Here is a 107,181-nt window from a genome sequence, read left to right as displayed (position 1 = left end):
ACATTACAGCCTTACTCTAAAATTGATTCAATAGATTTCTTTCCCTCATCAATCTACACACAATACCCAATAATGGCAAAGCAAAAACAGTTATTGAAATTTTTGCTAAATTATAAAAAACAGAAATAGTACATTTACATAAGTATTTAGACCCTTTACTCAGTACTTTGTTGAAGCACCTTTGGCAGCGATTACAGACTTGAGTCTTGTTTATGACGCTACAAGCTTGGCACACCTGTATTTGGGGAGTTTCTCCTATTCTTCTCGCAGATCCTCAAGCTCTGTCAGGTTGGATGGGGAGCGTCGCTGCACAGCTATTTTCAGGTCTCTCCAGAGTTGTTCGATCGGGTTCAAGTCCAGGCTCTGGCAGGGCCACTCAAGGACATTCAGAGAGTTGACCCGAATCCACTCCTACGTTGTCTTGGCTGTGTGCTTAGGGTCATTGTCCTGTTGGAAGGTGAACCTTCGCCCCAGTCTGAGGTCCTGAGCACTCTGGAGCAGGTTTTCATCAAGGATCTCTCTGTACTTTGCTACGTTCATCTTTCCCTCGATCCAGACCAGTCTCCCAGTCCCTGCCGCTGAGAAACATCCCCACAGCATGATGCTGCCACCACCATGCTTCACCGTAGGGATGGTACCAGGTTTCCTCCAGATGTGACGCTTGGCATTCAGGCCAAAATAGCTCAATCTTGGTTTAATCAGTTTCTCATGGTCTGAGAGTCTTTAGGTGCCTTTTGGCAAAATCCAAGCGGGCTGTCATGTGCCTTTTACAGAGGAGTGGCTTCCATCTGGCCACTCTACCATAAATGTCTAATTGGTGGAGTGCTGCAGAGATGGTTGTCCTTCTGGAATGTTCTCCCATCTCCATAGAGGAACTCTGAAGCTCTGTCAGAGTGACCACCGGGTTCTTGGTCACCTCCCTGACCAAGGCCCTTCTCCCCCGATTGCTCAGTTTGGCCGGGCGGCCAGCTCTAGGAATTGTCTCGGTGGTTCCAAACTTATTCCATTTAAGAATGAGAACCCAATGTGTTCTTGGGGACTTTCAATGCCTCAGACATTTGATAATACGCTTCCCCAGATCAGTGCCTCGACACAATCCTGTCTCGGAGCTCTACGGACAATTCCTTTGACCTCATGGCTTGGTTTATGCTCTGACATGCACTGTCAACTGTGGGACCTTATATAGACAGGTTTGTGTGCCTTTCCAAATCATGTCCAATCAATTGAATTTACCACAGGTGGACTCCAATCAAGTTGTAGAAACATCTCAAGGATAATCAATGGAAACAGGATGCACCTGAGCTCAATTTCGAGTCTCATAGCAAAGGGTCTGAATATTTCTGTAAATAAGCTATTTCTGTTTTTAGACATTTGCAAAAATTCCCAAAACCTGTTTTCGCTTTGTCTTTATAGGGTATTGTGTGTAGATTAATGAGGGGAACAAATATTTTCATCCATTTCAGAATAAGGCTGTAACATAACAAAATGTGGAAAAAGGGAAGGGGTCTGAATACTTTCAAAATGCACTGTAGATAGTGTTCTCCATGCTGCTGTTTAACTGATGCACAGTGGGCCTACATGAGACTGAAAACCTTTAGAAGAGGGTCACATCATTTGATATGTGGTAATTTGAGTCAATGGATTGTCAAATGCTTTGTTGGTATGCCACTCACAAAAGCTTTCATGTCTGTCTTTCTTTACTTTGGTCATTTTGGAAACTATAAATGTGTAAATCTCCTGTGTGACTGTAAAGAGGCCAAAACTAGATGATTACAGGGCCTTAATAAATGTGAATCAATTAACAGAGATTCAGCCTAATCTGCTGTGTCCTTGACCTTTCAACCTTTTCAACCAGCTGTGGTGTGGAGGGTGATGCAGAACATGCTTACTCACTCTCTGGCTTGGAATCTGCTGCTGCCTGCCGCAGGTCCTTCAGCTGCTGCTGAGGTCTCTGCAGTCTCTGCTCTGCCTGGAAAAGCTGGACATATCCAAATGACAACACACCTTATCAGCATTTTAAAAGAAACCAACATCATGCTTATAAATCTACTTGTAGGTGAATTTGGAATATGTAATTGACAACAATCTGATAATATGTAAACTTTTACCTGTATGTCTCAAAAACTCAGCAAAAAAACAAACGTCCCTTTTTCAGGACCCTGTCTTTCAAAGATCATTCGTAAAAATCCAAATAACTTCACAGATCTTCATTGTAAAGGGTTTAAACACTGTTTCCCATGCTTGTTCAATGAACCATAAACAATTAATGAATATGCACCTGTGGAACAGCTTACAGACGGTAGGCAATTAAGGTCACAGTTATGAAAACTTAGGACACTAAAGAGGCTTTTCTACTGACTCTGAAAAACACCAAAAGAAAGATGCCCAGGGTCCCTGCTCATCTGCGTGAACATGCCTTAGGCATGCTGCAAAGAGGCATGAGGACTGCAGATGTGGCCAGGGCAATAAATTGCAATGTCTGTACTGTGAGAAGCCTAAGACAGCGCTACAGGGAGACAGGACGGACAGCTGATCATCCTCGCAGTGACGGGCCACGTGTAAACAACACCTGCACAGGATCGGTACATCCGAACATCACCGCTGCGGGACTGGTAAAGGATGGCAACAACAACTGCCCGAGTTACACCAGGAACGCACAATCCCTCCATCAGTGCTCAGACTGTCCGCAATAGGCTGAGTGAGGCTGGACTGAAGGCTTGTAGGACTGCTGTAAGGCAGGTCCTCACCAGACATCACCGGCAACAACGTCGCCTATGGGCACAAACCCGACAAAATGTTTGAACTGAGAAGAACCGAGGGAGACGGTCATGAAAAGAATATGCTAAGAGAAAGGGAATTACTAAAAGTAATGACAATAACCTAGCATTTTTTTGTGTCTGAAAATGAGACTGACATGTTCTCTTTCTTCCCAGACCACATCTTGAAGCAAGGTCATCCTCTCCAATTCCTACCAACAGACATGACCCCTGGCAAATACATCAAACATTGGGCAACAGGATGCGGCATTCAACCCCCCCCCTTTCTCTGTAGGGCTACGATGAGACTCCTGTGCATGTCAACATTTATAGCTGTTCATTCTGGAGAACCCCAGAAATCACAGAATGTTACGTCACTTCAGGCGTGCACTGCTTGCGCACGAGAATGTATGGTTTGTTTTATTGCAGGACATCAAGGGCAGACAAGGTTGAGAGGGAATTAGCAGGCAGAATAATGCTGCATAGCATTCTCTCGTCACATACAATGGGTCCCCAGAACAACTGCTACTAAATTAGCCAGTACTTTGAAGGGCTGGACCAGACAGGACTGGCAAAAAGTGCTTTTCACCGACGAGTCACGGTTTTGTCTCACCACTGGAATGAGCGTTACACCGAGGCCTGTACTCTGGAGCAAGATCAATTTGGAGGTGGAGGGTCCGTCATGGTCTGGGGCGGTGTGTCACAGCATCATCGGACTGAGCTTGTTGTCATTGCAGGCAATCTCAACACTGTGCATTACAGGGAAGACATCCTCCTCCCTCATGTGGTACCCTTCCTGCAGGCTCATCCTGACATGACCCTCCAGCCATACTGCTCGTTCTGTGTGTGATTTCCTGCAAGACAGGAATGTCAGTGTTCTGCCATTGCCAGTGAAGAGCCCAGATCTCAATCCCATTGAGCACATCTGGGACCTGTTGGATCAGAGGGTGAGGGCTAGGTTCATTCCCCCCCAGAAATGTCTGGGAACTTGCAGGTGCCTTGGTGGAAAAGTGGGGCAACATCTCACAGCAAGAACTGGCAAATCTGGTGCAGTCCATGAGGAGGAGATGCACTGCAGTACTTAATGCAGCTGGTGGCCACACCAGATACTGACTGTTACTTTTGATTTTGACACCCCCCCTTTGTTCAGGGACACATTATTCAATTTCTGTTAGTCACATGTCTGTGGAACTTATTCAGTTTATGTCTCAGTTGTTGAATCTTGTTATGTTCATACAAATATTTACACATGTTAAGTTTGCTAAAAATAAACGCAGTTGACAGTGAGGACGTTTCTTTTTTTGCTGAATTTATGTGTACTCTGTATGCAGCAAAGTTGATAATATGGGTTACAAAGCCTGTAAATTGGAAAGTTGAACATGCCATATCATTAGTTGGTTCTTCTGCTGAGCCAGAGACTCTTCTCTCTCCTGTTCCACATGTAAATGTCTGGCCAGTTCCAGCATCCGCTGGTGGTTGAACACTGACTCCACCTGGTGGACACAGAAAAAAAAACTGTGATACTGTCTCGGCATCTGATTGAGATTGAGTTTCACCTCACACGACAGCCGGGAGCCACTACCACTGACCTCAGTTTCCTCTTCTGGCATGGCCTTAAATTATGATCCACTAAAATAGCACTCTACTACTCTTCTGCCCTGGAAAAGGGTGAAGCCGTGAGCCTCTCAGATGCCTGTCTAGACTCATTACCAAAAGGAATCCGTTGGCGTGTATAAGAGGTCATGTTTTCATTCCTCTGCGAGTCCCTGTGAGTTTCAGGCATTATGACAGGGTGGTCTTCCTCAAACAGACTGTCTGTCTTACCCTCTTCTTCAGCAGCTCCACTCGCTTGATCAGCTGGTCCTTCTCCTCTTCCATAGCACCAATGTCCTGAGGTTGGCGAAAATATTGTGTTTTAGCACTGTCTTAAGCGTATTCAATGTGAAACCTATTGAAAAGGTGTCACACTTTTCCACTGATCTCTGCAGTGGAAAAGCCAGAGCTTTTCAGTTGCTCACACTCCTTATGGTAGGTCTTGAATCCTTCCATTAGTTCTTCATACTACAAAAACAACAGATCAAACACTATGCAATGATGAATCATATCTTAATTATGCATTCCATCACATCTTTCTGGCCCACAGTGAACTTAAAAATAATAAAATAAAGGTTTTAATCATGGCATCATAGTGTGATCTCTCTAGTCTAGCGAGAGGAGGAGTCATTATCCCACGTTCCCATTATCCCATGTTATGCTTGTGTAACAGTGTAGGTTCCGTCCATCTCTTCGCCCCAACCCGGGCTCGAACCAGGGACCCTTGCACACATCAACAACTGACACCCCACGAAGCAGCGTTACCCATCGCGCCACAAAAGCCGCGGCCCTTGCAACGCAAGGGGAAACCCTACTTCAAGTCTCAGAGCGAGTGACATCACTGATTGAAATGCTATTAGCGCGCACCACCGCTAACTAACTAGCCATTTCACATCAGTTACACTCACCCCCCCCCCTTTGACCTCCTCCTTTTCCGCAGCAACCAATGATCCGGGTCAACAGCATCAATGTAACAGTGTAGGTTCCGTCCCTCTCTTCGCCCCAACCAGGGCTCGAACCAGGGACCCTTGCACACATCAACAACTGACACCCCACGAAGCAGCGTTACCCATCGCGCCACAAAAGCCGCGGCCCTTGCAACGCAAGGGGAAACCCTACTTCAAGTCTCAGAGCGAGTGACGTCACCGATTGAAATGCTATTAGCGCGCACCACCACTAACTAACTAGCCATTTCACATCGGTTACATTTGCACCTTGAAGTCAGTGTTAAACAAACCTGGTGACAGGTGTCAGTGATGACACCACCCTGCAGGAACTCTGCAGGCACCTCCAGCTTAACCAGGAAGCGAGCCAGGTAAGCTCTCTTCTTCAGCTCTGTGATCCTCTGCAGCAGCCAGTGAAGGATAGGGTGAATCACATGCTTACTACCAGTCACCAGGCCCTGTCTGAAACTGCTCCTGTATGAAGAAAGAGGACAGTGAGAAGCAAACACTCTCAGTGTTCTATTCAATGTCATTGGTTCTACTGCTAAAATCTGCTTTGATTTTGTAAGTTGTCAGTCAAGAATACCTACAGATCAGACATATTCCCAGGTGGTTTGTATTTCAACATCCCTAGCAAAGTGAACATTCTCTTTGCTGTTTGGTCAGGCATTTCTTCACGGATATCAATAGCTTACCGAAATTAATAAAATATGATTTACAATTCATTCACACATTTTACACACACTTTAGGTGACTGACTGATAATTGGAAACAATAGTAGTGGGGCCCCAAATGGGGTAGGTGTCATCATCAACATTACATTTGCGACATAATATCAACTCATGATCAAAAGTATGAGGTTGTTGTTTACATTGCCATTGTTTACATTATCATTGTTTACATTATCTTACCTTAGGGTCAATTTCAGCCAGAACATCGTTGAGAATCTCCAGCAGTTGCATTGGCCCCAGTGAGTCGAAGGTGATCAGGTTAACGTTTTTCTTGAAGGGGTCTTTATTCAGGTGCTCAACAATAAATGTAAGTTGCTTGCTCATCTTAAAATCAACTGGGCAGCTAACGCTAAAGCGAGATAAAGAATTTTAGCTAATGTTAGCTAGTCAAGAGGATTAGCAAAAATACAGAATCAAAACTAGCATTACGTTAGCTTGCTACGTACTGTAAAGTTAGCTATTTAGCTAGATGCCGTTATAAAACGTTAGGTGGATAGCTTGAAGCATAGCTAGCTACACGCTAACAAGACAGTTCGTATGCACAAAGTGGCCAGCTGGCTTGTCCCCTTGTTTATTTCGAGGAATACTCGTTTTAAACACCATAACAACGTTCACAGTCAGCAAAGCAAGACCATTCGTATCCGTTTTGGTAACCAGACACAAACGTACCCGAGCTGGTTGCTAACAGGAAGTCTTTCAGCTTGTTCAAGAGGGCAAAGATTGTTTGACAAGATCGTCGAGTGACTGCTCTAACAATGGACATAGCTTCAAAATAAAAGTCCTCCTTTTACTTGACCACAATATCAGAAATTATAGTGCATTTTGCCTGTTGCAAGATGCGTTCAGTTTCTCTGATCTTACCCTCCCCTTTTCATAGGAGGGATTAAGGCTTATTTTTTTTGTTCTAGTGGTCTGCCAAGGTGGATAAATTAAATAAAAGATACAATCAGTAAATGTTTTAATAACGGGACATCGAAATGTGTTTTAAACAATAATGTTAAATATAAATTAGTTAAAAAGGAATTCATGATTGAAATTTAAATATTCTTCCTTAAATAATATCTGGAATAATCGTTTAATTTCCATTCAACTAGATAGTACTGTCCCCCATGCTGCTCCCCGTCAGGGTCTGAGGATTCTGAAACAACGTAGGCTCTTGAAACGCATCCGTGCATTGGTAGATGTGGTGTACATTGTTATAAACAGTTATTACACTGCTATAGACTGTTACTCTCACTGTTATCGACGGTTACAAACACGTATTACAAAGGCCCCCAGTGTCCGGTCTGGGGCGTGAAGTCAGGAACTCTGCTGGTCGGTTACTGCGTATCAACCTTGCGGTGCCAAAAGCCCCTGGTCTGCCCTAGAAAGCCTATGTAAATTACGATCGCCAGAACGGCCAAATCCATTTATTTTAGACAGCCGTTTGGGGATCTAAAATCAGTTTATGCTGACACACACCAATCACGGGCCTTCAGGCGTGGAGGCTCGTGCTCTCATGCATAATGGTTCTTTTAAGAAAACTGGGAACTCGGGGGAAAAACGAGCTGAAATCATGAAATCAGTGTGCTCCATGTCGGAAAATCGGAGCTCTAGAAAGAGTCCTGACTTGGAATTCTGAGTTAAATGACCGTTCTAAAAATGTATAATCCCAGTTGGAGCTCGTTTTTTTTCAGAGTGGCCAACTGTCTTGAACGAAATGAAGTCGGAGATTTCCAAGTTCCCAGATGTTTTAAATGCGGCAATAGCATAGACGTCACAGATAGAGCAATGAGACAGATATTTCACACGATGTATAAATGTGAAGCATCCGTTTAACGTTTCCACTCACTATCAAATTTGGTAGTGATAGGAAGCCCAGTGGCCTGAGAAGATTGATTTTGGCCGACATTCTGCTAATTTTCTCATTGATGAAACATTCATTTCTCAATACAGTTTTCTGTTCACAAAACTAGAATATGTTACGAACAGAGTGGACTAAGTTTTGTAGACTTTTACCCTATGCCAAATTTTTACAAAACGGCATTGTTTAGAAGGCTTACAGAGGCAAATGATGTTATTGCACACACGCACTTCACAGAGTTGGCGTTCCCTGTCGGAAATATGCAAACGTAGGTTAGAACGCGCCAATAGGATCTTGCTAGTTCGTACGTGGCTCTGCCCATCTTGCTTGTTCTGCCCACTATGACTCATTTGTTCCGATTTGAAAGGACAGGCTATGGTCTATCTTGGTTTAGTTATACAAATCTTTCTAGACATTAAAAAATGAAAAATAAATGTAACAAGTAATTAAAGAACAGCAATAAAATAACAATAGCGAAACTATATAGGGGGGGGAGGGGGGTACCGGTACAGAGTCAATGTGCCGGGGCACCGGTTAGTTGAGGTAATATGTACATGTAGGTAGAGTTAGAGTTATTAAAGTGACAATGCATAGATGATAACAACATAGAGTAGCAGCGGTGTAAAAGGGCTGGGGGGGGGCAATGCAAAAAGTCTGGGTAGCCATTTCATTAGGTGTTCAGGAGTCTTATGGCTTGGGGGGGTAGAAGCTGTTAACAAGCCGTTAAGAAGCCTTTTGGACCTAGACTTGGTGCTCCGGTACCGCTTGCCGTGCAATAGTAGAGAGAACAGTCTATGGCTAGGGTGGCTGGAGTCTTTGACAATTTTTAGGGCCTTCCTCTGACACTGCCTGGTATAGAGGTTCTGGATGGCAGGAAGCTTGGCCCCGGTGATGTACTGGGCCGCACGCATTACCCTCTCTAGTGCCTTGCGGTCGGAGGCCGAGCAGTTGCCATACCAGGCAGTGATGCAACCAGTCAGGATGCTCTTGATGGTGCAGTTACAGAACCAATCGAGGATCTGAAGATCCATGCCAAATCTTTTCGGTCTCCTGAGGGGGAATAGGCTTTGTAGTGCCCTCTTCATGACTGTCTTAGTGTGTTTAGACCATGATAGTTTGTTGGTGATGTGGACACCAAGGAACTTGAAGCTCTCAACCTGTTCCACTACAGCCCCGCAGCCCCGTCGATGAGAATGGGTGCGTGCTCGGTCCTCCTTTTCCTGTAGTCCACAATCATCTCCTTTGTCTTGATCACTTTGAGGGAGAGGTTGTTGTCCTGGCACCACACAACCAGGTCTCTGACCTCCTCCCTATAGGCTGTCTCATCGTTGTCTGTGATCAGGCCTTCCACTGTTGTGTCCTTGGCAAACTTGATGATGGAGTAGAAGTCGTGTCTGGCCATGCAGTCATGAGTGAACAGGGAGTACAGGAGGGGACTGAGCACGCACCCCTGAGGGGCCCCCGTATTGAGGATCAGCGTGGCGGATGTGTTGTTACCTACCCTTACCTCCTGGGGGTGGCCTGGCAGAAAGTCCAGAATCCAGTTGCAGAGGGAGGTGTTTAGTCCCAGGGTCCTTAGCTTAGTGATGAGCTTTGAGGGCTTTATGGTGCTGAACGCTGAGCTGTAGTCAATGAATAGCATTCTCACATAGGTGTTCCTTTTGTCTAGGTGGGAAAGGGCAGTGTGGAGTGCAATAGAGATTGCATCATCTGTGGATCTGTTGGGGCGGTATGGAAATTGGAGCGGGTCTATGGTTTCTGGGATAATGGTGCTGATGTGATCCATGACCAGCCTTTCAAAGCACTTCATGGCTACAGACGTGAGTGCATGATCACACAGTCATCTGGAACAGCTGGTGCTCTCATGCATGTTTCAGTGTTACTTGCCTCGAAGCGAGCATAGAAGTAATTTAGCTCGTCTGGTAAGTTTGTGTCATCATACCAACATGCCTTCCCTGTGGCTCAGTTGGTAGAGCATGGTGTTTGCAACGCCAGCATGGTGTGTACAACGCCAGGGTTGTGGGCTCGATTCCCACGGGGGGCCAGTACAAAATAAATGAAAATGAAATGTATGTATGTATTCACTACTGTAAGTCGCTCTGGATAAGAGCGTCTGCTAAAATGTAAAAAAATGTAATCATCTAGACAGCAGAGACTGTTCAGGTGCATCAAAGCTGGGGACCGAGAAACTAAAAAACAGCTTCCATCTCCAGGCCATCAGACTGTTAAATAGTCACCACTAGCCAGCCTCCTCCCAGTACCTTGCCCTGAACTTTAGTCACTGTTACTAGCCAACTTCCACCCTGTACTCAATCCTGCACCTTAGAGACTGCTGCCATATGTACATTGTCATTGAACACTGGTCACTTTAATAATGTTTACATACTGTTTTACCCACTTCATATGTATATACTGTATTCTAGTATATAACTACTGCTGTACACACCTTTTCTATTCATATACGCTCCATACTGTCTATACACACACCGTCATATACTGTACATATACAGTACACTGAGTATACCAAACATTAGGAACACCTTCCTAATATTGAGTTGTACGTGACCAAAAACATTTTATTTGGATTTGATTTAGGCTTTCTAAGACACTGGGGGCCTGTGCCATAGACATTAAGGTTGGCTCTCTTTGGCAGGATGAAAATGACTACATTGACCATGATGCTTTGCTAGTTCCGGCCATTTTCACCATGATCCTTAGCGATTTTTGGTGCCATTTTGCCCCATTCAGCAATATGGGGTGCTTCAAATTCAAATACTTCCAGCTTCTTGAGTTTTCCATAGGAATATTTTTTTCTGTAATTTTCAGTAGAAGAGCCCTTTTATATTTCTGGATTTGAACATTGTAAATAATAGTTCCACAACAGACACTATCATATTGTTCCAATACTGTTGGCATAATAGTATTACTGTGTCTCTGTATATGTAAGGGGTGCGTGTTGGTGGCAGGGAAGTCAGGCGCAGGTGAACGAACTTGGTATAAACAGAGTTGTTTAATAAATGCTGATAAAACTCCAAAACAACAAAGTGGGTACAAAACCTGTCGCACATCAACACTGACTAGCACATCACATCCAATCAAAACAATCTCCGACAAGGACATGAGGGGAAACAGAGGGTTAAATACACAACATGTAATTGATGGGATTGGAACCAGGTGTGAAGGAAGACAAGACAAAACCAATGGAAAATGAAAAAAGGATCAGTGATGGCTAGAATGTCGGTGACGTCGACCGCCGAACACCGCCGAACAAGGAGAGGGACCGACTTTGGCGGAAGTCGTGACAGTATAGTTGAGGGTATATTGGTTCAATAATACTGAAGTCAGTTTTGGTCCCAGAGGGGATCTCAATGCTGTTACAAATAACCAAGTTAACCTGACTTAATGAAACCTGAATAAAAAAATTATAGATGTACTTGTCATTATTTTATTTTAACTTTACATTATACCCTGTGTTATAGTAGATCACTGGTTAATACAGACTACACCTTATTTATTTCTACCAACATTTCTGTCCACAACTTCTGAATCAGGTAATAATTAAACAGATACTGTTGTGCTGCCTTTCCAACTATTGTAAACTTTCCACACAAATATTAAGACCTTCACATTGTAGGTCTGTTGTTTTAACAATGTAATAATAATATATGGCATTTAACAGATGCTTTTACCCAAAGCGACTTACAGTCATTCGTGCATACATTTTACGTATGGGTGGCCCCGGGAATCGAACCCACAACCCTGGCCCTGCAAGCTTCATGCTCTACAGGACCACCATTAGAATGTAATGACATAGACATTAAAACCAGTATATAGCGATAGTGCTTTCCTATGGAAAACCCCCGATGGCGCCGGAAGTATTTGAATTTGAAGCACCCCATATTGCTGAATGGGGCTAAATGGCACCAAAGATCGCTTAGGATCATATAGTATTGGAACAATATGATAGTGTCTGTTGTGGAACTATTATTTCCAATGTTCATATCCAGAAATAGAAAAGGGTTCTTCTACTGAAAATGACAGAAAAACTTCAGAGAAATGCTGAAATGTCAACACCTCCCCCTCTCAATGATGAGCTCTGTACTCACTGTAACAGTGCAGGATGACAATGAAAGAAATACAGTCTTTCAGTCTTCAGGACTGTCCAATAGCGTACGATCAGAGGGAAATAATATGAATGAAGTTAAAAGGCTCCATCATTCATGCCAATTCAGGTTAGTCGAACAACTCCAAGTTTGTAGCGTCGTAATGCTGTAGCTACTATTTGACAGGAGGTCGTACGAATGGGGCTTGTGCAGAGAGACAGGGTAAGGAGTAGTAAAGTCCCGACTGACCAGGACCTCTCAGCCCTCCTGTCCAAAGTCCTTTGTGAACTCCCTGATCTTGAACAAGTCCTCCGTGCTGACTGTGGATCTTGTGGTGGATAGTGAGCGCAACCTGTCAGACTGGAGAACAGAGGGACACAGAGAAGACAAACAAAATCATGGTTCAGCAATTACACAAATGTACTCGTCAATTTGCAATGCCTGGATGTGTATGTTGAAACAGCATGTTCCAGTATGTCAAATCAAATTGTATTGGTCACATACACATGGTTAGCAGATATTAATGCGAGTGTATAGAAATGCTTGTGCTTTCAGTTGCGACTGTGCAGTAAAATCTAACAAGTAATCTAACAATTCCCCAACAACTACCTAATTCACACAAATCTAAAGGGGTGAATGAGAATATTTACATATAAATATATGGATGAGCGATGGCCGAGCGGCATAGGTGTGCAATAGATTGGATAAAATACAGTATATACATATGACATGAGTAATGTAAGATATGTAAACATTATTAAAGTGGCATTATTTAAAGTGACATTGTTTAAAGTGACTAGTGATCCATTTATTAAAGTGGCCAGTGATTGGGTCTCAATGTAGGAAGCAGCCTCTCTGAGTTAGTGATTGCTGTTTAGCAGTCTGATGGCCTTGAGATAGAAGCTGTTTTTCAGTCTCTCGGTCCCCGCTTTGATGCACCTGTACTGACCTCGCCTTCTGGATGGTAGTGGTGCGAGCAGGCAGTGGCTCGGGTCGATGTTGTCCTTGATGATCTTTTTGGCCTTCCTGTGACATCGGGTGCTGTAGGTGTCATGGAGGGCAGGTAGCTTGCCCGCAGGGATGCGTTGTGCAGACCTTACCACCCTCTGGAGAGCTTTGCGGTCGAGGGCGGTGCAGTTGCCGTACCAGGCTGTGATACAGCCCAACAGGATGCTCTCGATTGCGCATTTGTAAATGTTTGTCAGGGTTTTGGGTGACAAGCCAAATTTCTTCAGCCTCCTGAGGTTGAAGAGGCACTGTTGCGCCTTCTTCATCACACTGTCTGTGCGGGTGGACCATTTCAGTTTGTCTGTGATGTGTACGCCGAGGAACTTAAAACTTTCCACTTTCTCCACTGTTGTCCCTTCGATGTGTGGGTGCTCCCTCTGCTGTTTCCTGAAGTCCACAATCATCTTCTTTGTTTTGTCGACGTTGAGTGAGAGGTTGTTTACCTGATACCACACTCCGAGTGCCCTCACCTCCTCCCTGCAGGCTGTCTCGTCGTTGTTGGTAATCAAGCCCCCTACTGTTGTGTTGTCTGCTAACTTGATGATTGAGTTGGAGGCGTGCATGGCCACGCAGTCGTGGGTGAACAGGGAGTACAGGAGGGGGCTGAGCATGCACCCTTGTGGGGCCCCAGTGTTGAGGGTCAGTGAAGTGGAGATGTTGTTTCCTACCTTCACCAACTGGGGGTGGCCCGTCAGAAAGTCCAGGACAAACCACACACACACCCTGACCTCTGACCCCTGTATTTAGTTCTGATCTGCACACCATCATGGCTGAAGAAGTGGTGGGTGTTGGCTAGGGTGGCCTGCAGATTATTATTTCGATTTTTTTATTGAACATTTATTTAACTAGGCAAGTCAGTCAACAATTTTTTATTTACAATGACGGCGGATAGGTAGCTCTGCCCCACACGGGAGAATTCCTTATAAGGAGGGTAAAGGAGAGGCTCTCACTACTCTGGTAGTAGTCACTGAACACGTCTGGAGAGAGAGAGAGGAAGGGGTTAACGCTCAACACTTCTCAGCCAAAAACGCTTCATCACATATCTGTAGTAAGTATTATTCTGTAACTTTTCTTTAGCAAAGAAAAAGGCTAACCTACCTTTGGCCAGGTTATCAAACTTCTGGCCAAGCTTGGTCTCTGTCTCACTCTCCATCTTTGACAGCTTCCTAACCATCTTACAACCTGCCAGAACACTGAGGACAGACTCCCCTGCCTGGGAGAGAGAGAGACAGACAGAAGAGAACGAGAGCGAGGAGAGTGAGACAGAGATGGGGAGGGAGATGAATAGACAGAGAGGATAGTGAGACAGAGATGGGGAGGGAGATGAATAGCGAGAGAGACAGAGGATAGTGAGACAGAGATGGGGGAGGGAGATAGATAGCAAGTGAGAGAGAGAGAGAGAAAGAGAGAGAGAGAGAGAGAGAGAGAGAAGGGGGGGTAGAAACAGCTGGTCCGGGACAAGGTAATAGAGAGATAATAGAGAGAAAGAGAGAGAGAGCCAAATTACATAGAGAATGCATAAGATCACACAGTATACCAGATAAGACAGACTGAGCTTAGCCTTGTGGCCTCATCCAAAAGTTATTCCTGGATAGGGTCAATTTGAAAATGTGCTCTTCTAAACATGATAAAATCCTGTTCTGTTAGCAGTTAAAAAACACTAATACTTCCAGCAACAGTGTTGTTATTGTGTTGTTATTGTTGTTGTTTTTTAAAGGGACTATAAGAAAAAAACTCCTCACTATAGTTTTTTCGGTCATATAGTAAATAGTTCAAGTCAAATCAAATTTATTTATGTAGCCCTTCTTAGATCAGCTGATATCGCAAAGTGCTGTACAGAAACCCAGCCTAAATCCCCAAACAGCAAGCAATGCAGGTGTAGAAGCACGGTGGCTAGGAAGAACTCCCTAGAAAGGCCAAAACCTAGGAAGAAACATAGAGAGGAACCAGGCTATGAGGGGTGGCCAGTCCTCTTCTGGCTGTTGTAAAGTGTTTGTTCTACTGGATATTATAGGTGAATGCACCAATTTGTAAGTCGCTCTGGATAAGAGCGTCTGCTAAATGACTTAAAATGTAAAATGTAAAATGCTGTGCCAGGTTGAGATTATAACAGAACATGGCCAAGATGTTAAAATGTTCATAAATGACCAGCATGGTCAAATAATAATAAATAGTTAATTGATTTCTATAATGTTATTTTCAATAAATGTTTTTTAACTTTAAACAATTTTTTTTGTGTGATTTAAATAAAAAAAGAATAGAAAAAAAACATTTTTCAGAGGGATTTTTAATTCGAAAAAAATCTGTATGATCATGTGACTCATGGGCTCCCAAGTGGCGCAGTCGTCTAAGGCACTGCATCCATCTCAGTGCTAGAGGTGTCACTACAGACCCTGGTTCGATTCCAGGCTATATCACAACCGGCTGTGATTGGGAGTCCCATAGGGCGGTGCACAATTGGCCCATTGTCGTCCGGGTTTGGCCGGTGTAGGCCGTCATTGTAAATAAGAATTTGTTCTTAACTGACTTGCCTAGTTAAATAACGGTTAAATAAAAATAAATAAATAAAACCTTAATGTCGCTAGTTTGACATGGAAGTCAGGCGGGAGGTGAGATCAGGTGGGACCATTCTAGCCAATGAGAGGGCAGATATGCGTTTGAATAAAGGCACCAATCTGTGTCTGTGACAGCATGGGCAGCGCCATTGAGTATCTCCATTTTAAAGTAGTCAATTTCTTCTTCTTCATTGGCTATTGGCTTCTTTATTGGCTCCCAACTCATAGGAATCCCCACCCAGTTGACTACTTTAAAATGGTGGAAGGCCTCAATGGCAATGTCCATAATCAAATTTTATATAACGTGAGTCCTCTATCTATCTCTATGACAACAGGCACAACTCCAATATCAAAGTTGTTGAAATGCCACCATTACGAAATGTCTATTGATCAAATAAGCCCCACGTAGCAAATTAGTATTTCATGTTTTTCTTGACCAAATTGACAATCTCTCATTGGCCGCCATAAAAAAATGTCTTTCGTGGTCTTGTTTTGTTTAACAGATATTGGGCGGGGAGGTAAAGGTAGCCTAGTGGTTAGCGCGTTGGGCCAGTAACCAAAAGGTTGAATCCCCGAGCTGACAAGGTAAAAATCTGTCGTTCTGCACCTGAACAAGGCAGTTAATCCACTGTTCCTAGGCCGTCTTTGTAAATAAGAATTTGTTCTTAACTGACGTGCCTAGTTAAATAAAAATTCTCGCTTCGCCTGTTTCTCTCTGAAGAGAGAGTGGGACAAGCTGGGCAGACTCTGCCACCAGCGCACACGCAGGTTCTTGGCTGTCTGGATTTCTCTTTTGTACCATTAGATGGAGACAAATATCGATATTTCAGACGGTATATATACACCTTAATAAAACGTTTGTTTTTAATCTTACAAAATGGCAATAGATTAGTCTACATTATGACTTACATAATATAGACCATATCATTATCAGGTTTTTTTCTTCAGCTTGGATTTCTTGTTTTCTCGACGTGCCTGTGTCTTTAAAACTGCACTGATCCTCAATCACATCAAAGTCCCTCCCTCTCTTTTCAGCACTAACTCAACCTAAATAAAATGAGCAAAACACAGTAACTGTAGCGTGCGATCAAACGAAGTGTATATCATGTGTGGTGAATCAAAGGTTAACGAGAGAACATTCAAACTAACTTTCAATTGGACGCGGAGTAACGAACAAACACGAAAAACAGGAATTACAGTGGAAATGTAAAATTGTTATTGGACTTTCACTAAATCAATGGATGGAACGTCTGGATATAGCACAGTGCTCCTGCTTTTACGATGAATGAAGGATCATTGTCTACTGACATTTACTTACAGAAGATAAGGACACTTTCTTTCTGTTTTTGTTGTTGCAGGTATCTGAACTGGGTCGTCATTCGCAGTCCTCATGGCATTCTCTACTATGCGAGCTGATATGTTGATAAATAACGTTAGAACCATAAGAATAAATGTGCACGAGTCTTCTGAAAACTGTATTCAGTCAGTGAAGTGTGGAAATAGCTTCTAATGGCCATTATAAGTCATACTTTAGAAATAATTTTGATTGGAAACTAATCATATCGTTTAGTAGATATTTTAGTAGAAGTTTCTACTCTATTCTCAGTGAACTAAGCAATTAAAAAAAAAATGGTTGAACCAGTGGGTTTTGTAGAGGCTTGGAAAGCCCAGTTCCCAGAGTCAAATCCCCCAAATATGGAGCTGAAATCATTGGGGGATGTTGAGCAGGAGCTTGAGAAATGCAAGGCATCTATCAGGCAGCTGGAGTTGGAGGTGAACAAGGAGCGCTTTCGGATGATCTACCTGCAGACGTTACTGGCCAAGGAGAGGAAGGCATATGATGGACAGAGATGGGGCATCAAGAGGATGTCCCTAATGAATATTGGAGACGAATCCAGTGTTTCAGACACCCAGAGATCCCACTTAGATGAGCCTTCAGTGGAGGAGCAGCCAGGTGAGGCAGTTGACGCAGGGAGGTGTAAACAGTATCCAGAGGAAGAGGTGGATGGGGTGTCTCCCTCCAAACAGAGTGGTGGCTTCTCCCCTCACGGGCCTACATTGGGTCCTCCAGACACAAATCTAGACAGGGTAGGCATGGGCTCCGTAGCAGCGCTGAGGTCCAACTTTGAGCACATCAAGAGAGCCAACTCTCACACGGCAGGAGATGGGAAAGGGGTTGGTGGGACAGAGAGACACTTTTACGTGAACATGGAGTACCACCATGAGAGAGGCTTAGTGAAGGTCAATGACAGGGAGGTCTCAGACAAGATCAGCAGCCTGGGCTGCCAGGCCATGCAAATGGAGCGGAAGAGGTCCCTGCACTCCCTGCCTGGGAACCTGTCCACTGCGACGGGGGAGATCCGCAAATCTGTCCTCCGAGGCAGATCCACGGAGGGCGGCTGTGGCTACAATGGGCTGTATGATGATGCAGTAGAGGTGAACCCACATTTCTTCAAGGACAGTGTGATCCGTTCCAATGGGGGGAGACAACCGGCAGACTGTCAGCCCTACACCAGTGTGTATGTCGGGGGGATGATGGGGGAGGGGAGGATCATCCACATCAGGGACCACAGTGTGGAGGAGGACTCTCACCTCACCTGGCCAAGGCGCTCCTACTCACCTGGGAGTTTTGACGATGTTGGGGGCGGCTACACCCCAGACTGCAGCTCCAATGAGAACCTAACGTCCAGCGAGGAGGACTTCTCCTCTGGCCAGTCAAGTCACGTGTCACCAAGTCCCACGACCTATCATATGTACAGACCGAAGAGCCGTTCTCCGTCCCAGATTTCCCAGCAGTCCTTTGACAGCAGCAGCCCCCCCACCCCTTTGTCTCAGAAACGTCTGAAGCAGCAGGTGTTGGTGTCCGAGGCCTCCATCGTGGGTGTCCGTAAAACAGGTCAGATCTGGCCCGACGATGGGAACTCCACTACGTCTAGTAGGACCTCGCATGACAACAGTCTCCATGGAGACCTGGGTAGGTCTGCAAGGACATAGTCTCTGTCCTTTTGTAATCAAGATATTTTCTATCCTCTGTTTTAATTTCCATTTGATGAGACACTGTATAAAAGCACGAGAATTGTTAATGCACCCTAGGGCTCAGTAACCACTGCCGTTTCATGTTTATTAGAGATGCCTGTACTTGCCCTAACCTAGACCTCTCCTCAAGCACGGATGTGCTTACAGTATATGTGCACCTGCAACATGTCGAAGGAAAGGAAGGAGTTATTTAGATCTAGTGTACCATGCATCTGCCAATAAGTTTTCCATATGAATACATTAAACCACTAGCACAGCCCAACCATCGCAAAGCACCCTAGTGCTTGTGTGGTTCTTTGTAGATTGTGCGACTGTTTTCTTTTCACTTTGTAAACATGCCTGCCCCCCCCCTCTTCTACTCTCCTATTGAGTGGCTTAGTGCTCTTGTGGACATGCCCTGATTGAGACAGTGCGTGCCCTCAGGCTGCCCAGTCACTCGGCCCTGTCCACCCAGAGTGTTTTTGTGTCAGCACACATCAGCGTTGTTGTCCTTAGCTAGAAGTAATTAACTTAAAGGGGCTTGTGTAGCGTGATGAATTTAGGGAGGCTCTGTGTTGGGGGTGGGGAGGAAAAGGGCTGATAACTCTCACTAAAAAGAGGACGGAGGGCTCAAAGTGTGTCACATGGCTTCCCATCAAAATCTCAGGCCTCAGTGTTTCCTGTTGTGATGTGTGAACACAATAGGAGAATCACTCATGCAGAGTATGTATTGACACTGCAACAATGTAGCAATGTTAAGTGGGATGGGGTGGTCTTACTAGGTGCTGCCAAGGACAGAGAAGAGTGAGTTCCCATGCAAAATATTTATTGAAGCTTTAATACATGAGAGGCTCTATGATTTGTCTATGATGGGGATTCAATTAAAGAAATACATGTCTAAGTGAAAAGGGGTGACTCAATGCCACATATTACATGATTTCACTGAAGTCTTAACAGACGGTCTGTTGTAGTGAATCAGTCAGGGTCATTTGTTGCTATGTGAATTCATATGAGAAGAGCGTTGTTTGACGTTATTACAAAAAAAGACATGCTGTTTGGAGCAGATTTTCAGTAGCAATTGTTGAGAACAGGCTGTTATGTAACGTGATGGGCTGGAAAGCATTTTAAACCAAACATGCAATGAACAAGAAAATTGTCTGAGAACAGTAAGCCAGTGTTTGGCTCTTCTGACAGAAATACAGATTCCTTTTGACTTGTGGTCAAATATTTAGCTTTTTGATATTACAATAACACTGTCATGGGTTGTTTTCTACATTGTCTCACCACATTATTGTTTCTTCACAATAACACCCATTTACCAATGCTGCTTGACCTGTAGCCTGTTTCCCCATTTCCTATCAGATACCTAGATACATGTTTTGACTGAAGCCTTCGTAAACTGGAGTTAGCTTAGTGTGATTGCTGCAGCTTGCTGGTTAAATGTTCAGCAGAAACAATGCTGCTGAGCCTGGTCCTGGAGTGGTGGTCTGAATGGCCGTGTTGCTGAGGTAACGGTCCTGCTGCAGGATCACTTCATGTAAATCGGGCTTCGTGGATTAATGGAAATCTGGATTTATTTTCTGATGTCGTAAGAACATTAGGGCCATTGCGCACATTGCTGGATCAGTGCTGTGGTAAGTAGTGGTTTTGAGGCGGGCATGACAATCCACTATTCTCTATTTTGGTCAGTGATTTTGAGCGAGTATGGGAAAATCTGTTTTTCTTTTTGTTTTATAACAAAACTCATTGCAACATTCAGTAAATTCCATTTAATCTGCTGAGTAAAGCTAGCTTATAATGTCAATGTTATAAAGGGCCACTGTGCTCCAGTTACATAAGCGTTCTGGTGACTATTTAGCTTTACAAGAATCAGAATGACTTTATTTGCCAAGTACATTTGCTCATACCTGGAATTTGACTTAGTGAATAGGTGATGCCAGCAATAGACAATATGCAGACACAAAGTCAGTATAAATACAGTAAAGGTAAAGAGGATTTACAGTGAAGATATACAAGATTTACAGACATACACTGACTATACCAAACATTCGGAACACCTTCCTAATATTGAGTTGCACCCCCCTCTTTTTGTCCTCAGAACAGCCTCTGTTCGTTGGGGCATGGACTGTACAAGGTGTCAAAAGCGTTCCACAGGGATGCTGGCCAGTGGCGGTGCTTTAAAAAAAAAATGAATGCGGATTGCCTTATTTCAAATAGAGCATATTGGGTGACTGTCATTCATATTCCATTCACCCAGCTCAATGTAACCTTGATCGGTTTAGGCTACTACATGATACTCACGTTTTCCTGTGCCCATCATGAGGTTACTATAACCCTATAAAAATTCAACAGAATCGGTGGAATGAATACACACCTGATCACACGCAAACACAGTTCACTTTCATAGCAGCAATATAAAAACAGCATGATCACTTTGCTTCTTGCATATATAATTATCTCTTGCAACTATCTACACACTTTCCTCCTCTCACTTTTTCCCTTCACTTGTAGACTTCAGTGTATAACACATCCGCTGTCCGTGACCAGGTGAAAAAACCTTTCAAAGACAAACCTTCATATCATGACTGCTAACCGCTACGCACAGCCAATGTTGTTTTCACCTCATAGTCAACATAGCTACTAGAACTAGCACGTTAGTAAACCCGCTACAATACAGTCAGCAAGCAGTTTATCAGTTACACCGGCGGGCCCCGATGGTAATAAATTATTAAAACCAAAAGCTTACCGTGACTTGGAAGAGATTCAGTGTTGGATAGCCATAGTCAGTTAGCTAACAAAGCATCCCTCTCTGTCTTGAGCCAGGTGTTTTGAGTAGGCTAAACTAGCTAGCTGCATTCAGTTAGCTACGTGAAAGTAAAAAATAAATAAAATACAACCAAATATAGCTAGCTCACTCTCTCTCCCTCTGTCTCGCTTGTCCTTTAATTTTGGAAGAAATTCATTTGTTCAGAACTGTTATGCTTTCAGTACTAGATTAATTCTCTGGACCTTTGATTGGGTGGACAACATGTCCGTTCATGTTGCAAGAGCTCTGATAGGTTGGAGGACATCCTCCGGAAGTTGTAATAATTACTTTGTAAGTCAATGGAAGGGGGTGAGAACCAAGAGCCTTCTAGGTGTTGTATTGAAGTCAATGTACCCAGAGGAGGACGGAAGCTAGCTGTCCTCCGGCTACACCATGGTGCTACCCTACAGAGTGCTGTTGAGGCTACTGCAGACCTTCATTGCAAAATAGTGTATGGTGACGTGAATATATATATATATATATATATATATAAGGATAACATTTTTAATGTTTCACTATTTTTATGAAATTCACTGAGGAGGATGGTTCTCCCCTTTCTGAGGAGCCTCCACTGATGCTGGCCCATGTTGACTCCAATACTTCCCACATTTGTGCCAAGTTGGCTGGATGTCCTTTAGGTGGTGGACCATTCTTGATACACACAGGAAGCTGTTGAGCGTGAACAACCCAGCAGCGTTGCAGTTCTTGTCACACACCAGTGAGCCTGGCGCCTACGACCATACCCCATTAAAAGGCACTTCAATATTTTCTCTTGCCCATTTCACCCTGTGAATGGTACACATACCCAATCCATGTCTGTCTCGAGGCTTAAAAATCCTTCTTTAACCTGTCTCTTTCCCTTCATCTGCACTAATTGAAGTGGATTTAACAAGTCACATCAATAAGGGACCATAGCTTTCACCTGGATTCACCTGGTCAGTCTGTCATGGAAAGAGCAGGTGTTCTTAATGTTTTGTATACACTTACCATCCAGTTTATTAGGTACACCCATCTAGTACTGGGAGATGCTCTATTGTGTTGAGGTCTGGGGACTGCACAGAAGTTAACGTTAACTGAACTCGCTGTCATGTTCCAGCCAATGTTTTTCCACTCAATTGTCCAGTGTCGCTGACCGTGTGCCCACCGGAGCTGCTTCTTCTTGTTTTAAGCTGATAGGAGTGGAACCCGATGTGGTTGTCTGCTGCGATAGCACATCCGTGACAAGGATGTCGTTCTGCACACCACTGTTGTACTGCGCCTTTATTTGTCTGTTTGTAGCCCGCTTGTTAGCTTGCACGATTCTTGCCATTCTCCTTCGACCTTTTTGCCCACAGGGCTGCCACTGATTGGTGCGACAAACAAAAAACATTCTCTGTAAACCCTAGACCCTGTCGTGCGTGAAAAGCCCAGGAGGGTGGCCGTTTCTGATGACTATACCACGCTCAAAGTCGCTTAATCACTTATTTTGCCCATTATAAAGTTCAATCGAACAGTGGCTGCATGCCTGTCTGCCTGCTTTATATAGCAGGCCACGTAACTCACTGTCTGTAGGAGTGATCCATTTTCGCTAAACTGTCCGTTGAGTGTATACCTACAATATATATGCAGAGGAAGGGATGCTGCCGTTACAAATGTATACAGTGTCAGTGTTGTGCAGAGGTTTTAAATGTCCCTTTCAAATGGCAGTGGCTTCATTTGAATTCATTTAAGTTGCATTAAGTCATTGCTGCATTTTAAGAAGAAAATACAACTCCAATGTTGTTTTTTGGGGGGGGTTCTCTTGTGACTGCATAAGCGGCGAACCTGTCAAACACAGGGTGGCATTGACAGGTACCCTGCAGCCCTCCTAGTGTTTTACTACCTGGCATGGTGGCTGGCTCTGCCTGAGAAAGAAGGTCAGCCCTGGCATTGGGTACAGTACTGACTGGCATAAATGGGCCTCAGTCCTTGCCACACTGACTCCACCAACCCTGCTTTACCTCTTGCTTTTAATCATGGGAAAACAGCCCGTCTAAAATGGTCACATCTCTAAGGTCTCTTATTCCTAGAATAGCACAGGAATAAGAGAATGAGCACATTCTCCTCGTTTGTGGATATCTAGGCCAATTGTCAGTCCTGGCTGTGAATAGAGCTGCTGATTAGCTGTGTGGCTTAAATGAGGCCACTTCTATGATGTGTCTGCTTTGCCATAGTTAATTATCACTATGACATTGACAGACATGCCAGTGGCCAGGGCTTTTTCCTACTGTATGGCTCACAGAAATGTCTTATGGCTAATGATGAGTACATTATAAGATGGGCTACTGGTGCTTGTGTTAGAATGTCTTCAGTTTGAGTGAACCTCTGCCAGGCCAAGAGTAGCCTCTGCTTAGTATCAATTAGACAGGTCTGTATATCTCCTTTGACACAAATGTGAAGCTTTCACTCAGTCTGTCTTGTAGTGATCCTATCTCTCTGGGTGTCTGGCGTCAGTCCAGGGCTGTATTTGTAATCACAGCAGGAGGTAGAGCGATGGTGGTGGCCCACCCTCCAGGTTAACGGTCCAATCATTAATCTTTCAGAGCTCCTGATGAAACTCACACAGGCTGGTTTTTGTGCCTGAACGTCAACATTCTCAGCTTTTAGTGGTTAAGGAAGCAAAGAAAATGGGCCACTCCCTCCCCTTTTAAGTTTACATTCAAGACTTGTGTCTAAAAATGTAGATTAATTGGGGCCAGCGCAGAAAAGGGACAGAGCTCTTGTGCACCGTGAGTGAGGTCTGTGTTTCCTGTCACCTGTCCTCCGAGGTGGTTGACTTGGGAAAATGGTGCAGTGGGAGTGTTCCTGGAGAGCTGGCAGGGGATCAGAGCAGCAGGCCAGGGCCCTGCCAGCTGCAGTCAGAGGGAACACAGGGACAAACACATCATTAATCTCTCAAATGAACAGACCCTGTCCAGTTCAAGTTACACCAGCATAGGGGTAAATGGTTGGTCAGTAGCTTACTTGGCACGATTTCAACTCTCAACCTTGAAATACTTCCAGATCTAACAGAACATGGACAGTCCTCTACATTATTTTAAGTGCAGTCGGCCTACCTCATCCAGGTTTGAAAGTACTGGTGTCACCCCAGGCTGTTTTCCATATCCAGATATTTTCTTAAAGATAATGGTAGAAAGGCATGAGACATGTTTGAGCTTTTGTCCCTCGCTCCAGGCTTCCCTCTTTGCTCTAATCCTCTCTTGTGCTCTGTTTCGCCCCTCTGGTCCCCTTGGTCTTAGCTCCACTCCCAGGTCATACTCAAAGGGCCCTCTGTGCTGCTGGCTGGCAAGCCAAGTGTTTATGGAATGTCTCAGCTGCTTGTGGGGTGTAGGGGGAACACAGCTAACGAAATGTAAAGTGCTGTATGAGCTTACCTCTCCACAAACAGCCTGACCCCTGGGGCTTGTTAGACAATAATTAGTTTGTGGATATTGCTTCTGGCAGACCATACCCAGCTCCACGAGGGGGCAAAAGGGGGCATAACCCCCTCAATTGAAACTTGTGCTCCCTCAGTTTTACAACGGGCTCGTTGATTTTGTCCATCCACACCAGACGTGATCAGGACATGCAGGTTGAAATATCAAAACTAACTCTGAGCATACTATATTAATTTGAGGACAGGTCAAAACACATATTAAACATTTAGCAATCTAGCTTGCTGTAGCTAGCTAATTTGTCCTGGGATATAAACATTGGGTTATTTTACCTGAAATGCACAAGGTTATTTTTTTAGTAGAATTTGGACCCATTTTGAGTCACATAAAATCGTGTGTTCTCTACTCCGACAATTAATCCACAAATAAAAGGGGGAAACCTAGTTGGTATTTAGTAATCTCTCCTCCTTCAGTCTTCTTCTGTGGATTTCATATGGCGGTTGGCAACCAACTTTAAGGTGCATTACTGCAACCAACTGGACTGGAGTGTGGACCGCAGTTCATCTTTCAATCACCCCCGTGGGTATACGCTCCTAAAAACCAATAAGGAGATGGGAGAGGCGGGATTGCAGAGCGTCAAGAGTCTAAAATAGAACCAAGTTCGGGCGGTGTGGTCAGCATGTAAGAACATGAACAACTTCCTAGTTAAGAACACTAACGATATGGAAGAAAATTAAACGGATTCTACAAGAACCAATATCTCTCCCTGAAAACACAACCTTATGTAAAAATCCTTGGATAGCTTTTCAGAATTAACAGATTGATCCACATGGAAAACTAAAGGCATAGAAACAGGAAATTACTTTCTATTAGGAAATAAATACATTTCCATGACAGAATTAAAAAGTAATTTTGGGCTGACTAATGTAGATATTTTCCAATACATGCAACTTAAAAATTTCATACCAAGAATTGTCTATTTGAAATCTTTTGGGCATCATAGCAATCTTGCGGGAATCTTATTTGAGTCAGAAAAAGATATTCATATGATGGGTAAGATATACAAAACCTTGCGGAGTTCATAACCAACTGACAATCTCTTAGAAAAAAATATTAACTATTGGAACCAAGACGTAAAAATAACTGATATTGGCACAAGATGGAGGGAAAGTTGGAACATAACTAACAGAATTACAGTTAACGACAGCAGAGTCGTGTCTTAAGTGCAAAACTAACAACAACTCAATAATCCATGCCTTCTGGGAATGCAATAAAGTCCAAATGTTATGGGCAGAGTTCGAAAGTTGGTTATCAGAAATATTACAATGTACAGTGGGAATAAAAACTATGTGAACCCTTTAGAATGACCTGGATTTCTGCATAAATCGGTCATAACATTTGATCTGATCTTCATCTAAGTCACAATAGACAAACAGTCTGCTTAATCTAATAACACACAAACAATAACACTTTTTCATGTCTTTATAGAACATACCGTGTAAACATTCACAGTGCAGGGTGGGAAAGTATGTGAACCCTTGGATTTAATAACAGGTTGACCCTCCTTTGGCAGCAATAACCTGAACTAAACGTTTTCTGTAGTTGCAGATCAGACCTGCACAACGATCAGGAGGAAAACTGTTTCAGTTCAGCAATATTCTTGGGATGTCTGGTGTGAACCGCTCACTTGAGGTCATGCCACAGCTTCTCAATCGGGTTGAGGTCAGGACTGACTGGGTCACTCCAGAAGGCGTATTTCCTTCTGTTCAAGCCATTCTGTTGTTGATTTACTTCTGTCTTTTGGGTTGTTGTCCTGTTGCATCACCTAACTTCTGTTGAGCTTCAATTGGCAGACAGCCTTACATTCTCCTGCAAAATGTCTTGATAAACATGGGAATTCATTTTTACATCGATGATGGCAAGCTGTCCAGGCCTTGAGGCAGCAAAGCAGCCCCAAACCATGATGCTCCCTCCCTCCACCATAGTTTACATTTTGGATGAGGTTTTGATGTTGGTGTGCTGTACATTTTTTTTTCTCCACACTTAGTGTTGTGTGTTCCTTCCAAACAACACAACTTTAGTTTAATCTGTCTACATAATATTTTGCCAGTAGCGCTGTAGAACATCCAGGTGCTCTTTTGTGAACTTCAGACATGCAGCAATGTTTTTTTTGGATAGCAGTGGCTTCTTCCATTGTGTCCTCCCATGAACACCCTTCTTGTTTGGTGTTTTACGTATTGTAGACTCGTCAACAGAGATGTTAGCATCTTCCAGAGATTTCTGTAAGTATTTAGCTGACACTCTAATTCTTCTTAATCTCATTGAGCATTCTGCGCTGTGCTCTTGCAATCATCTTTGCAGGACGGCCACTCCTAGGGAGAGTAGCAACAGTGCTGAACTTTCTCCATTAATAGACCATTTGTATTACCGTGGACTGACTTTTTAGAGATACAGTTGAAGTCGGAAGTTTACATACACTTAGGTTGGAGTCAATTAAACTTGTTTTTAAACCCCTCCACATTTCTTGTTAACAAACTATTGTTTTGGCAAGTCGGTTAGGACATCTACTTTGTGCACGACACAACACATTTTCCCAACAATTGTTTAGACAGATTTGTTTAGACAGATATGTAAACTTCCGACTTCAACTGTACTTTTGTAACCCTTTCCAGCTTCATGCAAGGCAACTATTCTTAATCTTAGGTCTTATGAGAGCTCTTTTGTTCAAGGCAACGCTTCTTGTGAATAGCAAACTCAAAGTTTGTGATTGTTTTTTATGGGGCAGGGCAGCTCTAACCAAAATCTCCAATCTCGTCTCATTGATTCGACTCCAGGTTAGTTGACTCCTGACTCCAATTATTATTAGGCGATACTTTTTTTTAAAGAAGGATGAGAAAAGTATACTTAACTGGAAATCATCCATCGTTAACACAATGGAAAGGTCAAATGCTTTATCTAAATGTTGAAAGTGCGTGGGTGACTTGTGGCGGAGAGAGATCCGGACGCTGGAGATGGGAGTGTGAGTAGGTGGGTCTGGGCAAGGGGTGATATTGTGGATTTTTGTGTGCATCTGTATGTTGTCGTTTTGTATGTGTATGTTTTGTATTGAAACAAAAAAACAATCTAAATGATTGAGTGAGAGGTTGGTGCAAAATCTGTATCTGCGCTGTGTCAGCACAATAGACAGAGCGCGCCGCGGTGTGTAGGGGGCTATGGAAAGCCACTGGGACGGTTAGGTATGACTCCCTTTGGGTTTCCATAAAATGTGGGGGACAAAATGCTTCTCACCTGTGGTAGGCTAATTGAATAACGTGATACGCCTCTGCCTGTAATATTTTGATTTATAAGGGCTCGATCAAGTTTACCATTGAAGCTGCTTCACTCAACTCTTTCACGCCCCACACCACTACATAGTTATCTTCTTAGCTAGCTGTAAAAGCGTTAGTGTTATTAGTCTTAGCCTATTTAGCTAGCTCGAACCAGCTAATCTGCAACTGCCACAATGGATATCAGAAACAAAGTCGACGGGCAGCAGCACCATCAAATTACTGAGGCCACGTGCCAAGCCAAGCAGCGACGATGCCGCCGAGCTCCAGCAGAGATTTGTATATAATGACAAAATACCTGTCGATGACGGGTGTTGACGTCAACCGCCTGTTTTCAATGGAGAGATGCTATGCTACTAGCCACGTCATCAATATGCATGGCCATCTTGAGACAACTCCGATATAAAGTGTTTTTTCTCAAAGTTGCTTGGATGTCACGTGTCCTTATCAGTACATTCGTAACAACCTAAGCATTATGAAACTTGTATTCGATCAAATAAACCTCATGTAGCAAATAAGCCATTACATTTTTTGGTGACCAAATTCGACACTCATACAAAAACTCCCCGCTTGGTAAGTGAAAGAAACAACGCCACCTGCTGGAGAAGACAGTTTTTTGGCCCAGTTGTCCATCTCGCATCGCCTCTTCCTCACTGGCTCAAGCTAGCGCCGTATGCAGAGCCTTCCACCTCTTCCACAAGCGTCGCCAGGATAATGGCCCCACAACCCCCTCCACCTCCATTGTTCCTGACGATCTTGGAAAAGAGGAGCAAGCCCAGGTTAGCCTAGAATCCTACCCTAGCTGCAGGTTTTATGTCCAAAAACATTAATTTAATGGCAACTGGTTCATAAGAAGAGTGGCTGGAATACTCGGTTACTGCAGATGCAGCATTTTGTTTCCCATGTCGAAAGTTCTGTGTTGGGCCCAATGCTAACACAGACAAGGCCTTTAACCTTTCTGGGGTATGTGGGACGCTAGCGTCCCGCGGGACACACTATTCAACAGCCAGTGAAATAGCAGGGCGCCAAATTGAAAACAACAAAAATCTCACAATTCAAATTTCTCAAACATACAACTATTATATCCCATTTTAAAGATACACTTCTTGTTAATCCAACCACATTGTCCGATTTCAAAAAGGCTTTACGGCGAAAGCATAACATTAGATTGTTAGGACAGCGCCTAGACAAGAAAAACCACACAGCCATTTTCCAAGCAAGGAGAGGCGTCACAAAAACCAGAAATACAGCTAACATTAATCACTAACCTTTGATCTTCATCAGATGGCACTCATAGGACTTCATGTTACACAATACATGTATGTTTTGCTCAATAAAGTTCATATTTATATCCAAAACCCCCATTTTTACATTGGCGTGTAATGTTCAGAAATGTTTTGCCTCCCAAAACTTCCGGTGAATGAGCACATCAATTTACAGAAATACTCATCATAAACGTTGATAAAATATTCAACTGTTATTCAAAGAATTATAGATACACTTCTCCTTAAGGCAACCACTGTGTCAGATTTCAAAAAAGCTTTACAGCGAAAGCACACTTTGCAATAATCTGAGTACGGTGCTCAGTCACAAAACCAAACCCGCCAATTTGTGGAGTCAAAAAAACTCAGAAATTGCATTTATAAATATTCACTTACCTTTGATCTTCATCGGAATGCACTCCCAGGAATCCCAGTTCCACAATAAATGTTCATTTGTTTCGATAAAGTCCATCCTTTATGTCCAAATACCTCCATTTTGTTCGCGCTTTCAGTCGAGTAATCCAAATCCACTGTGCTCGCGCAGTGAGTAGAGACAAACTTTTTTTGAGTTATTACAGTTCGTAGAAACATGTCAAACGATGTATAGAATCAATCTTTAGGATGTTTTTATCATAGATCTTCCATAATATTCCAACCAGACGATTCCTTTGTCTTCAAAAAAGAAAAAGAACACAGCTAACTCTAACGTGAGTGTGCGCCACTGAGCTCATGTCATTTTCTCAGTCATCTGATTCCAAAGGCTCTTATTCTCTCCCCATTCACAGTAGAAGCATGAAACAACGTTCTAAAGACTGTTGACATCTAGTGGAAGCCGTAGGAAGTGCAAAATGATCCCACAGACACTGTATATTGGATAGGGAATCACTTGAAAAACTACAAACCTCAGATTTCCACACTTCCTGGTTGGATTTCTTCTCAGGTTTTTGCCTGCCATATGAGTTCTGTTATACTCACAGACATCATTCAAACAGTTTTAGAAACTTCAGTGTTTGCTATCCAAATCTACTAATAATATGCATATCTTAGCTTCTGGGACTGAGTAGCAGGCAGTTTACTCTGGGCACCTTCTTCATCCGGACGTCAAAATACTGCCCCCTACCCAAGAGAGGTTAACCCAGCTGGGTGTTCTAACTTGAAGCATGCTATTGATAATACCAAGGGATTCGCTAGGCTGGCATCAAGTAAAGAGCATTTGATATGCACTGTGGAAAGAAAAACAAGTTAGGGTATGGGTACTGAGGTGTCAACTTGTTAATGATGGGCAGCTGGCAAGAAATCGTGTCGGCGATTGTGGACATTATTGAGTTCATTGTTTCAAACCAGCAACCACTGAGGGGGACATTGCACGTGATAGAGGGGAGGGGGCAGTGGACTTTTTTTTTCTCTCCGAAAAGACAAGGAACTTGCCAAGGTGTTGAGCAGCATACCCCACATAGACATCATATGATATTCCAAATGAAATCATAGGGCTCATGAGTGAAATGGTCACTGAGGATGCTACATCCGAGAACAAATGTTCCACTTTGACAAACGTGTTCAGTCAGCCCAGAAGAAGCATGCTACACCCGAGGAAAGCTCAACTAATCCAACTGGCATTTGAGGGAGATCTTTCAAGAAGATTTCTGAAACGGTAAAAAAAACTATCTAGGTGTTTTTTTATTAAAATCTTGCTTTAGTTTGTAGGGCCCTGTCCATGGTGCTGATAGAGCGCAGCGGAAATTTTTGCGCCAACCTGTTACTTCTTGATCAAAAGAATTTGATATTTTATGTTCATTGTGGTATAGCGTGATATATATAAGCAGAATTCAATATAATTCCAATGCAAGAACCCAAATGATGCCCCCGGGTATAGCTATAAAGTGTTATGTTACATCATAGAAATAGATATATTCTATTATGGTTTTCTTGGTAGCCGATTGGTTTTGGTGGTTGTTAATGGAACTGTACGTATTGGAAAACATGTTGATGGTAGGCCGGCATTGACTATCTGGGTCAATTGAGTCACAGAAATGTATTGTGCCACGTCACACCGTGTTGCTGAACTCATTAGCACCGAGTGGCATGATTTTCCATGTTTGACCTATTTATTTGGCAAGACAGCTGTGCATGGCTGCATCTCATTTGCCTATGCTTGGATCTCCATTCACCTTTTGTGTAGTGTGTTTGTTTACTGTTAATGTTACTGGCTTACATAGATTGTGTCATGCCTTTTATCAATCTGATATTTTGTTTACTAGGCCTGCTACTTGGCATGCTGTTTTTGTTCTGTTCACATTCACAGTTGTCAGTATTCTAAGTCAAGCTGCTGTTCAGTATTTTTGTTTAAATGCATGAATAACTAAGCGACTACTTTCAGCATTTAGTTTGCATTATTTTGGTAAGACAGCTGTGTGTACAAATGCATTCACATAGGCTTTTTTGTAATGGGTGAATTACCCTATCTAATCTTGTAGCCTAATATTCATTACCAAAACGGACTTGCTTTAGTGTGTAGGGCGCTGCTCCTTGTGCTGATACAGATTTCGCGCCAACCTGACTGTCACTTCAAAAGCACTCAATGATCGACGAGTCTCAGCATTTGAACTTCGTTTATTGTGGTATAAGGTGATTATAAGCAAAATTCTATATAATTCCAATGCAAGAACTGCCGTTTTCAGCTGCCCCGTTAGTCACTTTATCCTGGTGCCGAGTCTGTGGCAGACAACACTATTTAATGTATTTACTTTAACAAGATGTACTGTAGAGCAAAGACTTATCCACAAGCATGAATCCTTAAGATTCCTCCTTGAAGCTTAACTGTTTTCTAGACATTGCTCTGAAAGCACAATGATAGTCAAGATTGTATGATGCATGATCTTTGCCCCCATTTCCTGGTTGTCCACAGTGCTCAGAGGATAAGTCTCTGAACCTGGCCTTCAGTGTGTTTCACCTGACTGACCAACTCTTATTAAGAGACTGCTGAGGGTGGAAGGTAGCCTAGCGGTTAAGAGTGTTGGGCCAGTCACCGAAAGGTTGCTGGTTCGAATCCCCGAGAAGACTAGGTGGAAAATATGTTGTTGTCCCCTTGAGCAAGGCACTCAAACCTAATTGCTCCTGTAAGTTGCTATGGGTAACTGCTAAAATGACAAAAATGTAAAATGTCTCGTGGGTGCATCATCTGTATAGGTTGACCCCTCAGTGTCAAGCATATAATAGAGAAAATAACTAGGTGTGTGTATCCACAGTCTGTTTTTGTTGTGGTCTATTTTGAAAAGAGAAATTGGGACACAGGTGTTGTCTGAATAATTTATCCCTCAGCAAAAAAAGAAACGTCCCTTTTTCAGGACCCTGTCTTTCAAAGATAATTCGTAAAAATCCAAATAACTTCACAGATCTTCATTGTAAAGGGTTTAAACAATTAATGAACATGCACCTGTGGAACGGTCGTTAAGACAACAGCTTACAGACGGTAGGCAATTAAGGTCACAGTAATGAAAACTTAGGACACTAAAGAGGCCTTTCTACTGACTCTGAGAAACACCAAAAGAAAAATGCCCGGGGTCCCTACTCATCTGCGTGAACGTGCCTTAGGCATGCTGCAAGGAGGCATGAGGACTGCAGATGTGGCCAGGGCAATAAATTGCAATGTCCGTACTGTGAGATGCCTAAGACCGCTCTACAGGACTGACAGCTGATCGTCCGCGCAGGGTCAGACCACGTGTAACAACACCTGCACAGGATCGGTACATCCGAACATCACACCTGCGGGACAGGTACAGGATGGAAACAACAACTGCCCGAGTTACACCAGGAATGCAAAATCCCTCCATCAGTGATCAGACTGTCCGCAATAGCCTGAGAGAGGCTGGACTGGGGGCTAGTAGGACTGTTGTAAGGCAGGTCCTCACCAGACATCACCGGCAACAACGTTGCCCACCGTTGATGGACCAGACAGGACTGGCAAAAAGTGCTCTTCACTGACGAGTCACGGTTTTGTCTCACCAGGGGTGATGGTCGGATTCACGTTTATTGTCGAAGGAATGAGCATTACACCGAGGCCTGTACTCTGGAGCAGGATCAATTTGGAGGTGGAGGGTCCCGTCATGGTCTGGGGCGGTGTGTCACAGCATCATCGGACTGAGCTTATTGTCATTGCAGGCAATCTCAACGCTGTGCGTTACAGGGAAGACATCCTCCTCCCTCATGTGGTACCCTTCCTGCAGGCTCATCCTGACATGACCCTCCAGCATGACAATGCCACCAGCCATACTGCTCGTTCTGTGCGTGATTTCCTGCAAGACAGGAATGTCAGTGTTCTGCCATGGCCAGCGACGAGCCCGAATCTCAATCCCATTGAGCACGTTTGGGACATGTTGGATCGGAGGGTGAGGGCTAGGTCCATTCCCCCCAGAAATGTCTGGGAACTTGCAGGTGCCTTGGTGGAAAAGGGGGGCAACATCTCACAGCAAGAACTGGCAAATCTGGTGCAGTCCATGAGGAGGAGATGCACTGCAGTACTTAATGCAGCTGGTGGCCACCAGATACCGACTTACTTTTGATTTTGACCCCCCCCCCTTTGTTCAGGGACACCTTATTCAATTTCTGTTAGTCACATGTCTGTGGAACTTGTTCAGTTTATGTCTCAGTTGTTGAATCTTGTTATGTTCATACACATATTTACACATGTTAAGTTTGCTGAAAATAAACGCCGTTGACAGTGAGAGGACGTTTCTTTTTTTGCTGAGTTTATTAGGGGAAAACACATTTGTGCCTTCTTTTTTAGCTAGTATCACACCTTCAGTGTATCAGCGTGCGTGTGTGCGTGCATCCTGTAGGTCACAGATTGGAACAATTATTGAGCCTTGATATTCTGTTACACAGAGCATTACTGTGACCATCCTGAGCTATTTCAACACGCTGATTAGTAGGTGTGCTGGGCTGGGCGGCTCAGTTCTGACATACACTGCTCAATGGCTGGCGCTAATTTTAGGCTGTCCCATAACAGATCTGAGCAGAGCGCTGGTGGGCCTCACTACTCCTACTGGGCCTGTGGTCGGCCTCCCTCCCATTTGAACAAAGTACTTCAGATGTGCCAGAATGTGCTGATATTTGGTTGGCTCATGCTCTGCTGATCGCCAAAACACCCAGTCAGCTTCTTCCAGGGCCGGTGTGCCCCCGCCCCTTCGCAAATGCCACATTTTCAGGCCTGGTTCTTTTCAACCTGATGGGTGACGCTCAATCAGAGAGAAACCAGATGTGCTGTAGTGACGTGACTGCAGTACTGAAAGATCCACTCCACCCAGCCCTTCCTGGGTTAGCTGTGAGGGATGTAAATACTCCTTTGCGGTAGTGCAACTGTTTGTAGGCTGAGGATTAGTAAATTGGATTGTTATTGATAAACCATTGCACCATTATAGTTTTCCATGGGTCTTTTTTATATTTAGCGAGTAGAGCTCTAGAGTCATACCCGTTTTGATGGTAAAAGCCATTATCACACCCGCATCCTCTCTGTTAGCTGACAGCTGTCTCCCCAGTGACCACACAATCAGGATGAAAATCCATTAGTGGAGGCAGAAAGTGGCCGAACCTCTTAACAGCATCTCACATTGGCATCTTCACTGTTTTTTTAGATTAAAAAAAAAAGTGCCGTATCTCCTCTGATCGATAAACGTGCAGTCTGAGGTGACAGAGAGACTCATTGTGATACATGCAATACTGAAGTTATTATTCCTGGACCATAATGTCTCAAATAATCATTCTTAAAGGGAATACTGTATTAGCCCTGTCTGTGGAGAACTGATGAACATTCGTGTCTCCTTTTTGAATTGGTGGACCCGTTTTGTTCATTACGTCCCACCACGGTTAGTGTGTGTCAAGCAGGGTCTCTTCAGGCTGTCACTCTCTGGACCATTCCCTCCTTAAGTTATTTCCAGAACTACCGACCAGTTCATCTTTCTTTCCATAGAAATATTTAGTGTCCTCTAGCCAATACAGTGAAGTGTGACAGTGCTGTGATGCATGGATCACACGGAGACTCTAAAAGCAACACCATTCAGCATCAACACAATCAAGCTCTCCGTCTTAATCCAAAGGAGAAAGACAATGGCCTGGAAACTATCCTTCAAGACAAGTTTATTTTTTTTTAGGAGTGCATTCATATGTAAAGGATATCCTGTATTCCACTGAAACGGACTGTATGAACCCAGCCCTGTAAGCAAGGTCACATCTGTTGTGATCAAATCAGATTGTATTTGTCACATGCACCGAATACAACAGGTGTAGACCTTACAGTGAAATGCTTCCTTACAAACCCTTAACCAACAATGCAGTTTTAAGAAAAATAGGTGTTAAGTAAAAAATAACAAATAATTAAAGAGCAGCAGTAAAATAACAGTAGTGAGGCTATATACAGGCTGTACCGGTACAGAGTCAATGAGCGGGGTCACAGGTTAGTTGAGGTAATATGTACATGTAGGTAGAGTTGTGATGTTGAATTGCTGTGTTTACAATTCTGTGGATTTATCTTGGTAACACGTCATTCCACCTCTGGATCATAGTCAGTTCATCTAAACTCAGCAACAACAAAAAACGTCCCTTTTTCAGAACCCTGTCTTTCAAAGATAACTTCACAGATCTTCATTGTAAAGGGTTTAAGCACTGTTTCCCATGCTTGTTCAATGAACCATAAACAATTAATGAACATGCACCTGTGGAACAGCTTACAGACGGTAGGCAATTAAGGTCACAGTTATGAACATTTAGGACACTAAAGAGGCCTTTCTACAGACTCTGAGAAACACCAAAAGAAAGATGCCCAGGGTCCCTGAGTCTGCGTGAACGTGCCTTAGGCATGCTGCAAGGAGGCATGAGGACTGCAGATGTGGCCAGGGCAATAAATTGCAATATCCGTACTGTGAGACGCCTAAGACAGCGCTACAGGGAGACAGGACGGACAGCTGATCGTCCGTGCAGTGGCAGACCACGTGTAACAACACCTGCACAGGATCGGTACATCTGAACATCACACCTGTGGGACTGGTACAGGATGGCAACAACAACTGCCTGAGTTACACCAGGAACGCACAATCCCTCCATCAGTGCTCAGACTGTCCGCAATTGTTAGGCAGGTCTCACCTGTTGTTAGGCAGGTCTCACCAGACATCACCGGCAACAACGTTGTGTGTGTGTGTGTGTGTGTGTGTGTGTGTGTGTGTGTGTGTGTGTGTGTGTGAGTCAAACCTCCTGTCATCGTTCTCCACAAAACAGGTTGTCAGAGGTTTTCCGTTGTTGTTTTATCTACAGGGACCGAGTGCATGGTGACAGTGCCGAGGTTATTCTCTCTAGACAGGGGTTTGAGAGCCTTTTAACCTGTTATGTATAGCAGGTAGCTATGTTTAATGGCTCCCTCTAATTACAAACTTGTGCACTAAACAATCACCATTTCCAGATACAGGCAAAGATCTTCTAAGCCTGATGAACTTTGGTTTACTAAACACAAAGATCAGCACAGAGGCAAATTCAATAATGCTGAAAGACTCTCTGCAGCATTCTCTACTAAAAGTCCAGATAAATGTTTTCCTCTGTTCCTCAGCTGCTACAGTACCTTCAGAAAGTATTCACAACCCTTCACATTTTGTTGTGATACAGCCTGAATTGCACAATTGTAACCCCTTTGAGGTTAGTTGAGGGGAGACTGTCAGATTCCCTCTACCACCATCCACCCACAGTGTTTGAGAGTAAAGCCATCTTCTCAATGACTCTGTTACTGCACAGTGGAAACAGGAAAAGTGCATTTGCTCTTTGTTTGTCCCACAGAGCTGTAGCTAAGCTTCTTTGGTAAATGTTTTAGGGATTTAACCTGCGAAAAAGTAAAAGCATTAGACAACGTTCAGGGACAGCCATCCTAGAGTTGATTAGATCATATTTAATAGGAATCTAAATATATGTGTGTGGGAGAGAGGGGTGTGTTTGTGTGAAAATTTGGCCTTGTGCAGAATGTCTGTTTCCGCTTTGAAGTTGATGAATTGCTCAACATTCCGGACAGACCTGCATGGACATTTCCTTAGCAACAGGCCTTGTAGTCCGAGAACTAAGCTTGATTGAGGATCTAGCCAATTGTGAAATCCTCTTCACTCAATGTTAGGATGTTTGCCTGCTTTTTCACGCTACCATGGAAACTAATCTGTATGGTTATTCCATGTAAATAACTGTCTCTGTGTCATTCCATTAAAAAAGAACAATATTGTATTTCATATTAGTTCATAAGTAAGAAATAACATTTTTAAGACATGTTTTATGGATGATAACATTGGATGGTCTATTATCGTGATCGAGTCATATTGACAAAGTTGTTGTGAAGGTGGGGAGGGGTATGGCTGTCATAAAAACGTTTTGCGTTTTTGACAAATCAACTGTACTATTTGTTCAGGCTCTGGTCTGGTCCCGTCTTGATTACTGTCTGGTAATATGGTGTAGTGCAGCAAAGAAAGACCTAGCAAAGCGGCAGCTGGCTCAAAACAGAGTAGTACGCCTTGCCCTGAAATGCACATACAGAACTAACATTGACCACGTGCATGCCAGTCTTTCCTGCTTGGGGGTTGATGAGAGAGTAACTGCTTCTCTTCTCATTTTTATGAGAAGTATTACTGTGATGAAAATTCCCATTTTTGTCTGCATAATCAAATAATTCAGCTCAGACACCCAAACATACCCCTGGTGGCATGTCTTGTGGGGTCTCTTCACAGTCTCCAAGTCCAAAATGAATTCACAGCAACGCACATTATTATACAGAGCCATGATCGCATGGAACTCCCTTCCATCTCCTATTACTCAAGCAAACAGCAAAATGACCTTTTTAAAGATGGATTAAACAACATCTCATGGAACGGCGAGGACTGTGAGGAGGCACACACAGACACACACTAACAAGCACATCATTTTTGTTGTTGTATTGTTTATATACATGTTTTAGTTGTATTGTTTGTGTATGGTTGTATTTTAAATGTGTGTGACTGTCCTTGTCTGTCAGTGTTTTGTTACTTGTCATGTTTGGTGTTTTTTGTGAACCCCAGGAAGAGTAGCTGCTGCAAAGCTAATGGGGATCCAAATAAACAGATAAATATGCCAATTTTACTGAAATGTATTTTTGTCTGAATGATGGGTTAGTATGTGTCCATTGACAGTGATTTCCAGGCCTCTGTATCTGTGTGAGAGGAAGTGTTTTTCACCCAGTGTCACTGCTGTTGTATAATCTGACAGACACACCGTGTGGCCTTTCACATTGGCTTCCCCTATATTCCCCTGGCCTGTCATGCCCTGCAGTGGCCTGCTCCTCCAGAGTAAACACAGTGGTTTCTCTCTGCGGGGCGCAGTGTGTTTGTTCAGGCTGTCATTGTATCTGGGTGTCACATTGTCAGCCTGACTCAGCCAGGCCCCAGACACTTCACAGGGCTGGGTTTGTTCTGCCCGCCATGCTTCCGGATTCCTTTTTCCTGTTTTCTAGCAGAGGTGAGCTAGTTATCTCTGTGTATCCTCTTCTGAAAATACAGTAGGTTCTGTCAGTGTCCTGCTTTTTCAACACTGAGGCCTTACAGACAAACAAACCACAGCTTGTATCTCCCACACAGAAACTGCCAAAAAGGATATACATTGTTGGTGAGTCAAGGTATCAAAAACGGGGATTGAGCACTACTTTATGCAATTCTAGATGAGTAATCTACACAACAGCAGCTATAACACCAAAATAGACCACTGTGTTGCATTGTGTCTGCATACACTTCCTCCCAGAATGTCCACTTTTGCTGTGATTATGAATAAGAGGGGGTGTTTCTGGTCGGTTGCCAACACTTGCGAACCAAAACAAATAGGAAGAGCTAAGATTAGTCCTCCCTCTGTCTGCTCTACAAATGGAGAGGTCTACTGTAGCCTTAGCCACTTCCCTACACCTTGGATCTATTCACTCAGAAGGAACTAGAAACACCACACAGCCACAATTAGACATGGTGGAGAAGAGATGATAACGGGCGGACAAAGTCCCATTGACCCAATTATCTGTTCCACAGGTTACTGGTTTGATTCTGACCACTGAGTGATCAATAAGAAGGAATTCCTCTTTGATTGCTCTGATACTAGTCTGTTCACTTCCTAGAGTTTTTTTTCTAATATTTTTTTGCAATCCATTGAGTTGATATGTAAATAAAGAATTACTATGGTTAAGCCCCTGTCCAGTTGAACTACTGGCATGTCTGTACAGTTACAGTAGTTTGTGTAGCCTACTCAGAGTAGAGGGATTGACATTAATGATTCTCCGAACCACACAAGTGAGTCAGTATTTTGGCTGCAGTTCTCCTGGTTGATCCTCTGCTGTGGAACTGTCCCTGACTGTGTGTCTGGCACAGTCTCTGTGGTAGATTTGGCAGAGGTGCACACTGCCTGCTGAAGGCCAGAGGGGATTTGAAGCACAGAGACATGGACTGTATTGGAATAGAGCGTATTGGAATAGAGCACGCTAGAGGTTGAATGACACAGCTGTATTTTCAGCCTGTGGGCCATTTTATAAATATTTTGAATATAAAGTAGCTTCTAGATAATAGCATTTGCTATACAGATGAATAACTTTTTTAAGCCCTCGTGTTTGTATGATGTGAAACCTATTTTGGTTATTTTTGTGTCTGCATAATGTTCTCTTCTCAACAAAGGATTATGACTAGAATGTTTGAGAGGGTGATAAATGGTCAACCCTTCCTAACTTCCTTCCACTGTCTGTTCAGTGGCATTAGTGGTGTTTTTAGATGAGAAGAGAGCTTTTCTTGCCTGTGAAGTGATGTGGTCAACGAGAGAGAGATTCCCACTGTGCCACTGCCTGAAATGCCTTGCTGCCAGGAAAATAGTTATTGAAACAGATATATTTTCAAATCCCCCACCTAACCCCCTTCCATCTGTGTGCCATTATCCCAGAAGCCCCCTACAGTGGGACCCCTCCTTCCTATGGATATCTGGAGCAGACAGAGGAGCACCAGCAGCACCATGACCTCCAGCCTTTCAGCACCTCGCCCTCCTCCTCACCTCGCCTCCGCTCCAAGAGCCGCAGCAGCCGGGACACACACTCATCTGGCTCCCTGGAGTTCACCTTGTCGGTAATGTTATCACCAGTCCTACTACCACACGCTTCATCTCCTACATTTTAAAGCTCCCGGTCTCGGATTTTCCATTCAGTGCAGCAATCTGTTAATGCTCCCGTCCTCTAGCACTGCTTCCACCTTTATAAGTGTGCCCTGTGCTCTGCGTGTATTTAATAGAGAGATGTTCTGCTCTTTCCAACCACACTTTCACTCACCCTATAAATCTCATCCACCCTTACTGTACTGTACCTAGCCAATCTCCGGTGTCCCCTGGGTCGTCCTCCTCTGATGTGCTTCACTCTCTGATCTTCAAAGGTTAAATTTGGGGGGGGGGGGGGCTGGGGCTCTCCTCTTGTGCCCCCTCCGTGTTCAGGCTGTGGAATTGTCAGAGCTATTAATTCCTGCTCTGCTCTCTATGCACGAGAGCCATATCGACAGACTGTCAGAAACCTAACTGACTGATGCCTTTGACCCATCTAGAACTACAGGTCTCATCCTAGGCTAGGAAAACAATTGTTTCTCTACACAATACAATGGACAATTGACCCTGGCCTCTGCTCTCTACATCTCCCACAGGGTTTCATTGAATGTGTTGGGTTCCCTAGAGAGGACGGTCTCCTTGAACAACCACAGGGATTTGGGAAGATCTGCTCTGGTTCGAATTAGAATCCCAAGATGAGCCTGATAGACCGACCGGGTTTCACTTCTGTCTCTCTCTCTCTCTCTCTCTCTCTCTCTCTCTCTCTCTCTAATTCACTGGGTCTCTCTCTCTCTCTCATTCTCACACAGACAGAGCTGGATCAGGAGAAAGAGTTGGAGATGCGGAAATGGGTTCTGTCAGGGATCTTAGCCAGTGAGGAGATGTATCTCAGCCACCTGGGGGCTATCTTACTGGTGAGAGACTGAGGACTTTGAGCTGTGCTGCTGCTGTTAAATCCTCGCCCCTGAGTAATCACTCAACTAATTGAATATGGCACACCTCACTATTGAACATGTTGGATAGACACACAGAGACCCATCTGTGTGCGCGCACACACACACACACACACACACACACACACACACACACACACACACACACACACACACACACAGTAATGCTTTGTCTTGCATTGATTGTCCCAGCCCATGAAGCCTCTAAGGGCAGCGGCCACCACCTCCCAGCCAATGCTGACCATCCAGCAGATAGAGACCATCTTCTTCAAGGTGACAGAGCTCCATGAGATCCACAAGGACTTCTACGATGCCCTGCTACCCAGAGTTCAGGAGTGGAGCCACAACCAGTGTGTGGGCGATCTCTTCCAGAAACTGGTGTGCAATATTATTGTTGTGTAAAGACCTAGGAAATGCTGTTGTGGTTCTTTTTGTGTTCTTCCGGGGGCTTCTGTTCATTACTCCAAAAACATGAGAATAAACTTCCCCAGCCGTAAACAGCATTGTGCTCTGAGTAAGCTGATATGTCTCCAGTCTAGGGCTGTTACGGTGACTGTATGAACGCCGTACTGGCAGTCACGAGTCATGACCGAAGTCAAATTCCATGTGACTAGGCTTCTCCAAAACTGCGCTCTGATGCCACTGATGGTTGTATCCTACCAAACTTGTTAACGGCCAGTAACTAATGGCCTGGTACTCCGGGTTCTATTGTTCCTCTAATCACTCTGACATCCATGCAAATACAATCAGGAATCTAGTCATGAGAGCCCTGGCTTTCAGAGTTTGAGCAGAATAGGATCACCTGTTGGCAGTGAGAGACAGCTCCTCAAAGCTGCTTGTTGCATGGAATTAAAGGTGTTCCTGTAAGCCCATGTTGCGCAACATTCTTATCGGCTATTCTATGCAATTGCGTGAGAAAACAACATAGTTTTGATGGCCTCTATTGAAAAGAGGATCCTATCAGCTTTCTATAGGCTAGGCATCCTATATCTATTTCTCAACTTTCCTAATATTAAGCACATAGCCTACCTGGCTGGCATGAAAATGAACCGCGGGGAAAATGTTATCCTTCATTCACCATTCGACTACATACAGATTATTTTTTTCTCCCCTGCCCCTGTTCCAGCAGGTGCATGATAATGTCCGATTCTAAGTAAAAAATGATTCCACACATATATTATCTAGTATATGTAAAGACAAGATTAAATTGAGAATAGTCTGATGGGTGAGAATATTATCAGTTGTGAATGATGCCAACCTACAGAGCCCGTAGCCTACGGAGCCTAGTGAAACATCTGTTCTTAGAAAGCCCAGTCATTTCGCAATCGCATGTGAAAACAGAGTTTAGACTAGCCACAATTTAAAAGAGGATCCCAACTTTCTTGTGCTGCTATATTTATTGATTAATTCTTAAAATGTAAGCATATTCATCTACTTTACAACCAGTCAAAAGTTTGGACTACAGTGGGGGAAAAAATAATTTGATCCCCTGCTGATTTTGTATGTTTGCCCACTTACAAAGAAATGATCAGTCTATAATTTTAATGGTAGGTTTATTTGAACAGTGAGAGACAGAATAACAACTAAAAAATCCAGAAAAACACATGTAAAAAATGTTATAAAATGATTTGCATTTTAATGAGGGAAATAAGTATTTGACCCCTCTGCAAAACATGACTTAGTACTTGGTGGCAAAACCCTTGTTGGCAATCACAGAGGTCAGACGTTTCTTGTAGTTGGCCACCAGGTTTGCACACATCTCAGGAGGGATTTTGTCCCACTCCTCTTTGCAGATCTTCTCCAAGTCATTAAGGTTTCGAGGCTGACGTTTGGCAACTCGAACCTTCAGCTCCCTCCACAGATTTTCTATGTGATTAAGGTCTGGAGACTGGCTAGGCCACTCCAGGACCTTAATGTGCTTCTTCTTGAGCCACTCCTTTGTTGCCTTGGCCGTGTGTTTTGGGTCATTGTCATGCTGGAATACCCATCCACGACCCATTTTCAATGCCCTGGCTGAGGGAAGGAGGTTCTCACCCAAGATTTGACGGTACATGGCCCCGTCCATCGTCCCTTTGATGCGGTGAAGTTGTCATGTCCCCTTAGCAGAAAAACACCCCAAAGCATAATGTTTCCACCTCCATGTTTGACGGTGGAGATGGTGTTCTTGGGGTCATAGGCAGCATTCCTCCTCCTCCAAACACGGCGAGTTGAGTTGATGTCAAAGAGCTCCATTTTGGTCTCATCTGACCACAACACTTCACCAGTTGTCCTCTGTCATTCAGTTGTTCATTGGCAAACTTCAGACGGGCATGTATATGTATTCTTGAGCAGGGGGACCTTGCGGGCGCTGCAGGATTTGAGTCCTTCACGGCGTAGTGTGTTACCAATTGTTTTCTTGGTGACTATGGTCCCAACTGCCTTGAGATCATTGACAAGATCCTCCCGTGTAGTTCTGGGCTGATTCCTCACCGTTCTCATGATTATTGCAACTCCACGAGGTGAGATCTTGCATGGAGCCCCAGGCCGAGGGATATTGACAGTTCTTTTGTGTTTCTTCCATTTGCGAATAATTGCACCAAATGTTGTCACCTTCTCACCAAGCTGCTTGGCGATGGTCTTGTAGCCCATTCCAGCCTTGTAGGTCAACAATCTTGTCCCTGACATCCTTGGAGAGCTCTTTGGTCTTGGCCATGGTGGAGAGTTTGGAATCTGATTGATTGCTTCTGTGGACAGGTGTCTTTTATACAGGTAACAAGCTGAGATTAGGAGCACTCCCTTTAAGAGTGTGCTCCTAATTTCAGCTCGTTACCTGTATAAAAGACACCTGGGAGCCAGAAATCTTTCTGATTGAGAGGGGGTCAAATACTTATTTCCCTCATTAAAATGCAAATCAATTTATAACATACTTGAAATGCATTTTTCTCTATATTTTTTGTTATTCTGTCTCTCACTGTTCAAATAAACCTACCATTAAAATTATAGACTGATCATTTCTTTGTCAGTGGGCAAACATACAAAATCAGCAGGGGATCAAATACTTTTTCCTCCCACTGTACTCTTTCCAGGGTTTGTCTTTATTTTACTGTTTTCTACATTATAAAATAATAGTGAAGACATCAAAACTATGAAATAACACACATGGAATCATGTAGTAACCCAAAAAGTGTTAAACAAATCAAAATATATTTGAGATTCATCAAAGTTCCCATGACAGCTTTGCACACTCTTGGCATTCTCTCAACCAATTGTTTGATGGGTGAGAACATTATCAAGTACTTGTCAAAATGTTAATGAGAGACTGATGAAGTGTGTGCAGCCTGCGCAAGAAACAGTGCAGGCCTCATGCCTTTTCATGCAACCTTTTTCAAATCAACATTAATCGCATCATGCAGCCTTAGAATGTATTAAAAAAACAAAACATATAGTGTATCACAACTAAAGTTGCATAAATAACTCTAAAGTAAGCATATTGGAGGACCTGTTTCAAATGATCACTTTGTTAAATGCTCAACACAGAATAGCCGCATGTTCGCACTTCCTCGGGAATGGTTTGGGGAAAAATATCCTTTCAATTTTATTCAGCTTACTATAAAATAATATAAAATAATGCCACAGGAATTCTAAGCAAATCTTGTCTGCTGAATGAACTAGTGTAGTCCACAGCCATATGGCATAGCCAGATCAGAGCATAACATAATGGAGACTCAAAATATGCTATTCTGTTCTAATGAAATAGGCTACATTTTCTTTGTATCATAATGTTTCTTTAGACCTGCCTAAAATAAACTATTGATTTATTGTGATGGTGTAGGCTATATTAAATGGATTTATTAGACTTTTCCAAATGTACATGTTCCAAAGGTCTGCATCAGTAGCTTGTCGACAATGTGTGGAAGCCTGGAGATGCTAAGCTTGTTTATGTTCATTAACGGTCAATTACCATTAGACCGGCAATCGTTTGCATGACAGTTATCGGCTGACAAAATGTCCTGACTGACACAGCCCTAATCCAGTCACAGTCTGTCACTTTTAGACACAATGCATCATAACTCCCCTGTAAACTTCACTTGATCATTTTAATAATAGTGAAGGAAGAGGAAGAGATTTAAGGAGTAAAAAGTGGGAGTTAGACTGGCTGTAATGTGCAGTGGATGCTAGCTCCACATGTGAGCAGACTGCCTGGAGACATCTCCCGCACAGATAAAAGCCTGGCTTTACCACATGACAGACAGTAAAGCAGGGAAAAACACTGAGGCTCCTGACTGCGAAGAGCTGCCTCAGTGTGACGGGGGAGAAAAAGGAGACGCGTGAAACAAAAGCACACAGACGCACAAAACGGATAACTTGTCTAAGACTGATAGGATGCATGTTATTTTTTTTTTTTAAATGCTGTTTCTATTAAACTGCCATATCTCATCTGATCCCTGTATGCAGCACCATGAGATGGGAGAAGAAAACAGAACTAGTATGACAAGTAGAATCATGAATCAACAGCAGGTTAACAATCACATGCTACATCTTATCTACTCTCTATTGTCTCTCTCCACTAAAGGCTAGCCAGCTGGGGGTATACAGGGCCTTTGTGGATAACTACAAGGTTGCTGTGGAGACGGCAGACAAGTGCTGCCAGGCCAACGTACAGTTTGCTGAAATATGTGAGGTAGATATTGCACCACACACAGCAGGATAGGAGGGAGGGCTATTTGGGAAGTGGTGACTGGGCATTCTTAACACTCCTCACTGTGACCATTATGGTGAGCTTTTACATGGGTGATGTTTCTGTTAGAACACATGCTGTTATGGGTAATGAAATTGTGTTACTGTGCTGTGTTGAAATGATGTTGTTCTTGGACACACTTGTATGACTTTCTCAATTCCTGTTGTGGTCTCAGAATCTTAAGGTCAGAAGTTCTAAGGAATGCAAAGACCAGGCCAAAAATTCACTGGAAAGTAAGTGCGATTTTAATTATTTTGTACTGTTCCGGGTCAAATGAACTAAACCTTACATTTTAAATATCAATAGTTCAAGACAATGAATAATTCAACCCTGTAGTTAATTGAATTCATTTCAGTAAGAGTGGTACATGCTTAAGCATATTGAATTTGACCCTCAGCCTCAATGTGTCCTGTGCTGTTAGTTCTGCTTTGCCTTGTCCTGCCTTGGGCCTTATGCACTTTATGAACCTCTCCCCCTCAGCTCTGCTTTACAAACCCGTGGACAGAGTCACCCGCAGCACCCTGGTTCTGCATGTAAGTCAAATCAACATACTGGACATTTTTCCCCTTCGGCCCTGAATTTTAGATTTTTTTTATATGGAAACAATGCCTCTTCACGTGCATTAGAAGAAGTCCTCATAATTTAATTTAGATTCATGCTCATCTCTCGCTCTCTTCTTTCTCTCTCTCTCTCCCTCTCTCAGGACCTGTTAAAACACACCCCCTCCAGCCACCCAGACTATCCACTGCTGCAGGACGCCCTGAGAATCTCCCAGAACTTTCTCTCCAGCATCAATGAGGAGATCACCCCACGCAGGCAGTCCATGACAGTAAAGAAGGGAGAGGTCAGTCAGTGTAAAAGGCTGCGACATCACAAGGTGACATGCTGTGTGTCTGCGTCTCTCCACGGATTAGCTTTTTCAATGGCTTTACGACCTCATGAGAACATGTTTTCTTTCCAAACTAGATTTACATCGTGCATTCACTCACTCAATGTGTATACACTTGCTATTGTGGTCAGGTTTGAATGCAGTACAGCTTGTAGATGTATTTCTGACACAAAGTCTGGAATAGAGAAAGATGTCGTAGTAGGAGGGGTACAGTTTGTTCCCTCCATAGACATAGGGCAGTTGTTTTCACTGCCAAGGACACATCCAGTGGTTTGACAAGTAGGCACATAGAGGCACAGAGTAGAGGTCTTCTTGGGTCCAAAAAGTTGGACATGGACCCAAACAGACCCGCACATTTTTTTTAAAGGGGGACCCGGACCCAAGAACAGTCAGACCCGAACCCGACAACCGACCTAGACTCAACCCGTACCCTAACAGGTCTGGGTCTAGACCGGACCGGACCCGACTTACTTTCTTTTTTTTTAATCAGCCAAGTTGTTCTTGTGGTTAACGAATAGGTTTTTATATGTTGGCTAGGCCTTCTATAAGTCAATATATTCACCTTATTAGCGTAAAATAAATATGCTATGCAGAGCCGTGGTCGGGTCTATCAGCTGTAGTTACATAGACCTGATGACAATCAAACAGGACCCGACCCGGACCTGAGGGAAAAGTTAGAATTTAGGAGTCCGACACCCAGACCCAGACATGTGACTCTCTGGCCCTCCCTTATATTGCTTTCCTACTTGGCTTCATTTCATTCTGCCACTTTGATGTCACATTTCAAATTCCCCGTCAACAAAATAGTGTCCTATTACACAGCTTGTTTCAAGATAAGGAATCATCAACACCGGTTCATAGCCATACGTTAAGCATCTAAGAGTTACTGTAAATTAGCCAATCAGTGCTTCCCAGTTCCTGAAAATGTAGTATAAACATTAAAAGCCATGAGAACATTGTGTCTGGAAACTCTAATAAAACTGTGTTGTTAGTCAGATTCCTGCTGAGTCATCTCTGTGTGTCTGGTTTATTAGTGGAGGAAGTGGAGCGTAGAGGAAGCTCATGATAAAGTAGTATAAACCCGGAGGGCAACGGTCTCCACGGTTCTGACCAGGAAAGCCCATCGCACCGCCTACATCCCTGTCCTGGTTCCCCCACTCCCATCCTCCGGTCCCAGTCTCTGAAGTCTGTTTCCCAGAAATGACCTGTAAGCACGTCTTATCAGGCATCTGTCCACCCTTCCGCGTGGACGCACGCACTGGTTACCCTCACTCCCTCACCCCTGCTGAACTTCCTATATTATTACTGGAAACCTGACCCACTATGACCATCAGACATCTTATCATAAGTGAACGTGAGACTGGAACTCAGACAAATATTACTGCTCTTTTGTAGTATTCCACAATTCATAGGCCGGTATATGCTAAAGACAAAATAAATGTAGTACTTGTGACTAGCTAAAAGTATATACCTACTGTGGTGATTGAAATCCAGGGTTCAGTTTAGTTGGGCCTCTCTTACCAATTTTGTCAGCAGATATCTCAAAATGGAGGATGACTATGTCAGAAAGTAACCAATGTCAATAATGTGACCATGAATCCATTAAGGACCCTCCCTGGTGGAGTTTTCCTTGTTTTTGCTGAAATGTGGTTAGGATGGGTTAGTAGAGTCTCATGTGGGTACTATAAATATAAGTAGCTTTTAGCCCGACGTGTATAAGGTCAGTATAAACAGTCCATGCATCCACAGCCACGCTCTGGCCAAAGGAACAGCAGATGTCACTGCAGCACTCACCAACCGCCAACTGGAATGGCCAGCCAGGCAGGATTATAGGAAGTTCCGAGGGGTATACTACAAAGCAGGGTCAAGGATTTAGTCAGCTAACTTCCCCAAATGTTCTGAGAGAACTTCTTTTTTTCTTTTTTGGGGAAATGGTCATGGTCTAATTGACTCAACAACCAAATACGGATCAGAAAAATCAACAGTTATTTCTGGTTGTTTATCAAAGTTAGCTGGCTAACTATATAATTGACCCTGCTTTGTAGTATACCCCTCTGGAATTAGGATCTATTCCTGTAAACACAGGCTCTTTGATAACAAAGCCACTGATTAACCTAACGGCCCTTAATTTACACGTTTTACAACCAGGTCTCAACTTTGTTTGAGGACATAGATTTTCAGAGGTTCTGTTCTTTCCTTGTGACAAGAAGAGAATATACTCCTCCCAGCAGCCTCTAGAAGTTTCTTATTTTGAAGAACCAACAGACTGTCAGCTCAGATCATTGCTTAAATATTATGTTACTGTTCAGTGCAAGTAGTCATTTTGGAGATTCTTCTCCTGAGTCCTGTCAAGAGCCAATCATGCTACATTCATCAGATCGTAGTTCCACTTGGGGGCCATAATTACATGTTGTTACCATGTGTCGTGTGATGGTGAACATAGGGTACATTAATTTCTCTATCATTTAATATCTACCGTAGGATGACATTGATATTGAATCCTTATTCTTAATGTGAAAAATTCTTCTGGCATGTAGTTTGGTTTGTTTTGCCGACTGGCATAAGCACCAGGGAACATCCTCTAGGTCTAGGACCCTCATGATCTAGAGAGAGTCATTGTAAAAAGCAACTTGACAGGGAAATTACTGGAAAACGGCTTTTCACTCTGTGGCGGTATGGTAACAAATTCTAGAAAATATATATATCATTTTTTTTATCCAATGAATGTGTGACTCACTGTTTGCCCCTGTAGAACCGTCAGCTGTTGAGGGACTGCTTCATGGTGGAACTGGTGGAAGGCTCTAGAAAGCTACGTCACGTCTTCCTCTTCACAGACTTACTACTATGTGCCAAGCTGAAGAAACAGACTGCAGGGTGAGTGTAGCTTTACTGATGGACTAGATAGTACACAAACCATCTTATGTCTGTGTGGTGTTCCTTACCTGTGTCTGTTGTTTGATAATTTGTGTGTGTGTGTGTTTATCTCCAGGAAAAGCCAGCAGTATGACTGTAAGTGGTACATTCCGCTGTCAGACCTCACCTTCCAGACCATCGAGGACTCTGAGGCCACGCCCATCCCCCAGGTCCAGGAAGAGGAGATTGACGCCATGAAGATCAGGATCTCACAGATCAAGAACGAGATACAGAGAGAAAAGGTGACCGCAGACATCAGAAATGGAGAAAATCACTTTATTTGAGTAATATTGGAACCCTTGACCAGATCATGGCTTCATAAGAGGAGCCAGCAATGACAGAGGCCGTGCGTTGATACAGCAACAAGTGTCTGAGTGCTGTTCTTCTGTATGTGTATGTGCAGAGAACCACTAAAGGAGGGAAAGCAATAGAGCGTTTTAAGAAGAAACTGTTGGAGCAGGAGTCTCTGCTGCTGCTTATGTCACCCAGCATGGCCTTCAGAGTGGCCAACAGGAACGGCAAGGTGAGCCAGCCACTGACCGTTTTCTCTCTCTCTCTCTCTCTCTACACCTATGGTCCTGCAAGGTCATATCTAACTACACACCCCTCTGTTTGTACTGTGAACTATTTTAGTCTAGGATCTGGTTCCCCCTACAGGTGTAGAGATGTGGTACAGCATTTCCAACAGGTCTATTGGAGGGCTACATGTTTCTGAGCTCTGTCTGTTTCAGGGCTTCACATTCCTGATCTCCTCTGATTATGAGCGTGCGGAGTGGAGGGAGATCATCCGCGAGCAACAGAAGAAGTGTGAGTGTTCTCTGCAACATTAGCTATGGTTGCTACAATCCCATGACTGAGCTGATGGTGGCTGTCATTCTCTCGCTGAACTCCCATTTTCTCCTGCAGGTTTTAAAAGCTTCTCTCTGACCTCCCTGGAGCTGCAGATGCTCACCAACTCATGTGTGAAGCTTCAGACGGTCCATAATATACCAATGACCATGAATAAAGAAGGTAGGCCATTGACACAAAACTGATACAGTATTAGTAAGAATGGAAGGCTGTTCAGTAATGTAGCTTATAATAATAAGAGAGGGAGTTGTTTAATCAAAAACAATATTAATAAACAACTCCTGACTTTTCACTCTCCTCTCTTTAGAAGACGAATCCTCTGGACTCTATGGTTTTCTGAATGTCATTGTTCACTCTGCATCAGGACTCAAACAGAGTTTGAGTAAGTGGCTCAGTTTATGTTTTCCATATTGTTGGTGTCCTACCCTGATTTCCATGAATGGAGTATTGCCAAGGCCGCCCTTCCGTTCCGCTGTCAGTCCCCTCCAGTCCGGTTGTCACCTGTCAGTCAGCGGGCGTTCCCATGTGGAGCAGCTGCTGACGTAACGTCAGAACTCACAGGATTAACGAGGAACACTGTGCTCCAGCCATGGTCGGTCTGGATGGGAAATCCCTGTCGTTTCACACTTTGTCCTAAATACAGTCAGGCGTACAGCACACATGCATACAGTATCTCTTATCTTATACAAAATCTGACCTGTTAATCCAAATGTAATCTTCCTCTGGACGGGAACTATTCCCTTTAAAACGTAACCGATTCAGAGGGCATGGCAAGTTCCATTGTGGAGATTGTCAGAAAGTATGGTTTAACAGTGTAACGTAAAGTACATACAGGACAGTCCTACTGTGATTCAGTAGCTATGTATCCTATTAACCATGGTAACTGGCTCTTCTTCCACACAGATCTCTACTGCACTCTGGAGGTGGATTCCTTTGGCTACTTTGTGAACAAAGCCAAGACGCGTGTGTACAGAGACTCCACAGAACCCAACTGGAACGAGGTGAGGATGCCATGTGTCTGTTAGCACTCAGAACACAACTTCCTGGTGTCTGTTATTCAGCCCGATCTGCTAGATTGTCTCTTACCTGGTTTTGCACGGTTTCCCTGCAGGAGTTTGAGATTGAGCTGGAGGGATCTCAGACTCTGAGGTTGCTGTGTTATGAGAAGTGCTACAACAAAGCCAAGCAAAACAAGGAGGACGGAGAGAACACTGACAGGATCATGGCCAAAGGACAGATACAGGTATGGAGGGAGGGTATGAAGCACGTTTTGTGTTGCCTGTCACACCAGGCTACAGTGGCAACAGTGACATAGCTTAATGAAATAATAGGTGGTTTAGTTTATTAGGATCCCCATAAGCTACTGTACATGCAGCAGCTACTCATCCTGGGATCCACATACAATGTACAAATACATGACAAAGTACAGAACAGTTATAGACCATAACAACATAAGATATTACATAAAATTCACACAAAAAAAGTTATAAAGGAAAGACACCAAAAATACTATTTACACACTATTCATATTTTTATATGAATATACAGTATATATTGATATCGTAGGTGGTGAATATTGCATATCTTGTATGCCATCCCCAATAGCTGCGATGTTGCGGGTAATCGCACCATGTGTGTTTCTGTGGTGCGGAAAAGGGCTGTGGGGTCGCCGCTGGGTCACCTCAGCCTGACTGGTGATAGGGTGTTGTGAGTGTGACAGAGGGGGGATTACAGTTGGGAAGGGAAACAGGCAGACCAAATGTAGCCCCTGGCACAGATCCAATCAATGGCAGTGGAAGGGGGAGACAGAGAGCGATCCTTCTTGGTCTAGTTAGTGAAGGGTTAACATTGGATGTTTATTGAATAGGCAATCTACTGTATGTGTTGTCTCTTTTGGACAACCCACAGCCAACGTGGTCCGTCACATCCATTAAGTTGAGTGTGATGACCCTCTGGCCTGGGTCTGATCTGTTTGTGGAATTTTAGATAAGTGCTGATTGGAGAGGCAGTCTGAACGTTGTGTGTGCATGTGTTCCCAAATGTTTGGGGATTAAAAAGAGACAGATCAGATGCGGGAGGGTTTGGTTGAGAGGAAAAAGGGTCAGGTGAAGTCAGGAGGAGCCAGGGTCACTAGAACCAAAACAGATCTACCAACTGGTGATCCATGAGGACGCTGTAGGAAGCTGCCTGTGTATACCTGGGGCTGTATACCCACCCTATAGTCCTCATAACCTCTGAGCAGCTGCCAGCGTGTGGGGGGAGGAGGAGGAGGGGGTTCTCAGGAATTAATCCACAGATCCATCTAGGAACTGGGACAACAGGGAGGCAGCGTGGTCGTGGGGCTGCCTTTGTTCCCATTGTTTTTTTTCTTCATCTGGCGTGCAAGGATTGATGGCATGACAGGGTTAAGAAGTTGATGGGACACCCAGACATTTTCCGGGGGACTACTGGACCATTAAAGGACTATAGGGGTATCTGGATTCTTTGAGACAATACAATATTTTCTGGACTGCTGCCTTGTTTTGTTTGTCCCATTGTTTTGAACAGTACATTAGCTAGTGAAAGTAGAGAGTGAGATACTGAGTCTTAAGTAGAAGAGTATGGGTGAGACCTGTGATGAAGAGCTGATACTGGGTCAGACCAGCAGTCAGTTCACCAGCAGCTGTTCTCTGGAGGATGAGGGGGACACAGGTTCCAGGAAGCCCCCAGGCACAGGAGCACAGCTGTGGGGCAGGGTCCGCAGCACTCTGCTCAGACAGAAGGTAAAGACAGCACAAATAGGAGAGAGAATGAGCTATATTTCTTATCATGGATGGTCTGTGCTTCGGAACAGAGAGGGTATAGTATATTTTTTTATATATCCTTCGTTGTATAGTCGCTAGTGAAAGTCTACACACCCCTTGCGCAGTTGTCACATTTTGCTGCCTTTAATAAAATTCAAACCAAAAAGAGATTAAATTGATCCCCCCCCCCACCGATCCACACAACCTACTTTACATATTCAAAGTGATGTAATACTTGGTGGGAGAACCTCCAGCAGCCATTACTGCTGTGACTCATTGTGAATAAGATTCTACCAGCTTTGCACAACTCTTAGGGCAACATATATCCATTGTTAGTCAACATTGCTCAAGCTCTGTACATTTTATTGGGAACCATTGATGTACATCAATATTCAAACCATGTCTAATTTTCAAGCAGATTTAAGTCAGGACTGAGGCTGACCACTCAGGAACTCTCCACAACTTGGAAAGCCATTCAGGTGCGTCTTTGGCAGAAAATGTGTGTAATTGTTCCTCTAAAAAATCTATCCCAGGGTTAGGTATTCAGGTGACAGAGGCAGGTTTCCCGGTAACTTTTTACCTAGGCTTTTCCCCTTTCATATTTATTTTGCTCCTGACAAACTCCCCAGTCCCTACCGGTGGCAAGCATACCAATAACATGATGCTGCCACCACAATACTTGAAAATACAGAAGGTTCCACTCTGGGTTGTGATGGTATTGGATTTGATCCAAACCTGAAGATTTAATTTAGGCCCTGAAATACATGTATTTGTTGTTGATCTTCTGTATTTTCAAGTATTGTGGTGACAGCATCATGTTATGGGTATGCTTGTTACCAGCAGGGACTAGGCCTAGGGAGTTTGTTAGGATCAAAATAAATATGAAAGGAGCAAAGCCCGTTAAAAAGTTCGAGGAAAACCTGTCTCAAACTTCTGAATAGCTAACCCTGGGATTTTTATTTTTCAGCGGGACAATAACACAAATTATAATGTCAAAGACACACCCGAATGGCTTTCAAAGTGGTGTTGAGTGGTCCAGTCTCAGTCTTGACTTAAATCAGCTTGAAAGTCAGAGACAATGTTTGAATATTCCTATACATCAATGATTCCCAACAAAATTGACTGAACTATTGCAATTGACAAAAACAATGGACATGTGTTGCCCTAAGAGTTGTGCAAAGTTGGTAGAATATTATTCTGCCAGAGGTGCTTCCACTAAGTATTTACTTTGGGGTGTGAAGTCATACTCAATCAAAACATGTTTTTTTTTTTTATTAATTTGGAAAATGTTCTATAATTCTATAACTTGAAAATGTGTAGTACGTTGTGTAGATCAATAGGAAGAAAATCCAATTTAATTCCTTTTTAGATTTAATTTTAATACAGAAAAATGTGACAACTGTACAAGGGGTGTGTAGACTTTCACTTGGCACTGTATATCATTTACATTTTAGTAATTTAGCAGACACTCTTATCCAGAGTGACTTACAGTTAGTGCATTAATCTAAAGATAGCTAGGTGGGACAACTACATATCACAGGCATAAAGTACATTTTTCCTCAAAGTAGCTTTCAGTCAAGTTTGAGGTGAGGACTCTGCTGTCTTAGCTTCAAGGGGAAGCTGGTTCCTCCATTGGGGTGCCAGGACAGAGAAGAGCTTGGACTGGGCTGAGCTGCCCTCCCGTAGCGGTGCGAGGGCCAAGAAGAGACCTGAGGTGTCAGAACGGAGTGCTCGGGTTGGGGTGTAGGGTTTGAGCATAGCCTGAAGGTAGGGAGGGGCAGTTCCTACTGCTGTTCCGTAGTTAAGCACAATGGTCTTGTAGTGGATACAAGCTTCGACTGAAAGCCAATGGAGTGTGTGGCTGAGCGGGGTGACATGAGTGAACTTGGGAAGGTTGATAACCAGGCAGGCTGCAGCGTTCTTGATAAGTTGCAGGGGTTCGATGGCACAAGGGGGGAGCCCAGCCAACAGCGAGTTGTAGTAGTCCAGACGGAAGAGGACAAGTGCCTGGATTAGGACCTGCGCCACTTCCTGTGTGAGGTAGGGTCCTACTCTACGGATGTTGTAGAGCATGAACCTGCTGGAGCGAGTCACTGCTCTGATGTTTGCAGAGAACGACAGGGTGTTCTCCAGGGTCAAGCCAAGGTTCTTTGCACTCTGGGAGGGGGACACCATAGAGTTATCAACCATAATGGAGAGGTCTTTGAGCAGGCAGGCCTTCCCCGGGAGGTAGAGCAGCTCCTTGTTGAGCTTTAGGTGGTGGGCTGACATCTGCAATATCTGCCAGGCACGCAGAGATGCGTGTCGCCACCTGGGTGTCAGAAGGGGGAAGGAGAAAAGTAGTTGAGTGTCATCCACATAGCAATGATAAGCGAGATCATGTGAGGATAGGAAGTAGCTGGATAACTTAGTGTGTATAGAGAGAAGAGGAGAGGACCTAGAACTGAGCCCTGGGGGGCACCAGTAGGGAGAGTACGTGATGCAGACACAGATCCTCTCTGCGTCACCTGGTAGGAGCGGTCTGCCAGGTAGGATGCAACCCAAGAGTGTGTAGAGCCTGAGACTCCAAGCCCTGAGAGGGTGGAGAGGAGGATTGATGATTCACGGTGTCGAAGGCAGCGGATAGATCTAGGAGGATGAGAACAGAGGAGAGACAGTCAGCATTGGCAGTGCTGAGGGCCTCCGTGACACAGAGAAGAGCAGTCTTGGTTGAGTGACCCGTCTTGAAGCCTGACTGGTTAGGGTCAATAAGATTGTTCTGAGAGAGAAAGTTGATCAGGGAGAGCACGCCTAAGTGTTTTGGAAAGCAAAGAAAGAGGGGATACAGGTTTAGAGTTTTTGATGTCTGAGTCGAGTGTTGGTTTCGTGAGGAGGAGGGAGATTCCGGCCATTTTGAAGTCAGAGGGGACTGGTCAGGGATGAGAGACGTGAGGAATGGGAGAAAGTGGAGGAGGGCATGGGGTCGAGTGGGCAGGTTGTTGGGCAGCCAGACCTCACTAGTTGCAGGATTTTATCTGGAGAGAGGGGGGATAAAGAGCTCAAGGCGTGTGAGTGAGACCAGTGGACACAATGAGCTGAGTGAATGAGTAGCAGATGTCATCAACCTTCTTCTCAAAGGGGTTGACAAAGTTATCTGCAGAGAGGGAGGGGGGTGGAGGAATAAGGAGGGAGGAGAAGGTGGAATAGAGTTTCCTAGGGTTAGAGGCAGAAGCTTGAAATGCAGAGTTGTAGAAAGTGTATTTCGCAGCGGATACAGTGGAAGAAAAGGTAGAGGGGAGGGAGTGAAAGGATGATAGGTCCTCCCGAAGTTTAATTTTCCTCCATTTTCTCTCAGCTGCCTGCAGCCCTGTTCTCTGTACACTCACAATGAGTCACTCAACCACAGAGCATGTCCTTTAAGTATCCTTGAATGTGTTATACAGTATTCTCATACTTAATACGTAATGCTATTTTCTTTTGATAAATCCACTGCATTATGTAAGCAGAAATTGATGTCCACAGAACAAAAAGAAAATGATTTTCGGAATTAGATTATCTATATGTTGGTCCCTAGGGTGAGAGGACATCTGTCATGTTAGCATCATCTCCCCGTATTCAGATTATCTATCACAATACTGTTGGCAACTTGGTATTAGTCACATGATTAAAATAGATCAGTGACATGAGTTGACACTACCCAACCAGATGAAGTTTATGTGAGGATAAGGGCAAGTGAAGGGTAATTGTTACGTAAGACCCAGGCTTGCTGATTGGGGAGAAAGACAAAATAACCATCTTTTCTCTTTGAATCCATCATTTCGTGAATATTTTGCTTTGCTTTAGTGAAATTATATAATTTCCATTCTAATAGTTTCATTGAAGGTTTATTTTTATATTGTGCTTTAGATTAATTGGAAAGGATCTAGAGGCTAACTGTGCTAAACATTCATATGAAGCAGGATTTGAGAGGTTTAAATATGTCATTGGTTCTTAATAATGGATTGAATTTCATTACTAGAGTACTATAACATGTCTGTACTGCAAATAAAGGCTGCATCAGTCCTACCACGCCATCATGTTGTCCACACACGGTATGTCAGAGCAGTTTGTCTTTACTGAGTTAGATGATTGCTCTGATTGACAGATGTCTCCATATTTTCCAGCTGGATCCTCAGACGCTACAAACCAAAGACTGGCAAAGAACAGTCATCACCATGAACGGGGTACGTATTACCAGCCTAAATTTAAACAATCATCGCTGTTTTTCACAAAGCTTTCTGAAACCACACTGCCTTATTTTTCTTGTTTAGCAACAGTACTCTTTGGCACAACTTTACATTGGCATTACTCCAGTGGCCAGTGTAACCGTTGTTAAATACGTTATGTATATAACATGGTAATTACATGGGTTTTTCCACTGATAGTTACTTAATATTGAAGTCTTTATTACACAGTATGTCCCATATATTAAAGTTTACTGTGTGGAACAGGATACATGCAATACTCTTAATTTCACTGACTCCTGGCTAATTCTTAACTTCTCTTGGTAAAGATTGAGGTGAAGCTGTCAATGAAGTTCACCAGCAGAGAGTTCAGTCTGAAGAGAATGCCCTCACGGAAACAGTCAGGCGTGTTTGGAGTCAAAATCAGTGTTGTAACCAAGTGAGTGAATAATGTGTGTTTGTTAGCCTCTGTGTAATCTCGGCACCCAGATCCAAATCAGACTCATACTTCAGGATTTTGGCAATGAAACCATTTTTATGTCTCTGCAGGCAGTCTGACGTAAGTTGCTAACTAGCATTAGCTCAATGCCTGGAAGTCTATGGTAACTGCTAGCATGCTAGTAGATACCATATACTTCTTGTGCTCATGCTAGTTAACATTGGCTTGCGAAATTACCTCGAACTTGCTTCATACTGGATGTAGAGACATACAAATGGTATCCACGAGTTCATCTGACTCTGTGGAAGTAGATAAAGGGCTCGATTGCCAAAATCCCGACGTATCCCTTTAAGCCTGTCATGAAGGACTAGCCTCATGTAACGCATGCCACATTTCTATGGCCACCACAGATCAGACCTAATATTGTCAAATGAATGGGATACCTCCTCCAACGTCCTTCACTTTAATCCAAAAACAACAGTGGAGGGTCAGGAATAACTGTCAAAGACATGCCTTGTTTGGTATTTTCTATTTTCACAGGGACCATAAGTCTCTCATGATCGTTTGTAAAATAACTAAAGCCCCTTATGGGCAGGGTTTATTTGAGAAACATTTTATAGTGCTAAAGATGCAATACTGCAGGATGGAGGTCTTTCTCAGTGTTTGCTTTACTCTGAAAGTAGAAAGAAAAGATGGGTCATTTATTCATACTTGGGAACAGGTATTATATATCAAAATTGAAAAATACTATTGGGTTCAGTATATGCACTACCACAATAAAACAAACACCAGGTGTGTACTGAAGTAAGAAATGAAACACCCAGTTTTGCAGTCACAGGTATTTTGACTCATTAGTGTAAAGCACTAGAATTCTTTTGTTTCCTGCATTAATCCAGTTTTAATCCTGCATTAAGTGTAACCGTGTGTGTGTGTGTGTTTGACCTCGACAGACGGGAGCGATCTAAGGTGCCCCTCATCGTGAAGCAGTGTGTAGAGGAGATAGAGCGCCGGGGCATGGAGGAGGTGGGAATCTACCGGGTCTCAGGGGTGGCTACCGACATCCAGGCCCTGAAGGCTGCATTTGATGCCAGTGAGTACACCGACCTTGGATCTCTTCCTTAGCAAATAATACATCATGCTGTACAATGAATGTCTTACTATTATTCATACCGGCTTGCAACTTACTGTTCCCCCTGTTTATTGTTCATTCCCTTCCTGTGGTTGACAGACAATAAGGATGTGTCGGTGATGATGAGTGAGATGGATGTGAATGCCATTGCTGGAACGCTGAAGCTGTATTTCCGTGAGCTGCCGGAACCTCTTTTCACAGATGACCTGTACCCCAACTTCGCTGGAGGCATCGGTCAGTGTCTCCTTGTGACTTCAAAAAAGCTTACTATGGCATTTAGTCTCATCATAGTGAATACAACAGAAGAGTGACATTTAACAGACCATTAAACATAAATCAGGTAGTATAAAAAAAATACTAAACAATTGTGTCCTGCTCTTGCAGCCCTGTCAGACAGTGTGGCTAAGGAGAGCTGTATGCTACACCTGCTGCTGTCACTCCCAGAACCCAACCTGGTCACCTTCCTCTTCCTGCTGGACCACTTGAAGAGGTATACTCCCCACAGTGACATCATGTTTGATCCTGTCACATTAATACAGTCTAGTGCTGAGCGATTAACCGATCATTTTGTGTTTTTGGGTTATTAAACAACTAATTGACCGATGTCGGTTCATTTACTTGAATTCCATTTATTTATTTATTTTTTGTGAGCCCAACACACGCTTCTCTAGAGAGAAATCAAATCATTCATGAAATAAATCAATTCAAGAACTATGTGGGATGCTAGGCTGAAGGGAGTTGTTGTTTTCGTTAAGCAAATATTAAACCTAGTTCAGAGCTGAAACGGGGATAATTAACTACAATCTCAAACGGATCAGAGAGGAAGAGGCGAAGCAAAAAGTTCCACTCTTGCCAACATATGCCCAAAATAAGCCCAATGCGTTTTGATGGGTTTATTTTGGATCTAAGCTTGTCGCCTGCCTTCCCGCCTTTGGGACAACGGCTCCCATTGTTAGGGCAGAGACATGAGGATCTTGTCATTATATACAGATCTCTGGACTGATACACTTTTACGTCTGCTACATTAGGTTAGATACGCACAGACCATATATCCCACATTAGAGAGAGAAATAATTGAAACTGAAATCGAAAAACCGTGATTATTTATTAATAATCCAACCCGAAACCGAACCGACCTCAAAAAGAACTCATCTCAGCACTAATACAGTCACAGATCTGTCATTCAAAACCTGTTGCTAATTTCTCCTTCCTTGTTCTCGGGCATCCCACAATCATACACTTATGATATCCTCTGTGTTCTTACAGGATTGCTGATAATGAGAGTGTTAATAAGATGTCTTTTCACAACCTGGCCACGGTCTTTGGTCCAACCCTGCTCCGCCCATCTGAGAAAGACAGCAAGATCCCAGCCAATGCCACGCAACCCATCACTATGAATGACAACTGGTCACTGGAAGTTATGTCACAGGTACTGCCAAAATCTGTGGAGATTTGTGTCTTTTGGAACGTCAATGTTGATTTTGTTGCAGAGGTAGATTCAGAGGTATTCATGGAGCCCAAAATGATGTGCTATGGTTCTAATAATCTGTTTCCTTTGCTCTTTCCCGCTTCCCCTTCTGTCTCTGTAGGTACAGGTCCTACTGTATTTCCTTCAGCTTCAGAGCATCCCAACACCGGACAGCAAACGTCAAAGCATCCTCTTCTCCACTGAAGTATAGCGAGAGCATGGACATTTCCATCTGTGAAAAACAGAGGGAGGAAGAAGTGTACAAAAGTATGCCTTCCATGGTAAATTGTTGGCTGCTGGAGCTAATGAACACTGGCTGGATTACAGGGCACCTGCTCTATATGGCCACCAGAGGGAGTCAACGGCACATTTCAGATTGGATCAAATACAGTACTTCATGACCATAGTCATTCCATTATGATCATCCTTATCTTGCTGACCTTAAAACTGTCTTACATCAAACACAAAAAGCCATTTAATATGGTCAAAGAACAGACCATTCCTTTATTTGATTTTTCATTTAATTTTTTTACCAGAGGAAGTGAGGCCAATTGTCATCTCCATGATCCCTCACATTAAGTGTGCTGAGCACTTACAGATAGGTAAAAGATTTTGACACACTATCTGACAATCAACTCATTTTAGAGGCACTGATGAGCACAATTATCAAAATGGTAAGATGGTTACAGTTCTTATTATGGCATAAGGCCTGTTTCATAAATTGTTGGCACAAGTGAAGCTTACAAACTCCAGTCTTTTCCCTGCTGAAGCCCATTGTAGGAAAATGTGTATTCACCAGGTGTTTATGCGTATGCTCTCTTTATTTAGTAAGGAATGTGAGACTGATCAAACTTATGTAGGTATATTTAACATGCAGGCATGTTGACTTAAATGGGTTTTTAATACTTTTCTCTTCAAATAACTGCTGTTTGTGAGTTTCTGTTAAAAGATTTCTGGGAGGTTGTACTTAGTTAAACAGTGGACCTCAACCATATCTCAGAATTGTGTTTTTTGTTCTTTAGCTCATAGGGACCTGAAAGCTGGATTCTGCTAAATCTATGTTGTAAGACCAGCAGCATTAAGTAATAGGCTTAAATGCTTAAGTACAATTATGACGGTCCTACATTTTCCTTAAGAATGTATATTTTGATCTTATTCAATTAGAGATCATTCATCTAAACACACCACCCCTTACTGGAGGAATTTTTTTTATTTTTTATTTCAGATGGGTTAAAATCAAAGTCTATTCAGTGCTGTCACGTGGAAATTAGACAGGAATAGCACTGATAAGCTTGGGCTCTTTATTCAATTTTAGTGGTAGTCTACCCTGGTAGTGATCCACTAATATCCAAATCTCCTGGGTATGAAAACAAATAATGGGGCATTTTGAAGGTCACAATTGTCTTCTGTTGTGTTATTTTGTTTCTAGCTAAATATATAAAGGGTTTACTGTTCTCTGCCTGGTGAGCTGTAACTTTGAAAGCCCTTAAAAATGTATCTGTGCTTGCAAAATGAAAATAATTCCAAATGTTTACAGATATCTGAATTAAGATGTTAATAAGTAAGATAGCACATATGAAACTGTTAGACTACAAACAGTCAGTTAGCCTATCAGCAATCACTTAATTTACATTTCTTCATTTCAGACAGTTGTAGTCATTATTCCAAGAAAGTCTAATTTATGTAGCTACAATAAAGAGTTGATTCCCATGTGCTTTGTATTTTTTTATCTTGACTCTCTGCAATCTGAGAACACAATTTAAGATTAATTAACAAGATTATTGAACAAGTGTGTCAGTAGAATAAGATTTTAGTTATTTTCTATATATATACGGTCTTTATTCATATAGAGCTTGGCTCTAGATGTATATGGGCTAGAATGCGCATGTCGATCTTGTTTAAAAAAATACATCTATGAAGGATGCGGTCGAAGTCCAGGGCAAGACTCTGGGCAGCAATAATCAGGGTGCTGTTCGCTGCATTGACAACTGAAAAGCATCGTGTCAGATGGACCATATTGGGATAACCTCCAGTATCTGTCTCAGCTACAAAGCTGTCTTAAGATGTATTCGCAAAACTTTATTAATTTTCACTCTTCAAGGATCAAATAGAAGAAGCCACGGTATGAATTTTAGCTAGCTGCAGTACGTTAGTAACGTCGTTATCAATATCAAGCTAAGCTAGGCTAGAAAACTAGGTAGCTACTGTAGTTATTGGAAAATGCATATTTTAGCTAATAATTTCTTAGCTAATGTATTTCTGGAAAAGCTTGCAACTTTCACGTCTCCCGGAACACTCAATTTAGTCGTCTTTTAGGCTAGTTTTAGGCTAGTAGCCAAGCTCAGACTATAAAAAACGAACATTAGCTGAATAGTTTGACACAGTTAATAGCTAGCTAGCGACGGTAACTAGCTAACTTAGTTAATGTTAGCTGACAACTTCTCATGATTGGCTGGATGGAAATGTTGGCAGCAATCTATTTAGCTACTACTAGATAGTAAGCTAGCTAGCTTTGTTATTATTCTATTTAGCTAATAGTAACTAAAAAGGCAAGTGGGGTGACATTCTGTCAACTGGTCAAATAACCAAAGCTCATAGTTAGTTGCCAGAAGATTCCGACCCCACCATTACGCCCGTTTACACTGAGATGCACTGGGGTCTGAACACAATCATAGTTATATTAAGACACGGGCTCGCGCCAGATATAGGTCGACAAATATATCTCAATGCAGGGATGGGATATGCCTTTATCCATACTAATACATTGCGAGAGTTTAAATACTGCTTATTTTCCCAGAAAACGTCCCTTTTTGCCCTCATGCAAGCTATCAGTAGCCAACATGGCCATTTTGGAATGGCAGTGTCAGCCAATCAGCTCCTTTGTTGTTCAACGCTAGCATGGGGACGAAAGGGCAGGTTTCTGGGAAAACTAGCAGTATTTCAATCTTCTCGATGGAGTAAGGTGGCATATCCCATCCCTGCATATAGCCCCACAGTGGAGGTGTCATAATACCCATAAAACCTAGCGGTCAAACGGAAATGGTTCCAATAATTTTTTTACCATTCATTTTTCCCATAGTGGATTTTAGAAACACATAAAATAAGGGCTGTTTTTCGTGTAGGCTTACCATGGCGTGACATTTTGATAACCATATTAAATCTCTCACGGACAAGGTGACTTATCAATATATTCGGCTCTATTTACTCTGATTTGAAAATGCTAATAGATGTCATGCAAAACTACCAATCCCTGCAAGCTCCTGCACGCCATTTCTAGCTGACACATTTGATAGCAGGTATTGTGTCAATTTGAAAGAAATTTAACCATTTTATTCATTACTACATTTAGCTAACATTCGATAGTTAATCCAGAGATTCTTACCTTTGTCTCGATTCGGCAGTTTCGTCCAGATCATGATACTAAATCAGCTGCTAATGTGGCTATTTCTTTTGGGTGTAAATACAGTCGAATATATTGATAAGTCACCTTGTCCTAGAGAGATTTACACGGTTATCAAAACATCACGCCAGGGTAAGCATACACAAAACAAAGCCCTTATTTTAAGTGTTTCTAAAATGAATGGTGGAAAAACGATTGGAACCATTTCCCTGTTGGACTGCTAGGTTTTATGCGTATCACACTGTTGTACACTATAGAGGTACGTTTTCTGACCCATATCTTGCGCCGGCTACACTGTGTCTTAATGTAACCATGATTGTGTTCCGACCCCAGTAAACAAGCATAACGGTAGGGTCGTAATCTTCTGGTAAACTAGCTAGCTATGTCAAATGTCATAGCGGTAATTAACTTGTAGTCCTGATTGTGGTGATGCTTTCCATTGCATGTGCAGCATACCCATACAAATGTACATAGTGAAATCCTAAACAACCCTTGTCTGTCACAGATGTTGAATACAATTATTCTTGAACTTACTCGATTGTATGTGGGGTTGGTCCTTCAGCTGGTCGAAACTTGAGACAAAAAAATTATAATATCCACGCAGTATACTAACCGAAGTCTTGCAGGTGTTTACTAGAGGTCGACCGATTATGATTTTTCAGCGCCGATAGCGATTATTGGAGGACCAAAAAAAGCCGATGCCGATTAATCGGACGATTTCTTTATTTATTAATTTATAATAATAACAATTACAACAATACTGAATGAACACTTATTTTAACTTAATATAATACATCAATAAAATCAATTTAGCCTCAAATAAATAATGAAACATGTTCAATTTGGTTTAAATAATGCAAAAACAAAGTGTTGGAGAAGAAAGTAAAAGTGCAATATGTGCCATGTAAAAAAGCTAACGTTTAAGTTCCTTGCTCAGAACTTGAGAACATATGAAAGCTGGTGGTTCCTTTTAACATGAGTCTTCAATATTCCCAGGTAAGATGTTTTAGGTTGTAGATATTATAGGACTATTTCTCTCTATACGATTTGTATTTCATATACCTTTGACTATTAGATGTTCTTATAAGCACTTTAGTATTGCCAGTGTAGCAACATAGCTTCCGTCCCTCTCCTCGCTCCTACCTGGGATCGAACCAGGAACACATCGACAGCAGCCACCCTCGAAGCAGCATTACCCATGTAGAGGAAGGGAAAAAACTACTCCAAGTCTCAGAGCGAGTGACGTTTGAAATGCTATTAGCGCGCACCCGGCCAACTAGCTAGCCATTTCATATCGGTTACACCAGCCTAATCTTGGGAGTTGACAGGCTTGAAGTCATAAACAGCGCAATGCATTGCGAAGGGCTGCTGGCAAAACGCACGAAAGTGCTATTTTGAATGAACGCTTACGAGCCTGCTGGTGCCTACCATCGCTCAGTCAGACTGCTCTATCAAATCATAGACTTGATTATAACATAATAACACACAGAAACACGAGCCTTAGGTCATTAATATGGTCGAATCCGGAAACTATCATCTCGAAAACAAAAAGTTATTCCTGTTACATTGCACAACCTTCAGTGTTATGTCATAATTACGTAAAATTCTGGCAAATTAGTTCGCAACGAGCCAGGCGGACCAAACTGTTGCATATACCCTGACTGCGTGCAATGAACGCAAAATGACACAATTTCACCTGGTTAATATTGCCTGCTAACCTGGATTTCTTTTAGCTAAATATGCAGGTTTAAAAATCTATACTTCTGTGTACTGATTTTAAGAAAGGCATTGATGTTTATGGTTAGGTACAGTCGTGCAACTATTGTGCTTTTTGCGCAAATGCGCTTTTGTTAAATCATCCCCGTTTGGCGAAGTCGGCTGTCTTTGTTAGGCAGAAATAGTCTTCACAGTTCGCAACGAGCCAGGCGGCCCAAACTGCTGCATATACCCTGAATCTGTTTGCAAGAGTGACACATTTTCCCTAGTTAAAAGATATTCATGTTAGCAGGCAATATTAACTAAATATGCAGGTTTAAAAATATATACTTGTGTATTGATTTTAAGAAAGGCATTGATGTTTATGGTTGGAGCAACGTGTACCTAAGCGATTATATGCAACACAGGACAGGCTAGATAAACTAGTAATATCATCAACCATGTGTAGTTAACTAGTGATTATGATTGATTGATTGACTGTTTTTTATAAGATAAGTTTAATGCTAGCTAGCAACTTACCTTAGCTTCTTACTGCATTCGCACCTCGTGGAGTGCAATGTAAAGCAGGTGGTTAGAGTGTTGGACTAGTTAACCGTAAGGTTGCAAGATTGAATCCCTGAGCTGACAAGGTAAAAATCTGTCGTTCTGCCCCTGAACTAGGCAGTTAACCCACCGTTCCTAGGCCGTCATTGAAAATAAGAATGTGTTCTTAACTGACTTGCCTAGTTAAATAAAGGTCTTAAAATCTTTTTTAAAAAACGGCCAAATCGGCGTCCAAAAATACCGATTTCCGATTGTTATGAAAACTTGAAATCGGCCCTAATTAATCGGCCATGCCGATTAATCAGTCAACCTCTAGTGTTTACATGGTTTTGAGCATATGCCAGTTGATAGAAAGTTCAAAGGCAGTACCGCCACTCTAAAAGTCTGGATATTTTGTCTCAAATTTCGACCAGCCGCACAGACAATCGGCAGAGTAAGTTCACATTTAATTTGACTAAACATTCTGGCTGGTGAAGAAACTTTCCAAGTTTTTGCAGTGCTTTGTTTGACTGTATACCAATAATTGGTATCATAGTTATGACAAGTTGCCTAATAAATCAGACCATCTAGCTACATTATTTATGTTTGTGATTCCCTGGGCCTGAAGCATGTCACTCTTTTTTACACATGCAACTTAGAGGTCTCTCTAAAGCCCATATAGCTACTTTATTTTGAAAATATGAAACGCACACTTCTCATTATACAGTAGAAGAATTCAAAGTGAGCAGATATTTCTCCTGACTATTCTTTATTTTCCTGAATAAGATGTACTGTCTGCTCTTCAATGTCCTGTCCAGGGAATGTGACTTATGCAATAGGAATTTGGCTACTCCTCCTTGTCTCTGAATCCTGCCTTTTGGAAAAATGTCCCAAAGTGAAAAATCTTCAGTACTTGGAAATGTTCCTAGAGCTGGAGGAAGCACCCGTTTGTGCATGTGTGATTGTGCATAGTCTGATGCTACTTTTGAAAGAAGCCGGAGTTGTTCACCTCACACCGTGATGTCCCCTTAGCTCTGATACAGATTGTCCTAGCCATGTGTTTTGTGTTGTATGCACTGCATAGCTCAGTGTTTCTACATCCTGGTCCTGGGGACCCAAATGATTGGGAAACACTGGCATATCATAAGGTACATGAAGGATGGCTTGGTTGGATCTGTTAGGAGGACTGGGTCTTCGGCTATGATGTTTTAGACTGAAGAGTTCAGAGGTTACACTGTCTGCTCTGTCTGAAACACACTGGTGCCTACTTGTCCTCGCACACGTTCATCCTTGTAGGATTTTCTCAGACGCCATCACAGGAAGCAGATGGAATGGAAGGGAAAGCACTGAATAAGGAAGAGGAGGGAGAGGCAGTTTGCAGTAGGCCTAACTCACTAAGACTCTTGCTCTCTCTTGCTCCCTTTTTTCCCGCTTTTAATGGTTTTGTTTCATAAGCAACAAGTGGACACTGACTGTGCATAGTTGTCCTCCGGGTCAGCCTTGGATTGAATCCAAGGGTTCTGTGCATCCATTATCCTGACATTGTTGTAATCAAATAGCAGTACTAGCCCAATCATCATGACCATTGCTGGCTCTAGATCTTGCAGGTCTATTGCTGAGCGAGAGCTCATCACCCTAGACGCCAACCCTTTACCCACCCATGAATGCATAGCTGGGATTGTCGCGTCCTTTCACTTTCTGTAAACCCATTTGCACACAGTGCATTTTACATAAGACCAAGGCCTTTATTTTTTCTTCGAGTATGCTGGGATGCATTACTAATATTTTGACTATAAGAAAGCCTTTGAAGTATTACTGCACACCTGAACCTGATAGTCTATGGAAGGCATTCTGTCATGTTACTCTATGAATAGACTGAAAGTCTAGGCTATACCCGCAGCCTCTCTCACTCAATCCCATTCATTCATAGCCAAAGAAAAGGGCAGCCTTCCAGGTTGTGTGTTTGGGTGATCTTTGACCCACATCTGAGCTACAGGAAGCTATACCCAGGCTGTGTGTTGAGAGCCCATGTCAGCAGCTGGCGACATGTCCTGCACAATCCAAACAGAGGTCAGCTAGGCTGTGAACACACACACCTGACTGGGGAGTGTAGGCTACAGTAGAACACTCTTCTGTTACAAGATGTCCCTCTTTCTGTTTTGTTTTACATTAAAGGTGCAACTCTACAGGAATGTTCCAATGCCACGTTTTGTGTTAATATTCCACTGCCAATAAGGGTGTATGTTAGTGTATTGCATTTCATTGTTATTTCAACATTCATTATCTGTTCTGTCTCTTACCCTCTGGCTGTTCAAGAATGTGTACACTACTAGGCATATTTCAATAGGGGTCTGAATACACAAGCACCTTCCAACCACAGGAATCACGGGGCTTCAACACACGCAGCTGAGAGACATTAGGCAGAGTTTACTCCTAACGAGCACAAGCCCTCTGCTGCTCTGCCATAAATGAGAGGCGAGAGAGGACAACTGGGAGCTGTTAAAAAAGCTCTGGAAAGATCTCATAACTCCAGCAGAGTGCAGAAAGACCCAAAAGGACCAGACTGCGTGTTCCCTTTTTTGCACCTCTTTTTGACGGATTGTTTAAAGTAGAAAGACAAGTGGAAGGGTTTTGGCTGCATATCTGAATTTATTAATATGCCAAACAAAAGAGTTCAGAAAATGTTATCACAGGCACTGATTATTCTATTGAGACAGAAATGTTCCCTATATGATTTATATTTAGAAAAGAAACAAGTATAATATTTACTCAACTTTGTCTGCTTACTTGACTAAACAATGATGGCCATCCAGGGAGGGCGTTGGTACATCCACCAGCACCCAGCTTGATGGCAGGCATAAAGTCATCCAGAAAGCCTGTTTGGTTTAATTGTCACATATGCTGTGCAGGATAGTATGGCCAGCAGGTTGGGTTACAGATCATAGGAATTGCAGGGGAGAACAGCACCACTAATGTCACTCAGCTGAGGGATATTACTGAGATCTGCCCCTCCCTGTCCCGTCTCGTCTCCAGCAGTATAGAATTTAAACTATGCCCACATCTCTGAGAACCGTAGTCTGGCCGAGCCCTTTGGAAAGCCATTACTCTGCAAATTGGTTTATTTTTAGGCTCTTGCAATTATGATTTACTCTTGCGATTTATTGCACAATTATTCCTTGTAGACAAAAAGTAAAAATGTCTTGTGTTCAACAACTAGAATATTTGTTAACTTCTGGGTATGTAACTTTCAGGACAAAAAAAGACTGCCTAATTTGTCCTATAACGCTGTTTTATAACCTCTGCTGTCATAGATAAAGCCCTAAATACTTTCCCTACCTTGGTCATCATGACAGCAAGGCAAGTTGTCCATGCACCTGGGTGAGACACGTGAACTAATAAACATGGATTGTGTATTAAATCTTTATTAGTGACAGTAGGAACTTCAGGGCAGAGAACAACCCTAGTTGAACCCCAACCAGCCTATGACTGCCATCTGGTAAAGCTGATGACAGTCAGGAAATCTGACACTGGGATGAAGAGCGATGAAGTCAAATGAGCATGTAGTTGAAGTGAGTCCTTCCATTGATACGTTGTCCTTTCTCCCTGTGTGTATCCAGAGTGAGGTGTAAATGTATGGGCATCAGAGAGCCCAGTATGAAGAAGACAGGCAGGCCGGTGGTGAGTAAGGCTCAGAGTGGAGAGAGGGGGAAGACTGAAGGCGCTGCTACAGGAATCACAGGCAAGGCTGCAGCCAAGACCACCACAACGGCACCTCTGTCAAAGGTACACTTCTATACCACTACACGTCTTGTCACTAAGCCAAGTACACTTCTATCAAATTCAAAATGATATACAATGGCCTACTTTGCCAACACCCATTTGTACATGTTTATCATGGTACCGAACAATCCTATGTTATTATTCAGCCTGCTGGCTGGATTAGTGGGCATTAAAGTCATTTTTTTCATGTGATTGTTTTCCATGTGATTTGTTCTCCAGGTTAAAAGCAATGATGATCTGCTAGCAGCAATGGCAGGGGGCACTCCAGCTATGAACAGCACTGTGACCAAGAACAAGAGGACTGCCTCCACAGGGACCAGCAGTGGTAACCCAGACAGTAAACCAAAGACTAGCTCAGGTAAATCTGTTTATATCTTTATATTAGCTGACTAGCCTCTGATGACCTATGCTATTTTCATCGTACTTATTATTACTCTGCATTTCATGCTTGCTGGGTTCTGTCTCTCTTCAGCCAAACGTGTGACATCCTCCACCTCCAAGGAGCCCAACTCGTCAAGGGACCGTCTGCGGACATCCAGAACATCGGCTAGTAAGAAGCAGTCATCATCGGGGGCGGGGCAGGAGGATGTGGCCCAGGGAAAGCGGTCTCGCACCCAGCAGCTGGCAGAGTCGGAGGGCCGCATGAACAAGTCTAAATCAGACAGCCAGATCAGTGTCAAGGTGGCCCTGGAGGCCAAGGTGAAAGACCTGCTGGGTTTGGCCAAAAGCAAAGACTTGGAGATCCTGCACCTGCGCAGCGAGCTGAGGGACATGAGGGCCCAGCTGGGCCTGGGAGGGGAGGAGGTGCCCCCAGAGGAGGGAGGAGGAGGAGGAGGAGGGGAGGAGGAGAAGCCCCAGGAGAGGGAGGTGTCAGCCATCACAGCAGCGGATGTGGAGTCCACACTGCTTCTCCTACAGGAGCAGAACCATGCCATTCGTGAGGAGCTGAACCTGTTGAAGAGTGAGAACCGCATGCTGAAGGACCGGCTCAACGCGCTGGGCTTCTCCCTAGAGCAGAGGCTGGATGGCTCTGACAAGTTCTTCAGCTACCCCTCCCTGAGCCCAGACCTGGCAGTCAGCAGCGGCCACAGTGATGGCGGGGGCACTGGTACCCTCACCTCCTCTGTGGAAGGCTCTTCCCCGGGCTCCCTGGAGGACCTGCTGACAGCCCAGCAGCACAGTGGTTCAGTGGACAACTTGGACAGTGAGTCCAGCGAGGTCTACCAGGGCGTCACCTCCAGCGATGACGCCCTGGACGCCCCCTCCGGAGCCTCGTCCTCCTCCGAGTCGGAGAGCGTGCCCAGGCGAGAGCGCTCACGCCGGGGCAGCAGCGGCAACGCCAGCGAGGTGTCTGTGGCCTGCCTGACGGAGCGCATTCACCAGATGGAGGAGAACCAGCACAGCACGGCCGAAGAGCTGCAAGCCACACTACAGGAGCTGGCTGACCTGCAGCAGATCACCCAGGAGCTGAACGGAGAGAACGAGAGACTAGGGGAAGAGAAGGTAATCCTCATGGACTCCCTGTGCCAGCAGAGCGACAAGCTGGAGCACTACGGCCGGCAGATTGAGTACTTCCGCTCTCTGCTGGATGATCACCACTTGTCCTACATCCTGGAGGAGGACATCAAGAGTGGCCGCTACATGGAGCTGGAGCAGCGCTACGTGGACCTGGCTGACAACGCCCGCTTCGAGAGGGAGCAGCTGCTGGGAGTGCAGCAGCACCTCAGCAACACGCTGAAGATGGCGGAGCAGGACAACGCTGAGGCCCAGGGGGTAATTGGGGCTCTGAAGGAGAGGAACCACCACATGGAACACATCATGGAGTCTGAGAGGCAGGACCGGGAGGCCATGGTGGCAGCGCTGGAGGAGTACAAGGCAGCGGTAAGCTGTGACCAGGTAGAGCTGAGCCGCTGCAGGGCCCAGCTGGACCAGGAGAGGCAGAAGGTGGCTGAGCTCTACTCCATCCACAACTCTGGAGACAAAAGTGACATTTGCCAGCTGCTGGAGGGGGTACGGCTGGACAAGGAGGCGGCAGAGGGCAGGGCTGCCAAACTGCAGGAGGAGCTGAGCCACGCCCGCACTGATGTCACCAGGCTGCAGGACACCCTCAGTAAGGTGAGTCCACCATGCACACACTATCCTACAGAGTTAGTACATTTATCCTTGATCCCACCCTTTTGATAGTTTGCCCATTTTCACCATCAAAATTGCGAGACTGCTTCTGTCTCCTGTATTCAACTTGTGAAAAGTTCACGAAGGTCCTCCATACCACCTTAACGTCTTGCATCTAGGCAAGTTAAGCGGAACGCCTAGCCAACAGCCAATGGAACAGCAGGGCGCGAAATTCAAAACGTCAAAAATCTAATCATTTCAATTTCTCAAACATATGACTATTTTACACCATTTTAAAGATACACTTCTCCTGAATCAAACCACGTTGTCCGATTTCAAAAAGGCTTTACAGCGAAAGCAAAACATTAGATTATGTTAGGACACAACCTAAAGAAGAAAAGCCACACAGCCATTTTCCTAGCAAGGAGATGTGTCACAAAAACCCAAAATCCAGCTAAAATGAAGCACTAACCTTTGACGATCTTCATCAGATGACACTCCTAGGACATCATGTTACACAATACATGTATGTTTTGTTCGATCAAGTTCATATTTATATCCAAAAACAGCATTTTACATTGGCGTGTAATGTTCAGAAAATGATTAGCCTCCAAAACTTCCAGTGAATGACCACAATGTGCACATTCATTTACAGAAATACTCATCATAAACATTGACAAAATATATATAACAATTATTTAAAGAATTATAGAATACCTCTTAATGCAACCGCTGTGTCAGATTTCAAAATAACTTTACGGAGAAAGCACATTGTTCAATATTCTGAGTACAGAGCTCCGCCATCAATGCAAGCTATACAGTTAGCCGTCAAGCCACGGCGTCGTCAGAACTCTAAAATACTGTTATAAATATTTTCTTACCTTTGTTGATCTTCGGCGGAATGCACTCGGAAGGACTCCCATTTCCACAAGAATTCTTCATTTGTTTGATAAAGTCCATAATTTATGTCCAAATACCTCCGTTCTGTTGGCGCGTCCAGAACACTATTCCAAAGGCACGAGACAGGGGCACAATCAATAGACGAAAAGCTCAAAAGTTCCATTACCGTTTGTAGAAACATGTCAAACGCTGTTTCCAATCAAACCTTAGGGTGTTTTTAACCTCTCTAGGGCCAGTGGGACGATTTCGTCCCACCTACGTAACAGCCAGTGGAATCCCGTGGCGCGTTATTCAAATACCTTAGAAATGCTATTACTTCAATTTCTCAAACATATGACTATTTTACACCATTTTAAAGACAAGACTCTCGTTAATTTAACCACACTGTCCGATTTCAAAAAGGCTTTACAACGAAAACAAAACATTAGATTATGTCAGCAGAGTACCCAGCCAGAAATAATCAGACACCCATTTTTCAAGCTAGCATATAATGTCACATAAACCCAAACCACAGCTAAATGCAGCACTAACCTTTGATGATCTTCATCAGATGACAATCTTAGGACATTATGTTATATAATACATGCATGTTTTGTTCAATCAAGTTCATATTTATATCAAAAACTAGCTTTTTACATTAGCATGTGACGTTCAGAACTAGCATACCCCCCCGCAAACTTCCGGTGAATTTACTAAATTACTCACGATAAACGTTCACAAAAAACATAACAATTATTTTAAGAATTATAGATACAGAACTCCTCTATGCACTCGCTATGTCCGATTTTAAAATAGCTTTTCGGTGAAAGCACATTTTGCAATATTCTAAGTAGATAGCCCGGCATCACAGGGCTAGCTATTTAGACACCCACCAAGTTTAGCCCTCACCAAAGTCAGATTTACTATAAGAAAAATGTTATTACCTTTGCTGTTCTTTGTCAGAATGCACTCCCAGGACTTCTACTTCAATAACAAATGTTGGTTTGGTTCAAAATAATCCATAGTTATATCCAAATAGCGGCGTTTTGTACGTGCGTTCAAGACACTATCCGAAAGGGTAAAGAAGGGTGACGCGCCCGACGCGTTTCGTGACAAAAAAAATCTAAATATTCCATTACCGTACTTCGAAGCATGTCAACCGCTGTTTAAAATCAATTTTTATGCCATTTTTCTCGTAAAAAGGCAATAATATTCCGACCGGGAATCTGTGTTTTAGTACAAAGAGAGAGAAAATAAAAACATGGGGTCGCCTCGTTCACGCGCCTCAGTGTCATTGTCCTCTGATAGACCACTTACCAAAGGCGCTAATGTTTTTCAGCCAGGGGCTGCCTCGACATCATTCAGCTTTTTCCCGGGTTCTGAGAGCCTATGGGAGCCGTAGGAAGTGTCACGTTACAGCAAAGATCCTAAGTTTTCAATAAAAAGAGTCAAGAAGCCCAAGGAATGGTCAGAGAGGGCACTTCCTGTACAGAATCTTCTCAGGTTTTTGCCTGCCATATGAGTTCTGTTATACTCACAGACACCATTCAAACAGTTTTAGAAACTTTAGGGTGTTTTCTATCCAAAGCCAATAATTATATGCATATTGTAGTTGCTGGGCAGTAGTAATAACCAGATTAAATCGGGTACGTTTTTTATCCGGCCGTGTAAATACTGCCCAGTAGCCCTAACAGGTTAACATAAACAATCGATAATATTCCAACCGGACAATAGCGTATTCATTACAGAAGAAAAATAAAAAAATGCTATCCATGCGTGAACGCGAATGAAGTAACTACACGACCTCAGACTGTCCACTGCTTGAACCGCCTGTTATTCGGTCAAAATTCACCATAGAAGACTCAAACAACTTTGTAAAGACTGTTGACATCTAGTGGAAGCCTTAGGAAGTGTAAGTTGACCACACAGACACTGTAGTTTCAATAGAAAATGGTCTGAAAGACTACAATTCTCAGACTTCCCACTTCCTGGTTGGATTTATCTCAGGTTTTTGCCTGCCATATGAGTTCTGTTATACTCACAGACATCATCCAAACAGTTTTAGAAACTTCAGAGTGTTTTCTACCCAAATCGACTAATAATATGCAAATATTTGACTCTGGGCCCGAGTAGTAGGCCGTTTAATTTGGGTACGTTTTTCATCCGGCCGTGAAAATACTGCCCCCTATAGCGAAGAGGTTAAAAGCTTTCATAGAAATGCATGTGTCTGCTTTATATGCACCCTCACCACTGAAAAGAAGAATAAGCATTCATTTGGGCCATTTAGTTTATGAATGAGATAATGATTGATTCCCCTGGTGGTGTGTGCAGCTGGATCGGGAGTACCGGGACATCCAGGAGCAGGAGCAGAAGCAAATGGCAGAGCTGAAGCGTGGGCTGGAGAAGCAGCGTGGGGAGCTGCAGGAGAAGGAGACTGAGATCGGGGACATGAAGGAGACCGTCTTTGAGCTGGAGGACGAGGTGGAGCAGCACCGAGCTGTAAAACTCCACGACAACCTCATCATCACAGACCTAGAGAGTGAGTGGGCTATGGCCAAGGGGGAAAACATGTCACAGCATCATAGATCTATTCCAGGGTCAAGTCCAGGATTTTTAGGGCACTTTTTGAGGCACTGTGCTTTTACCGGTAATTCCAACATTGTCCACTAATGTTACTGCAGGCAGGAATCTTAGGAAATGTTTTGTAATTAACATAAGCTGTCTGCAATCAATCAATCTATCCATGTCTGGTTGTGCGTGTGTGTTTGACGGGGTGATCTTAATCGCACAAAACCTATTATTTGGCAGGGAATACTATTTGTCGATCAGTGATTCTACAGCTCACTAACTAAATTGGGAAGTTTCACGCTAAAGTTGACATTTATACTTGACGAGAGAATGTGCTCACCTCCCCGCAAACTTTACGCTTCGATCACACCGACAGCGTCATTGCATTTTGGTTCACCAGAATTACATTCATTTCCAATGAAACGCTGCGTTTGCCTTGCAGCATTGCGTTGCAGAGGCATTGCGTTCGGTGTGGTATGGTGTATACGTTGGATTTATCGACCGTATGTGTCAAACTGTATGTGTAGACGGCTTGACAGAAATGGTAGCAGAAGGTGAATGTTTAACATTTGTTGCATACATATCTAGATGATGCTGCGTACTGTTTTGCGCAGTGACGCTGTCTGTGTGTTCGAAGCTACTACTGGTTGAAATATTGTACTGCAAGCTGGCAAGTAAGTATTTTATGCAACAAAAAAAAAACAGGAAAACATATTAACAAGAATGCAGTCGTTGGAGTGAAAATGTTTTTATTTTTAGAGTCTAAAATAATTAGACAACGGGAATATTTTTCCTATTTATTTTCATAACCGTTTTACAATAAATTCCTTTTCTGGACATGATGGGTTCATATTCCCAAGGTAGCCATACAACAAATGACCATGCTCATCTCTCATGGGCCTATTCAATAGATAGACTATATGTATTTCAAGTTTTGCCATCCCATATGCAGCGTGGTTTATAATATAGACCTACGGTTGAATTTAACAGGTGAACGGTTGATATTTTACGTTGAAGTATGCTACTGTAAGTACTGTATTTTTTTATTTTTATGTTTTAGAATTCGCAGGCAATCTATCATATTTAGGTAGGAGGAAAAGTCAATGCAAAAACATTGTTGAATTCAAAAATTCTGCTGACAGGTCCACTACAATTGACCATTTCTTTCTTCTGTAGGAACTGGCAGTCCTTTGCCAGATACAGCATACATTTGTGCAAAATATTAAAATATTCTGCCAACACAGTAAAACTTATATTTTACATAAGCCAGTAGCTTATGTAAAGTATTTAACTGTATGGGCAGGTATTGCGTGACATATCCAATTTCATCTCAGACCTATACCAAGGCAGGACATGGAAACCCATAATCAGTGTTGGGGAAGCTACTCTGAAAATATAGTTTACCAAGCTACCATTACTTCACACTTGAGGAAGTTAAGTTAAACTAAAGCTACCCTTAAAAAATATAGTTTACTGAACTAAAGTTACTTTAAAAAAATGTGTTCACGGCATCAAAACTGCTTTGTGAAAAATTATCATATGTAAATCTGAGATGTCGTAGATGACAAATTGCAAGAACAGATCACTCTGTAGTCAGGTGTTAACAGAATGTGTAATTTATTCTATTAATCGCAAAAACAAGGTTTCAAGTGAGTTAGGCAGTCTGATGCCGAAAAAGAACGAAAATGATTTCCCATTTTACCCATATTTTATTTTTGTAAAAAGAGTAGTGTGTAGTTCCAGGAGTTAGCTACACCACTACATGGCAAAAAGGTTATTAACTACTGTTAACACTACCTGATGGGAATTTTGTTCCACTACCACCATGCTACTGCAAAATGTAGTTAAATTACTAGTTGAACTACATGTAGTTTACTACTCTCCAACACTGCCAATAATCTATTGATAAACTAAATATTCCAATAGTTTTAAATTATACAGCAAATAAAGGGTTTTATTGTCACCATAAAATGTGAATGGAGGCTATTTTCCAGGTGGAGTTTTAATGCTCGTTCATGGCGCACAGTTTTTTTAGGACAGTTCTGATTTGTAACGGGAAACATTTGGATACTATGGCGTGCGCCAAGTTTATAAATCTCTATATTTTTGTACGTGCGCAGACTTTTCAGACATTTTGTGTGAAATTTATGCCATGGTTATAAATGAAGCCCCTGGCTCTACAAATAAGACATAACAGTGGAACCCCACAATGCATTTTTCCACCTTTGGCCAGTGCCACATGGTGGCTGTGTAGAGCTGTGTCAGGCTTCTTGCAGCCAGAGGAAAGTGTGAACAGTACAGTAGGAGTGTAGCCGAGTACTCGGACAAAACAAGTATTGTAATGGATATGGAGAATTTTCCGAATACGATTATGACAAGAGTATATATTTGTTTAATTATCTGTGATCTGTAACATTTATTTTCAGCCTTCAGCACGCGTCTCTCTTTCACTCTAACAGTGTGAAGCACTTAGAGTGCCAAACAACTATTGACTAGTATTTCTGTCTGTAAAGAAACTTGCTTAGTTTTGGTTGAACCTCCTGCAACGATTTGATTTGAACAAGCTGCACTCCGTCTGCTCTCATTTCATTTGACATTTTAGTCATTTAGCAGACGCTGTTATCCAGAGCCACTTGCAGTAGTGAGTGCATTCATTTTCCTACTGGTCCCCCTTGGGAACCGAAAACCCACAACCCTGGCTTTGCGGGACCACATTTCCCCAGGCAGACACGCGCGAATGTTTTCACATAATGTCTGTTGTGATCCAAGCCCATGCTTCTTGAAATTATTATTCTTTCCCAGGCATGTTTACCGATCATAAATAAATAAAAGTATGAATGTAGATAGTTCATTTTGATTGTACAAATGTTGTGGTATAAGTGTTGGGGGAGAAGTTTTGCTCCTCTCAGAAGTGAAACAATATATGGGGCAAGTGAATTAGCCTACCTTCATCTAAATCTGTGTCTGGAATAAATACAGGCAGTAGTAGCCAGCCATGCATTAGGCTATTTATTAACCTATTTAGTTGATAATTGAATAGGACTAAGTAAGGAACTTTGTTTATTTGTGTGTTCATAAGTCACTCAGTATTCATACCCCTTGATTTATTCCACATTTTGTTGCATTAAAGCCTGAATTCAGAATTAATTCAATAAATGTTTCTCACCCATCTACCCACAATACCCCATAATGACAAAGTGGAAACATGTTTTTAGAAATGTTTGCAAATTTATTGAAAATGAAATAGTTTACATAAGAGTCAATACATGTTAGAATCACCTTTGACAGCGATTACAGCTGTAAGTCTTTCTGGGTAAGTCTCTAAGAGGTTTGCACACCTGGATTGTACAATATTTGCATATTATTCTTAAAACATTCATCAAGTTGGTTGATGACCATTTCTAGACAGCCATTTTCAAGTCTTGCCATAGATTTGCAAAACTATTTTAAGTCAAAACTTTAACTAGGCCACTCAGGAACATTCAATGTCATCTTGGTGAGCAACTCGTGTTTTAGGTTATTGTCCTGCTGAATGGTGAATTTGTCTCCCAGTGTCTGTTGGAAAGCAGACTGAATCAGGTTTTCCTCTAGGATTTTGCCTGGGTTTAGCGCTATTCCGTTACTTTTTATTCTAAAAAACTCCCAAGCCTTTGCCCAATGACAAGCATACCCATAACATGATGCAGCCACCACCATGCCTGAAAATATGAAGAATGGTACTCAGTGTTGTGTTGGATTTGCCCCAAACATAACGCTTTATATTCAGGACATGAAGGTCATGTCTTTGCCAATTTTTATGCAGTTTTACTTTAGTGGCTTATTGCATACAGGATGCATGTTTTAAATATTTTTATTCTGTACAGGCTTCCTTCTTTTCACTCTGTCATTTAGGTTAGTATTGTGGAGAAACTACAATGTTGTTGATCCATCCTCAGTTTTCTCCTATCACAGCCGTTAAACTATGTAACTGTTTTAAGTCACCATTGGCCTCAGGGTGAAATCCCTGAGCAGTTTCCTTCCTCTTCGGCAACTGAGTTAGGATGGATGCCTGTATCTCTTTTAGTGACTGGGTTTATTGATACACCACCCAAAGTGTAATTAATAACTTCACCATGCTCAAATTGATATTTAATGTCTGCTTTTTTTTTTTTTTTTAACCATCTACCAATAGGTGCCCTTCTTTGCGAGGCATTGGAAAACCTCTCTGATCTTTGTGGTTGACTCTGTGTTTGAAATCCATTGTTCGATTGAGGGACCTTACAACTATCTGTATGTGTGGGCTACAGAGATGAGGTAGTCATTCAAAAATCATTTTAAACACTATTTCACACAGAGTTCATGCAACTTATTATGTGCCTTGTTAAGTGCATTTTTACTCTTGAATTTATTTAGGCTTGTGAATACTTTCTGAAGACGCTGTATGAACTTGTTATTTAACAGAAAATAACATGTTAACTCTGATACGCTTGGTAGATAAAGTCAACCATGTTTTTTTTTGCCTTTTAGACTCCTTGACGTGTAGCTATATTGCTTTTGGCATCAATGGGATTCAAGTTTACTTCATAGACTGAATTACACAATAATTAACCCTAACCTCTAGTTTCATAAGTTGGTGCTGCTAAGGTCAGTGTCTCGATCAGCTCTTGAATTGTTTGAAAGCAGATTCTCTTCCTGCGCTGCGTGTGAATATATCCTGTGGCCCGTTCACATGAACTCAGCCATGTCTGCTTCCTCCCTCAGACTCTGTAAAAAAACTGCAGGACCAGAAGCGTGACATGGAGCGGGAGATTAAGATTCTGCACCGGAGGCTGAGGGTGAGTGGGCCAGTGGATAGGGCCATCTGAGGACCAGAGGTCACTGACACGGTCAAGCACAGAAGCACTATGGTTTGGTTTGGGCCATGTTCATTACAACTGGAATCCACTCGAAAGCAATATGATGATATTTGCTTACACAAATGTTCTCATTAGCTTTATCCCGGCTCAGTGGTCGAAATGATGTTGCTGTGTGTGTGTGTGTGTTTCTGTCTGTGTATGTGCGCGCGCGTGTGTTTGTCTGTTCAGGAAGAGTCGGCAGAGTGGCGTCAGTTCCAGGCTGATCTGCAGACGGCCGTGGTCATTGCTAATGACATCAAGTCGGAAGCACAGGAGGAGATTGGGGATATGCGGCACCGTCTCCGCGAGGCCCAGGAGAAGAACGAGAAGCTGGGCAAGGAGCTGGACGAAGTCAAGAACCGCAAGTAAGAGACACTGAGAAACACGCTGTGCTTGATTCCAAGTATCATGTGGCCGACACCAGCTGTCTTGTGATCATATCGGGGAGATTTACAGTACCAGTCAAAAGTTTGGACACACCTACTCATTCCATGGTTTTAATGTATTTTTGCTATTTTCCACATTGTAGAATAATAGTGAAGACATCAAAACTATAAAATAACATGTATGGAATTATGTAGTAACCTCCCAAAAAAGACAGCTTTGCACACGCTTGGCATTCTCTCAACCAGCTTCATGAGGTAGTCACCTGGAATGCATTTCAATTAACAGGTGTGCCTTGTTAATTTGTGGAATTTCTTTCCTTCTTAATGCGTTTGAGCCAATCAGTTGTGTTGTGACAAGGTAGGGGTGGTATACAGAAGATAGCCCTATTTGGTAAAAGACCAAGTCCATATTATGGCAAGAACAGCTCAAATAAGCAAAGAGAAGTGACAGTCTGTCATTTAAGACATGAAGGTCAGTCAATCTGGAAAATGTCAAAACGTTGAATGTTTCTTCAAATGCAGTCGCAAAAACCATCAAGTGCTATGATGAAACTGGCTCGCATGAGGACCGCCACAGGAAAGGAAGACCCAGAGTTACCTCTGCTGCAGAGGATAAGTTCATTAGAGTTCCCTGTGGCTCAGTTGGAAGAGCATGGTGTTTGCAACGCCAGCATGGTGTGTGCAAGGCCAGGGTTGTGGGTTCGATTCCCAGGGGGGTCAGTACAAAACAAAAACAAAAAACATGAAATGTATGCATTCACTACTGTAAGTCGCTCTGGATAAGAGCGTCTGCTAAATGACTAAAATGTAAATGTTAACTGCACCTCAGATTGCAGCCCAAATAAATGCTTCACAGAGTTCAAGTAACAGACACATCTCAAAATCAACTGTTCAGAGGAGACTGCGTGAATCAGGCCTTCGTGGTTGAGTTGCTGCAAAGAAACCACTACTAAAGGACCCCAATAAGAAAAAGACACTTGCTTGGACTAAGAAACACGAGTAATGGACATTAGACCGGTGGAAATCTGTCCAAATTTGAGATTTTTGGTTCCGTCCGCCGTGTCTTTGTGAGACGCAGAATAGGTGAGCAGATGACCTCTGCATGTGTGGTTCCCACCGTGAAGCATGGAGGAGGAGGTGTGATGGTGTGGGGGTGCTTTGCTGGTGACACTGTCAGTGATTTTATTAGAATTCAAGGCACACTAAACCAGCTTGCCTTCCACAGCATTCTGCAGCGATACACCCTCCCATCTGGTTTGCACTTAATGGGACTATCATTTGTTTGTCAACAGGACAATGACCCAAAACACACCTCCAGGCTGTGTAAGGGCTATTTGACCAAGAAGGAGAGTGATGGTGCTGCATCAGATATCCTGGCCTCCATAATCACCCGACCTCAACCCAATTGAGATGGGTTGGGATGAGTTGGACCGCAGAGTGAAGGAAAAGCAGCTAACAAGTGCTCAGCATATGTGGGAACTCCAAGACTGTTGGAAAAGCATTCCTCGTGAAGCTGGTTGAGAGAATGCCAAGAATGTGCAAAGCTGTCATCAAGGCAAAGGGTGGCTTCTTAGAAGAATCTCAAATCTAAAATATATTTTTGATTTGTTGAACACTTTTTTGCTTACTACATTATTCCATATGCGTTATTTCATAGTTGATGTCTTCACTATTATTCTACAATGTAGAAAATAGTAAAAATAAAGAAAAACACTTGAATGAGTAGGTGTGTCCAAACTTTTGACTGGTACTGTATGTGTGCAGGGTTGGGTTAACAGTGATTGCCACATTGATGAAGCTGGATGTGGTGGTCTGTATTTGCATCCACATGAAATGGGTGAGGTGGGACCTGATGTGCCTTGATATGTATTGAGTGTGTTGGTGTTTGTCTCCTCAGGCAGGATGAGGAGAGGGGCAGGGTGTATAACTACATGAATGCAGTGGAGAGGGATCTGGCTGTACTGAGGCAGGGCATGGGCCTGAGCCGTCGCTCCTCTACCTCCTCAGAGCCCTCTCCCACCGTCAAAACCCTCATCAAGAGCTTTGACAATGCCTCCTCACAAGGTACCCCAACCTGCGAGTGTAAGATATGGACCACTTTTTTGTACTTTTATTCTCATTTCACTTGTATATTCCTAGTAATAAGCATAGCAGTAACACCACTACTAATGCAATGTAGTAGTATTACTGTGGGATGTGACTGATTTCTGTTCACAACAGGCCCAGTCCCCACGGCCGCTGCCCCTGCTCCTCCGTCAGCACCTGCTGCCACATTACCACGCACTCCCCTGAGCCCCAGCCCCATGAAGACCCCTCCTGCAGCCGCCATCTCACCCATACAGGTATGCCACCTGGAACCCATTGCAGTGTGTTTGTTTGCATGGCAAGCTCTAAGTGTAGGCATCAGGTCAAGCACACAATAAAAACCTGGCTTACACTAGACCAGTCATTCACACATAGCTGCAGTGCATTCGGAAAGTATTCAGACCCCTTCACTTTTTCCACATTTTGTTACGTTACAGCCTTATTCTAAAATGGATTGGATTGGTTTTTTCCCTCATCAATCTACACACAATACCCCATAATGACAAAGCGAAAACAGTTTAAAAAAAAGTTAAATACCTTATTTACACAAGTATTCAGACCCTTTGCTATGAGACTCGAAATTGAGCTCAGGTGCATCATGTTTCCATTGATCATCCTTCAGATGTTTCTACAACTCGATTGGAAAGGCATAAACCTGTCTATATAAGGTTCCACAGTTGATAGTGCATGTCAGAGCAAAAACCAAGTCGAAAGGAATTGTCCGTAGAGCTCTGAGACAGGATTGTGTCGAGGAACAGATCTGTGGAAGGGTACCAAAATATGTCTGCAGCATTGAAGGTCCCCAAGAACACAGTGGCCTCTATCATTCTTAAATGGAAGAAGTTTGGAACCACCAAGACTCTTCCTAGAGCTTGCAGCCCGGCCAAACTGAGCAATTGGGGGAGAAGGGCCTTGGTCAGGGAGGTGATCAAGAACCCGATTGTCACTCTGACAGAGCTCCAGAGTTCCTCTGTGTAGATAGGAGAATCTTCCAGAAGAACAACCATCTCTGCAGCACTCCACCAATCAGGCCTTTGTGGTAGAGTGGCCAGATGGAAGCCACTCCTCAGTAAAAGGCACATGACAGCCCGCTTAGAGTTTGCCAAAAGGCACCTAAAGGACTCTCAGACCATGAGAAACAAGATTCTCTGGTCTGATGAAACCAAGATTGCCTGTATGCCAAGCGTCATGTCTGGAGGAAACCTGGCACCATCCCTATGGTGAAGCATGGTGGTGGCAGCATCAAGCTGTGGGGATGTTTTTCAGCGGCAGGGACTGGAAGACTAGTCAGGATTGAGGGAAAGATGAATGGAGCAAAGTACAGAGAGATCCTTGATGAAAACCTGCTCAGGACCTCAGACTGAGGGGAAGGTTCACCTTCCAACAGGACAACGACCCTAAGCACACACCAAGACAATGCAGGAGTGGCTTTGGGACAAGTCTCTGAATGTTCTTGAGTGGCCCGGACTTAATCCCGATTGAACATCTCTGGAGAGACCTGAAAATAGCTGTGCAGCGACGCTCCCTATCCAACCTGACCGAGTATGGGAGGATCTGCAGAGAAGAATGTGAGAAACTCTCCAAATACAGTGTGCCAAGATTGTAGTTTTATACCCAAGAAGACTTGAGGCTGTAATCGCTGCTTATGTAAATGTGATATTTCAGTTTTTTGTTTTTAAGAAATTTGCAAAAATGTATAAAAACCTGTTTTTGCTTTGTCATTATGGGGTATTTTGTGTAGTATTATGAGAAAAAAAAACAAGAATTTAATCCATTTTAGAATAAGGCTGTAACGTAACAAAATGTAGAAAAGGTCAAGGGGTCTGAATACTTTCCGAATGGCCTGTATTTATCAAGGTCTAGATCAAATGGTGTGTTTTAGAACTGCCAGATCAGTATGGCAAGGAATTGTTGTCTGTGCTGACTAGGTCAGGGAGCGGTGCACTAGTGAAAGAGTTATTGTGACCATCGGGTTAAGAGTTGTCCTATATTCACAGTGTTTATAGACCTCCAATACTCCACAGATATCACTTCCTCCTCTTCCTCTGGCACTTTGTCACAGTTGACAGTCTCTGGGCTTGCCTCATACACAGACCATGAGAGATTGAGTTGTTTGAGAATATGTCCCATAGCTCTAATTCCGTTACCTCACTTTCCCTTAATTTACATTTTGGTAATTTAGCAGACGCTCTTATCCATAGTGACTCAGTCAGTGCATCCAAATCATCCATATGACCCAAAGATTCTTTCTCATGTTTTAAACTCTCACACATTTTTTCAAACATGTCAGCCGTTTGCCTCTAACGCATTTTTCATGAATCTGCAATGTAGTGTTGTCACGATAACAGAATCTTGACTTAGATACCGATGCCAGGTTTAGTATCACGATTCTCGATACCAAAACGATACCAGGGGGGGAAAAATAAATCGTATTAGCCAATGTCGTAGAGTGGCACTTGATCCAGACAGATGTTTTGAGTTAAATATCATTACATTTGAAATGTTTGATTTAAAAAAATATATATATATATGTTTATGTAAGCATTAATGAATCAATTATATCATCATACAATCCATTTGACTTAGTTTTTTTTATCAATCTAACTACATAACAACATAATGGTAATCATTTATTTGAATGCTACGTCTCTAGTCTATTGATAATCTGGGTAAATCAAGATGTAGCCTCGACCTATTTACTATACAGATGAATGCATATTCAATAGGACTGTGTACATGCATTGAGTTATTGATCTTATTTTGGCTGATTTCATGGGGCTACAGATGGAAATCAATCTGTTTCCCTTCCATTTGGGACTTATTTTATTGTACTGATCAACAACATTTGCATAGAAGAAGCAATATCTTCTTATGTAAGTGTGCGCTGTCTCTTTAAGACCCATGACATAAGCATTCCACTGTTAGTCTACACTTGTTGTTTACAAAGCATATGACAAATAAAATGTGATTTGATTCACACACACAGTCAGTTCGAGGCTCGAGAAAAGATGATCTTGACTGAATCCCAAATGGACCCCTAAGCCCTACACCCTATGTACTTGTGGAGATCTGAAAAGATTTGACAGGTGTAAGCAATATGGTAATAGTTCCACCTTGCCCTGTAATAGGCTAGGTGGAAATGTCACTATATTGCTTATACCAATCTAATCCTCTCAGATCTCCACGAGTGAATAGGGTGTTCGATTTGGGGGTCCATTTGGGATTGGGCGTGGTAGATTAAGTGAATTAATAAAGTTTTTGGTGACAATCAGCTTTAAAATCAGCAATATTTTTCCTTATGGTGTTGCATATTATCATATTAGTAATAGTGTAGTGAATTGATGTTAGCTTCAGCTGAAAGCTAGTAAGGAAAGTTAGCCTACAAAAAAAGATAATTTGAAAAATACAATTTCACTAAATGTATTTATTGGTTTCTTTTCATTTTGATAAGGGATGAAAATGCAATGAGTTGAAGGTTATTTGTTCATGTAAAAAGTTGTCATTAAATTTGGGTTGGGGTGGGGTTGTGAGAAATCTTGGGGAAACAATTGGGTCCCCAGAAATTCTGGTGAAAAAAATGGGGTCACTGCTGAAAACGTTTCAATACCACTACGATACAGTATAAGGACAAATTCAGTCAATAGATGTAATAATGTTGACAGAGGGGCAAAATCTGAGCATTGGATATTTTAAATACATTATTTAAGCAGAGTATCAGATCTTCTCATATGAAAAGGTCAAAGTTCAGGGAGAGATTGTTTTTTCTGTTTCCTAGACAGGTTTCAAGTCTTCTGTCCTGCTTTTTCTCATCTATCATTGACCTCCTCTGCAGTCACAAGATTATTGCCAATGCCTGGCTGCTGGTGCTGCAGTCAGAATGGCCTCCCCGAGCTGGGCATTTTTCCAGAAATTGCACATAGTAGACTACTTCTATTGGAATTGTGAAGACATTTTCAGGAGGTTTTTGGATTACAAAAGGGGTTTACGTGGTGGGCGTGGCAGGGGGCGTGGCAGGGGGCATGGTCGGCTCATCAGAGCGGCTAGTGTTTTCCTGCAATTCTACAATATTTCTCCATGGAGCTGAGAGAAAATGCTACAGCTTTAAACCTATTTTCCTGCGATTCTACATATTCTGCCATTGAGCTGAAATAACATTTAGTTTTTAAAGCTATTTTGCTAAAATTCTATGCATTTTGCCATGGAAATGCTGTGTTCTTTTACAAAAAAAAAATAACAAAATGAATTCTCAATTCTCCCTGTGTCTGGCTTTTATATAATATTTTTCTCAACGATTATATTTGTAAATATATAGGCTCATTATCTTTTCTATATACTTTATCTGCTTTCTAGCCCTTTATTATTTGTATTATTATTTTTTTACACTATTTGACATAGGTAACCTGAAGAAACGCTTAGACTGACCACCCAAGGATTACAATGGCAGAAAAATCCCTGATTTTATATGTATGTGAGCGAGTTTTAATCCAATGATTGCTGGTCTATTTCAGAGACACTCCATAACTGGGTCCATCTCTGCACCCAAAGCCCTCTCCTCTCTGAGTGACAAAAGACCCAGCTACGCAGACATCAGCATGCCAGGTGAGTCGGCAGAAACACCAACACTGACAGCAGAGCTCCATATCTGGATCTCATTCGGTCCCTCATGAATAAAATGAGAGATGAGTACTCCGTCACAGTCACTCATAAAGGAGGAAAATGGCTGCAGATATAACACAATTTCATCTTAGACATCTGTTCCTCCTAGTATTAAGACTGTCTGTTGACTTTGATGTGTGGGTTTAATAAAGCACCATAGAAAGTGTGGTGTCCCAGTGACTGGCCTCCCCCATAAATGTTGTCATACATATTCTAGTGATTTTCAGGGCCTGGAATGTGAACGTGCTATAATGGTCATGCCCTCCGATGTTTAGTTAAACGTCCCAGTTGTTTTTTAACCTTATTCGATGGAACTTGACAGTTCCAGGGACTGGAATGTTACTTTGATCCCTTGGGTATAAGAGGGGGGGAAAAATCCCTCTTGCTTAAACTAACATTTTGAAGGGAATATGAAGTCACTTTATTTCAATGCTTCTGTTTCCTCACTGTGGTTGTGGGGTTGTCATAATGCCCGTGTGTTTCATCCTGTCACTGTCCTCCACAGCAGAGCATCTTCTCAGGGGCTCCTCTGCCAGCCGCCCTGCCTCTGCTCTCCAGAGGGTGTCCAACATGGACTCAAAGGCCATGGCCATCTCAGGTATCACAAATCATGGACATATGAATAGGCCTTGAAATAGATCTACAATTCTTTTACATGGTTGCCAGTAAAATGAAATGCATTTTGAGAAAGAATTCAACGACATTTAAAAATGTCTATTTTTTTCGGAACACATGTTGTCACTGGCAGTGAAGACTGGTCACTCACACTGTATCTCTGTCTGTTTGTGTGGTGGCCAGTGTCCCGCAGGAGCAGTGAGGAGATGAAGAGGGACATCTCTGCACCTGAAGGTGGCTCCTCCTCTCTGATGGCCATGGCCTCTGCTTCCTCCCTGTCCTCCTCGTCCCCCACCGCCTCTGTCACCCCCACCGCACGCAGCCGCCTCCGGTAAAACCCTCATCAGCTCCATACCTTTTATACGATACATACTAATCCACTAAGTCCTTTTTATGTTTAAAACTATATTTTGACTATACCAAATGGGCTTTGTGGACTAGCCAGTCAATGGAGTCTGAATATGTGTGTTAATTCAAGTGATTCTCTGTCCTCTCCAACGTGGTGTGTTCAGAGAGGAGCGGAAGGACCCCCTCTCAGCGCTGGCCCGGGAGTATGGGGGGTCCAAGAGGAACGCACTGCTCAAGTGGTGCCAGAAGAAGACTGAGGGGTACCAGGTATGTGTTGTTCAGTCAGAACAGACCGGTCAGGTCATTTCACCTCTCGGGTCCCTCTCTGTTGATGAGGATTTATTTTTTAAATGTCTCAATAGTGAGACTCTGGTAGGGTTTTTATAAGCTCAACTATCTGGAGTGACAATCTAATTCAATAACCTAGTCAGAATGTCCTTTATTCCTTCAGAGGTCTAGTTATGTTAATTGTTTTTTAAAAGCCCCTGTCCGACACCTACGTCAGGGCACCCTTTATGCTCCCCTCTCAAGTCGTAAACCATTGTAGATGTTGTCATGAGGACTGTTGTCAGTTTTATTGTGTTGTCCTTATGGTTCCTCTCCCACTCTAAAGCATGTGACTGGACCAACAGTGCCTGGGAACGGCTTCAAACGTCATCCACAGAGGGAATAAACATTTGGCTACTATGAAAACTTTATTTATTGGTTGAATTTGCTATTTAGGGCACGTTTTTAAGACCCACTCTGTCATATTGAAACAGCCTTTTTTTTATGGTCTTGGTTCTAGTGCAGAGAGTGACTAGTCGTCATGGTTCTCCAGGAAGTGCTCCAAATGTTACACATGTCGTGCCAACTGCCTGTCAGAAAAGCTGTGAATTGCCCTGCTAAGAGGAGGGCAATGAGATTCAATACATTGGGGATTCGCACTATAGTGGGATGGAAACAAACCAGCTTTGTTTTTTTGGGGGGGGGGGGGGGGGGGGTCTTCTGTTTTAAATGTTGCTCTTGCTGAGTAAGCAATCCTGTTAGGATTACGATGTGGTGTTAAGAGATCATCCAGTCAAATGAATCTGAGTAGACACATCATACTCCACTCAATCTTTATGACCTCTTCCTTCAGAGAAACTTGGTCATTCTGATAAAACAGTGTTTGTTCGTGAGGAAAACAAGCCTGTTTATTTCTGACAGTATGGCCACAACAACCTCTCCCTCAACCGTCAGTAAAACAAAGGAGTTTATTGTTGACCTCAGGAAGCAGAGGAGGGAACATGGCCCGGTCCACATCAACGGGACTGCAGTCAAGAGAGTAAGCAGTTTGAAGTTCCTCTGTGTCCACATCATCGAGGGCTTGACATGGACCAACAACACCACCACTCTTGTCAAGAGGAAGCAACAGCGTCTCTACTTCCTAAGGCGGCTGAAGAAATTCGGCATGCCACTCCAAATACTATCGATGCACCATCGAGAGTGTCCTGACCGGTTGCATCACGACCTGGTACGTGAAATGCTACATTCATGACCGCAGGGCCCTCCAGCGGCTGGTGAAGACGGCCCAGCACATCACTGAGACCGTACTTCCACCCATCCAGGACATGTACTCGAAATTCAGCCTGAGGAAGGCCCGCAGCATCATCAAGGACCCCACACACCCCAGCCACGAGCTGTTCACTCTCTTACCATCGGGCAGACGGTATCGGAGCATTAGGTCTGATACCAACAGGCTCAGAGACAGTTTCTATCTACAAGCCATCAGACTGCTGAACACTTGAACTGGACTGACCACATGCTTGTACCAGGCGCACCGGTTTGTGTCAAGAAATGCAGCGCTGCTGGGTTTTTCACGCTCAACCGTTTCCCGTGTGTGTCAAGAATGGTCCACCACCCAAAGGACATCCAGCCAATTTGACACAACTGTGGGAAGCATTGGAGTCAACATGGGCCAGCATCCCTGTGGAATGCTTTTGACACCTTGTAGAGTCCATGCCATGACGAATTGAGGCTCTTCTGAGGGCAAAATGTGTGGGGGGGTATACTCAGTGTATATTCATGCTACACACACGTCTCAACTGCTGCTACCAGACTCTTATTAGGATTGTTAAATACTGCACAATTTTAACACTTGCCCCAAAATCTCCCCTTGCCAAAACACTTCGAAATAACGGACTATAAATGGTGCCTTCCTGTAATATAATTATGCTAAAATGTTTTCTATTCTACTGAGCCATTTTACTTTGTTTGTATTCTTATCTTTTATTATTTCTTATTGTTGCATTGTGGAGAAGGAACCTGCAAGTAAGCATTTGGTTGGACAGTGTATACTATGTGTATCCCGTACGTACTGTGTATCCCGTACGTACTGTGTATCCCGTACGTACGACTAATAAAATTGAAACTAGTAGGAAGATGAAACAACGAGGTGGTTTGATTATGTTTTTAAAAAAATTTAAACTTTTTCTCCCATATTTCGTGATATCCAATTGGTAGTTCCAGTCTTGTCCCATCGCTGCAACTCCCTTACGGACTCGGTAGAGGCGATGGTCGAGAGCTGTGCGTCCTCCGAAACTGCTCGCTTAACCCGGATGCCAGCTGCAACAATGTGTCGGAGTGAACACCGTCCAACTGTCGACCGTGTCAGCGTGCATGTGCCCAGGCCGCCACAGGAGTCGCTAGAGCTCCATGGGACAAGGACATCCCGGCAGGCCAAACCCTCCCCTAACCTGGACGATGCTACTCCAATTGTGCGCCGCCTCATGGGTCTCCCACTCGTGGCCGGCTGCGACACAGCCTGGTCTTGAACCCGGATCTGTAGTGACGCCTCTAGCACTGCGATGCAGTGCCTTAGACCGCTGTGCCACTCGGGAGGCCCAACGAGGTGCTTTTAGGACCAATGTCTGGGACCCAGTATCTATTGGATTATCAATACAATACACTTCTGCACCCTACATGTCTTTACACTGTACCTTTGCAATACAATAAAAAATGTTTCCCCTCTTTCTGGCAGAACATTGACATAACAAACTTCAGCAGCAGCTGGAATGACGGCCTTGCGTTCTGTGCTGTGCTCCACACCTACCTGCCTGCTCACATCCCCTACCAGGAGCTCACCAGCCAGGAAAAGGCAAGCCTATTTCCTACTGTAGTGATGATAAGTAGCAATGTGTCATAGAACTGTAACCAGGTTTCCATCCAACCATTACATGTGGAATAATTACCTGATCAGAAAAAGTCACGACAGGGCTCATGGAAACAGGAAGTCGGTACAATTTCATACATTTTCGACAGACGATTGGTTCGTTCGATGTGGTGGGATCTTTTTGTGTGAGTATAATTATTTGAGAAATGTGGGTAGAAATGCCAAATATATACTTAATAACCATCATATTGAAGTAAACTTGGAGTCACGGAATGATATGGGCCTACCACCACGACGGGGAAAAGCATTCAATATTTATAGGCAGATGAAATAAGTTATATTCATGCTAATTTCCAATAGGCTCAATATCGAGGGTAGGCTCTTATTTTGAACTCTGGTGACATGATGATCGGTTCTTGGCTGCCAATTATCAAATAAAATGACATTGCGCTTATCCATATCTCATCATATAATCATCCCCCCGTCCACTTTATCAGCGAAGTTTAGAGAGCATGCGCCAAAACCAGATTGTGCAAGTTTACGTGAGTTGAAATTGTAATGGAAACCCATATAACTAATGTTTTTTATTCGGTACATGGGAACTTAACTGCAAACGTCATTTTTATCTGCACTACATCATCAAGCACAGCCTTCTATCCGCAACAAGTCAGTTTGATGGAAACATCTCTGGTGGGAAAATGCACATGGTTTTTATGCAGATTTTAGAATATATTTGCATGGAAATCTGTCGCCAATTGGATGGAAACCTAGCTATTGTTTAATCTTTTACAGTTGTCTCAATCTGTCATCAGGGAGCTTTATAGTGTGTTTTTGTCTCCCGATCTTTAGAGGCGGAATTTCACACTAGCCTTCCAGGCTGCAGAGAGTGTGGGGATCAAGTCCACTCTGGTAAGATACAAGTCAAAGATGAACTGAACTGTGAATAACAGAGGAGTATTAAACATATATCTGACATGCTTAGAAATCCAGTTTTTCTAGAGAATCTTTCAGACTCATTTCACCTTAAAAATCACCACACTGGTGCTGGCACGGTGGTGAATTATGACCTGCTATTGTATTGCATATTCAGGATGGTATTTTTTTGTGTGGGACTGAGGACTGTACTTACAGGCTCTTATAGGCAGACTCCTGTAGAGAAGATAATTATTTCAGATGAAATACTGCTTTCATCGTGCATATGTGCAGACTTGTAGATGAAGTTTCATAGCATCACCTGGAAAGCTATTTTAGTCCTTTTCACAAAATAAGTCCTCACATGAATGTGCATTCAAGAATTATTCAGAACCCATCCCTTTTTCCACATTTTGTTACGTTACAGCCTTCTTCTAAAATTGATTAAATCAAATGTTTTCCTCATCAATCTATACACAATACCCCATAATGACAAAGCGAAAACAAGTTTCTAGAAATGTTTGCACATTTATAAAATATTAAACAGAAATACCTTATTTACATAAGTATTCAGACCCTTTGCAATGACACTCTAAATTGAGCTCAGGTGCATCCCTGTTTCCATTGATCATCCTTGAGATGTTTCTACAACTTGATTGGAGTCCACCTGTGGTAAGTTCAATTGATTGTACATGATTTGGAAAGGCACACACCTGTCTATATAAGGTCCCACAGTTGACAGTGCATGTCTGAGAAAAAACCAAGCCATGAGGTCAAAGGAATTGTCCGTAGAGCTCTGAGATAGGTCCCCAAGAACACAGTCGCCTCCATCATTGTTAAATGGAAGAAGTTTGGAACCACCAAGACTCATCCTAGAGCTGGCCGCCTGGCCAAGCAACCGGGGGAGAAGGCTTGGTCAGGGAGATAACCAAGAACCCAATGTTCATTCTGACAGAGCTCCAGAGTTCCTCTGTGGAAATGGGAGAACCATCCAGAAAGAAAACCATCTCTGTAGCACTCTACCAATTAGGCCTTTATGGTAGAGTGGCCAGACAGAAGCCACTCCCCAGTAAAAAGCACATGACAGCCCGCTTAGAGTTTGCCAAAAGGCACCTAAATGACTCTGTGTCACGTCTGGAGGATACCTGGCACCATCCCTACGGTGAAGCATGGTGGTGGCAGCATCATAACAAAATGTGGAACAAATTCAAGGGGTCTGAATACTTTTCGAATGCACTGTATATCGCTGGTACCCATAGCTAGGTATAAAGCTGGCTCCGTGTGAGTTGTAAACTGACAGATTTGTTGTACGAGTTCAGTTAGATTCTAGAAATAGAAAACGCAGGCTCTAATTTTCTGTATTTATGCCACAAAAGCACATTTCTGACCTCCACAGTTAATTCTAGTCAATTCTAGTTAATTCTAGTCAGGCTGTGGAAATCTGACCTAGACAAACAGCATGTTATTTCAAGTTTTTTGTTTTTGTTTTACCGACATCTCGATATATATATATATATATATATATAATACAAAGATTTACAAATGGCACAGCCTTTTTTGTAGGCATGATGTAGCTTAATGACAAAGACCCTGTTTATTCAGCTTGGTCTCATCCTCTGTTTTGCAGGACCTCAATGAGATGGCCAGCACTGAGAGACCAGACTGGCAGAGTGTGATGACCTATGTCACAGCCATCTACAAGTACTTTGAGACCTGATGTGATCTCTCCACCCAACATGGCAAGCACAACCTGCAGTCCAGACTGCTAGCTCCTCTGATCTCAGCGCACCTCCAACACTTCAACTCGACATTCAACTCAGCTGTTATGCCTCACTTCCCTGAACCACCCTTCACCCCAACACCCAGCCATGCCGCACATCGGCCGCTCTGTCTCTCGTCTAGACGCCTTCTAGTTTGAGTCACCATAAGAAACGTACAAATAAGCTCACTGTTGACTTCCTAAAGCTAATCATGGATATTTCTATGATGAACAGTCTGGCATTTTTCACTGACACATTTAGTGTGATGAACACAGCCTAAGGGCACTTCGAGCACCTGTTCAGAGCCTGCTCTCTTTGGGATGCTATTTTTACTCTTATCCATTACTGCATAACCCAGTTGAGGTGATCCTCAGTCCAGATTGTCTGGTTAAACCAGTATGATCTGAGCTACGATAAGAGCCTGCAGCTCTACTAGCTCTACTCTCCGTGACCAGAGTTGGGGAACATGCTACACACTATCCCAGCCTTTGTGCCTTGCACCTGGCTTTGATTCTTCTAACCAAGTGGTTATCCCAAATGTTTAAGCCAAACCATACCCGGTGTGCAGTGTGTCCACCCTAGTAATCATGGGACAAATTTTCTATGGAAATCAGACAAGGCATTTTTTGCTCCATTGTCTTCCTGACCCATTGAACACTTTGTGAAGGGGCCTCTTCTATTATGGATTAAGTGCCTGTTTGATTTACATCGCTGGAGATTTACTAAGAGACGGTTGGCGCAAAAATTGCTAAATGAAACGTTTCAATGCTCCATGCTTTCAAAGCATCTTTGGAGGAATCTAAGTGAAGCTTTTTAGAAGTGATTCCTCAGTTCTATGAACACTAGCTACATCATAAGGGAAAAGCTGTCAGGTGCTCTCTTGGTCACCTTTAGGATTTAAGTTACAATTTGATGTGCTTTTGAACTATTTTTAGGAGAGTGATCATTGCTACGTTAACATAATTTGTTTTGCTAACAGAGACCAACTAAAAGAAAACAATGGGCTATACAGAACCAACACAATGTCTCCCAGTGATGGTTTTCTCAAATAGAACTGTCTTAATCCTGAACCAAAAAAGTAACTTGCTGAAGTGTTCTATCTATGTGAAGTCAAGGGCTAGACTTGCCAAAAGTCCTAGCTCTTGGTGATTTGATTGTGGTAAATGTTCCCCCAGCATGTTGAGTCTCAGGGTTGGATGTTCTCTTGTTGTTGTCATCAATCATGATAAGGGAAGAGTTTTTTTCAGATGCAGAATGCATCCGTTTTGCTGCTGGAGCCAAATGTATTAACACATTGTTCGTTTTGACACATTACTTCCACCAACAGCAGACTGAAACTCCCAGCATTGGTCACAGTCCAGTGGTCTTGAACTGTAAGATTTTTGTGTTATTAGAGACTCTGAGCTCAACAATGACTAAGTTATTGTGTGTGTAACCTAACACTGTAACTTGATATACTCCATCTTGCTAGTAACATTTAACATGGGGGGGTGGCAAATACTAACTACAAGTAACTCATAGGTACATTTTATATTTGAGCTTTCTTCGTGTTGTCACTTGCCACCCAATTGACTTTATTGATAAAGCTGTACTAACACTAATCATGTGTAAATCAATTCTATGTAGTTTACATAGTCACCAAGAAAGATATTGGAATGAAGAATGACTGTGTTATGTTATTGAGCCTCTGCTTATTAAAGTTTGCGTGGGTTAATTAGCATGGTTTAATCCACCGTGGAGTATAGTGATGCAAGTGTTACAAATGTTAATGTAAACTTCATATAATGTGAATCTATGACTTTTCATCACACTGCTGCACTGATGTCTCTCCTAAACTCATAATGTATGATGGCGATGTGCCTTTCATGTGGTCCCAACCACACTCCTGTATCATTTCAGAATGGTACAGTATGCAATTGATACTCCCTTGTTGGCGTACCATTTAGGCTTAGGCCCCCTTACATCTATGCTCTAACACACTCGCATGTGACCATAACTTTTGTAGGGACAACATTTTTCTGAATATATTTAAAAGCACATTTTTACCTGTCTTCTTGCCAAGACACCTTCCCACCAGCTGTACAGGTGCATTGCATGGTGTTTGACAAAGCACAACTTGAAACACAAGTGCTAGGTTTTTTTGTGTCGATCAGTGTGGTTGGAGAGTAAGACTGGGCAGTTAAATGTTGTGTTGGTAGCCTATTGTATGGATAAACACTCATTTGTGAGAGTGCATGTGCTGTGACTGTTGTTATTATCATCATTATCATGTACGGTATTTACTATTGAACAGTGAGCACACTATGTCAACGCTAACTCATGTATTTATGATTCCCATTGCCATACTGCAACCCTGTCTTAAATTTGATTTGCATTGGATCCAAACACTAGTTGGTCTGCAATTATTCTATTTTGTGAAGCTCCTTCTTGCCAAGTGTTAAAAATGGAATCTCTTGATCATGTTCCAATGGACATTGGTATTGATAAGTGGTCCTTCATGTTGTGATCTATGAGGACTGAAACCTTGCCCTAACATTCTACTCAACTGTACAGTTTAGACAGAATGTAGTTGGATTAGTAGATAATACAATGTGTTAAAATATCAGGATGATACCATCTTGACATATCATCACCACTGAAGAACATCGGTCTGATTTGCTTGAGTTCATTCAATAAGTTGGTCATATTTTCCATGGCTTCTGTATTTCGCTCTGGATTTTCTTCCGTTTCTTTCTACACTACATCACAAAAAATGTGAAAATAACTTAAAGCATGTTTTTGTTTTTACGGGTCCGTTAGAAGTTAATTCTGTTTACTTGAAAGGTTGAGTTTTTCTAAGCTGCTTTCTTTTGGTTCGTATTAATGGTGCCTTTTGCCTACAAATGTATGTCATTCTTGCCAGAGTTTTACTTGGCAATAAGGAGGCCAAGAGACCCATGTTTCCTTTTGTCTCATTCTGTCTCTAAGTCATGATTGCCACTATATTAATTGCCAATGGAGTATCTTGAAGCAAAATGTGTCCTGTTGATTGGGTAATGATAATATCAAGAGTATGGTGTAGGGAAGTAAGCCAAATGCACATTATGATAATCAACAATTCGGTTTTTAAAAAAAAGGCTTATCTGTATTTATATTGTTTTGTTTTGCAGACAAGTAATATTAAAGAATCATTGCAACAGGAATGTGTTATGTTTTGTGAAGGCATAAATGAATTTGCCATGTGGTTAATTCAGTCATATGCCCCTTTTTATAGAGTAACTGTTGCGCTGTATGTATTATCAGATTACTGGTCTGAAGTTAATGAAGGCACTGATAAACAAAAAGCTACATTCCTCGCTTGGGAAACAGGCAACACTAATATTAACTCTACTCTGTAGGGCTAGTGCATATTAAAACTACTGGGATAATTTAGATCAAATTAGATTGTGATGAATGAAGTGTTTAATTCAGTCCGCTAGCCTGTGGGATTTGGAATACAGCAGCAGCCTTTGTTCTGATAAGGAGTGATATATACTGAACAAAAATATAAATGCAACGGTCTTATTTTTCATGAGCTGAAATAAAAGATCCCAGAAATGTTCCATATGCACAAAAAGATTATTGTAGTCAAATTTTGTGCACAAATTTGTTTATATCCCTGTTAGTGAGCATTTCTCCTTTGCCAAACTAATCCATCCACCTGACAGGTGTGGCATATCAAGAAGCAGATTAAACAGCATGATCATTACACAGGTGCAACTTGGGCTGGGGACAGTAAAGGCCACTCTAAAATGTGCCGTTGTCACACAACACAATGCCACAGATGTCTCACATTTTGAGGGAGGATGCAGTTGTCATGCTGCTCATGAGTATTTCTGTCTTTTTGTTCAGTGGAATGATGCGATAAGACCCAGATTCACCTGAATACGTCTGTTTCTCTATGAACAGTTTGGCAACTGTGGAACAGATGATGATTTGAAGGTTTTAACAAAGAAAAATGTATATTTTCTTGTGAAGACTTTGATATGAATCCTAGATGAACCCCTCAGTAATGGTGTATTATTTTAATGTTTGCACACAATACAACCCAAGTCAGGAGGATAATCTGGAAATTAAAAAAGATTCTGATTTAAGACCTGACTATTTCCAATATGCACAATCGAATGTGAACTTTAGCCAGTGATCTCATTCCCAAGCCTTGGGATAATATCTGTTATAATGTTACAGATGAAGTCCATAGCCTGTAAAGTCTATTACTAACATGGAAAATATTACCAGAGGGGAAGATAGGTTTTACTGTGTATACCAGATGAAGAGCTCAATCACAATGCTTTCCCTTCCATGTGTTTTATTCTGAATAACAAATCAGCCAAACCTTTTTTTTTCTTCCTATGTTAGGGATGTGCGGGTCAGTTGTTTGTTCACCTGAACTCACCCCCAGTTGCTAATTTAAGGCAATGCATGGTAAATCTGGTGTTCTGCAGTGGCCATACAGAATTTACTTTGAGATGGAGCCTCCAACCACATTTTCAGATCAAGCATAAATTGGCTTTAACCCATCTACAACGCCAGACCATATGTGATGAAGTGAAGGCCTGCACCCTACCCTAAAAGTCCATTTATGCTTGATCTGAAAATGTGGTGGGAGACGCCATAAGTGTGACGCGGAGCCTCTGGATGCATGCAGAGGCCAAATTGAGCTCCATACCGAATTGCCATGGCCTCCCAAATGTTGTAACAATGCGGAGGGCACCTTATAGGTCTACATTGACATGATTGGTTGACGGTAGGTGGGAGTAGCTGGTCCTGTATAAACACAAACTCACTTCGTTGACAACTTCCTTCACAATAGCTCTGCTCAACAGCTCTGGCTTAGGCGCAAGAAGTATAAATGCACTGAATTCAGCAGAGGCCATATCACTAAATGCTGCATGATGCGCCTTTAACCCGCACATTTAAATTTAGAACATGCGCTGTACAATTTCCTTTTTTTCCTTAAACATTTGTTGTACAATTATGTTTTTCTTCAACGTTTCATCATTTATTTATTGAATAGGCTATTTAGGCCTATTGAACAGTAGCCTAATGTTGTTCTGAAACAGAGCATCTCAAATAACAGCGTAAATTGACACCTTACACATGCTTTTGGGAAAAATAAATCTTATTGAAATAAACTCCGAGATTGTCCTCTTTGCCGCAGTTGATTGATGTCAACTTTTTCTGCCCAAGTTCCCAAAAGCTTTTGGCTATTCTATGTTGTGCTGCTGGGATCACGTGTCAGTCTGGTCCGCCTGTGCGATATTGAACCGAGGAGAATCGGTTTAAGCATCAGTAGTCAAACAGTGGGAGCGCACAAATTGCCTATCAAATTACGTTCCCCAGCTATGATCCTTTACAAAGCGCGTTCTATCTGACGCCACTTAAAACGTAGGCCTATAATATTAATTATTTTATTCGAGCGATGTTTATTGACATGGTGCAAACTATTTCTATTAGGTTGTGATTCATTTGGAATAAGACACGTCGAGGGATACATTGAAAAAGGTAAGTTTTTTAGAAATTGAAAATAGCATTAGAATAGCATTAGATAGAAGTCCAAGGGTTTGTATTTCTATTTAGAGTCTTTCATTTAAATCCAATTAATGAATAGCCTAATTAAATATTTTGAAAGTTTATACAACAGTTATTGATCCTGGTGCGATCAAAATCATTTTCAGCCAGGTATACGGAAACTGGACAGTAGCCTATGCCAAGCTTTTTTTTATGGACAGTTGTGCACAGTACATTTTGGGGAGTGTTTGGAATTACTTTATGCATTTCGAGACATTGTATTTACACTACACAGATTCCCTTGTATGTTCTGGTGTACTCCCTCTTTTGATAGGGAGTTACAGGAGGGAGGCGAGAGAGCTAGGGAATAATACTGTCACTTTCTGGTAAGGATAATGTTGATGGGTTTGCCAGTTCTAGGTTTCCACATGTGAACAGGATGTTGCAGGTTTTACCACGCTGATTTTACTTCTCCAGGTAATCTACTAGTGTTCTCTGGGCGAACACTTCTACATTAAGCTGTTTATGTGCACTTTTTAAGGCCCTGTATGCTCAGTTGCTTTGTCTTCGTGGACATTATTTGAATTCCTTTACATTTGTGTCAATCTGAAACATACAGTACCTTTCAACTGAGATATCAAAGCACTTCGAATACACCCCTGTGGTTTCCATCCAACCACCAGGACCCGCTGTTGAGCAGAATACTGTCAGAACTCTTGTTGGCTACAACTGTTGAGAAACATTTCAGGATGGAATATAAATGCATTTAACATGATTGACTATTCATGCCCCTCAAGTGCTGTCAAAGAGGACAACTGAAATACAGTGTTATTACCTAGCTGTTGTAAGGTGGCTGGGACAGGGTCACACATGCTGTTCACATTGAGATATCACTTCTAATCCAGTTGTAACCTCTATATTACAGGTACCACTTTGCACCTTCACTTGTGACTAGGTCTGTGTGATGGTGAACATAATTCTGCCTTTTCCTTTCTCACATGCACTATAGAAATGTAGCCATATTAGGCTTTCAGCATTGTCAAAGGGGTTTTCCTACAGAGTACTACGCTATGACTATTAGATCTGTCACTGTTGGGTTACATGTGGTCAAAGACTGACACAATTTGCAACTGCCTCTTTTTGCGCCTTATACTGTATGTGTGTGATAAAGTTAAAACAGTATGGAAACTTACACAGTGACTGAGATCGGTCTGAGAAAAAAAACCCAGTCCCACCAAAAGGGAAATGTTTCTGAGAGCAAAGGCCTTTCAGTTCCAGCACAGCTGCTATCTCCTGAAACAATGATTAACCTTCGAAAACATCCTTGGCTTCACCATGGGAATTCTCCTCCATAAACATGATGAGAGTTCTGTACGGAAGGAGCTTGGAAACCTCTTCACTCTCACATACAATTCCAGGGAATTCAGTGTTGCGCAGTGACCTCAGTTGATTGACAAATTAGACCTAATTTAAAACAATTGTCGAGTGTAGATTATGCCTGCTGTATTCTCAAATCACATACTGCACTAATTGAATTGTTTTTCTTTTTTTTTGTCTTGAGCATGACGACGCCCATCTAACAAAATCGAAATGATTAATTTGGTGTTCTCATAACCTCATTTAGTGAATCTGTCTCTGGACGTCCTCAAGACTCCCATCCCCTTATCAGGCAGGGGTTGGGCAATCTCATGGGGACATATAGAACATTCCAGTCCCTGAAGCATATTGTTTCCTTGCTCTGGTACAGCTGACATTTAACTCACTGGGATAGTAGCTCCATAACACCATCGTGTCATTCTGATGCTGGTTATATTTCCCCTGACGCCTGGGGTTTACAGTTCACTGACTGTTGTTAATGGGGTAAAGAAGGATTGGTGGGAAGACAGTTATCATGTGTTAACATGAACACTGCAGTTGCCCAGGTACTTTAGTGGGGTGACTATTTCAGATCTTGATGTTGGTTTTGGATCGAGTATGAATGATGATGAACAGCAGTTTAATGTAAAGTAAACCCTGAAATTATTACTTTACAGTGTATTTAACTTGCTACATCGGAAATGCCAGTGTATCATGTCAGATAATACACTGTCAGATTTATTGTTTGACTTCAAACGTGGTTAATATTTGATGTAAATGATCATTGTAATATTCATTGGTATTTTCTGCAGTCATTTCCTGTTTCGGCATTCAGCACTTCCACTTTATTCACTCTTTCTTCCCTTTATCTGCAGCGGTATGACACTTATGATCGCTTCCTGGCTCTGTCTCAGCCCCATTGGAGTTTCATGCTAAATCGTGCAACAGTGAGGGGAAGAACTTGAGAGGAGAGCACCAGACAGGACAACAGATAAGATAACAGAAGGTTGGACTGCTTCTCTGACCACCAACTGTGGGACTTCTAAGAGGCTTTAAGGTGATGTGGTCTCTGTGTTTGGACAGCTCAGCCATAGTCCCAGGCAGTGAGTTAAGCCCTACAGGGTGAGGCCACTGCTACCAGCCTGCAGCTATGGACTTTGAGGAGAGTGGTCCTCCTTCCTCCTCAGTGACATCGCTGCTCCTCTCACCATGCTGAACAATGCTTCCTCTGTCATCTACATTGTGCTGGAACTGCTGATCGCCATACTATCCGTGCTGGGCAATGTGCTGGTCTGCTGGGCCGTCTGCCTCAACAGCAACCTGCAGAACATCACCAACTTCTTTGTGGTGTCCCTGGCGGTGGCAGACATTGCTGTGGGAGTGCTGGGTATCCCCTTCGCCATTGTCATCAGCACGGGCTTCTGCTCAAACTTCTATGGCTGCCTCTTCATTGCTTGCTTTGTGCTGGTGCTCACCCAGAGCTCCATCTTCAGCCTGCTGGCCATCGCCATGGACCGCTACATCGCTATCACGATGCCTCTCAGGTCAGTTCAACATTGTATGAACATAACAGAGAATGTGCTAACATGTTGCTGCCGTCATGCTGCTTTCCTCTCTGAGAGTTCAGACCCAATTACGGACAAAGCGGTAAGACATTAGGCTTTGTAAAGATCTTCAATCTACCCTATGAGGTTGTATAGCGTTATTGATTGATTTGCATACCCGGGTTGCAGGTACATTGTGTAGTTTCCATGCCAGTAGCAAATAGCAAAAACAATTCTCAAGTCAATCTTAAAACCTGTGAGAGTTATTTTCAGAATAGTGCAGCAGAGGACCGTGCTATTTTTGAATGAACTTGAAATCTTTAGCCCAAATGGCCAGATGAGCTTTTTTGATTTCCTCAGTGGATCCAGATATAAGTGGAATCTCCTTTGACTACGAGTTTATACAGACCATGACCCCTCTTCAGAACTGTACACATGTCAAAAACATTAGCCGTTTAGACAACTTGTTTATTTTCTTATATACAACAACAAATATAAATTATATTATGCCTTAAAATGTATTAATAATCAGTAATTACTTATACACTTTTTTGACAGTGTGTGCAGACTTATTGCATCCAAGATAGTTTGTTGTTCTGAGTTTAGGGCTGTGTTCCTGCATCTCTCACAGCTAACCTTTGAACTTTAACATCTTGAGAATGTGGCAGAAATAGGCCAAATAGCTTAGCTGCTCTCTCACACTGACTGACAGACACACTCGAAATAGACGTTCCTTCCAAATACTAACATTTTGTTTTTAAGCATCTATTTTATTACTTAAACGAGACATTTTCCCATAAAAAAAGAGTGTGTGAATGATATGCCTATTATAATGTTTATTATTTAATTCACTATCCCTTAACCTCTGGGAGAATCTAACCCTCCAGAGAGACAACTCATGCTCCCCAAGCTAACAGAGCATGTTTGCCTCCAGAGTGGCGCAGTGGTCTAAGGCACTGCATCGCAGTATTTGAGGCATCACTACAGACCCGGGTTCGATCCTAGGCTGTGTCACAGCCAGCCGTAACCGGGAGACCCATGAGGCGGCACACAATTGGCCCAGTGTCGTCCGGGTTAGGAGAGGGTTTGGCCAGCTGGGATTTCCTTGTCCCATTGTGCTCTAGTGACTCCTTGTGGCGGGCCGGGCGCCTGCAAGCTGACTTTGGTCGCCAGCTCGACGATGTTTCCTGAGGCACATTGGTGTGGCTGGCTTCCGGGTTAATTGAGCATTGTGTCAAGAAGCAATGCGGCTTGTGTTTCGCATGGCTCTCGACCTTCGCCTCTCCCGAGTCCGTAAGGGAGTTGCAGCGATGGGACAAGACTATAACTACCAATTGGGGAGGGAAAAAACCCCAGAGAATGTGTGTCTTAGGTCTTAGGGTTAGATTGTGTGTCTTACTAACAGAGTCCATATCTTTTTTGTTCCCACAGGTACAATAGCCTGGTGACGGGCCAGCGTGCCAAGGGAATCATTGCTGTCTGCTGGATGCTATCCATCATCATCGGCCTGACCCCGATGTTGGGCTGGAATAAGTCCACTGAGCGCCCCAACAGCACCTGCCCCCCAGGCCTGATGGAGTGTCTGTTTGAAGAGGTGGTGGTCATGGACTACATGGTCTACTTTAACTTCTTCGCATGTGTGCTGATCCCTCTGCTGCTCATGCTGGTCATCTACCTGCGGATCTTCATGGCAGCTCGGCATCAGCTGAAGCTCATAGAATTGAAGGCTGTCCACGGGGGGAAGTCCCACTCCACCCTGCAGAAGGAGGTCCAGGCGGCCAAGTCGCTGGCCATCATCGTGGGCCTGTTTGCCATCTGCTGGCTGCCGCTGCACATCATTAACTGCTTCACCCTGTTCTGCCCTCAGTGTGCCCGCCCACCCCTCTGGATCATATACGTGGCCATCATCCTCTCCCACGGCAACTCGGTGGTCAACCCCTTCATCTATGCATACCGCATCCGGGAGTTCCGTCACACCTTCAGGAGGATCATCCGCCGCCACTTCCTGGGCCTCCACCGCCGGCAGCTGTTTGAGAGTGGTGGCAGCACTCGCACCTCCACCAACAACAGCGTCTGTGGCTCAGTGAGGGTTAAGGCCAACTGCCTCAGCTTCGACCTCCACACCGAGCACAACACATGTAGCTGTGAGAGCCATGTCACACCTGCAGGGGCCGTTCTGACCTCAACGCCCATTCACAACCACCCTCTTTCCGTGATTAGTTTCCACAATCATAATGTGAGCCCCCCTCTGCCACAGCCTCTCAGACAGACACAGACACAACCCTTATGTCATCCCCTGCAGTTTGGGGACCACCAGCAGTCTCCTGAAGGACCGGAGGTAGAAGAGGTAAAGGTCAGGCAGGATCTCTCCGCTGTTCAGGTCAAATCACTGTTCTATAAACATAAAACCTGCTTCACCAAGCTTTCTGGGGTGTCCTGATGGATACAGAATTGGCGCCAGACAGCTACTAAGGATCCCTTAACACCTGGCCTTTTGTGTGAAATTACTCAGATGCTCTTATTTTTTAGGAGTCAACTCTGAGTGTAGTGGTAGATTACTGGGTAGGCAGGCTCACAAGCTGAGGATCAGAGTTTGGATGTATCTCATGTTATCTAGATGGCCTAATGCCACATACTTGGAGGCATTCTATCAGCAGGGATTCTAATAGTGGAGCCGAGCTCCTACACAAAGGCAGCCATACAAAACAAACTGTATATGCACCATTTATTTTGTATTTCAATTGGACCTTTCAGCTTCTTGAAGCAAAAATCGTTGTAGTTATTTATAGCAGAAATGTGACTTGAATGGTTCAATGTGATTCTGTTTATGGTGTTTATTCTCTTGGTCTGTGACGTCATGTGGTGCTTAGATCTGAAGCTTCACAATTGGCTCTTGTTCTTTGCCACCTAGTGAGCCCTAAATAAATAACATCGACGTGATTGGATTACTCTTGTGTATTTGGGGATGGCAGGGATGTTTCAAGCGTGTGATAAGGGGACAGTACTACTTCATTGATTTAGCATGTTTGTGTCCCATATAGATGGACGTGATGAGAGTACATTTCCTTTAGACGTTCAGGTTTATGATCTTGCAAATGTATGAATGCAACAAAGCTCAAATCTGCCTAGCTAAGAGTTTTTCAATGATAATGGTTTTAAACTATTTTGAGGAAGATCTACTAATCTACCACTGTGCACTTTCTTTACATTACACTTCGTTCAACTTGTCTAACTGTCACTTTCTCTACATTACACTTCGTTCAACTTGTCTGTCAGTAGCACAAACCTGTGCAGATCATTCAGATATCACAGACAATTAAATACAAATAAATAATGACATACATCTTATATTTCTTACTAAAATGACTCTCTCGCAAGTGTTACATATCTATGGCATTCTGTGCATTCTCACATTTCGGATGCAATGCATGCAGCAATACCTCCTGTCCAAAAATAAATATATTTTTTAAGTAAATCTGTTTTTTGATTCCATGTTGAATTGTTTAAGTATTACAAGTACTGTACAGTTTTCCCAAACATGGTTTAACAAGTGCAGAGAAAGCTCCAGTGCTCACCGTGGCTTTGCTCCCAGATGGGAGGAGTTTTGGACAAGGGAAGTGAAGCTCCATAAGAGGGCTGGTCAGTCTGTGGAGGGGGCAGACCAGACCAGATGGGCCCTCTGATTTCTACAGCTTTCCCAGCTTTTATCCAAATTCCCTGATGATTCCAGGTTACGGGCACAGGGCATTCTCCTTTTAATGTCCTCCCAGGGGCTTCCTGAAATTACATTGTAGTGTTTTTTTAAAGATGCTACCAGCATAATTTACTCGTGTTTTCTACATAACATCCTGACTCTCACCCCCTTTCTGACATGACTAAATAAGACTTCCACAACTCACCCTTTTAGAGTGGCCTTTCTGGCCAATATCTCTTTCACTCACCACTTACTTGTTTAGCAGTGCCATCCTCACCCAAATGTATCTTTACATTTTCATCTGGATCTTCGCAACTAGCTAACCGCAATCCCTTGCTAGCGTTTCCATCCCGGAGCAAGAACCAATTAGCCTGAAGCTTTCCTGGCTAGGGCTCCTGTGCTACCACCGAAGCCCACTCCTGGGCTACAATATCCGGACCCATTCTACTGCCGGTACGGGGCACGGAACCCCGCCGATCCTCTACGACTGGAATACCGGCATAATCTGCCCGAGGATTCCAACAGGCCCCTCAGGC

General features: G+C 43.0%; 4 protein-coding genes across 9 annotated transcripts; 3 read left to right on the top strand and 1 right to left on the bottom strand.

Moving 5' to 3' along the window:
- Positions 1-4,048: 4,048 nt before the first annotated feature.
- LOC115199965 (intraflagellar transport protein 81 homolog) lies at positions 4,049-7,689 on the bottom strand. The gene is made up of 4 exons (XM_029762558.1): positions 6,205-7,689; positions 5,587-5,767; positions 4,581-4,646; positions 4,049-4,249 (listed from the first exon to the last, which is right to left on the bottom strand). The coding sequence occupies exons 1-4, from the start codon at positions 6,228-6,230 to the stop codon at positions 4,106-4,108; spliced, it is 417 nt and encodes a 138-aa protein (XP_029618418.1). The 5' UTR covers positions 6,231-7,689; the 3' UTR covers positions 4,049-4,105.
- An 8,865-nt stretch (positions 7,690-16,554) lies between these two features.
- Positions 16,555-62,488, top strand: LOC115199963 (breakpoint cluster region protein-like). Of its 2 annotated transcripts, none has more exons than XM_029762554.1 (23): positions 16,555-18,507; positions 40,294-40,469; positions 41,244-41,348; positions 41,580-41,765; positions 45,940-46,047; positions 46,280-46,337; positions 46,585-46,637; positions 46,808-46,948; positions 49,746-49,867; positions 49,983-50,148; positions 50,310-50,429; positions 50,638-50,713; positions 50,813-50,917; positions 51,063-51,137; positions 51,659-51,756; positions 51,867-51,998; positions 57,681-57,740; positions 58,070-58,179; positions 59,130-59,269; positions 59,408-59,542; positions 59,693-59,798; positions 60,575-60,737; positions 60,898-62,488. In XM_029762554.1, exons 1-23 carry the CDS (start codon positions 17,163-17,165, stop codon positions 60,985-60,987), a joined length of 3,870 nt encoding a protein of 1,289 aa, XP_029618414.1. In that variant the 5' UTR covers positions 16,555-17,162; the 3' UTR covers positions 60,988-62,488. The 2 variants fall into 2 exon arrangements, with proteins under 2 accessions (XP_029618414.1, XP_029618413.1); XM_029762553.1 differs by having other exon boundaries at positions 16,556-18,507; positions 40,291-40,469.
- Positions 62,489-62,666: 178 nt separating this feature from the next.
- Positions 62,667-97,704, top strand: specc1la (sperm antigen with calponin homology and coiled-coil domains 1-like a). 3 transcript variants are annotated; one of them, XM_029762557.1, is made up of 16 exons: positions 62,667-62,898; positions 70,032-70,197; positions 70,414-70,552; positions 70,667-72,309; positions 75,517-75,724; positions 80,494-80,567; positions 80,817-80,992; positions 82,911-83,077; positions 83,234-83,355; positions 87,607-87,697; positions 88,260-88,352; positions 88,553-88,700; positions 88,882-88,984; positions 91,719-91,835; positions 92,700-92,759; positions 94,390-97,704. In XM_029762557.1, the coding sequence occupies exons 2-16, from the start codon at positions 70,048-70,050 to the stop codon at positions 94,477-94,479; spliced, it is 3,381 nt and encodes a 1,126-aa protein (XP_029618417.1). In that variant the 5' UTR covers positions 62,667-62,898; positions 70,032-70,047; the 3' UTR covers positions 94,480-97,704. The 3 variants fall into 3 exon arrangements, with proteins under 3 accessions (XP_029618417.1, XP_029618416.1, XP_029618415.1); XM_029762556.1 differs by having other exon boundaries at positions 82,911-83,095; positions 88,263-88,352; XM_029762555.1 differs by having other exon boundaries at positions 62,668-62,898; positions 82,911-83,095.
- A 2,074-nt stretch (positions 97,705-99,778) lies between these two features.
- adora2aa (adenosine A2a receptor a) lies at positions 99,779-106,426 on the top strand. 3 transcript variants are annotated; one of them, XM_029762550.1, is made up of 3 exons: positions 99,779-100,045; positions 102,283-102,951; positions 104,383-106,426. In XM_029762550.1, exons 2-3 carry the CDS (start codon positions 102,617-102,619, stop codon positions 105,389-105,391), a joined length of 1,344 nt encoding a protein of 447 aa, XP_029618410.1. In that variant the 5' UTR covers positions 99,779-100,045; positions 102,283-102,616; the 3' UTR covers positions 105,392-106,426. The 3 variants fall into 3 exon arrangements, with proteins under 3 accessions (XP_029618410.1, XP_029618412.1, XP_029618411.1); XM_029762552.1 differs by lacking the exon at positions 99,779-100,045 and adding an exon at positions 100,064-100,437; XM_029762551.1 differs by lacking the exon at positions 99,779-100,045 and adding an exon at positions 100,445-100,528.
- Positions 106,427-107,181: the final 755 nt, after the last annotated feature.

Source organism: Salmo trutta, chromosome 9, assembly GCF_901001165.1.
Source record: "Salmo trutta chromosome 9, fSalTru1.1, whole genome shotgun sequence".
NCBI lineage: Eukaryota > Metazoa > Chordata > Actinopteri > Salmoniformes > Salmonidae > Salmo > Salmo trutta.
This window is presented reverse-complemented; position numbering and strand designations above follow the sequence as displayed.

What these genes read in the sequence shown, in the direction of transcription:
- LOC115199965 (XM_029762558.1), bottom strand. Translation starts at nt 6,230, where the DNA reads ATGTTCTGGCTGAAATTGACCCTAAG. An exon ending in TGGCTGAAATTGACCCTAAG is followed by an intron (nt 5,768 to 6,204) that starts GTAAGATAATGT and finishes TTCTTCATACAG; the next exon opens with GAGCAGTTTCAGACAGGGCC. An exon ending in TCACTGACACCTGTCACCAG is followed by an intron (nt 4,647 to 5,586) that starts GTTTGTTTAACA and finishes CGCCAACCTCAG; the next exon opens with GACATTGGTGCTATGGAAGA.
- LOC115199963 (XM_029762553.1), top strand. Translation starts at nt 17,163, where the DNA reads ATGGTTGAACCAGTGGGTTTTGTAGAGGCTTGGAAAGCCCAGTTCCCA. An exon ending in AAAATCAGTGTTGTAACCAA is followed by an intron (nt 58,180 to 59,129) that starts GTGAGTGAATAA and finishes TGACCTCGACAG; the next exon opens with ACGGGAGCGATCTAAGGTGC. An exon ending in CAACTTCGCTGGAGGCATCG is followed by an intron (nt 59,543 to 59,692) that starts GTCAGTGTCTCC and finishes CTGCTCTTGCAG; the next exon opens with CCCTGTCAGACAGTGTGGCT.
- specc1la (XM_029762555.1), top strand. Translation starts at nt 70,048, where the DNA reads ATGGGCATCAGAGAGCCCAGTATGAAGAAGACAGGCAGGCCGGTGGTG. An exon ending in TTCTGCACCGGAGGCTGAGG is followed by an intron (nt 80,568 to 80,816) that starts GTGAGTGGGCCA and finishes TTGTCTGTTCAG; the next exon opens with GAAGAGTCGGCAGAGTGGCG. An exon ending in AGGTACCCCAACCTGCGAGT is followed by an intron (nt 83,096 to 83,233) that starts GTAAGATATGGA and finishes TGTTCACAACAG; the next exon opens with GCCCAGTCCCCACGGCCGCT.
- adora2aa (XM_029762550.1), top strand. Translation starts at nt 102,617, where the DNA reads ATGCTGAACAATGCTTCCTCTGTCATCTACATTGTGCTGGAACTGCTG. An exon ending in GCTATCACGATGCCTCTCAG is followed by an intron (nt 102,952 to 104,382) that starts GTCAGTTCAACA and finishes TTGTTCCCACAG; the next exon opens with GTACAATAGCCTGGTGACGG.